Source organism: Balaenoptera acutorostrata, chromosome 2, assembly GCF_949987535.1.
Source record: "Balaenoptera acutorostrata chromosome 2, mBalAcu1.1, whole genome shotgun sequence".
Taxonomy (NCBI): domain Eukaryota; kingdom Metazoa; phylum Chordata; class Mammalia; order Artiodactyla; family Balaenopteridae; genus Balaenoptera; species Balaenoptera acutorostrata.
Window position 1 is genome coordinate 163,093,821 of NC_080065.1, and position 144,179 is coordinate 163,237,999.

At 40.4% G+C, this 144,179-nt stretch overlaps 1 protein-coding gene across 1 annotated transcript; it reads left to right on the top strand.

The window, feature by feature from the left end:
- The first annotated feature begins 3,723 nt into the window (after positions 1–3,723).
- LOC130707372 (ELKS/Rab6-interacting/CAST family member 1-like) lies at positions 3,724–59,210 on the top strand. The gene is given in 7 exon segments (XM_057541604.1): positions 3,724–4,008; positions 4,011–4,171; positions 15,812–15,886; positions 21,455–21,616; positions 25,963–26,132; positions 55,666–55,799; positions 56,559–59,210. Coding segments are annotated over 7 exon segments (1,026 nt in total). The 5' UTR covers positions 3,724–3,758; the 3' UTR covers positions 56,633–59,210.
- Positions 59,211–144,179: the final 84,969 nt, after the last annotated feature.

The window sequence follows — 144,179 nt, forward strand, 5'->3', positions numbered from 1 at the left end:
AGTCCCCCACTATTATTGTGTTACTGTCAATTTCCTCTTTTATAGCTGTTAGCAGTTGCCTTATGTATTGAGGTGCTCCTATGTTGGGTGCATATATATTTATAATTGTTATATCTTCTTCTTGGATTGATCCCTGGATCATTATGTAGTGTCCTTCCTTGTCTCTTGTAACATTCTTTATTTTAAAGTCTATTTTATCTGATATGAGTATAGCTACTCCAGCTTTCTTTTGATTTCCATTTGCATGGAATATCTTTTTCCATCCCCTCACTTTCAGTCTGTATGTGTCCCTAGGTCTGAAGTGGGTCTCTTGTAGACAGCATATATATGGGTCTTGTTTTTGTATCCATTCAGCCAGTCTATGTCTTTTGGTTGGGGCATTTAATCCATTCACGTTTAAGGTACTTATCGATATGTATGTTCCTATGACCATTTTCTTAATTGTTTTGGGTTTGTTTTTGTAGGTCCTTTTCTTCTCTTGTGTTTCCCACTTAGAGAAGTTCCTTTAGCATTTGTTGTAGAGCTGGTTTGGTGGTGCTGAATTCTCTTAGCTTTTGCTTGTCTGTAAAGCTTTTGATTTCTCCATCAAATCTAAATGAGATCCTTGCTGGGTAAAGTAATCTTGGTTGTAGGTTCTTCCCTTTCATCACTTTAAGTATATCATGCCACTCCCTTCTGGCTTGCAGAGTTTCTGCTGAGAAATCAGCTGTTAACCTTATGGGGGTTCCCTTGTATGTTATTTGTCGTTTTTCCCTTGCTGCTTTCAGTAATTTTTCTTTGTCTTTAATTTTTGCCACTTTGATTACTATGTGTCTCGGCGTGTTTCTCCTTGGGTTTATTCTGTATGGGACTCTCTGCGCTTCCTGGACTTGGGTGGCTATTTCCTTTCCCATGTTAGGGAAGTTTTCGACTATAATCTCTTCAAATATTTTCTCTGGTCCTTTCTCTCTCTCTTCTCCTTCTGGGACCCCTATAATGCGAATGTTGTTGCGTTTAATGTTGTCCCAGAGGTCTCTTAGGCTGTCTTCATTTCTTTTCATTCTTTTTTCTTTAGTCTGTTCCGCAGCAGTGAATTCCACCATTCTGTCTTCCAGGTCACTTATCCGTTCTTCCGCCTCAGTTATTCTGCTATTGATTCCTTCTAGTGTAGTTTTCATTTCAGTTATTGTATTGGTCATCTCTGTTTGTTTGTTCTTTAATTCTTCTAGGTCTTTGTTAATGATTTCTTGCATCTTCTCAATCTTTGCCTCCATTCTTACTCCGAGGTCCTGGATCATCTTCACTATCATTATTCTGAATTCTTTTTCTGGAAGATTGCCTATCTCCACTTCATTTAGTTGTTTTTCTGGGGTTTTTTCTTGTTCCTTCATCTGGTACATAGCCCTCTGCCTTTTCATCTTTTCTGTCTTTCTGTAACTGTGGTTTTTGGTCCACAGGCTGCAGGATTGTAGTTTTTCTTGCTTCTGTTGTCTGCCCTCTGGTGGTTGAGGCTATCTAAGAGGCTTGATGGGAGGCTCTGGTGGTGGGTAGAGCTGACTGTTGCTGTGGGGGTCAGAGCTCAGTAAAACCTTAATCCACTTGACTGTTGATGGGTGGGGCTGGGTTCCCTCCCTGTTGGTTGTTTTGCCTGAGGCAACCCAACACTGGAGCCTACCCGTGCTCTTTGGTGGGGTTAATGGCAGACTCTGGGAGGGCTCACGCCAAGGAGAACTTCCCAGGACCTCTGCTGCCAGTGTCCTTATCCCCACGGTGAAACAGAGCCACCACTTGCCTCTGCAGGAGACCCCCCAACACCAGCAGGTACGTCTGGTTCAGTCTCCCCCAGGGTCACTGCTCCTTCCCCTGGGTCCCGATGCACACATTACTTTGTGTGTACCCTCCAAGAGTGGGGTCTCTGTTTCCCCCAGTCCTGTCACAGTCCTGCAATCAATTCCCACTAGACTTCAAAGTCTGATTCTCTAGGAATTCCTCCTCCTGTTGCCGGACCCCCAGGTTGGGAAGCCTGACGTGGGGCTCAGAACCTTCACTCCAGTGGGTGGACTTCTGTGGTATAAGTGTTCGCCAGTCTGTGAGTCACCCACCCAGCAGTTATGGGATTTGATTTTACTCTGATTGCGCCCCTCCTGCCGTCTCACTGTGGCTTCTCCTCTGTCCTTGGACGTGGGGTATCCTCCTTGGTGAAGTCCAGGGTCTTCCTGTCAATGATTGTCCAGCAGCCAGTTGTGATTCTGGTGCTCTCGCAAGAGGGAGTGAGAGCATGTCCTTCTACTCCGCCATCTTGGTTAATCTCCTTTTTTTACTCTTAATATGTTGTAACTGTAGTTTTTATCAGTAAATATAAATCTACATTTAAAAAAATTGATGCATAGTATTAAACTGGGTGGACATTTCTCATTTACTTAACTCATCACCTATTAATATCCATTTAGGTTGTTTCTAATTTTGTCGCTGGTATAAACAACAGTGAGCGTCTTTGTACACTTGCCAGATCGTTTCCTTGAGATATTTACTGCTGTTTTGCAGTTTGCCAAAAATTTTAAACAATGTCTGTTTTAACATATATGCCACAAAGATTTCAATGATATTATTAGCTCTGTGAAAAGATGGTGCAGGCATTTATAGCCTCACTTTAAATATGAGGAATCTGAAACCCAGAAAGATGGCAATGTGTTCCAAATTAGGTTGCTCTTTAGTGTGAGAGCTGGAACTAAAACTCCTGTCTTCTGATTGTGGGTTAGTTTCCTTCCACTGCGGCACACTGCCAGACCTTGAATACCTTGAATACAAAGGGTGATTTTCTATTGTTGCTTCTTCATTTCTAAAAACATGATTCTTGATGTAACTTCCTTTTAGGTTCTCTGTATAATGTTCTAGAATTTATCCATTCAGATTAAAGGTTCATATACCTTCGTTAGGGATACAGGCTAAAGATATACCCTCTGGAACATTTTACTAGCTTATCTGCACTAACATTTTCATTTAATTACTCAAATTACTCACTTATATTGTTATCTTCTTCTGTATAAATAGCACACACAGCCTCAGTTTTTTGTGTTTTGTTTTTTGTTTTTAAAGCTTCAAGTTATCTAATTACCTTTGGGTACTAGCTTCAGTGGGCTGCGAGAATTGCTTTAATTCGAATGCCAGCTCTGTCACTTACTGTGTGATCTTGGGGTGAGTTATTTAAGTCTCTGTGTGCCTGGTGTCATCATCAATAAAATTCAAATAATAGTACATGTGTTATAGTGAGGATTAAATGAATTAACACATAAGGAGTGCTAAGCACATTCTGGCATGCACTCATATGTTTATTATTTAATGTGCTAACTTAATTGTAAAGCACTTAAAAGTCATTTTGTATTTTGCCATCCTTTGTGTTTTTTGGTGAAATTTTTTGTATGATGTGTCCGTATTCCTATAGGTTTCCCCTGCCTTTCCCCACTCCTCACCTTCAGTTCCGTGTAATACCTTCTGCTAATCTTGAACAGTGTCTTTATTTAGTCAAGCAAAGTGAGGAGCTGCCAGACTGACCTTGTTTCCTGTTGGTAATAAACACAAATTAAATTACTGACATTTTACAGATTATCTCAATCAGTTTTAAAGACAGTGTAAAACAGAATAATGTGAATCCTCATTTGCTAAATGCAGGGTTCTGAGAGCTGTGGTAGCTGCTTTCTCATTCCCCGTAGTCTGCTTTGTTTCTGCTACTTGAGGAGGAAAGCTCATTTGGGTTTTCTTTTTTGTCTTTATACCAGCACATGCAAATGACAGTCCAGGCTCTCCAGGATGAATTGCGGATCCAGAGGGACCTGAACCAGCTGTTTGAACAGGATAGTAACAGTAGGACTGGTGAGCCTTGCGTGGCAGAGCTGACGGAGGAGAACTTTCAGAGGCTGCACACTGAGCATGAGCGGCAGGCCAAGGAGCTGTTCCTCCTTCGAAAGACTCTGGAGGAGATGGAGCTGCGGATTGAGACTCAGAAGCAAACCCTGAACGCTCGGGACGAATCCACAAGAAGCTTCTGGAGATGTTGCAGAGCAAGGGGCTTTCTGCTAAGGCTACTGAGGAGGACCATGAGAGAACAAGGAGACTGGCAGAGGCAGAGATGCATGTCCACCACCTCAAAAGCCTTTTGGAGCAGAAGGAAAAAGAGAACACTCTGTTGAGAGAGGTGAGTGGCCACTTTCTCAGTTGTTATGACTGTCTTTTTTTCCTGAGTAGTCAGCATTTTGACCTAGATAAATTTATATGCTCTCCTGAGCTAGTGCAAGGGAATTTCTTCTTTCTTACCTAAGTTCTGCACTGATTTCTGTTCTGATTTGCTGTCTTGTATGAGATGACATTGGCTGGCATGTATACTGGTTTAATACCTTTCTGGGGTTTTTTTTCCCCCTCCTGATTTCTGTAGACTCATTTTGTTGCTAGAGGGGCACAGAATTTTCTTGATTTGTTCCTCATCTATTGATTTGTTCATAGAGACACACACAGCAAAACCAGAATTAAAGTAGCTGACTACTGCTCAATTTTAAAATATTAATAATTGAAAGTAAGCGATTCCCTCGGTTTCGGTGTGCTTATAAAGTCCTAGGCAGCAGTAATGGATGTTTGCCCTGTGGTTTCCATGGAAACTGTTGCCTTGCTGTAAAAGATCCGTGATAAAAATTATTTGCTGCCCTGGAGGCACAGCTAGAGGGAATGATACAGAGGTATGCTGTCACTTATTTTTAGAGAGGAAACTCAGACTTTAGCTGACCACTGTGTCTACTGATAATTTTTCACTTTTCTATGTAATGCTTCATTTTAAGAAAGCTTAAGTGAAGAATTCATCTTACATTGAATTAAAAAAAAATGACAGCTCTACTTCTCTATATGAGGTCAGAGTCTTCAGATAATTTTCACATTTGGATAGGGGGAAAAAAAATCTCAGAACTATTTTAGTGCCAGTCTGAATAATCCCTTTTTAAATGAAGGGTGAGGAAGGAGGTTAAAAGCAGCAAAACAGCGACTCCCCTGATGATGGCGACGGTCTGTATCTGCTCTCTGCAATATGGTAGCCACTGGCTGCATGTGACTGTTGAGCAGTTGAAATGTGGTTCGTGTGACTGACGAACTGAAATTTAAATTTCATTTAAATATAACTAATTTAAAATTAAATTTAATTAATCAGATTTAAATTTAAGTATCTCTGTGTAGGTAGTGGCTACTGTATTACGTAGTGCAGCGATGCATAATGCAGGTAATGTTACTCGCTTTTCTTAATAATTTGTCTTGAACATCTTTCTTTGTCAGTACATGTAGAGTTTTGTAATTTCAGTTGAATTTATAATGTTCTGTTGCATTTATTTATATTTCTTACTGTTGAACATTTAGACTACTGTTAATTTTTCATTATTATAAAACTGTGCTGCACTGAATATCCCTAACCATATATCCCTGTACATTAATTTTTTTCTTTAGTGTAAATTTCCAGAAATGAATTTGCTCAGGGTGTGTACGTTTTCAAAACTCTGAATATCAGTCTTGTCTCCCAGAGTGATTGGACCAGTTTATCCTCCCAGAAGCATATACTGTATTTTTACGGTTAATCTGCAGCTATGTGCGTTACAATCTTCAAATTACTGGACTGTATTGTTTTAGAAAATTTTCTATCAACTGCTGTGTTGTAGGCACCATCCTGAGTTTCTTTCATTTTACTTTCAAGAGTTTATATTTTAATGAGGTAACCTGGAGCCTGGCCATAGAACATTGTAAGAGAAGTTGTAATCATCTCAGATAGCATGCAGCATGAAAACCCTACCAGCATCGTGATGAACTTTGAATGTTACGTTTCTACTCCTTCTGTTCTGAATATTTCAACCTGTGCCCATTTATTTTTGAGTTTTGGAGTTACTAAATAGTGAATAGTTAAGGATTATGGAAAGCCACAGTGTTATTCTGGCAGAGGACAACCAGCAATATGGTGAATTTGAACAAGTAGTAGGAAAAAACATGAATTTAAGACTAATTTTGAAGTAACAAGCTCTACAAATATTAAGTCCCACTTCTGAACATAATGTGGAAAGAAATATAGGCCTTGTTGGTTGTATCAATACACAATTCCAGTTGCCATTAGTAATGTAGCGTCATCTTACAGGAAACACAGTCCTATGGATTAAAATTATTTAAGAGCAAGTAGAAGTGATTGCTTCATGAACACATGTTTAGAATGCTGGTTCTCCTTTCTTTGTCTCCTACTTGCCTTCAAGACTTAGCGCAAATTGCAGTTCTTCTGTGAAGTCTTCCTTGTGCAGCTCTATACATATATGTAGATGAGCCAGTAATATTATAGTATACTTCCATGTGTGTTTCTTCATTGTTCACTTAATTTTTTGCACCAAGGATGTGTGTATATATATATATATATATATATATATATATATATATATATATATATGAAATTTTATCTTGTCAGTGTCTTAACAAATGCACAGTGGGTACTCAAGAAATGTTGGTTGAATAAGTTGAAATGTAGGGAAAGAAGTTTAAGCCTGGAGCTTACAGAAAGAAGGATAGCTTTTCCAATTCTTTTTTCTCCAGTGTGACCACTGGATACTAAAACCTAACGAAGGTTAGAAAACAAACTAAAACCCCAAACCAGTTTTTCTTATGAGTTTAGGTATAGAAGTTATAAATAAGATATTGGCAGATAAAATCAGCATTATGATAAAAGGATAATATTCTGACCAAAAGGAGTTTATTCTAGGAATCCAGAATGGCTCAATATGTCATTCACAGTTATAATTTGTAATAGGTGAAAGGAAAAGATAACCTCGTAGTGTTTGATAGCTATCTCAAAGACGTTAGATAAAATGTTAGACACTTTGAAAACTAAACCAAATGAACTAAAAATAAGGATGGAATGATACCTTTATAGCATGATTTAAATAAAACTCAGTAAATATGTATTATAAACATATTTTAAACTAGTAGCCAGAATTGCGCTTACTCTGACGTATACTAAGACGCATCCATTAAAGTTAGGGAGCGGCAAAGATACTGTTCATCAGTATTTACATTATTCTGGAAGTGTTAGGCAGTGCTGTTAGATAAGGAAAATGGAATAAATAATATCAGTAACGACAATGGAAAGGATAGGGCTAAATTTTCATTACAATGTAGATGGGAACATTAATATAAAGATGCTGCTTTCCCCCAACTCTGTGAATTTAGTGTAATCCCAATAGGAATATTCTTGACACGTGCCCAAATGATGTTGCAGTTTCTTTGCAAGAAGAACAGTGCGGGGACACTTGTTTAAGCAGCTCATGATATATGTGTTTTGTTTTTTTTTTTTAAGATCTTATGTGGCCAATTTACTAGTTTTCATTTATTTATTTATTTATTTTTGGCTGTGTTGTGTCCTCGTTTCTGTGCGAGGGCTTTCTCCATTTGCGGCAAGTAGGGGCCACTCTTCATCGCGGTGCGCGGGCCTCTCATCATCGCGGCCTCTCTTGTTGCGGAGCACAGGCTCCAGACGCGCAGGCTCAGTAATTGTGGCTCACGGGCTCAGTTGCTCCGCAGCATGTGGGATCTTCCCAGACCAGGGCTCGAACCCGTGTCCCCTGCATTGGCAGGCAGATTCTCAACCACTGCGCCACCAGGGAAGCCCCGATATATGTGTTTTAAACCCAGTGATATTAAAATCTGTGGTACTGGCACAGTAATAGATAGCTAGATTGATGAGACAGAATAGAACCCAGAAATAATATAGTTTTAAGCATATGATACATGTTTGGGAATAATCGCCATCTATTTGGAAAACAGTACATAGTTACATCAAATTAAGTTCTAGATGAAATAAAGAGCTACTTGTTAAAAAATAACAACACTAGAAGAGAATGTAAGAAAAAGGTTTTAATACAATCTTGAGACAGGAAAGAATCTTTTATTGCTATAGCAAGAGGCTTAAACAATTAAATTTGTGTATGTTAGAAAATACAGGTAACAGAAGCTAAAATGGTAATTTGGAGTAAAGCTTTGTAACATGTGGCTTGACTGTTTCGTTTCCAGAGTGACAAGGTGCTAGAGGCACTCGGCACAGCCTTTCTTTGCTCATTACTCAACAAACATCCATTGAGCTTCTAGAATGTATGTGACCCTGGGATACACGCTGGGTATACATTTTCCATGTCAGAACACATGGTCTGTGCCCTCCTAGAACTTAAAAATCTGGTGAGAGACAATAAACATAATTATGAGAGGAAATAAATTAGTTGAGTCTAATTATGTTGGGAGAGGGGATAAACAGGGTAAGCATCTTTGAGGAGGTGCCCTTTAAGGGAGATCTGAAGAAAGTTGAAACAGTCTTGCTGAGCATTTGGGTAAAATCATTTCATGAAGAAGGTTAACAGTTTCAAAGGCCGGATGAGAAGTTTTCAGGAGACAGCAAGGGGACTAGAGGACAAAAGCATATTGTCTAAGGGGAAAACAGGCATGAGATGAGAGGTTGAAGAGGTAGCCAGGGCCAGAGTCATTCATTGCATTCATCAGATATTTATTGGGCACTAACCCATGTGCAGAGCACAAGGAAATATAGTAGCAGTGAACAAAACAAAAATCCATGCCCTCTAGGAGACAAAGCACTTGCCTTCAGGATCCCTGCAGGTAATGCAACAATTTTATTCAAAGTGCAAGAGAAAACTGCACCAGTGTTTAATCAAGGGAGTGATCTAGTTTAGCTTTTAAAATCTACTCTGGCTGTGTTGAGAATAAATGGGGGAGGGAGAATTACGAGTGAACAAGGAAGTCTAATAAAGAACTTAACAACTCTAGGTTGGGTGAGTGGTGACTTGAAATGGCTATTGTGCATTATATCACTAGTGTGTCAAGAAAGGCAGAAAGAATTGAGAGCTGGCAACACTGGGATATCCATAGATTTTATTATTATTGGATTATTGTCCATCTTTTAAAAAAGCGGGCTTTCATCAATTCCAAGACTCATAGTTTTTCCCATCTCAACAGTATGAAATTGAGTTAATAAGTCTTATCCTTGATGGCATCTTAAAATCTCTGTCACCAAGGCCACAGTCCTGCTTGATTTGTTTGCCTGTGTACTCACAAACAGTTAACAGCTGCTCATTTTAGTCAATGTTGTGAGTATTGTTGCTATTTCTCATGTTAACTTTAGCTGTTGTTCAGTATGTCTTCAGTAATATTATGCTGTGAACCAGCATTGAAACAGTTATTGGTATGGAGAAAGTTATAAAACAGTTCAAAATGATATATGATTAAACTTTACGGTTAAATAAGTAAAAAAGGGTCTTGCAATCAGTATAAAATAAAAATTCTGAATGATAGAAGCTTGGGTCATGGTTTATTTGGAGGCATTTCCTTCTTTTCTTTCCAGCACATTAAACAGTGGTTTACCTTACAATCAGTGGCATCTTAGATTTGATGAAATACAGTAACATTAAAATGGCATTCATATCCAGGAACATTTGTGATTAGTTTTCCATTTTGTTTATGAACATGATTCTGTAGATAGCAGGTAAATAATTCCCCCAAATAAAAGCCAAAGAAGAAAAACAAAAATTAAATTAAGCATTGTATTTTCTGTTTGTACTGAAATTACATTGTTACGTGACTTATTGTTAGATTTTGTATTGTTTACTAGAGTGCCTTTCCTTTGATGGATAGAAGCGTGAAGACATCTGTTGGACACATACTGAACTACAGTCAAGACGTGGTTAGTGCCTGGGGCCAGGCGTATGGAGTTTTAACAGGCTTTACAGGTGATTCTGTGATACACCAAAGTTTGGTTCTCAGTCTGTTGGCAGAACATACCTGAATTGGCTATGGAATTTTTGGATCGGCTATCCATATGCATACCAAGCATTGTCTATAGGCTGAATAAATATTTCAGTTCTATACGTGCTCCTGTTTTTTTGAAATGTAGATCCTATTGTGATGAATAAAATAATTTGTTGGGAATTCCCTGGCGGTCCAGTCGTTAGGATTCCGTGCTTCCACTGCAGGGGCCACGGGTTCGATTCCTGGTCGGGGAACTAAGATCCGCATGATGCACGACATGGCCAAAAAAAAAAAAAAAAAAAAACAAATTAAAATACTAATTTGTTTTAAAACATTTACACGTATGTTAATTTTGGTCTCTATAATATTTTAGTCAACAAACCTTGTTTAGTGCAACTGCTCTCATGTTAAGATTTGCAGCAGTGTTTGAGGTTTAAAAGCCCTACTCTTAATCTACGGATTCAATGCAATCCCTGTCAAACTACCACTGGCATTTTTCACAGAACTAGAACAAAAAATTTCACAATTTGTATGGAAACACAAAAGACCCCGAATAGCCAAAGCAATCTTGAGAACGAAAAATGGAGCTGGAGGAATCAGGCTCCCTGACTTCAGACAATACTACAACGCTACAGTAATCAAGACAGTATGGTACTGGCACAAAAACAGAGATACAGATCAATGGAACAGGATAGAAAGCCCAGAGATAAACCCACGCACATATGGTCACCTTATTTTGATAAAGGAGGCAAGAATATACAGTGGAGAAAAGACAGCCTCTTCAATAAGTGGTGCTGGGAAAACTGGACAGGTACATGTAAAAGAAAGAAATTAGAACACTGCCTAACACCATACACAAAAATAAACTCAAAATGGATTAAAGACTTAAGTCTAAGGCCAGACACTATCAAACTCTTAGAGGAAAACAGAGGCAGAACACTCTATGACATAAATCACAACAAGATCCTTTTTGACCCACCTCCTAGAGAAATGGAAATAAAAACACAAACAAATGGGACCTAATGAAACTTCAAAGCTTTTGCACAGCAAAGGAAACCATAAACAAGATGAAAAGACAACCCTCAGAATGGGAGAAAATATTTGCAAATGAAGCAGCTGACAAAGGATTAAACTCCAGAATTTACAAGCAGCTCATGCAGCTCAATATCAAAAAAACAAACCACCCAATCCAAAAATGGGCAGAAGACCTAAATAGACATTTCTCCAAAGAAGATATACAGATTGCCAACAAACACATGAAAGAATGCTCAACATCATTAATCATTAGAGAAATGCAAATCAAAACTACAATGAGATATCATCTCACACCAGTCAGAATGGCCATCATCAAAAAATCTACAACAATAAATGCTGGAGAGGGTGTGGAGAAAAGGGAACCCTCTTGCACTGTTGGTGGGAATGTAAATTGATACAGCCACTACGGAGCACAGTATGGAGGTTCCTTAAAAAACTAAAAATAGAACTACCATACAACCGAGCAATCCCACTACTGGGCATATACCCTGAGGAAACCATAATTCAAAAAGAGTCATGTACCAAAATGTTCATTGCAGCTCTGTTTACAATAGCCAGGACATGGAAGTAACCTAAGTGTCCATCAACAGATGAATGGCTAAAGAAGATGTGGCACATATATACAGTGGAATATTACTCAGCCATAAAAAGAAATGAAATTGAGTTATCTGTAGTGAGGTGGATGGACCTAGAGTCTGTCATACAGAGTGAAGTAAGTCAGAAAGAGAAAAACAAATACAGTATGCTAACACATATATATGGAATCTAAGAAAAAAAAAAAAAAGTCATGAAGAACCTAGGGGCAAGACGGGAATAAAGACACAGACCTACTAGAGAATGGACTTGAGGATATGGGGAGGGGGAAGGGTAAGCTGTGACAAAGTGAGAGAGTGGCATGGACATATATACACTACCAAATGTAAAATAGATAGCTAGTGGGAAGCAGCCGCATAGCACAGGGAGATCAGCTCGGTGCTTTGTGACCACCTAGAGAGGTGGGATAGGGAGGGTGGGAGGGAGGGAGATGCAAGAGGGAAGAGATATGGGAACATATGTATATGTATAACTGATTCACTTTGTTATAAAGCAGAAACTAACACCATTGTAAAGCAATTATACTCCAATAAAGATGTTAAAAAAAAAAAAGGTGTCAGATATGGGGATATATGTATATGTATAGCTGATTCACTTTGTTATAAAGCAGAAACTAACACACCATTGTAAAGCAATTATACTCCAATAAAGATGTTTTAAAAAAAAAAAAAGCCCTATTCTTTAACTAGGTTCTAGGCTAGGAATTTTGGCTCTAACATGTCTGAGGAATGCCCATCTGTATCTTTGGCAGTTGTCAGGTAAGAGCAGAGGAGGTTAGAGGGAAGAAAAGAGAAATAAACATATATAGAAAAAAAATAGAAACCTTGGACAAAGAGTAGGAAGAATTAAAAAAGAAAAAAGGTCCCTAGTTAGTTTTCCCTTTCCTAGTGATTTTGGAAAGTGTGAACAGTTGCATCGCATAACTTACTGATTCAGGTTATCCTTCCTCATCTTTTTTTTTGTTGTTGTGTCATTTGTACCTCATTTCCATTTTGACAGGAAGATATGTTTTCTCAGAAGCATGCTGTTACTTGAGATGGTGAAGGGTCAAAGTGCAGTGCTGTCTGACAACGGCGGAGTTGAGGTACAGGAGGAGTAGTGAGGGTTCCTTCTTCACTTCTCCGTGTGGAGTACAGTAAGCCCAGAACTTGTGTGGAGGATTGAAATCTGCTGAAGGGACGTCTACCCTTGAACCAAGGGTGCTGGAGGCTAAAACCTGAAACTTGCAAGAAAGAAATTTCAGACATAAGTACTACTTTTCAGTCACAAATGCTCCTTTCTCTCAGTTGTGTAAGTAAATGTTGACTTACTTTTAAAAAGAAACTACTAACAACGGAGAAATTTTGTTCCTAACTTGTTTGTTTTCTTTCTCTAGTCATTATTCTTTATTAAATCAGTGAGGGGAACTGAACACATTTTCTACCGTGTACCACAGTTGACAGTATAACAAGATCCAGATAATTCTACCTGTATAAATCTCTGGGCTTTCTTTAATTTGTGTAGAGTGAAAATTTTCAGGCTAAAAAGAGCGAAATAAAGCAAGCACTAGCACATTCGGCTTCTTACACTTGTCTGAATGGTACATTCTTTTTTATTCCCAGAGTCCTCTCCCTTTATTAACGGTGCAGGAGTCAGAGGCTCGATGTGCTCTCTGGGAAAGGGGAGTTGGTCAGCCCACTGACTGCAGGAGGTGTTCATGATGAGCTTTAATGCGCAGGCCTTTGAATGGAGATCTGTTAGGACTGATAGGTTTTACAAGCTCTTAACAGGAAAGCTTTATGCCTGCGAATGGTTTAAAGTGCACCCTAGTTCCTTAGCAGAGGAGGATTTTTTTTTATTCAAATGGATTTCTTTCCTTATATATCGCTGATAAGCTTGCTAGAGTTTAAAATGAAATTGTAATAGTTTCACTGTAAAGCATTTGGAAATTTCCCTAATATCTGTGTGCCCAATTAATCACCTGTTTACAGTGTAGGGAGTAGATTCAGTGTGGACAGACTGGAGGCTGGGGGGTAACTGATGAGTTTGTTGTTTTAACGCAGGTGAGAGGTGATTATGGCCTGAACTAATGTGTTCAGATTTTGTCCTGGATTAATGTGTTCTGCATTTTACTGTCTTAATGAAGTGTTTTATCTTGCAGGGGTTAATTGTGGATTAACTCGATCCTTAACGAGACTTGCTTTTACACTCTGTTGGCTCTAGTCTAGGTAGCCTTCCCTCCAGGGCTAGACTGTCTCTACTCCTAAGACGTGGCCTTTCTGGTGTCTCTGCTCAGTGCCTCTGATGTTCTCTCCACTCTGGCTCTTTGGAGCTTGAATTCTTCCCAGCCCCGTGTGAGTTCAGGTAGTTGCTCAACTCATAGCTCTCTGGTAGTTGTTCTTTGACACTGTGGAGTCTTTCCCTGTACATGCAGGCTTAGTATTTGGTCAAAGACTCCAGGGGACCCCTGTCAGATCAGACACTGCTGCTTTTCTGGCTGGCTTCTTCCTCTGTGTCATTCTGCTCTGCACATTTCTCCTGTCTTTGGGACTCTTACCCACTGCTCTGTCTTCTGAGCTCTGCGGGACTGCTGTTTTCTGTTTGGTCTTCCTCTCCCTGCATCACATATTGGATAGCAAGTCCGGACCATAACCTTGTTAGTTTCTCTTCTCTCAAGGATCATACTCCTGTGCTGCTTGTTTTCCAGTTGCTTTATGCATTTTTGTCTAATTTTAACATAGTTTATGACAGGAGGGCTAGTCTTCTATCTGTTATGATCAGATTGTGTTGACCTTGTAGAGGGTGAGAAGTAAATAGGAAACTCGTTGAAGGATTGAAAACAGACTATTGCCGTGATTTGTTGATGCTTTATCTAGAGCACACCATTGCTTTCTTTAAAATGGACATAGGAAATGAAAGGAAACTTAACTCGAGGCTGTTGTAGTAATCTAGGCTCAAACTAGACTGGAACTGGAGTGAAATGATAAATTCAAGAAATCTTTTGAAGCTGGAACAATTAGGACCTGCTCTAGAAGGTGGTAGGAAGTGAAGATGTGGGAGGAATGAAAGGAGACACTGTGCTGTTTGGCTTGAACCACCGGGAGGGTAATGCCATTTAAGGAGATGGGCGAGACTCATCAGTCTTCAGAGGAGGGGCTAGGTTAAAGAGGAGAAAATCACGAGTTTTGTTTTGGATGAAATAAGTTTGAGTGACCTAGTAAACATCTATATACATGTCAAATGGGCAGAGCAGAGGGCAGGGCTAGAATTTCACCAGCACTGTTCAGATGGAAAATATCCATCTGTATTCTCTGCCATCACTAGGGGCTGTACCAGGGTACTCTGGAAGTACTGGCTGACTCAGAGACATTCCCAGAATCTGACAAGAAAATAGCCTGAGGAGGTCTGGTAACTTCAGGGTGATCCTTGAAGACCCTAACTGTGATATTCTGCCATCTCCTTTCTTCCTTTCTGATCCTGAACGCACTGACATTTGGATTGAAAAACATAGCCATGTTTTTCTGCCGTTTGCTACCTGTAGACTGTTTAGAAAACTTGTTCAGCAGTCTTACCTTCTTTTTTTATCTGATTGTAGCCCCTCTGGAGAGAGATTTCCATCGTAGGTAGCCCGGTGGTTGTTGCTCTGGGGGAGGATGCTATGCAAAGGAGGTTGCCAACACAAATGCTTTCAGTTGTTTTGTGCAGTGCGGACTGTGGCTACTTTGATTCCTCCTTTTTCTTTTTTTTTAAATAAATTTATTTCTTTTTGGCTGTGTTGGGTCTTCGTTGCAGTGCGCGGGCTTCTCATTGCGGTGGCCTTTCTTGTTGCGGAGCACGGGCTCTAGGCGCGCGGGCTTCAGTAGTTGTGGCTCATGGGCTCTAGAGCGCAGGCTCACTAGTTGTGGCGCACGGGCTTAGTTGCTCTGCGGCCTGTGGGATCTTCCCGGACCAGGGCTCGAACCCATGTCCCCTGCATCGGCAGGCGGATTCCTAACCACTGCGCCACCAGGGAAGTCCTGATTTCTCCTTTTAAAAAGGGACTATTTCTAATCCCCTTTTTGGATTGTTTGGAGTTCTGATAATATGTCTTGGAGTCCTGTGGAAGAGTGACACACAACCTGGGGATGTGCTGGAGCTTCACCTCTTGTGGTGGCTGGGGTCTCTGTGACTTACCGTGTATAACCAGGTGTGCAGAGACGGGGACCCCCCTGTACCCCTTAGCCTGAATGCAGTCTGTGTGCTCCCTGGTCCGCAGGGAAAGGTCAGGAAGACAGAAAGTGGATCAGAGTGTCTTACAAGGCCGGGGTAGTCATCTTTGCATGTAACTACTACTCCCTCGCCTCTCCACTCCCCTCTTGAAAAAATGAGAGTGAAAAGGAGGGCACTTACTCTCTTTTTTGCTTCTCTTGTATAGGAGATGCATCGGAGATTTGAGAATGCCCCTGATTCTGCCAAAACTAAAGCTCTGCAAACTGTTATCGAAATGAAGGTAAGTGAGAACTTCCTAAGGAATCTTATGTGTCATTTCACATTTTAATGTGTGAGTTTAAGAAAGTGGTATGTAATAATAGTTCGCTCATTTTGTAGACTGAGAAGAAATAGTAAGACTTAATGAAAATGACACATTAAAAGAACTTCAGTTTCGTTTCCTCTTGTCCAGCATTTCTTGGAGTCAGCTGTTCTCAAACCTTTTGATATCAGGGCCCCTTATTCTCTTAAAATGACTCATTTCATTTGTTTTTAAGAAAATGTCCGCCAAATACCAAGTTTGTGTGTCAGTTCTTCTCTCGAGTTAAGAATAGGGTTCCGTGAAAAAAGTACCTGATTGGGCTTGCAGCTCACAGAGCACCCAGAGCTGTCCTGGGAGCAGCGTCACACCCAGGTGCAGCAGCCGGGCCTGGCCCCTTCCTGTGTCGTCACACAGCATGGTACAGAGATACATACTCAAGGGCTGAGCATATGAAAAGTCACCAGGGACATTCCTAAGTGAGCCAGTGTTTTAAAAATGTTCTTTCTTATTTTTCTTTTTTGTCTGAGAGTGCTGACACTGAAGAATACACTGACGGCTAGCACGGTTTGGCGCTGTTGTCCAGAGGCACGAGCGCTTTTGCCTGTCCTTTATACCTTTAGTGCACGTGTTAACACAGTGGAAAAGGCACATAAAGTCATAGTATTATTATGAAAATAGTTTTGACTTCTCAAAAGGGCTAGGAGGCACCCCCAGGCTTTCACGGACTATACTTTGAAAACTTCTGCTTGAAGTTACTGAGTAGTTAGAAATCTTTAGGCTGAACGTTATGGTGATTGGTGACTAAGCGCTTGCCTTCTGTGTTAAATTGCCTGGATTCAAAACCTGGCTTTATTTAACCAGTTGTATGACATAGAACAAGTAACCTAACCTCTCCATACCTTAATTTCTTTATTGATAAATGGTGATAACAATAGTACCTATCCCATGGGTTCTTTTGTGGTTTAAATTAGTTAAAACAAGTAAAACACTTTAAACAGGACCTGGCACATAGTAAACATTCAGTCAGTGTTAGCTGCTATGCTATTATTTTCATTAACAACATATTCCTTCTTGCAAGAGCTAGAAGACTCTTACAGGTAGGGACCCCTCCCTCTCCCCCTCCTGCCCTCTCTGTCTCTTTTTTTAACTTCTTTGTATCCCCTAAAAAATTTGACACGGTGTTTTGCATCATGTGCCTTCATTTAATATTTGTTGATGTGGCAAGAGTCTTTAGTTTTTGGTATATAAATAGTTTTATGTAAATAGATGCTTCTCAAGTACAGTTATCAGAATGGTTCTCTTAATTTAGAAGATTTCCTCTTAAAACTTTGTTTTTATTGTTGTATACATCTTTATTCTCAATGGGGAAAGGGTTTACCAAACAAATACCAAATTAGTGGATTCTGGGTTCTTTATAGTTAAGACAATTCATAGTCTTGAACATAATCTTGTAAACAGCCTCTAGAAAGGTGTAATTACATATTCACATTTCCCACAAGTTTCTTTGTACATGTTATTTCCTGATCCCTGTTGGAACCTAAAAACACACGAGTGTACCTGTGTTCACAATTATTTTGCTTGCCTTTTGATGGCACAGGGAAGTGTACTGGTTTTAACTGGCAATAGATCTATTTTAAGTTGTGTTAACCTCCAGCCATTCTGCTAAGAAGCAAGAGACTGAGATTCTGGTGGCCCAGTGGGGTCAGGTGGATGTTATGTTGAAATTGCAGATGCAAGAGCTGAGATGCTGAGAGTGTGGCATGAGCTTGAGAGGATCATGAAGACCTAGACTGGTCTTTGGGGGAAATGGGAAAGGAGGTGATGGTGGACAATAAAAGAGCCCAGCTGTCTTCAAGGTGACGTAATATTCTTTTCTCTCTCCTCCTCCTCTCCCTCCTCCTTTCTCCCACTTTCTTCCCTCTGCTTCCTTCTCCCTTCTCTAACTTCTTCTTTTCCCTTTAGCAGTGGAGGAGCAGGGAGGAATTACTGGACTGCTGTAGGGTTAGAGTTTTGCTGGGTAGATATGGCAGAATTACTGGGATGCAAGTGAGTTGAGGGTGGAGGTGAAGGAGTAGTTGGGATGATGAGTCCAGGAATGTAGCCTGGATAGGAAGGAAGAGAACTCAGAATGGATGGACAGGTTGGGAGAAAATGTAGAAGTTAGGGAGGTGGAGGACTCTGTGAGATACAAGAGCAGCAGTTAATGTGAGTGACGGTGTGTCAGGCCTGGGAGGAGAGGCCTGGGTGATGTGGTCTTGTAAACTGGATAGCTAAAATGGACCGGAGGATGAGGGCGTTGGCTTTATGGATGTCAAGGAATTCGGACATTGAAATCCTAGGATTATGGCAAGAGTGGCATTTGAAGGAGAGATCTATTGTCAGCCGGGTGCTGAAGACTTCTTCAGCGGGCGGGAGTGACGGGGAAGCCCCTAGATGGCAGCCGTGCGGAGGGAGAGTGAAGAGGAGTGGGAGCTTTAAATGGGAGCAGCATGGAGGAACCTGGAGGATGCCCACACTTCTCCCTGCCACTCTGTGATGCTGGTGGATTAGTGAACTTCAATGGAGAGCGTTGGGGGAAATTATATCCTTCGGGAAAGCCTGGGTTTACTTAGAGCAGGGAGACAACTTTTGAAAAAAAGTTGAGCATTTGGGAAATTTAACAAGGAAAAGAGGATTTCAGTGGACTCAGTGGGGTTGGTTGATTAATGATGGGAGACCCAGGGCTGGGGAAGTATAGAGTAGTAAGATGATAAAGAATTTATTTATTTAGTTATTATACGTTCTAGGAGTAAGAAACCTCCTTGGAAAGGGCTGTCCTCAAATAAACCCAGCCTGAGTACTGGTCGGTGCTACAACTAGTCCAACATATCAGGCGTTAATTTTCTGGCCTCATCCCAGAAAGTAGCCTGGCAGGTTCTTTTTCTGCCTCATGGCTTTCAGAGCTGCAGTTATGGTCCCTTTTTAGGTGCAGATTTTATGGTGCATGATTTGATAGTGAGTGTCTGATTTGGTCAAGAGCTGCCTCTCTGTCTGTGTTGGGCTTTTCAGATAGTGCATTTGAAGCCGTTTATTTGTTTATTCTTCATGGGCCGGGATAGCTTTAAACGAGTAAATCAAAATCCTGGTTTAGGTTTAGAGTGTCTCTGTGTTAATTTAATATGTTTAATTTTGAACCAAATGTAAGTTTCATTTGAATAGATTTGTAAAAGAAAATTTTCGTTGTGTTATTTTTAAACGTAATGCAATGCAAGTCAGAGGAGTACAGCCCTCGCCTCTCCCCCGAACCTAAAAATAGCTAGCTGTAAGTGTCTCATGATAAATCCTTTAACTCTTATCGGCATACTCTCAGATAACAAGGAAAGTCAGTCAAGACAGGCTTGAGGTAAAGTGAAAAGAGGAAGTCAGTCTCAAAATTTCTTCCTAAAGGAATGTTTTCTCTAAAATTCCAAATAAAATAAAGCTATACTGAATTTATGCTCTTTAAGGTCTTTACTTCTTAGGTGAATAAGCATATGCAACTATAGATGTAAAAGTATCTATTCTTTGTAGGAGTTTTTCTGTAATTGATGACATCTAAGGTAATCTGGGGATAAACTAGATACTGTGACAGACAAAACCAAGAAAATGAGTATAGACGGATGTTGTACTAGGAGGTGATATTCGTGGTGATGCTGATTTACAAGGACAGTGCCGTTTCTTTTCAGAACTCATTATGAGATATTTGAAATGCATGGTGAAGTATAGCGAATAAGTAAGATTACTAATGCAGTAAGTAGCCTCCTCTTATCTGCAGGGGATAGGTTCCCCGACCCTCAGTGCATGCCTGAAACCACAGATGGTACCAAAGCCTATATATACTATGTTTTTTCCTATACATACCTATGATTAATTTTATAAATTAGGCACAATGTGTAAGGGATTAGCAACAGTAATTAATAGTAAAATAGAACAGTTATAACAGCATGCTGTAATGGAAGTTATGTGAATAGGTCTCATTCTCTCTCTCTCTCTCAGTATCTTACTGCACAAATCTAATGCCTTCTTCATCTAAACTAAGCACTTGTCAGGCACTGTAGCCGTAACTTTTGCAGTTTGAGGTGCAACAGCAAAACTGGCACGAATTTCTTTTTCCTTCATCCCAATTTCACTGCTGGAAGATTCGTTCTGACTGTAGATCTTAGCAACCTCAGCATATGATTTTTTCTCTTAGTGAGAACTTCCACCTCTTCACTTAAAAGAAACACCTTACGGCTTCTCTTTGTCAAATCTGAATTGCCAGCATACTACTGTTGTGCTTTGGGGACGGTATTAAATAAAATACTGTCACGTAAAAATGGTCACTTGAACACAAGCACTGTGATGCCAGGACTGTCCATCTGATAACCGAGATGGCTGCTGTGAGTGCCTAACGGGCGCGGGTACACTGGACAAAGGGATGGTTCACGTTCCGGTGGGACAGAATGGGATGGTGTGAGAGTTCATCATGTTGATTGGAACAGCGGTGCACAGTTTAAAACTTCTGAATTGTTTTCTTCTGGAATTTTCCATTTGATATTTTCTGACCACAGTTGACCTCAGGTAACTGAAACCACAGAAAGCAGAACCAGGGAAAGTAAAACTGTGGAAAAGGCGGGACCACTGTGTGATAAAGTGTAACTGTTAACGTAATTATTCATCCCTTTGTTTTTCTGCAGTGGGACGTTATCAGATCTTTATTATTGTAGATAAGGGTTATGCGCATTATTGTGTAAATCTTTGAAACCTTCTTACTCTTTTCCCCACTCCTTTGGGGGCAGAAATAAGCCTTTTAGGGGGGTCAAGTAAAACGATAAAATATTATAGCTAGAAAAGGTTTTACTGTTAATATTACAGATGTTTTCACTAGAAGTTTGTTGACCATAAAGTACTTAGAAACTTTAACTAGTTTTCCATTGCTTCTACTTCTTTCGTTAATACTCTCAATTTTAATCAAAAGGGTGCGGAGGGGCTTCCCTGGTGGCGCAGTGGTTGAGAATCTGCCTGCTAATGCAGGGGACACGGGTTCGAGCCCTGGTCTGGGAAGATCCCACATGCCACGGAGCAGCTGGGCCCGTGAGCCACAATTGCTGAGCCTGCGCGTCTGGAGCCTGTGCCCCGCGACGGGAGGGGCCGCGATAGAGAAAGGCCCACGCACCGCGATGAAGAGCGGTCCCCGCACCGCGATGAAGAGTGGCCCCCGCTTGCCGCAACTGGAGAAAGCCCTCGCACGAACCGAAGACCCAACACAGCCAAAAATAAATAAATAAATAAATAAATAAGAAAAAAAAAAAAAAAAAAAAAAAAAAGGGTGCGGAGGAAAGGATAGAGGAAAAATCATACTATAGATCTCAGTCCTCCTCCTCTCCACCATATGGCCATGAAGGATATATTTTAGAAGCAAGGCACCAGTTGCAATATTTCTACATATTTGTTTATCTTATTAAATTTCACATCTGTAAAGACAGACTTGTGCAACCTCTCTTGACTTTTTGCGAATACTTTAATGTCTAAATCTTCCTTTGTCCTCAGGATTCAAAAATTTCCTCTATGGAGCGTGGGCTCCGAGACTTGGAAGAGGAGATTCAGATGCTGAAATCGAACGGGGCTTTGAGTACTGAAGAACGAGAGGAAGAAATGAGGCAAATGGAGGTCTATCGGAGCCATTCTAAATTTATGAAAAACAAGGTCATGGTGTGTGATACCGTAATTTTTAAATGGGGTTTGAAAAATTGATGCATGTTCCTACTTCTTTAGTGATGATGGACCTCACGCTGTTTTATCAGGCTTCAGGGAAGAATACTTGTACCGTAATTCTTTCAGATAGAACTTTCCCAGAACTAAAGTCAGAATTACTGATGTTGTATAGTTATTTCAAATTTCACTTCAAAGAAAATTACTTGTATGAGGCTAAGTGTGTATTATCACAGTTTAACATTTCATGTCTACCAGTACTTCTGAGGCGATTAGTAGGATTACATCCAGATGAGTTTTTCTCACTCTATGAAACATCGCGTTCTCTATGTCTTGTGAACAAATTTAGAAGTCAAATTCAGCCTAAGAGACTGAATCCACCTCTCCTTTTTTTTCCTGAAATGGCTTAAATAAAATCGTGTTTTCCCTTCAAACACAGTTCCCTAAAGGAAAGCCCTTTGCGCTCTCCCTTGGAGAAGACCCATGTGTATCAGGTTTATTGTTTCCCACGTGCACTTGGGGTGTATGTATAGTAGGATAGGCATCGCTGAGACATATCAGTCTGTATTATAACCTCAGTCACAGTATTCCTTCTTTAGAGCCAAAGGCATTTATTTTGATCCTATAAACTATTTTAGGCAAATTGGAGGACTTAGTTTATTACAGTTATCAGTTTATCAGGTCTGTGGTGTTTTAAAGATCATAATTTCAATTATAAAATATTAGCTAGAAAATAAGTGTTCCTCCCCCTCCCCCTGCCCCCTATATCCCAATTGTGTTAGTTCCCTAATTTCTCAGAAGTGAAAACTGTTCCTTTAATGATACAGTTTCTGGCTTCTTTCTGTGATACCCATACCTGCATATAAGTCAGTAGAATATTCCTCTGTTATTTTAAGACTCTGTTATCAATGACTACGGCCAATTTCATGTAACTTTTAGAACTTAAAAATTCACATATCCAACTTTCTGTTAGTTTTGATTTATCATTCTAACTTGAGAACAAAATAAAATATCATCTCTGCTTGCCATTTGCTGATTAGCACATTTCAGTCCATTACCCTGTGAAAATAGTGAGCCCATCTAGGGTCCTTTGAAGAGGAAATTAGGGGAGCAGATTTGATTGTGTTATATGAGTTATTGTTATTTCCAGTTACTGCTCTGGCTCAAAAGCAGATAATAAGAAGACCTAAGTTGACACATGAGTGAAAAAGAATAACAATGTCGTGGCAGGTAGAGCAACTGAAGGAGGAGCTAAATTCGAAAGAGGCTCAAGGGGAGGAGCTGAAAAAGAGAGCGGCTGGTCTTCAGGCAGAGGTCTTTGCCGAAAGATTTACCCTTTGCGTGCAGTGATCCCACAGTGGGACCCTGCTGCTCTGGCTCTGGGTGCTCACACTTTCACTCTGTGGTCGGCAGCTTGGCCCGGGACTAGCACTGACCAGCCTGCTCTGCTCTTTAACTGACTCCTGTTCACCGGTTTGACCCACGTGCCACCCTGTGTGCAGCGAGCCCTCATGTGCTCTGGAAGCCCTGTCCCTGGTTTTTTATTGTTGCTTTGTCACTGTGTGGATGGTGCTTCAAAGCTGTTTTTTCTCGACTCCTTTCCTGTTAACCAGAAACTTGTTGATTTATGTGAATGGTCTCTTTCTCTTCTTAGGTACAAAGAATGTGCAGATGTTCTAGGTCCATCACCCAGGGTTTATTTGAATCTGATTTCTTGAGTGAAGTGCTTTACCTTCATATGTAGACATCATCTTTAAGTCCCCGATAGGTGATTTTGCAACAAATTTTACTTTCTTTGGAACAGATGTATAGAAGTGATTAGCTTATTTAGTTATCTGGTCAGTTAGAGGTAGCATGAAACTTAGTCTCTAAATCTATTCAGTAGCTCAATCATCTGTCTAGAGAACTTGAAATTCCATTTCAAACTGTGATAAAATGATTATAATAAAATAGCTGACACTTGAGTACTTATTATAAGCATTTTATAACCTACGAAAGTAGGTATATTCTCAACCCAATTTATGGATAAGGAAGCTGAGGTAACACAGTGGTGCTCAGGAAGCACAGTTAGTAAGAGGCAGAGTTTGATTTTTACGCAAGCCATTTGGTTCCAGAACCTGTGCTGGTAAGCTCTGCACTCCACTGCCGTATACTAGGCTGTGCACACATTTGTCTCACAAGTGTCAGGAAAAAAACTGCTTCTGAAAATTACGGTAGGATAAGACTGGAATGCAGCATTAAAAGAAAAAAAAAAAAACCACTTGTGCTAATTTAGTGTGTTTGCTATTTATGGACCACTTTATAGTATAGATAGAAAAGTGAGATATTTTGCCTAAAAGGGTCCAATTTGGTTTGTTGTAACCATGTATTGTCTAGAGGAGAAGTTGATCTATAACTTTTTTTTCCTCAGCTAGTATTATTAATTTCTTTTTGTGTCGAACAACAGGCTAAACATTCTCTACATTTTTTTGGTTTAATCTGTACGCAGTACAGTGGCACTGGTTTGCTTTCTCCATCTTACTGATTAGGAAACCAAGGCTTAGAGAGGTAGTTACCCAAGAAGACACACTCGTTCGTTCTCACATGGGATTGACTGCAAAAGCCTTACGCTCCTAACTTTTAAGGAAAATTTGTGCTTCTAAACTCTTCTATTTAGGATATTTTCTTCTTTTTCTCAGTCTTTATGGTCAGTATAGCATTATTTGAGGATTATTTAGTAATGCAGATGATGAGGAAACTGAGATTTTATATTTATTTTTGATCACATGGTCTAGAGGTAGCTGGAAATTTGAGTAATCTGTAAGCCATAGTTCTTTAGCTGATGAGGTGAGAACATTTTGAACGTTTCTCCTGACTATTCATTCATACCACCAGTGCGTTTTTAGTGCATTCTGTTTGTTAGGGGTGGGATGTTGGTAAAGGGATGTCATGAAAGATGCTACACCATTACAGTATGTGGCAGCTCCTGGGTACGTATCTGTGTTACAGGATGGAAGTAGCTGCTGTTTACAGCTATCTTCCAGTGATGTCCTTAGCAGCTGCGAGTATTTTGCATACAGTGAGCACACAGAAATGTTTGTTGAATGAATGAATATTCTATTTGTAAGTAGAGATTTCATGCATATGAGAAAAATGCTTGTCTTCCTGATGAAACAGAACAGTAAATTATAAGTTTATTTTTAGTCCTCCTTAAAAGTAATTTTAATTACAGTAAAATTTATTTCATACTTTCTCATGGGAAATTGTTCTCAAAAACTTTGTCCCTTATGCCTAAGATTATTTCAGTCAAAATACTTTAGATACATTCAACTTTTTAAAAAGTATTTTTTGTTTCATCAGTGGTACTGAGATTACTGACTTCTTGTGAAATTTATACTTCCAAGAGTCTATATTTGAGTGCATAGCTACCTTGCTTAGGCAGTAGATACAATGTAAAAACAGATATGATTTCTGTTAATTTGGCTTACATTTAGAATAAAAGAGTAAACATTCTTAGAAACACGGTAGAAATGTAAAGGAGATGTTTGATGTTAAATGTTTTCTAAGTTAAGATGAGAAAAATTTCTGGGGGAGTGAGTGGCACCTGTTGATGTATGGATTACTCTGTCAGAGTAATTCAAATTTGATTACACATGTAGATTCTTAGAGAATGAGATTTTATGCGTTCTTTATTTAGGTTATATACTTTTATCCATTTAGTTGATATGACATGTTGTACGTAATATAACTTTGTAGGTGGAATCTTTCTTTTAGGTCAGTACCCCTAACTCCTCAAAATTGTATAATTTTTAGAAAGCACTTGTTTATAATGCCTTATAACACTAAAGTGGCTTTTTAAGAAGGACTTTATGTACACTTTCATTTGAGAATGAAAAAAAAAAAAACAATGAAAAAATAAATGTGCAGCTTTTGAGTTTAAATAGCAATAGTAGGAAGTTTCTTTTTTCTTTCTGTATTCCATCTACACTAATCCTGCTGTATGATTTGAAGTTTCTTATGACTTAATAAGATGAAAATTGCTTTAGTCGTGTTCAGATGCTTACTGCTGTCTCATAGTCATCTAAGTGAATTGGGATTTTTCTTCTTCCATTCCTTTTCCAATGGATTTCAAAAGTTTAGGGGAGACAATAAATGAAAACTGGAAATTTTGCTATTAGTTGAATAAGCTTTGTTTTTTTGTGTGTGTGTGTGGGGGGGGTCAGCTAAGATTAGATGGTGCAAAAAGATGAATTGTGTCCTGTCATAAAGTTAATGCTGTATATCTTGACGTGGATCTGTCAAAGATCCAGATCAGAGGTGGTGGTTTTATTTCTTTCTTCCTTACACTGCTTTTTCTTCTTCTCTAGATTGGTCAGGTGAAGCAGGAGCTGTCCAGAAAGGACACAGAACTACTAGCCCTACAGACAAAGCTAGAAACACTCACCAACCAGTTCTCAGACAGCAAGCAACACACTGAAGTGCTGAAGGAGTCCTTGACTGCTAAGGAGCCTCGAGGGCTGCCATCCTGCAGAACGAGGTAAAAGGAGGTGTGGGATTTGCACGGAGCCCATTCCTTGGCACCTATTCTTGTGTGTTACCTGTGCACTTCTTGTTGTGTTGAGATACGGGAGCTATGAATAATGTTAGGATGGATTCTTTAGCGATGTGGTCAGTTATAGTACTAAACTATAACCATCTTGTTTCTATTGTTCTTGTATCTAACAAATTAAACCGGTGCAGTTAATATATGTTTCTGATACTTCAGACTTTGACTAAGTCTGTGCTTCTAAGTAGACTTTAAACGAATGTTACGAAATGAAACGATAGTTGTAAAAGCATTTGTTTTCACCCGTGGTAAATCTTTCAGTCATGAATGGGAGTGAGCTTGGTCAGCCTGTGTTGGGTTATTAAGTGTCCTTAATTTTTGGTATTATGAATAGCTTTAAGTAGGCAAACTGTGGAATCTAGAAATGTTTGAGATAAATCTTGTTTTGAACTGCAGATTATTAGACACGTGCCTTCATGTCCTGTTTGAAAATAAAGTTAGCATTTTTAGAAATATTAGAAGATTATCTAGTCTGCCAGCCTTGATTAGAGGTAGGAACACACTAAATAATTCCAGGCAGATGAGAATCTATCATATTTGCAATGAGAAGGAATTGATGATGCTATTTGGATTTACTGTCTTAAGGAAAATATTTTCTAAAGATCTCAATGAAATAGAGAATTTAGGTGGGAATAGGTAAGCAGTTCTGCTGTATAGAAGAAAAATAAAGTGTATAGTATGGATTAATTTTTTCTTTTCTTTTAAAGAACAAGATAATAGATAAATAAAGGCATAGTGTAATGAAGAAAGGAATGGGTAGTAAAAAGAAGGCATAAAAACTTAGACCCAGAAGTTCAGAATCTTCAAGCGAGGAGGAATGGGAAAATGACCAAAATGTTTCATGTAGTATTTTATTTTTTTACAGTTTGGGATTTTGTTGAAAATGAGAGATTTGGATGATGTATTTATAATTTTCCTTACAACTTATACGTTTTCTATTTTGATCACGTTTCATTTTATCATGATACCTCAGAGGGATATTTTGGGGTAGATAAGGCCCTGGCTCTGGAGTCACAGTTACTGAGTGTGAACTTCAGTTTTACCACTTGCTACCAGGTGCAGGGTCCTGGGCACATTACTTAAGTTCATTGTGCCTCGTTTTACACCTGTAAGATGAAGATGAGTTCCTGCCTCATTAGGTTGTTAGCATTAAACTAATTTATTCACTCCTAGTGCCTGGCACATAGTAAGGTCTTTGTCTGTCAGTTATTGGCATCCTTCTAATTCTTGTAATACTATCAGCTAATATATGTAAACTGTTAAAACGGTAAGAGAACATTGTTGCTTTTCTTTTCATTGGCATAAATTTTATGTAGAAGGTCTGCTATTTAACATTTTTATCAAGCTAAATTAAGGTTTATTCAGGGAATTGCAAATACAGAATTATCTGGAAAATGTTACCTGCAAATTTAGTAATTTGTGGCTTTATTAGAGATTTTCACATCAGTGCCTGGTATGAATGCAGTACTACAAAAGGGTCAGAAGAGGGCGCCAGTGTTTTGGAGCTGAGCCTGTTGCCAAGTGCTGCTCTGATAGTTTTGGATGGAGGTGGCAGGTGTGGGAACCAGGGAACCAGGCAGTTGGTTAAAGATAATGCAAACACTTAAAAGCTTGTCACAGTCTAATAGATGACTTCTTCCCCTTGGCAACCCATCCTTCTCTTTGTACCCCCCTCTGAAATAGTGTTCTTATTAGCTAGGTCTCACACAGATGGGCTTGTGATTGGTTTCTTGTACCATAGAGAACAAAGACTGTATTTGTGGTCATTCTTGGATGGTTTTTATATTTGTTTTTAGGACTAACTGAGTTTCAGCAATTACCCCTGTAAGTTATTAGGACTACTGCTCAAATATAAGGGTCTCATTCTAAAAGATAACAGTAGAAAAGCTAACTTCCTTTTGAATTTGGGGTGATTATATGAATGTTATATGCCTGTTTATCAGGATTTGCTATTTTTTCTTAAATTACCCTGGTGGCACTTGACAAGGCTCACTTTTTCCAAAGCAGCTTTCTCCTGTTGGATCCCATAAAAGACAGTTTGAACCAGCTCTTTGAAAGTTCTCACCTATTTCTATAATTGCTATCTTTCTGTTCCTATAATTGCTCTTTTTTAAAAAAATAATTTTATTTATTTATTTTTGGCTGCATTAGGTCTTCGTTGCTGCGCGCGGGCTTTCTCTAGTTGCGGCGAGCAAGGGCTACTCTTTGTTGTGGTGCACAGGCTTCTCATTGCGGTGGCTTCTCTTGTTGCAGAGCACAGGCTCTAGGCTTGCAGGCTTCAGTAGTTGTGGTACGCGGGCTCATTAGTTGTGGCTCACAGGCTCTAGAGCACAGGCTCAGTAGTTGTGGCGCACGGGCTTAGTTGCTCCACGGCATGTGGGATCTTCCCAGACCAGGGCTCGATCCTGTGTCTCCTGCATTGGCAGGAGGATTCTTAACCACTGCGCCACCAGGGAGGCCCCCTATAATTGCTCTTTATCGATCTCATCCTCCTCTCTGAAGCTACCCTAGACTTTCATCCAGCTCTCAAATCACAAAATTAAGCACATATGAAAAAGAACATGGATTCAGGAGTTTTTTGGTTTTTTTTTTTAAATTATTATTTATTTATTTATTTTGGCTGTGTTGGGTCTTCGTTTCTGTGCGAGGGCTTCCTCTAGTTGCGGCAAGCGGGGGCCACTCTTCATCGCAGTGCGCGGGCCTCTCACTATCGTGGCCTCTCTTGTTGCGGAGCACAGGCTCCAGACGCGCAGGCTCAGTAATTGTGGCTCACGGGCCCAGTTGCTCCACGGCATGTGGGATCTTCCCAGAGCAGGGCTCGAACCCGTGTCCCGTGCATTAGCAGGCAGATTCTCAACCACTGCGCCACCAGGGAAGCCCGGTTTTTGTTTTTTTAATTTTAAAATTCTTGAAGGAAAAACGGGATGTGGGAAAAGACCTGGTGTTTTTCCTGTTCAGGGTCCATGGAATGAGGTCCTTTTGTGTTGGGCAGTGTACAGTGTATAGTATCTATGGAATTGCTCCAGTTTTATGAACATCTCCTTTAATCGGTTGACCTTCACAGAGGTGGTCTGGATTTAGTAGCACTGTGGTCAAAGCATGGGCTTTGGAGTCAGACCTAGGCTTGAAATAGCCTTCTACATTTATTAGTTATGTGACCTTGGATGAGTTATCTTACCTCTGTAATCCTCCATTTTCTCATCTGTCACTGAGAATAATAATAATACCAACTTCCTAAGGTTAGAATAGATGTTTAATGTGGCTAGAATAGATTTTTTAAATTATGAAGTTCTCATCTGAATTTGGAGGTGAATATTAAATATCAGTGGGTTTAAAATATCACCACTGGTTTTCTTAGATGATAACTTTGTAGCCCTCTCCCCACCTTTGTACAGATAAACTGTGCAGTGTTGAATGACACATCTCTGCCTGTGGCCTTTTGCAAGTTTCTCTGAGCTCTTCAACCTTTTGTTGGGATGTCAGACAGAACTCAGTGCAGTTGAAATAGCCTTTTAAAAAGGTCTGCTTGTGTACACTCTCAGCCTCATGACCCAACGCCCTTCAGTCATCCTCCTTTCTAGATGGGAACAGTGGGAGATGTGGTGATAGGAAATTATACTTAGTGATCTTCGGCAAGTCACTTAGTTTCGGCTTTGATTTCCTCAGCTTTAAAATTAGGAGTAGTTTAGATTATTTACCTTTTTAAAAGTTTATGGGGACTTCCCTGGTGGCGCAGTGGTTAAGAATCCGCCTGCCAAAGCAGGGGACACGGGTTCGAGCCCTGGTCCAGGAAGATCCCACATGCCGCAGAGCAACTAAGCCCGTGCGCCACAACTACTGAGCCTGCGCTCTAGAGCCCGTGAGCCACAGCTACTGAGCCCATGTGCCACAACTACTGAAGCCCACGCGCCTAGAGCCCGTGCTCCGCAACAAGAGAATCCACCACAATGAGAAGCCCGCGTACCGCAACTAAGAGTAGCCCCCGCTTGCCGCAACTAAAAAAAAGCCCACGCGCAACAACAAAGACCCAACACAGCCAAATAAATAAATACATAAATTAAAAAAAAAATTTATGAAGTACAGGAAAAATGCAGAAAATAATATAGTAGACAGTACTCAGATTTAACTTACATTTATGTGTGACCACATTAGGTGATCTTTAAAGGTCCTTTAAAAGAAAAGATTAAAACAAAAAAAGCTCATTCTAAACTAAATATTCAGTGAAAGCAGAAACTTTTGTTAGAATCTCAGGTTTTTAGAACTGGTTGGGGCTAGGAATAGGCTAGGAATAAATATTAGGAAGCTGTCATTATGGGGGTAGTGGCTAAAGCCTTAGGGATGAATTGGTTTCTCCAGAGGAAGGTTGTATCGAGTGAGATGTAAAGAGGGGGAAATGACAGCGGATCCAGTGAAGAAAACTGAAAAGGTGTGGTCAGAGAGTTAGAAAGGCAGTGAGTCATATAATTGCAAAAGAGGACTTATAGGAAACATGCCATTGTTACTGGCATGCAGTTACTAGTGCTAATGTGCTCTTAGGTAGATCTGTTTATTGATGTAAAACAAAAGAAGGTTAAGATGGGTTGAGATAATTAATACTTTTGTGGTCAGAAGTAAAAGGCCAAAACAGCAAGGTAGCCATTTTTCTGTTCATGTCCTTTGGTAGAGAAAGTCTTGTGGAGGAAAAACCTTTTGATTTTGTTGAAGTTGGCATAACCTGTTTGCCACAGACCTTGATGCTTGGCAAGCTGGTTAGATGCTGTTCCTCCAGCTCAGTTGATGTGAATAAAAAAGGTCTTATTCCTCCTGCCAAGAATGGTGTTAGGGTGATGCCAGTGTGTCCTGCTAGTCTGTGAGGGGTTTTCCTGAATATGTTTTTTGTGGTTTGCAAAATACGGACCTCACGCAAAATTATACTCTGAATTTAGTTCACACCAAACCAAAAGATCAGTGTAGAATTCAGAGCAATTAATCTAGTAGTAGCAAAGTGGTTTTTGTGGTTATTTTTATCTCAGCTCTCCAGACTAGCCCATTTAAATTCTGCATTGCATGAAAAAGCAGATCAAGAAAAAGTGTACACAGGTGATTTGAATTGAAAAGATCACTTAGTAATTAGACTGTGGGCTTGGGTAGTTTCTGTGGCTAATATTTGTGATATGAAATATTTTAAATATCAAAACCTGCATTTCCCACTGCAGTAACACCAAAGGTTTGTATGTTTATAACAGGAGTTTTCATTCTTTACCTTTTTCAGTCACCAATTCTTGTGGGTCTCATACCTGACATTCCCTCAAATCGGCATGCGGGTATTTATGAGTGGTTAGTGCAGGCCCATTTCCAGGTCGCTTAGCAGAGTCAGGGATCTAACGTAAAAGTGCAGCTGGGGCATCTGGGTACTTTTGGTAAAGAAGCAGCAATATGAGGCCTCACAGTTATTATCCTGAGACGTTGGTCCCATCAGAATGAGAAACACTTAGAAGTGATGAGGGACGTTTTCCTGCTGTATTCTGATTCCTGACCCACAGATGGAAAGCCTTTCATTTTTCTGAAATTAATGCTGAGAAGAACTGAGAGACAAGGCAGTTCAAGCTTATCTACAGGTTTAAATGTCTGGGCTTTTGACTTCTGCAATAAGAATTTAATAGTGTATTTCAAGGGTATTGGGTAAAATGTTTTTAAGGTGAGTTGCTTTGTTCTTTTGCTTGTGGTTATTGGGATATATAGAATACATATTAGAAGTGGAATATATAGTATACAGAATACAAACTAGAATGTAGGAATTAGGTAGAAATGACTTGGCATGAGATTTATTTATTTTTAGATTTCTGGCATGTGTACTTTCTAAGACTTTGACCTCTTTAACTGTGCAGCGGGTCAGAGGGTTCAAGGAGCTCCCTCTTGACTCGCCCTGGCTGATGGATGCCCTGCAGTGGGTTCACTAATAGGAGCCACATCTGATGCTGTCAGATGGGACTAGTAGCCACGTAGGCCGGCTGGAGCTGAGCCTCAACAAACGCCAGGTGGATCAGGGTCAGTGAGTTCTTCTGGCATCTCGACAGCCTGGTCGTTGAATTTCCTATTCACAAGAATCTTCGCTCTGTGGTGGCAGTTCTTTTCTCCCTATTGAATAAATATTCAGTCTGTTCTGACATTTCCCTTCTGGACCTTTTTTCCTTCTTTGCATAGTGGAGTGTTTCTGATTTTAATAGGTAGATGAAGGAAAACTGGGGGTAACTTAAGGAATTTTGTCACCTTGCACTTTAGAAAGGACCATTGGAGAACTCAGTGGTGATCACGTATTCCATCTTTGTTCTGCATTGGATTTTAGTTCTTGCTCTGAGCTCTCTAGTGCTGAATTCAGGCACCAAAACTGGAAATTTGTAATGTAACATCTTTTGGATTCGCTGGGCTTGGCTTATTGTAGTTCTACTGTTTGTCAGTAAAACACTTTTTTTTTTTTTTTTGGTCACTGCTGAGTAATCTTTTCTTTTTCCTCATCTTTGAGGAAAAATTTAAGTAGATTGGCTATCTTTACACATGTCAAGTTTCCATTTCATATACTATTCATGGGAAGAACTCATTTAGATCTTCTTCAGTTGCTTTCATTAGCCGTTTGTAATTTTCAGCATACAGAGCCTATACATGTTTTGTTAGATTTAGACCTAGGTATTTAATTTTTTTGGAGTGATTGTAAATGGTCATACATTTTGAAACTTGAAGTTCAGTATTGCATCATATTTATTTTGACCAGTTCACAAAATATCAACATTTTCAAAAGCTAGTGTAGGGACTTCCCTGGTGGCGCAGTGGTTAAGAATCCGCCTGCCAATACAGGGGACACGGGTTCGATCCCTGGTCCAGGAAGATCCCACATGCCGTGGAGCAACAAAGTCTGTGCGCCACAACTGCTGAGCCTGCGCTCTAGAGCTCACGAGCCACAGCTCCTGAGCCTGCGTGCCAAAACTGCTGAATCCCGTGTGCCTGGAGCCCACGCTCTGCCACAAGAGAAGCCACTACAATGAAAAGCCCACACACTGCGATGAAGAGTAGCCCCTGCTCGCTGTAACTAGAGAAAGCCCGTGCACAGCAGCGAAGACCCAACACAGCCAAAAATAAAAATAAATAAAATAAAATAAATTTAAAAAAAAGTTAGTATAAATATGCCTCTATTTTCCTTAGTAGTATGTGTACTAAGAACTATTTCAGGCACTTAAAATATAGGTAAAATACTAAAACATTTTAAGATGGTAAATGACGTGTAGGAGTTTTGAATTTTAACGTAGTTGGCTTTGCCAGTATTTCTTCTTTACGATGTATCCTTTCTGGGTCTTTAAAAAAAAAAAATCCTTCCATGCTGCCCTGTCTTAAAAGATACTTAAACAGTATCTTTCTTTCTAAAAGTTTTAAAGATTTGCTTTCTATATATAAAGCTTTAATTCATCTAGAATTCATTTTTGTGTATGATATGAGTCAGGGTTCTTCCCCCCTCCCCCAGTATGGGTAGCCAGTTGTCTAAAAACAGTTTATCAGATACTCTGTGCTTTCCTCACTGATTACAGTGTCACCTCTGTTTATATGTGTATGGGTCACTAAATGGTGTGAGTGTGTGTGTCTGGGCTTGCACTTCTGTGGCAAACGTCTGTTGGTTTATTCCTGTTCTAATACCATGCTTTCTAATTTTGCTTACTTAAAAAAATCAAATTTATTGCCATCAAATAAACTGCATATATTCAAAATGTACAGTTTGGTAAGTTTCGGCACATACACCTCTGAAACCAATGGCACGGTCAAGATAAAGAACACGTGTCCCGGGCTTCCCTGGTGGCGCAGTGGTTGAGAATCTGCCTGCCGGTGCAGGGGACACGGGTTCGAGCCCTGGTCTGGGAAGATCCCACATGCCACGGAGCAACTGGGCCCGTGAGCCACAATTGCTGAGCCTGCGCGTCTGGAGCCTGTGCTCCGCAACAAGAGAGGCCGCGATGGTGAGAGGCCCGCGCACCGCGATGAAGAGTGGTCCCCACTTGCCGCAACTAGAGAAAGCCCTCGCACAGAAACGAAGACTCAACACAGTCATAAATAAATAAATAATAAAAAAAGAACGTGAATTTCAAAAAAAAAAAAAAAAAAAAAAGAACACCTGTCCCCAAGGTTTTCTTGTACCTCTTTGTAACCCCTTTCTTCTCTCTTTGTAACCCCTTTCTTCTGCCTCTCCCTGATATTCTTCTCTCCTCCCCACTTCCTCCCTCATATCCAGGCAACCCTCGGTCTGCTTTCTGTTACTGTAATTAGTTTGCATTTTCTAGAATTTTACATATATGAAATCTTACAGAATTAGTGGTTAAGAGCTTAGGATCTGAAGACAGACCATTTAATCTTAAATCCATGCTCCATCACTTCTTTTTAGCTTTGAGATCTTGGGTCTGCTTTCTTCTCAAAGTACCAGTTTTGCCGGTTACCATGGAAAATTGAAATTTTCCACAGGGAAAATACAAGGGAAGAAAATACGGTGCTTGAGAATAGAATTCTGAGGACTTTTGATATACTGTGTATGTGCTTGGCAAGCATATACATGACCATGTGCAGGAAGATTCAGAAGTCTGAGGGTAGAATGGAGAAAACTGTTTAATACAGAAGTAAAGGTTTGTAAAAATAAACCTGACTGGAAAAAAAAAGATGATGTGAGGCTGTATTTGAAATGATTGCTCAGGCTGGGAGAAAAACAAATAAAACCAGAATGGAGGTGAATAACAAAAAGTTAGGGATGATAGGTCAGAGGTTATACTATGGACAAAGAGTAGATTTAGTAGGCGTAGAAGAAAGGAAAGAACCGTGTTTCAGAAATAAGATTTTCAGAGTTTGAAAGTTCTTAGGTGGACCTTTCCGGAATGTAATAAGGTTTACCCTGTATCATTAATTAAAGTAGAATAGAGGAAAATTCCAGGTGCAAGAGTGTTTATTGAGGGGGCAGTGGAACTTGTGCTGACGAATTATAAATGGGACCTGAAAAGACGGCTTCCCCTATTTCTGGCTTGGTGAGACTGGTGGCATTGAAGTGGTTGAGAGAAATAGAGTTTAGCAGAGTGGAATGTTGTTTATTTACATGTTTTTCCTCTCCAGCGTGGTCCAACATAATTTGTAAGTACATGATGGCTTATCTATATCAGTCTCAAATGAGACTGGTCTCCTAGGAAATTTTCCACAATACTTATTGAGCAGTAAGTGCCACTAAACATACAGTACTGGTTCTCAGATACCTTATTCTTTTGATATAATATAGTTTCAATATGTTATTGATGTAATAATATAGTTGTGATATAAGGTAATAATAATATTTCCTGATGTTTTGGTATTCTCTCTGTGAGTCATTACCCATATTACCTATTTTTTAAAAAAATTAAGTTTCTCATTGCAGTGGCTTCTCGTTGCAGAGCACGGGCTCTAGGCACACAGGCTTCAGTAGTTGTGGCACACGGGCTCAGTAGCTGTGGCTTGCGGGCTCTAGAGCGCAGGCTCAGTGGTTGTGGCACACGGGCTTAGTTGCTCCGCGGCATGTGGGAATTTCCTGGACCAGAGCTCGAACCCGTGTCCCCTGCATTGGCAGGCGGATTCTTAACCACTGCGCCACCAGGGAAGTCCGACCTATTTTTTCTTTGTGGGTTATTCTACATTCAGACAGGGAAAATAATATAGGACAAGTTCAAGATTAAAGATGTTCTGTAGAAACATACTTGTTATCTTAGATGTGCACTGTCAGTGTGTAGCCACCAGCCACATGTGGCTATTGAGCACTTGAAACATGGCAAGTCCAAATTGAGATGTGACATAAGTGTCAATTACAATATGCATTGGGCTTTGAAGACCAAAGTACAAAACAGAAACGTAAAATAGCTTGTCAATAGTTTTTTTATATAGACTACAGGTTTGAAATGACAATAATGTGTATATATATTAGATTAAATAAAATATATTCTTAAAATTAATTTTACCTGTTCCTTTATCACTGTTTAATGTGGCTGCTAGAAAATTAAAAATTTCAGAAGTGGCTTGCATGTGTGACTCATGTTCTATTTTTGTTGAACAGAAAGAAACCCACTTCCCTGTTTTTCTGTAATCAAATGTGTAACTATTTGCTGAATTATAAATCCTTAGTGGGAAAGCAAAAAAACAAAAGAATTTGGTGTGTGAGTATGTTTAATGAAATTTGCTGTGAATAGATTTTAAAATAAGTACAAAATGTCAATGGCATTCTTCATAGAACTAGAATAATTCTAAAGTTTGTATGGAAACACAAAAGACCCTAAATAGCCAAAACAGTCTTGAGAAAGAAGAACAAAGCTGGAGGTATCATGCTCCCTGATTTCAAACTATATTATAAAGCTACAGTATTCAAAACAGTGTGGTACTGGCACAAAAATGGATACATGGATCAATGGCACATAATAGAGAGCCCAGAAATGCATCTACATTTATATGGGCAATTAATCTATGACAAAGGGCCAAGAATATACAGTGGGGGAAAGACAGCTTCTTCAACAAACGGTGTTGGGAAAACTGGGCAGCTACATGAAAAATAATGAAACTGGACTGCTCTCTCACACCATGCACAAAAACAAGTTCAAAATGGATTAAAAGGACGTCCTTAGTGGCACAGTGGTTAAGAATCCTCCTGCCAATGCAGGGGACACAGGTTTGAGCCCTGGTCCAGGAAGATCCACATGCCACGGAGCAACTAAGCCTGTGTGCCACAACTACTGAGCCTGCGCTCTAGAGCCCGCATGCCACAACTGCTGAAGCCTGTGTGCCTAGAGCGCGTGCTCCACAACAAGAGAAGCTGCCACAATGAGAAGCCCGCGCACCACAACAAAGAGTAGCCCCCGCTTGCCGCAACTAGAGAAAGCCCACGTGCAGCAACAAAGACCCAACACAGTCAAAAATAAATAAATTAATTTAAGAAAATAACCAAAAAACCAAAATGGATTAAAGACTTATATGTGAGACCTGAAACCATAAAACTTCTAGAAGAAAACATAGGCAGTACCCTCTTCAATATCGGTCTTAGTAATTTTTTTTTGGATATGTCTCCTCAGGCAAGGGAAACAGGCAAAACTAAACAAGTGGGACCACATCAAACTACATAGTTTTTGCACAGCAAAGGAAACTATTAACAAAGCAAAAAGACCACCTACTGAATTGGAGAAGATATTTGCAGATAATGTATTCAATAAGGGGTCCAAAATATACAAAGAACTCATACAATTCAATATCAAAAAAAAAAACTTGATTAAAAAATGGGCAGAGGATCTGAGTAGACATTTTTCCAAAGAAGACATACAGATGGCCACCAGGCACGTGAAAAGATGCTCAACATCACTAATCATCAGGGAAATGCAAATCAAAACTACAATGAGGAGCAGAAGCAAGAAAAACTACAATCCTGCAGCCTGTGGACCAAAAACCACAGTTACAGAAAGATAGAGAAGATGAAAAGGCAGAGGGCTTTGTACCAGATGAAGGAACAAGAAAAAACCCCAGAAAAACAACTCAATGAAGTGGAGATAGGCAACCTTCCAGAAAAAGAATTCAGAATAATGATAGTGAAGATGATCCAGGACCTCGGAATAAGAATGGAGGCAAAGATTGAGAAGATGCAAGAAATGATTAACAAAGACCTAGAAGAATTAAAGAACAAACAAACAGAGATGACCAATACAATAACTGAAATGAAAACTACACTAGAAGGAATCAATAGCAGAATAACGGAGGCAGAAGAACGGATAAGTGACCTGGAAGACAGAACGGTGGAATTCACTGCTGCGGAACAGACTAAAGAAAAAAGAATGAAAAGAAATGAAGACAGCCTAAGAGACCTCTGGGACAACATTAAACGCAACACCTGCAGAGCTGGTGCCCAGGCAGGGTGAGCTCTGGAGGAGAAGGCTTCCAGAGTCCCCAACGGTCTCTGCACGGTGGCCCATCCGGTGCCAAACACCTGCCACCCACAGCGAGAAGTCCCAGCCGCTAGAAAATCCAGAAGGGTTCAGGCTCTTTGCCCTTGGGCCGGGTTTCTCCACGGGCTGGGCTTGCCTGTGGCCCCCGCCCCACCCCCGCCCCCGCCTGCCCTTGCTCTGTGACACGTACAATGGAATGTCACAGCACCAGGCTGAGCTGTTCAGTGCGTGCTAGACCTCGAGAAGAGTTAGAAGCTAGGGAGAAGCTCTCCCACTTTCACTCTCTTTTCTCAGATCAGGCAGGCAGCAGCTCTGATATGGAAGCTATGGACACCACACCTCCTTCCCAGGCCGGCATTGTCCATTCTGCCCCTGTTTTCCCCGGCCCCCCATTTACGGCTTCGGCTGCCATTGGTCATTCAGCAGGCAGCACCTCTGACCCCGAAGCTATGGACACCACACCTCCTTCCCGGGCCGTCACTGTCTATTCTGCCCCCGTTTTCCCCAGCCCCCCATTTACGGCTTCAGCTGCCATTGGTCATTCAGCAGGCAGCACCTCTGACCCCGAAGCCATGGACACCACACCTCCTTCCCGGGCCGTCACTGTCCATTCTGCCCCCGTTTTCCCCAGCCCCGCATTTACAGCTTCAGCTGCCATTGGTCATTCAGCAGGCAGCACCTCTGACCCCGAAGCCATGGACACCACACCTCCTTCCCGGGCCGTCACTGTCCATTCTGCCCCCGTTTTCCCCAGCCCCGCATTTACAGCTTCGGCTGCCATTGGTCATTCAGCAGGCGGCACCTCTGACCCCGAAGCGATGGACACCACACCTCCTTCCTGGGCCGTCACTGTCCATTCTGCCCCCGTTTTCCCCAGCCCCCCATTTACGGCTTCGGCTGCCATTGGTCATTCAGCAGGCGGCACCTCTGACCCCGAAGCGATGGACACCACACCTCCTTCCCGGGCCGTCATTGTCCAGTCTGCCCCGTCTCCAAGTAGAACCACTACCCATTTCACACCGCTGTTCCAAGTTCTGGGAACACACCACCCAGTGGTAGCAATGCCTCAGCCCGTGCCTCGACTCAGTTACCTGAAACGCCGGCCAAAAGATAGACCAACCTTTCAAAGTTATGACAGAAAGCTGAGTAAGTTTTACGCGTGGAATTGCAATTACTATTATTAACAAGCACAACTGTAGTGCTTAGACTACAACAAGTACTATTGTAAGTGCTTAGCAAATATTAACTCACTTAATCCTCATAATGGCAACCCTATAGGTACGTAATATTCACCTTTTTGGGGGGAAACTGAGGCCCAGAGAGGTGGAATAGCTTGCCTAATGCCACACAGTAAGTAGGTGGCAAAAACCCAGGACTAAAACCAGACCGTCTAGACTTTCATCACTTTGCTGTGTCACCTTATTATAAGTTGTGGTTAGGGAAAGGACTAAACTGACAAGACTCTGAACTAGAGAAGGGAGAAATGAGAAAATGGGTGATCCTAGAAACTAGAGAGGATTTAGGCTCAGAAATTTCTGGTGATGAGACCCGGAAGAACAAGAACTTGGCTGGAATATTAACTTGGGGTAGTATCTGAATCCATCGAGAAATGGTCTTGTTTTCTTTAAAATTTAGAAAGGCCAGTTGGATGAAGATGAATGAAAAAAAAAGTAGAAAGGAAAAGAGGAAGGTGCCTTAAGTGAGACATAACCTCTTCCCTCTAAGTACTGGGGTGGGCATCCTGTGGGAAAGGATGGAGCTCTCTCTACCAGGTCTGTCACCAGGATGAACAAGGAGAAACATGGCAACCACTGTACTGGTTTTGATGATCCCTCAAAACCAAGGCTTCAGTTTCCGAGAACGACCTACAGTAGCGTACCTGCCATGTGTCAGACATGCCACCAAGTGTGTTTCCAGTCACACATTTTAATTGGAGAAATAGTTGCTATGAGGTACGCATTAGTTTCCTATGGCTGCTGTAACAAATTACTACAAATGTGCTTGCTTAAAACAAAACACACTTATTTTCTTATGGTTCTGGAAGAGAGAGGTCCAAAACCAGTTTCCCTGGGCTGGAACGAGGAGTTGACAAGGCCGTCCATCCTCCTTCTAGAGGCTCCAAGGGAGAATCTGTTTCCTTGCCAGCATTCCTTGACTTCTGGCCACATCAATCCAACCCCAACTTTGTCATCACATTCTCTTTGGAGTAAAAACGCCCTCTGCCTCTCTCTTATGAGAATACCAGTGGTTACATTTGGGTCCATCCAGGTAGTCTAGGAGACTCTCCCCATCTCAAAACCCTTACTTTCATCCCACTGGCAAAGTCCCTTCTGCCATTTAAGGTGACATTCACAGGTTCTGGGGATTAGAATGTGGACATTTGGGGGCAATGGTATTATTCAGTCTACTACAAGGTAGATACTATTATCTTTCTCAGATGCAGGAAATGAAGTTGAGGGAAGCAATTTGTCTCAGGTCTACAATTTCCAGAGTAGATATTTAAATTCTGCCAGTGAGACTTCAGGACACACTCTAACCAACTTTAATCTGTGTCCTGAACTACTGCATAATCCTTGGTGAAGAGTCACACTTGGGTATCAAGACCCAATTGAATACAATACTATGTTACTGTCTCACCTTTCACTTTATTTGCCTGCTGTATTCATAAGTCTTGCCCAGAGCACAAGAGTTCAGAAAATTGTTATGCAGGTTTACTAAGAGAACGCATTTACTGTTTGATGTGCATGGAGTAATGGAAGGTTTTTTAAAATAGAATATGCCACCAAGTAGTGTTATCACCATTTTACGCATTTAAACAACCAGACAACAACAACGAAAAGCTACAGATGCAAAGGTGTCAGGGACATGTCTAAAGGTTAACTGCCAGGAAAAGGGCTGGAACCAGATGCCAGATGCCCAGGCCTGAATTCATCCTGTCCAGTCCTGATTAAGCACCTGTTCAGACGGCTTGTGGCTCATCACCCAACACCTGAGTCTTTATATCCCAGCTTCAAGACGGAAGTTAGCCGAGGGATCACAGATACTGTGCTAATCACTAATTCGTAATCTGCTATCCCCATCCTTTGTGGGACAGAAGTGGGCACTTCTAAAATCCTTTTCTGCTTGAGAAAGAGCAGAGCAGCCTTTGCTCCTCTGGCTGTGGCCTAATGTGCTTTGCAAAGGTGATTTGGCAAGTGCAGCTGCAAACCCATCTCCAATATCACACGTCTATGGAAAATTCCAGTCAGGTTTTAGACCCAGTCACAGTACATTTTCCTGAGGATCAGTAATGATTTGCTGAGGATCAGTAATGCTCTCCGTATGCTGGCTGACAAGGCCATGACCTCTGCGCTTACTATACTCCCTTTGTCAGCTCCGCTCTGACACAGTTGTCCGCGGGATTCCTTAGGAATATTGGAGGTATTTAGGCACAATTTCAGGGGCCGCTCTTGCCTGTTTCCTCTCATTTCTTAATCAACATTTCCCAGTTGAGACTATAAATAATTCAACTTGGGTAGGTTATCAGAGGCATTCTTCCCTACTCTACTCCATTTGAATCTCTGTGCTCTTCAAGTTTCACATACGTGGCATCACATATTTCCCATCATCGCTGTTTTCAGCAGTCAGGGCTACATAGGTCATTGGCAAGTTCATTAGCCTTTCCATTTCTTTCCCTCTTGACTCTTTAAGAGTGATTTGCTAAAGACTGTCCGCTTCGATGTTTTACAAGGCTCAGTGGTACAGAGGCAATATTGGAATTCTGCCCTGGAGAAATAGACATTCTGTTAATTGTTCTCCTTCTCTTATAGAACAGGAAAGAGATGCATCTATCACACGGTTACTCAAGGTTTCTCTACTTGCATTGCCAAGGATCTTCATAAGACTGGTAATACTCACATTTTCTGTTGGAAGGTAAGTTGCATTCCATAAAATTAAATCCACACCATATGAGAACTTTAGTCTAACCTCTCATCTATTGATTCATGAGGTTTGACTCACTGAGATTTTCCCTCCTCATACTATTGTGAAGAAAAGGAATTGTTGGCCAAATCCATGGTCAAATATTTATATTTGGTTTCCCAGTTTGTCAGTTATCTTTATGTTTGGGTTGCCTTTTGCTGTGCAGAATTCTTTAATTTTTATGAAGTCAAATCAACTCGCCTTTTTCTTTATGATATCTCAGTTTCATGTTCTGCTTAGGGACAGACTTCCTCATAACAAGAGTATGATTTCTCATCCTATCTTACATTCTTCTAGGTATTTGTTTCTTGCAATGGAATGTTACCCAATGTATGCTACACATGCAGTCCTCGCTCTGAACAGTTTGCCCATGCATGAATTTCAGTTACCATGATTTAGTTAAATAATCCCAGGACCACAACAAAACCATCAAATTTCAGTTACTGCCATACTAACTGTGAGGAAGGGCATAAAGTACAAACTTCACAGCTAGTTCTTAACTCCACAGATCACCCGGGATATAACAGATGTGTATCATGGTCAGTGAACAATCAGGTCCCTTCTTTCAAAGTCTGTAGGTGATTGGTCACTGTGCATGTTATTCAGTTCACCTACAGACAGCAAGGTCCATGTATTGCTTAGAATTGAACCGTTTAAGCTTCAAGTATTTTGGAATTTTCCAGCTTTGTTTTTGTTCTTGACTTGCAGTTTGACCTCGCTGCAGTCTGAGAACAGACTTTATATGATTTCTGACATGTTAAATTTGTTAGAGTGTGTTTTATGGCCTAGAATGTGGTTTGTCTTCGTGTGTACTTCATGTGAGCTTAAGACAATGTGTATTCTGCTGTTGTTGAAGTAGTCTGTAGATGTTTATTATATCCATTTGGTCGATGGTGTTGCTGAATTCAGCTATGTCTGTACTGATTTTCTCCCTGATGGATTTGTCCATTTATGATAAAGCGGTGTAGAAATCTCCAGCTATGAGATAGTGGATTTATCTCTTTCTCCTTGCAGTTCTATCAGTTGTTGTCTCACGAATTTTGATGCTTTGTTGTTAGGCACATAAACATGAAGAATTGTTATGTCTTCTTGGAGAATTGACCCCTTTATCATTATGGAATGTCCCTCTTTGTCTGATAATTTTCTTTGCTCTTAACTCTGCTTTGTCTGAGATTGATACAGCTTCTCAAACTTTCTTTTAATTAGTGTTAGCATGATGTAGCTTTCCCCAACCCTTTACTTTTAAGCTATATGTGCCTTCATATTTAAAGTAGATTTCTTATATTTGGATCTTGTTTATCGATCCTCTGTGACCATCTCTGTCTTTTAACTGGTGTATTTATACCATTGGTATTTAAAATGATTATTGATATCATTGGATTAATACCTACCATATTTGTTACTGTTTCATATTTATTGCCAGTGTTCTTTGTTCCTTTTTTACCTTTCACTCTTTTTCTGCCATTTCTCGGTTTAATCAAGCATTTTATATGATTCACTTTTCTCTTCCTTGAAAATCCAGACACGATGCACTGGTGAAATTCACTGCAGTACATAGTCCTTTAGAGATGTGGTGTTATAGAAGCATTGCATAGTCTTATGATTAGGTCTCAGTCTTACAATGAGCATGTGCTCCTCAGCTATGAATGTCACAAGTGCCTCTCAGTATTTTCCCTCACCTTAGGTGAAACCCAGTGGCCGGCAGGGGTCACGGTAGGATATTTCCCTTCCCCCAGGTCAGTTAGGCTCTGACAAAACCCCATAGGTTAGGCCTCTGGTAAAACAGTTTCTCCTGAGGGCAGGCCTTATGAAGAACAGCAGAATGCTCTGGTGTATTTCAAAATTGCTCCTTTCACCCTCCCCCTGCCAGAATTCCAAGGGGATTTTCCTTTGACCTTCACCTGGTAGTCACAACCCGGTAGAGCTCAAGAGACAAAACTCGCAAAAGGATAGGGTCTTCCCTGGAGTTTTTACCTCACAGACTTTTCCACACAAGCCTCCAGCAATCCTTCAAATATAGTTCAGGTTTTCCTACCTCACCATTGCTTTCCACAGAGATTTCTGCTCTTGGGTTTCTGTTCCGGTAAGTTGTTACTCTCTGTATCTGCCATCTGCCTCTCCAGTTTTGGGCACGGTGATTTTTCCTGTGACCTCACTTCTCTAATGAATCTAAGAAGAAGTGTTGATTTTTCAGTGTGTCCAGATATTGACCTGTTAGGACAGAGTGGCAACTTCTAAGCTCCTTCCTTGCTGGACTCAAAACTAGAAGTCTCATAAGTTTTTTACAGTGGAATAAAACATGTTAATTTTCAATACTTCTAATGTTTTAGGTTGCACTGTATTAACTAAATACAAGATTTACTAATTTTTTTAAGTCTATCTATAACTTTATAACAAACAAGAAAGTTTCTGGTGTTTTTGTCAGAAAGATTTTAAGGTCATAGAACAATAATATTTTCCCCATCAATCACTGAGATCAACTTTGCACAGTTCAGCTTCTATGATCATTTTTATAGCTCCACAGTGAAGACAGCCTGTACTTTATTTACCCTATATTTTATTTCTCACATATACATGGGTTCCTATTCTGCTTTAATAATCTACTGATGTACTGTTACAGCGTATTAGATTCTTTTAAACTACTGAAATTTGGAGTGTGTTTTGATATTGGATATGGACATTTCTTTCCTCATTCCAACTTTATCCTACTTGAAAAAATCTGCTTTATGGTGATAAATCCCTCTTGATCATAATGACTTTTTAAAAATATGTTGCTGGAATCTATTTGCTAATATTACTTAGAACTTAAGATCTTCAAAGAAATGTGCTTCTAGTTACTTTTTGGGTAAATTTTCCATATCTGATTTTTGTATTAGGACTCTTCTAATTTTTTGATACATTGGAAAATAACTGATGTCTTTCTAAGGTGTATATCTTTGATTATATTTTCTAATTTCATAAAGCTACTTGTATTCTCTACTCAAAACAGGAGTAAATAATGGCTGCATATAACTAATCAGTAATCAGCCATTTTGTCCAGATTTTCAAATGTGTTGGTATAAAGCTACCATAGTATTCTTTCGTAATTAAAAAAAAAAAATTCTCTCTGTGTTATAGCTAGTCCCATCTCGATCATATTTGCCAAATATTGCTTATTTTATTGGTCTTTCTAAAGAACAAGCTTTTGGTTTTATTTGCCAAGTTTACTGCTTTTCTTCTCTATTTTTGACTTTTCTCTTGATTAATTTTGTCCTTCCACTCTTTTGGATTTACCTTGTTCTTTTTCTACGTCTACTGTCCAATACCTGTAGCTTCAAGAGCCATTTTCAACAACTCAACCAGCTCTGCCAGCTGTGTCACGCCCACTTCATCATATGCCATTAGAACTTAATCTCATACACTGGGTGAAGACTCAGCAGCCTTATTTTGCTTTCAAAATTGTTCTATGGCCTTGGATCCTTCTTCTTCTCCTAAATTACCACTATCATCAGGGAAAATTCTAGCGGGCCTAGAATTCTAGGCTTGCCTTTCCTCCAGTTTCATAATAAAAGAAAAAAACATTTCCACCCTTTTTTTGATGTTGATCGAAAATTTAGCAGCACTTCTTTGCACTGTATTCAAATCCCGAAATATAAGCAAGCCTTCATGCACACAGGCTCACTGAAATGTCATAATTTTAAACTATGTATGACCTTGAACAGTGACCTTTCCAAATACTCTACACTCTTCCTAGGTGTTCAGAGTTTTTCATTCCTACATCTTTTACACATGGTCGATTTGTGTCGTAAGTTCTTCCTCCCTCCCACTTCGGAGTGTATATCCAAAGGAAACATCATCATTTTTGAAGAGATATCTGTACTCCCACATTCACTGTAGCATTATTCACAAGAGCCAAGGTATGGAAACAACCTAAGTGTCCATAGTAGATTAAAGGATAAAGGAAACACGGTATATATATACAATGGAATATTATTCAACCTTAAAAAAGAAGAAAATCCTGTCATTTAAGTCAACATGGATAAAACTGGAGGACACTATGCTAAGTGAAATAAGACAAAGACAAATAGTGCATGATGTCACTTATATGTGGACTCTAAAAAAACAAGGAAATAAATCAACTCTTCCCTCCCTGGACATTTTCCTCAGCAGAATCTAGCAGCCTCTACTATGAGTCTTATCTTTTTTTTTTATTGTTTGTACCAGATCCCAACCCCAGGGAACCTATGTATTTACCAATGTATATCTAGATTATAGTTTACCATTGTTCTTTTTCTTTGTAATTCATTCCTTCCACTTCTGGCATCAGAACCTCATTTTTCCTTTGGAGGAGTCCTTGTGATTCAGGTAGGCTGTGTCTCCCCTCCCTAGGCTGTGTGACTTGGGGTTGGCTAGACACAGTGTTTTATATATACTCTGTATGTCCTAAGTACTTATTTCTCTGTTTTCCATCATTTTCCCTCCAAATTTTAGTGTAGTTATTTTTTAACTGACATTTGTAATCCTTTCTTTTGTTTGACTAAGGTACTGTTCAACCGATCTTCTGAGTGCTTAATTTCAGCTTTTTTAATTCTAGAAGTTTCTTTTGGTTGCATTTCACAAATACTTTTTGCTTAAATTGTATATGTTGTCCTTTTTTTAATACATTCATCATAATTTTAAATAATAGTTTCATTGATATATAATTTACTTTCCATATTATTTAAAGTGTACAATTTAATGTCTTATGCATCTGCCACCACCATCAATTTTAGAAGTTTCATCCACCTCCCCAAAAGAAAAAGAATCTATTATAAGTCACTCACTCCCCCATGTCTCCAAACCCTAGGCAGCCACTAATATCCTTTGTCTCTACAGATTTGTCTAGACTGGACATTGCATACAAATGGAATCATACGATTACTTAGCATGTTTTCAAAGTTCATGCATGTTGTAGCATGTATCAGTACTTGATTTCTTTTTATGGCTGAATAATAATAGTCCATGGTGTGGATATTACTATGTTTCATTTATCCATTCCCAGTAAATGGCCATTTGGGTTACTTCCACTTTGGGGCTCGTATGAATAATGCTGCTGTGGTTGGGTTTACGTGCAAGTTTTGTATGCAGGTCTAGATTTGTTTTTTAAATTAACAGACTATTTCAGAGCAGTTTCTGGTTTACAGAAAAATTAAGCAGAAAGGACAGAGTTCTCATACTTCCTTACCTCTCACCCTAGTTTCCCCTATTATTAACATCTTACATTAGCGTAATACATTTGTTATAGTTAATGAACCAATATTGATACATTATTACTAACTAATGTCCATGCTTTACTTTAGACCTCACTCTTTGTTTTGTACATTTTATGATTTTTGACAAACGTACAATAACCTGTATCCACCATTACAGAACCATACACAGGAGTTTCTCTGCCTTTAAAATTCCGGGCTTCACCCATCCTTTTCTCCCTCCCCACAACCTCTGGCAACCACTGATCTTTTGACTGTCTCCACACTTTTGCCTTTTCCTAAATTTCATACAGCAATCATATAATATGCACGTAAGCCTTTGCAGATTGGCTTTTTTTCACTTAGCAATATACATTTAAGCTTCTTCCATGTCTTTTCGTGGCTTCATAGCCTTTTCTTTTTAGCGCTGAATGCTATTCCTTTGTACGGATATACCATAGTTTGTTTATCCATTCGCCTATTGAAAAACACCTTGGTTGATTTCAAGTTTTGGCAATTATGAAAGAAACTGTTATAAACATCCATGTGCAGGTTTTTATGCGGACATAACTTTTCAGTTCCTATGGGTAAATACCAAAGAGCATGATTACTAGATCACTGTATGGTAAAAGTATGTTTAGTTCTGTAAGAAACTGCCAAGTATCCTGCTAGCAACAAATGAGAATTCCAGTTGTTCTGCATCGTCAACAACTTTGGCAGTATTTGGATTTTAGCCATTTGAATAGGTGTGTAGTGGTATCTCACTGTTGTTCTAATTGAAAATTCCCTGATGACATGGAATGTGTAGCATCTTTTCATATGCTTATTTGCCATGTGTCTATTTTCTTTGTTTAATCATAGTTGTTTTGTTTTGTTTTTTAACCGCCTACTAACTCTTGTCCTCCTGTGTCTATTTACATTGTCCTTTTTTTTTTTTTTTTTTTTTTTTTGAGCTTTTAATCATTTAGTCTTTTTCCTGGTATGTCCAATTATTTTTTATATTAAAATTGGGCTTAACTTATTTTAGGAAACTATTAAGATACCTCCACATTCTGGATGCTGTTATCGTTCTCTTGAAAAGATTTCCTTTTGCCCATGGCAGACAGTTACTATAGGGACTGGAAACCTTAGTCCATTCTCAGTTTGAGCTCATTCAAAGCTGTTTTTCAGTCTGTGTGAAGGTTGCTCTATTTCTGTCTTGTCCTTCCTCTACGGGTGTTGCCCTTTGGGATTACCATGTGAAAGTTTGGATTCTCCTTATTCCCAACTACCCTTGTATTTGTTAGGCTTTAAATGTAATGGTTCCCCCAGCCCTGTGAGACTAAGGATATGTGTAGCCTGTCATTCCATTAGTTGTTGCTTTTAGCTTGAGCTCTTGCCGTTTGGCTTCTGTGGTTAGAGTCTTTTGAACTCCTTGGCTTTTCAGTTCCTAGGCTGTATGAGTTGAATCAGCAAATGCCCCAAGGAGAAAAGCTGCACCAAATGTCAAGCTTGCGTTTGTGTTTCCCTTCTCTCCAGAACTTGGCCCACATGTCTCGGTGTCTCTCGAACATTCGGATGCCGGCGAACAGATGTTTTCTTACTTTTACCAGGTTTTCTAAAATTTCTTTAGACTTCACCTGATCTTACGTTATTACTGAACTATCATCTCAATTATCCCTAGGAAGAAAATTTACAATTTTATGTTTTATTTTTTTATTTTCTATATTAACTCAGTTTCTGTAGAGACCTTTTACCTGATTGTTCAGTCTAGTTCCTGTGTTACCAGTAAGATGGAGATAGGTGGAGGCTAAGAATATTGGGGGGGAAATCACTGATGAATGATAATGTCTCGTTCTTTTTGTTTTTCCTCTCCTTATTTACTCTGGCAGCCTACATTTGCCCTTCTTGATTTGACCCAGTTGCCCAAATAAGCAACCCACTCTGGCAAAGACCTGACTTTACTCTCATAAATGTCTGCATGTTAGGATTAGCTAGATGATGAACACCATGCCAGAGTTCTTTGTGTGACCAGTCAGAATGGCCATCATCAAAAAAATCTATAAACAATAAATGCTGGAGTGGGTGTGGAGAAAAGGGAACCCTCTTGCACTGTTGGTGGGAATGTACACTGATACAGCCACTATGGAGTACAGTATGGAGGTTCCTTAAAAAACGAAAAATAGAACTACCGTACGACCCAGCAATCCCACTACTGGGCATATACCCTAAAAAAACCATAATTCGAAAAGAGACATGTACCACCATGTTCATTGCAGCACTATTTACAATCGCCAGGACATGGAAGCAACCTAAGTGTCCATCGACAGATGAATGATAAAGAAGATGTGGCACATATATACAATGGAATATTACTCAGCCATAAAAAGAAATGAAATTGAGTTACTTGCAGTGAGGTGGATGGACCTAGAGTCTGTCATACAGAGTGAAGTAAGTCAGAAAGAGAAAAACAAATACCGTATGCTAACACATACGTATGGAACCTAAAAAAAAAAAAAAAAATTGTTCTGAAGAACCTAGGGGCAGGACAGGAATAAAGATGCAGACGTAGAGAATGGACTTGAGGAGACGGGGAGGTGGAAGGGTAAGCTAGGATGAAGTGACAGAGTGGCTTGGACATACATACACTACCAAATATAAAACAGATACTAGTGGGAAGCAGCCACATAGCACAGGGAGATCAGCTCGGTGCTTTGTGACCACCCAGAGGGGTGGGGTAGGGAGGGTGGGAGGGAGATGCAAGAGGGAGGAGATATGGGGATATATGTATATGTATAGCTGATTCACTTTGTTATAAAGCAGAAACCAAGTCACCATTGTAAAGCAATTATACTCCAATAAAGATGTCTAAAAAAATGTTAGAGAGTAAAAAAATTCAAAAGAATTGGCCACACTCCTCCAACAGATTCTCTAACATTTAGCAGAAGAGAATTCACACTCAATCTGGTTTATGAGTAAAAGACAAGTCAGCTTTAAAGTGGATCACAGATGACAACATTTCTTTTCCATGTGCCTGCTTTGGAGCCATATTTCTGCTGACCACTCAAAAACTTCCTCTTGAGTATTCTGTGATATATTAGAACCAGGAATAAGGGATGTTAGTGCTGGAAGGCTCAGCCGGTGGTCTGCCATTTAATTCACATATCCTTTCTGCACCAGACTCTTTTAAGATCACTGAGTTAGCCTAAGAATTTTGAAGCTGTGGAATTCAAGACGGTACATTACAATATGCCAATATTACTATTCTCCTGCTCTGACATTCTCCACTGATGGACAGATGAAGGAGAAGGAAGGGCAGTCACCAGTAACTGAGAGTAAATGAAACTGGAATATTATAATTCCGTATCATTTGAGTGACTGAATTGGCTGGCAGAGTGTTCTCCAGTTAAGGGTGAGGAAAGATTAATTCTGCACATGACACCACTACTGTATTTATACAAGTCTACTGGGACAGTTGTTTGCCTTGAATTGTTTCCTTCATTCATTTCGGTCAGACAGTTGTGTTGACTGATTTTCCTTTCTGATGTATGAAATGGCTGTTTGACTGAATTGACCATTTAATTTCCACTGATGCACTGTAAAAACAATACATTAGTCAGATTGGATTGGCAGGTATGAAAATGTTTACCCCAGAACTAGACAGAAATATAATATTGCCTTCTACAGAAATGTAAGTCATATGCCCTGGATTTGGGGGAAATGTTCCAATTTTAACTATTTTGCCACTTTCCAAACATGTAGGGTCACTGATCCCATAGTAAAAATAAGAAGATCTGTGAAGTCCAGATAAAAATAGTTTTGTGTCACTCTGACAATCACATAACACAAAAGAAAAAACTATTATGAGATAAATTTTACTGAGTTTCATACTTAGCAAGAGGTGTTTCTGTGTAAACTTCTGAGTCTTATTCTACAAGTTCTTTAGGAACAAACATTTCAAATATATTCATAGAAAACCCTTTTTATTTATAATTTCATTCTTCCAATGTTTATAGTTACTATGACAGGCCATTTCTCCATGTCCCATCCCATGATTCTCTGCTCCCATTGAACATTTGGAAATTGGTGGCATGAGCAGGAAAGTGAAGCAGTTTTTGAGATTATTGAATAATGTTGATGTTATAAAGACTGCTTTCTTCCACAGTTGACAAACTTATTATGGTACCGATGGTTGGATACTACTCTTAGAGATGAAAAAGGTCTTAAGGAATCTTCCATATTCCATTCACCAATCTGTGTTCTTGTTCAAAGCAAAATTAATTCCTTTCAAAATTAACGTGTTAGCTTAATAATAATTTTTTTTTTAATTTTTATTTATTTATTTATTTATTTTTGGCTGTGTTGGGTCTTCGTTTCTGTGCGAGGGTTTTCTCTAATTGCGGCAAGTGGGGACCACTCTTCATCGCGGTGCCCGGGCCTCTCACTGTCGCGGCCTCTCTTGTTGCGGAGCACAGGCTCCAGATGCGCAGGCTCAGTAGTTGTGGCTCACGGGCCTAGTTGCTCCGTGGCATGTGGGATCTTCCCAGACCAGGGCTCGAACCCGTGTCCCCTGCATTGGCAGGCAGATTCTCAACCACTGCGCCACCAGGGAAGCCCTTAATAATAATTTTTAATCTTAAAATAATCTATCTGTGAGAATGGGAATTTTTGGTGGGAAAAAGTGACAGAAGATGGGACAAGAAGACAATTCATAGAAAGACAAAACAGAATTTTTTAAATGGTGGGTACGAACTTCTGTTTCCAACTATATCAGTTTACCTTAGGAAAACATACTAGAAAGGCCAGATAAATCATAAGCAACATTTGACTGTGAGTGTTAGAAAGCTACTGAGGTAGCCATGACCTAGAAGAGTAAAATAGAGAAAGAAACTCACTGAAGTGAGAACAATATTCTGCACATGCTTTTCTAGCCCAGTCATTTAGAAACTACCGATGAAGAGCAAAAGTCTGAGAAACCAAATGTGACTCCTAAGAGGTAGAAAAGCCAGGAGATCTTAGGACAATGTCATAGGACTAAGGAAACCAGAGTTGGAATTGAGAAATAACAAGGCAGCTAGAATTTTAAGGACCAAAATCACAGAGAGAGTAAAGATTCAGAGAACTGAGCTGGATTCCGCAACAGTGTTCCCTTGCAGTATTTTCCATGTATAAATAGGTAGACAAGGCAAGATGCTAAGAAGTCAAACAAAAGCTAACTGAAGTCAAAGCAAAGACTTAGTTGGCTCATAATGCTGAAGAGACAAAACGGGGGTTCAGAACCTATGAAAGATTTCTGGCCCAATGGAAAACTAATGATATGGACTAGGACATTGAAAGTCTCTACATATGTGTGTGTGTGGGTGTGTGGGTGTGTGTGTCTGTGTGTTAGGAAGGTTGATGCAACATCTACATTGAACCTGATAAAGAAGGAAAATGAGTATGAAGTTGGTCCAGTGACTGAGGTGATCTTCCCCTCTGCTCCCTACCTAAGAATAGGAAATTCTCTCCTCAAGAAAATACAGTTGACCCCTTGAACAATGTAGGGGTTAGAGACGCTGACTCCCTGTGCAGTCAAAAATCCACATATAACTTTATGGTCGGCCCTTCTTATCTGTGGTTCTGAATCTGAGGATTCAACCAACCACAGATCATGTAGTACTGTATTACTTACGGGAAAAAAATCCATGTATAAGTGGATCTGTGCAGTTCAAACCCAGGTTGTTCAAAGGGCAACTGTAATGTCATTCAGATTCTCTACAACTTGTCATATCCCAAGTCTGGTATTCATTCACTGAAGAACCACCAGGACTACCAAGAAAAGGAGAATTAAATGAATAAAAAATAAAACAGAATCAGAATCATAGATGACCTAAACATTAAAGTTCATACATATTTTGGTAAATGTTATCAAGTTCAAGAAAATAGATGACAAGGTGGAGAATTTAACTTGACAACTAGAAACTAGGAACTGATTGAAGTTGAACTGATAGAAATAAAAATTATGCGAAATTTAAAACTCAGTAGTGGATTGGACACAGGTAAAGAGAGGTAAGTGAACTGGAAGATAGAGTAGTAAAAATATTAAGACTAAAGCATGGGAAACGAAAAGAATAAGAAGTACACAAAAGCGCCTTTGAGACATATGGGCCACAGGAAACATTTTTATCATATGTGTAAACTGGAGTCCAAAGAAAAAAGGAGAGAGAGATTGGGATGAAAACAATATTTCAGAAATAACAGCTGAGAGTTCTCTCAAACTAAAAAGAATATATGGAGCCATACATTCAATAAGCACTAAAAAAAATGCAACAAGAATAAATACAAAGAAAACCACACCTAAGATCACCACAGTACAATTCATGAATAACAAAGAAAAACATGACATCTTAAAAGCAGCCCCAGGAACAAGAGAGAGATTCCTTTCAAAGGAACAGGATTAAGATTACAGCTTACTTCTCAACGAAACTGATTGGATACTAGAAAATAATGGAGTAACATTTTTAAGTGCTAAAGAAAAGAGCTGCCCATTGGGAATTCTAGAGGCAGAGAAAATGTTGTTTGGAAGGAAAGATGAAATAAGGAAATTTGCAGACAAACAAAATTTAGAAAATATGTTCTCATCAGAACCGACTGAATTAAATTATAAAGGGAGACCCCCAGGCAGAAGGAAGGTTATCACAGATGAAAATAAGGACTTTATAAAGAATTATGTATAACAGAAAGGATAAATAAGTGGATAAACCTAAATAAAATCTAACTGCACAAAAGAGTAATAATAAAATATATCAAAAATTGGAATGCATTAAAAACAAATGGAAGAGGAAAAAAGTAGTCAAAGAAATTTAAGATCTCAGCATTGCTTGAGAAGCAGTAAAAAAGCTAATAAGTCATGGTACATGTGTAACTGCTACTTATGTAAAAATAACAAGCTAATACAAGGGAAAATGGAATTTGAAGAAATCTAAAAGGAAGAAAGAAGAGCAAAAGGAACATAACAAGGTGGGACAAATAGTAAACAAGGAGTAAACGGTCTATAAGAAAATACATTAGGGCTTCCCTGGTGGCGCAGTGGTTGAGAGTCCGCCTGCCAATGCAGGGAACACGGGTTCGAGCCCTGGCCTGGGACGATCCCACATGCCGCGGAGCAACTAGGCCCGTGAGCCACAGCTACTGAGCCTGCGCGTCTGGAGCCTGTGCTCCGCAACAAGAGAGGCCGTGACAGTGAGAGGCCCGCGCACCGCGATGAAGAGTGGCCCCCGCTCGCCACAACTAGAGAAAGCCCTCGCACAGAAACGAAGACCCAACACAGCCATAAATAAATAAATAAATAAATAAATAAATAAATAAATAAAATTATTTAAAAAAAAAAGAAAATACATTAACTGTAAATACTCAAAGGACAAGGATTATTGGAACAAACAAAAAACCTAATTCTATGCCACTTACAAGAGACAAGAGTCAGACTCTAAATTAAAGGATTCAAAAATTATGTCATAACAACAATAAATACAATTGAAGATTTTTTTTAATGTTAACACAGATTTGAAAGCCAAAATTATCACTGGCGATAAGGCAGGATAATAAAACCCACTGTTACTTTACAAGGAATATATTATATGTCTAAACTTCAATGCAGTATATGAAGGGAAATTCCAAAAAGCTAAGTCCAAATAGAAAAATCTAAATTACCTAGATCAGTAACATAGAACCGCAACAACAAATCAGCAGATGATAGAAGATCTGAATACCATCATTTAAAACTCTGGCCTAAATTTACATAAAACCCTGCACCAACAATGATGGAATATATATATTGCGCAGAAATTTTTAGGTGCACATGGCACATTTATAAAACTGACTATATGCTGGTTATAAAACAAGACTCCGAATAAGCAAGAAATTAAAAAATATATAACCAATATTTTACCAAATAGTTGGATATTAAAAACATACTTCTGATCATTATGTAGGTCAAAGATAAAGTTGCAATGGGAATTAGAATTTTATTAATTGAATGATAATGAAAATATGCCATAACACAACCTGTGGGTCGCAAATAAAGCTGTGGTCACAGAGAAGTTTATGTATTCAAATTATATTCTCTAAATGTAAAAGATAGCCTATCACCCTGAGGTAGGCAGCTCCTGAACTGTACCTGGTGGGGAAGGCAGGGCAGAACTTCAGGAGGCCAGCTGAGAGCACGGTGAACACCATGTCAGGAGCAGTCTCCAGGAAAGAGCATTTAATGTACAAAGGGATGACTAAAGTATATTTAAGAGCTAGCACCCTGACTCCTCTTAAGGATGACTTACGGTGCCGGGGAAAAAATAAGAAGTGCTCGATGTAGAAGGTGAATAACTTTGTAATTCCCAGGAGAATCTTGGTACCAGGACCGCAGAATGAAGAACTTGGAGTCCCCGTGGCTAATCCAGCGGAGGGAAAAGGAGAAACACAGACGGGAGAGAAAATAAAGGGAACCCTTGGTGCTGCTGCAGGCCCAAGTCCAGGTATGTGCTCTCTATCGCCACATCTTAAATAAAAGCCACCATGTTCCTCAGTCTTTCAGGTACTTAGAATTTCTCTTTAGAACCTGAAAATGGGGTCAGGTTTCCTGTCTGCATTGCTACGGTACAAAATAGAGGCAGGATGCTTGAAATAGTTCTCCATCTGGCAGAGGAGGCCTTGAAGCTGTGAGCCACTCACTGCGAACCAGCAGGACATGAAGGATTCTTGAGCAGATCTGAAGCTACTGGGAGGCCTTTCAGGAGTTAAATCCCATAGTAAATACTGTACCTTCAATGGCCCCTTCTCCCTCTCTGTCCAGTCTTCCTCCACGCGCGTGGGGGCCCAGAGGGGTTAAATGAGCACTCTTTGACTTGTACTTGGTGGTCCCAGAACTTGACTTGGGCTTGGAGACTTCCATGAAAAGTCTGCCTTCCATCTGCTGGCTTGCGTTTCTTGGTCTCTCTGCTCCAGGCTAATTCCTTCAACCTGCTTTTTCCATTTCTGCCAATACTCCCCCTCTCCAGACCTTCCTAATGCTCTTCTGGGGTGGGAGGAGGCTTACTGAGGGCAATGTGTATTTCTAGAGGGAGAGGTGACCACAGTGCTCGTCCCCTTGATTATTCAGTTTCTGTCTGGATTAGTCGTGGGTGTTTGTGCACCCCAGCCTCACCCCCAGGAGGCTTAGAACACTGTCCTTATCTCAGCACTGAGCCTCTCTCTAGCCTCCTTCCCTCTCTCTCCTTACCCACCTTTACCCACAGACTCGCAGGCTTTCTGGACCTCTGAGGAACAGAAGCACTTCACAGAACCTCTGCTACAGAACCAAACATATTGAAATGACTCTTTACGAAGATATTGAAACAACAGAAAAAGAAGACATGACGATTGTTTCTCCTGAGGGTTCAGTTACCTAGGGGGCCTTTAGCAAACTTTGATTGATACATCTAACCCTTCCTTCCTTGGCAATAGTTGATCACACTGTGAGGAAAACAAGTTAGAGAATGGAAAAATAATATTTGGATTTCAACGAAATAATAAAAATGCAGGGAGTATCTTTGACTTTTGCAAGGTGAGAAGAGAGTTTACATTTTGATTATTTGATGGCAGGAATCCCTTTTAAAACAGGGCCAGTCTGCATGATGCATTGAAAAATCAACCTTTTCAAATATAGCCATAACCCCCACAAGATTTCTTGATTCCTCTGGGGTCAGATAAACCATCACATTTCACAGTGGTGCCCTGTACATGAAAGTGATAAACATAATCTGGAAGCACAGCAGTGGCTAAAAATATGGAGCTGGCAGCCATTCGCTGAAATGATTTTTTGCTTTTAATTCATTGCATAAAATGCTCATGTCCAAATTCAGGCAGGTAGATCTTACCAACCATCAAGAGCTTCAACCCTGCTAACAGTTAAGTATGCACTTTTAAACCCTACTTTGACTGCTCCAGAAACTTACTGGGTTTCTTCAGTGCCTCTGTTACTATTTCCTTTGTGTCATTTTGTTTTTCTTTCAAAACATAGCTGTGTGACCTTGGGGAAGTTATATTATTTCCTTGAGACTTGGTTGCCTTCTCTGTGAATATCTGGGTATAATTTTAGTATTGCCCAATAGAATTTTCAGTGATAATGAAAATATTCTACATCTGTACCGTGCAATGCAGTACTCAGTAGCTACATGGAGCTAATAAACATCTTTGAAATATGGCAAATGCAACTGAGGAACTGAATTTTTAATCTTATTTTTAAATTTGTTTAAATATAAATAATGCCACGTGGCTAGCATCTGTTGACAGTACAGATCTACACAATATTTTAAGGACACTTTCCACTCAAAAACTCTACCATTCATTAACTCAGCCTAAATATTTTTGCCCTCTGACAAACAGAAAATAATTTATGCTTCCCTTGAAATTATCTGTCAAGACCTTTATCAGTTTGGGGTCATTCTATTCTTAAAATTGACTTTGCTTTATGAAACTTTAATAATGTTGGAGTTTCCTGCCCTTGGTACCACCTTTGTGATGATGGGAAATATTGTGGATGATCAAGGACCATTTCAAGAGATCATGGAGAGAAACCTCCTCCTGGATTTAATTTCATGATGAGGATGTCAAAATGCTGAATTACTTAAAATAAAACCCATACCGTTTTTATGCTAAGTTATATTCTACATGTAGCTGGAAAAATGTTAAAAATATTTTTAAAGAACTGCACATCTATTTTTGAAGCTGATTTGGCTGTTCAAGGCTTGCTAGCACTTCATCCATCTCAGTACTATTTCACTTCGTAAACAAATGCAGTTGCCATAATTGCTGCATATGTGTCTGTGTGTGTTCCCTTCTAGGTGATATGTTTTTGAAGTTGGAAACTATACTTATATCACAGCCCCTATGTAGAGCACAATATCCATTGCTAATTCAGATTGTGTTTTAAGATATGAGACAGAATTTAAGACTTTTATTATAGTCATAAACATCTAGCAAACCAACCAGAAAATAAAAGCTAATTTTCAATTGGTTGGCCAAGAACAAAAAAGAGAGGAATACCTAGTGCAAAACCGTATCTCTAATAACTACTGTTGGATTTACAGCACACACATGCTAATAAACTTATTTTAAAATAACTTCTTATCAAAGATTTGAGGTTGGACCTGAAAAATTATATCAGAAGTGAAAGTAATCATGTGGTCTGACCAGCCTGGATCACACAAAGTAAGTGTATACTATATATAAAATAGATAAAACTACGAGGTCCTACTGTATAGCGCAGGCAACTATATTCAGTACCTTGTAATAACCTATAATGGAAAAGGATCTGAAAAAGAAATACATATATCTGAATCACTTGGCTGTACACCTGAAACAACATTGTCAATCAACTATACTTCAAGTAAAACAAAACAAAACAAAGTAAGTGTAAAGGGAAGTATAGTTTTATAAATTCACCTCTGATATCCAATGGACCAACTGAAAGACAACAGAAACTACCACTTTCTAGGAGACAGGACACGGCCAGCAAACTAGGCCGTTACCCTCGGTAACGGTCATACCTGCCAAAAAATAGACAGACTAGCCTGCATTCATGAATACATAGGAATTCTTCATTTATCTGGCATTATTAGGCAATGAGGTATTGTATGTTAGGAGAAGTTTTTTTTTAATGACAAACTTAAGAGGAGTTATTTTAACCTTCACTCGGTAATTTTTTTCTAAAATTAAGAAATGTATCCACTGGTGTATCTAATATTTCCTTGATAACTCGGGGTCATCAGTTCAATCAACATTTGCATGAATAATGCGAATGGAAACAAGACAGGCATGCTTACTGAAACTGAAAATGACATAGCACTGGCTGGAATAACTGATGAGACAGCAAGAAAAAAACAAAAATGAAAACAAACCGTGCTCAAGAAACAATCAGTCAAGTTCTGACTTTCTGTACTTAGTTTCAAAAAGCGATACCACAAATCCCAGCCAGAGACTCCAGCATCATTAGCTGTCTTTCTCCTTTGTTTCCACCTTCCTTTCCTTTTCCTTCTACCCTAGATTGTTCCAGGAAGTGTTTATAGTTGCTTGCAAGACAAATTCTAATACTTGCTTTCTCTCACGCAAACTTCACCATATGTCCATGTCCTGGTGTCAGGCACTAATTTCCTTGCGAATTCCTCTCCCTTTCTAATAGACGTTCTTATTTACCCAGATCCCTTTTTATTGGTGTCCTATTCCAGACTGCTCCACTCCGCCCATCCTCATCCTGTAAAATACATTCACACTCTTTTGTGACCCTACTTATTTGCCCATTAAATAATCAATCATAGAACTGTCGGAATTAAATAGAGAGAGAAATTAAAACACTGGAGTCACTTGGAGGGTTTAAGCAGCTCCACCAGAAAATACTGGGCATGGATTTAAAGAGGCTGCACGGGACTTGCGCTTGTCCAAGTTCTTTCTCAAGAAGTATCTGAAATAAGCCTAAATTCAGAGTTAATCAGATTGGCCTGCTTTCTCAGGTGGACTGGAATTCATTGCTCTTTCCCCTCAACTCCCTGATGTCAGTGGCACTTTCTGGAGATGAGGTGGACTTCTCTGCCTACTGCAGAAGCTCAGTTCCCCCCGGGCCCACTCCCTGTCTGAAATCCCACACTTGAGGCCAGATGCCAGCCTTCCCAGAACATTCGTGGTCTCCTTTCAGTTTTTGAACTGCTCAGATTGAGTCCCTGTAGACTCTTTCTCAGCCTGAAACCTGATCTTCAACCCCTTTCCCTGACCTCGATGGTTACCTTCCTACTTTACGCCTCAGGTCCTTTAGCCATAAAATGATATATTTGCCCTTAATTCTAAAGTCTTCTTTCTAAAGCTCTACAATGTGGTGGCTCCTTGAAAATGTTTCTCTTGCTGGTTTGAATTCTGTAGAGAATTAAAACCACAGCTACTCTAAAAGACAGTAAGTTACGTTGGATAAGGAAAGTGTGCTTTTGTAGTTAGAGTAACAGGGATGGAAGACGACTAGTATGTTTTAAGATACTCATAATCCATTCTCATGAGAGTCAGGGGAAGAAGGGGAAGAGAGTTAATAAAATACCAAACGATTGTGACAAATTAAGTTCACCAAGATGTAGCTGATCAGTTACTACTTGAATAAGCCACACATATCCAATTCAAGTTTTCCTTTATTTTTCTGAGAAGGGATCCCAGTGAACTGAGTCCCATGTTCAGTAACTCCACGTTCAATGGCTTAGTCTTTCAAAACTGTTACGTTGCTGGAAGAAGAAATATTGCCCATCAGTCCTAACTGATGTTTAGCTATCACACACATTTGAAGTAAATTTATTGCTTTGCCTGATCTCAGTGTAATACATTCCAAAGGGGCAAAGAGCACACGAAAATTTATGGAGTCTCCATCTTCTACACTAAAGTGTGCAATAAATTACATATTATTTGGCCGTGAAATTCACAAGCCATAGGAACCACACCATTAGCAATGTATACAGTGGTCAACAGCAGGTAATGATAATGATATAAAACAAAATAGACTGTGTATGTTGGCACTGCTGCCAATAAAGCAATCATTAAATGCATTCATACGCATCTACGTACGCTAGGTAAGCTCTTTGAGGGCTATTGCTATGAATTCGACATACCTGTCAGGATATTATAGCCCAGTTTCTATGGCCTGTATTCAAAGACGCTGAGAAAGGGTTCCTGTGGGTAAATTCAGACCTTTTCTCAATATAGAATTTGGGCAACATGCATTCTGAACAGCAAAATTTCACACTGCTTTCAATTTTCCTACACTAACTGCCACCTCAACAAATGCAGGATTAAGTATAATGGATTATAAGAAGTTAGAAAGGAAAGATGGAAGAAGAGAAGGAAGGTAGAAAAAAGGTGGGTATGGAGTACTTCAACATTTATGTAAAGAGTGGACCTAAAACTAACCTGAGGTTACCCTCAACTATTAGCATATGCTATAGAAACTTAAATGAAAAAATTTTTAAAACCTGCAAGGGAAACTCAAAGAGTCTTTGTTTTTTTTTACTTTACTGCATATACACGTCCATCTTAAATAGTCTATGTGCTTATATCCAATAAGAGAGCGTTGTTTTGCAAGGCTATTTGGGTTCTATCAGCATGTAAAGGTCGGACAACTCAACTTGAGCAGAGTTAGCCTTCAGGTGAATAATTGCTTCTTTCAGGTTGTGAGCATTTGAATTTTCCAGAAATGTTTCCCAAAAAATTAAAACTAAAAGAGTCCTAGGACAGCGTCCTTTAGAAGTTTTATAGTATCAAGGTTTTTGGAGGAAGAGTATCCTTGTCGATTATCAACACCATGATTCCAAGCAGGTCAATTTATGCTGAGAATATTACATAACAGAACCCACTTCACCTCCAGTATACTGACAATGATCTTCCTTACTTCAACCTTGTGCTTCTTAGTAAAGTTGAAAATACTGAGCCAAGAACAGACAGTGACAATGCCAGAGACCCAGATGTACCTGTAGGTGCCTTCAGACAAAATCAGCCACCCAGGCTAAATAAAGTCCTGGTTCAAAACATCCCAACATGAATGAATCTCAAGAACCATATGCTGAGCAAGTGAAGCCAGATCAAAAGGGCACCTACTGTAGTATTCAACTGACATGAAATTCTAAACTGGGCAAAATTCATCTCGAAAGATAAAAAACAAATCAGTGGTTGCCTTGGGGTGGGAGATGGGGATACTTTTGCAAAAGCCTAGGAGGAAACTTTCTCGGGTTTTTGAATTGTTGTCTATCTTTATGGGGGTGGTAGTTATACAAATGTATACATTAATTAAAAGTCACTGAACCGTTAGCTACAAATGTCTGCATTTTGTTGTATGCAAATGATACCTTAGTAAGGTTGACTACAAAAGGAACCCAAAACAAAACAAAGCAGAAGAAAAACCTCTCAAGACCTCAAAGGAAATACACTGTTTTCTTCCAGGGTACCAGATTGGAAATAAGGCATTGGTCTGTTCTACCCTCAGATTATCCCTAGGATTATGTAGTCTATTTTAAAGCACTAGAGTCCCCTATCAGAAAAACTCACCCCATGTTTACTCACTTTGATTTCTTCTCTGCCTCTTCTCCCAACACAGTGAAGTCATTTACGGAAGAAAACCCAGCTTTTTCCAACTTTGCATCATCACATATTCTTTCCAAAGCTATTACTTATGGAATAAAATTTGGCTACACTTTGTAAAAATCTAGCTTTTTGAGCCTTACAAATCTTAACGGTTAACCTACTGCCTCCATTGGAATTTGGGGAAAAAATTATTTTGCAAATGAATAGCTGAGATTTGACATTTTTGTTTTTTTGTGATTTTCTCTTCCCCTAAGAGGGAAGTGAGTAGGAATGAGAAACACATACATAAAGAAAAAAAAAATTATCTTGCTGCCTTTGCATGGTTATAATTTATAGGAGGCCCTCTTCAACAATAATCTATCATCAGAATCAATAAAATATAATCTCCATGAAGGCCAGGCCAGGATATTTGTCTCTTTTTCAGCAGATTGCAATACAAACCACATTCATGGATACGCTTCGTGATGATCTTTGTAATACTGTAACGGTTGACCATTTCCTCATGCCTTTTCACCTTAACTTAAACCTGCTTTTTCACTAATGACCTCACATTTCCTTCTCTGTCACTTGGTTGTCGGCCTCTTTTCCAACTCCAACTCCAACTCGCATTTCACTCTGGAACCAAAGGAAGACTCACACCTTCCTGCTTTTTAGTGATACCTCAAGGTCATTACCGTATTGCGATCACCCTGAAGAATAGCCAGACAATTGTTATTTCAGAGCCATCTGACAGTTTGTAGCTCTAAAAATTAACGAAGGACCGCATTTGTCAAAAATATCCTAGTTTAAGATTTTGGTAATACAGCAACAGTAATTCCGAAGTCATTTATGACAATCAGTGTGGGAAGCACCCTCCTTCGGGAAGATCCTTTGCCATACAATACTCTTTCCCTGTCAGGTGATAAGGAAGCATGGCTGTGCAAAGTAACCTTTTGTGGAAAGAAATACTTGGCTTCAAGAAGGCTTGAAGTTCATACATTTTTCTTGAATTAGATCCCCCATTAATTACTTTATCCACAAAGAGGTAATTATCAGAATTATGTAAGCGATTAAGGAGATGCTACTCCACATTCTTTCAGCTTGTTGACCTTTCTCACCTTATTTCATGTGGCTATCTGAAACATCAGTGATTTACATGTGTTTCTTTCTTTCTTTTTTTTTTTAACAGATTTGTGTGTGTGTGTCCCCCCATGCTGAAAACATCATTAAAATAAAATCTCATGAATAGACTCTTAAGAAGCAGAGTCTACTTGAAGTCCTGGAAAATGTGAAAGCACTAATAATATTCATGGACAGCTCTACACTCTGAAAGTTACTGCAAATTTTGTTGATCTCTATTTTGTCTAGGAGTTTTTCAAATTTTCTACCATGATCATTTGTTAGTTTTATCATTACATAATAAAGGCATTACATCATACAATCTTTTGTTATCCATTGCAGTTTTAAAACTATTCCTTTCCTTGTCCTCAGCAGATATGTCATAGATTATTAGTACACAAGCAAACACTTTCAACGTAACAGTACTTTATAGTGAGAAGAACTATACTGAGCTATCTCTATCCTAAGACAATGCACTAGAAAAGCACTAGGAATTCTTAAGCACTAGGAATACAGAGACGATCAAGGGGCAAGTTCCTCGCCTTCGAGTATACATAATCATTATAGCAAATGCTTAAATAGCACTTAGTATATAACTCACCACAGCAGTCTTATTATACTCCTTTTTAATAGGTGGGCAGAGGAAGCCACAGGGAAGTCATAGGGTAAAGCCAGAATTTGAACCTACGTAGACTAGTACTCTCTCCACGGCTTTAACTACTACGTTAAAATATATATATATGAAAGTTTTATATATATATATATATATATATATATATATATATATATATATATATATATATATAAAACTCCCAAGTATTCCAAAGTTACAAAACACTTATCTACCAAAACTCAGAAAGGAGCACACAAACTTGCATAGAAAATAAACATGTAAAAGTTCATAAATAAACCGCAATATAACCTGCTCCACATAATATACTGACTGCAGTGTCCTGGGCCTCTCCCATCCTTAGGTAGCCGGAAATTACAACAAAATAATACTTTTCACCTTTGGAAGCCACACCATCTCTCATACCACCCAACCAATTACTTGCTTAGAGAGAAGAGGAAATAAACCTGAATATCATAAATATATAAATATATAAATATATATATATATATATAGCATTACTGATGTAGAATCATTGTTTAAAGACAATAACTTCAATAGCAGAGGGAACTTTACCATTGCAGGCTTCAGATTACCTATATATCATAAATATATAAATATATAAATATATATATAAATATATATATATATATATATATATATATAGCATTACTGATGTAGAAACATTGTTTAAAGACAATAACTTCAATAGCAGAGGGAACTTTACCATTGCAGGCTTCAGATTACCTCTATATTTCTCAGATTTCGTGCTAAATCATAAAATGCCATATTGTGTCTGAAGCTGTTTTTTCAATAGTCCATTTTCTTAAATGGACTAGCAAAGCAGTAAATACTGAGGAACATTTTGGCTCCCAAATCCTAAAGCCATTCTGATTATGCCTGGGTGATCATGGGGACATCATTGGAACTACCAGAGGACTGGCTGAAATACCAGTGTTCTGGCCAGCTTATAAATTAGAAATTACACAGAATCCAATTTTAGTTTTTTGTTAAGTAATTCCTATGAGGCTTTTGGGCTGTCAGTGTAACGTCCTTTGATGTGTAATCTTTATCGATTAGATAGGGAACAATGCCAATCCCCGGCATAAATACTTTCACAATCTGACACTGAAAACCCACTGTAGGGCATAGGACCCGCAAATAGGATATGAATCACACACATCCACTCATTCAGACAATCCACAAATATTCATTTTTAAGTCTACTATATGCCAATAATGTACCGGGCTCTACGATGCTAAACCATGCTAAATGCTGAAACAGACATACTCAGTTCTGGCCCTCCTGGAACTTCTTACCTACAGAAGTGCCTTCATTGTAAATGGTCAGGTCTCAGCCAATGCTATTGTCAGAAGGTGACCAAATGATAGAGCTTGCTTTCTAAACAAGCTCCACACTCTTTGCTTTCAACATTTTTGCTTTCCTTCAAGGCACATAATCCAGTGGTCAATTTCTCCCAGTTAGGGAGGTTTGGGGAAAATTTACCCAGTGAACAATTCCTTGTGGCCTCACCCTTTCCTCACGCTCTCCTCTGTGCTCTTGAGCTAAAGAGACCTGGATTAAAGTCACTTGCTCTAACCTTATTATTTTAAAATACGGCTGCTCCTGCTTTGAGGATTTCCACTGGACCAACACGGTAGCAAAGCAGCACTGAATCAGAAGCAGGTAAATTTCAAAATGACAGCTCTAAAAATATCCACTTTCCTTTTGTTCTCCTCCTATCCCTTCGCTCTGAACACCTTTGCCCTGAGGCTTTGCCTTTACCCTTCTCTGATTACTGCTCCAAAAGGCTTTCCAAGAGCGGGGGAGTATTTATGGTGTCATTTGCTCCCAAGTCCTTGGTGGAAAAGGATGCTTGCTTCCTGATTCTTACTAATTGTGGAATTCACATCATTAACACAAAAATCATCATTTACAAAAAAAAAAATTTCCTCAGCTTCCTATTTCTTCTGGGCCAACACTGAAAGAATATTTTCAAAGAAACAATATCCTCTCTCCTTTGCTCTTCTGAGTTTCACGTTCTTACCTCTAGTCTCATTTTCAACCCTTATTACGGGATGCATCACAAAAATAGAAGAAAGTTCTTTGTGCTTTCCCTGTACCAGCCAATTATTCTAATTTGTTCTGTCTCTAACGAACAGAATGCAAAATCAACACAAAGCCTGATTATGCGACCTCTTCCAAGGGAAAGGTCTGAGAGTTGTCTATTTACTAATGAAGCTCAGTGTGTATTAAGGGTTGACTGAAGCAATCATCAGGAATTTTCATCCCTTAAATTAGTGTTTTCCACCAGATGCACACCTTTCATTTAGGATAATATAACTTTTAAGTTCAGGAGACAGCTGGAGAAAAGAAAAGAACAAAAGGTAACCAACACAACATTTTAAGTGATAACACAGTAACAGCTATCAACCTTCCCTGAGGAATTCAGCCTATTTTATGGACACAATTTAGTACAAACTCATAAGAAAGCTACCAAAACCCAAAACCGCTTCACAATAGCGTAGAGAGGTAAAGGTCAAAAATTATTACTGCCAGGCCCAGCAGACAATGGCACCTACGGCAAAGAGCACAGGACAGGAAAACCTGGAAGCCTGTGTTCCAGTTTCGGTTATTCCTGTAAGCATTAGTATGATCTGAGTGAACTCAGCCTGCCCTGCTCTTTCCGTTTATAAAAACCTACATCATCCTCTCAGTAGAATGAAATGCCACATCTGAAAAGTTGCAGACCTCTTTAGGAAAGAAACAAAACCCATGCTTTCCAACCAAAATGGAATAACTCAGTCAATGGAGACTTAATAAAAATCTGCCATAAAGCAATTGTTTACTTGAAGTCTATCTTTTGTGGTATATTTATTGGGGTAAGGAGTGTAAGGAAATCATAATTAGAGTTACCATTTATTCCAGAAATCAAGGTCATTAAGTTCAGATTCCAACTTTGACCTTGACCCAGGCTTACAGAGATGTAAGATGTCCCAATACCTCATATCCAACATACATGGGAGAATCAAGGTATGCAGACAGATCCTCTTATAAATATCCCATATGTAGTGGTTTTAATACAGGGTCTCAGATTCGTTGCCGTTCTTCGCATCCAGATGTGGGCATTTTTCCCTTGAATTTGGGCAGGCTTTCCATGCCTTCAAACAATAGAGCAGGGGTCAGTAAATTATGGCTGGTGGGCCAAATCTAGGCCTCTACCGGCTTTTATAAATGAAGCTTTATTGGAACACAGCCATGTTCCTTAGTATATGTATTGTTTGTGTCTGTTTTCACATCACAGCAGCAGAGCTAAGTAGTTGCAAAAGAGACTGTATGGCTTGTAAAGCCTAAAATATTGACTGTCTGACACTTTATGGAAAAAGATCTCCAACGCCTGCAATAGTATATAATGAAAGTGATGCTATGTAACATCTAAGACTAGGTCATAAAAGGTCATGCATGATTTTGCATGATTCTTGTGGAATGCTTGAACCCTGGACTCTCATTCTTGGGATACTCTATCTTGAATCTTAACTACCCCGTTATGAGACGTCCAAGCCACATGGGCAGCCATCTATAGGCACTCCAGTCAACAGTCCTTGTTGGGCCCAGTCTTCAAGTCATCCCATCTCAAGGGCCAGACGTGTGAATTAAAATTATCTAGATGATTCCAGCCCCAGCCATTTGAATCCTCATGAGCTGAGGTTTCAGACATCAGTCATGGAGTAGAGACAAGCCATCTCCTCTGTGTATTGTTTGAATTGCTGACCCACAGAATCTGGGCACATATTAAAATTTTTGTATATTTCACCACTAAGTTTGGACTTCTTTATTATGTAGCAATAGATGACTATAGCACTGTGTCTGTACACAGGAGATCTGCATTTCACAGAGCACATATTTAGATGTGAATGTTGACTGCTCAATTTCTAAGAAGAACGTATACACACATATAGGTACAAAATGTTTATGTATATGTAAATATTAGACCTATATAAACTAATCTATATTATCCATAAAATGAGGGGCCCTTGATAATGGCTAACATTTTTTTCGGTATTTATTGTGTTCCAAGAACTGATAAATTCTTGCAATTTTAACAACTGTATCACACCAATGCAAGACGTTAACAACAAGGGAAATTGAGGTCTAGGAAGGCGTATACGGGAACTCTCTGTACTTTCTGCTCAACTTTTCTGTGAACTAAAAAACTGATCTAAAAATAGCCTATTAAGATAGCCTCATCCACCAGAGGGCAAACAGCAGAAGCAAGAAGAACTACAATCCTGCAGCCTGTGGAACAAAAACCACATTCACAGAAAGACAGACAAGATGAAAAGGCAGAGGGCTATATACCAGATGAAGGAACAAGATAAAACCCCGGAAAAACAACTCAGTGAAGTGGAGATAGGCAACCTTCCAGAAAAAGAATTCAGAATAATGATAGTGAAGATGATCCACGACCTTGGAAAAGGAATGGAGGCAAAGATCGAGAAGATGCAAGAAATGTTTAACAAAGACCTAGAAGAATTAAAGAACAAACAAACAGAGATGAACAGTACAATAACTGAAATGAAAACTACACTAGAAGGAATCAATAACAGAATAACTGAGGCAGAAGAATGGATAAGTGACCTGGAAGACGGAACGGTGGAATTCACTGCTGCGGAACAGACTAAAGAAAAAAGAATGAAAAGAAATGAAGATAGCCTAAGAGACCTCTGGGACAACATTAAACGCAACAACATTCGCATTATAGGGGTCCCAGAAGGAGAAGAGAGAGAGAAAGGACCAGAGAAAATACTTGAACAGATTATAGTCGAAAACTTCCCTAACGTGGGAAAGGAAATAGCCACCCAAGTCCAGGAAGCGCAGAGAGTCCCATACAGGATAAACCCAAGGAGAAACACGCCGAGACACATAGTAATCAAATTGGCAAAAATCAAAGACAAAGAAAAAATTATTGAAAGCAGCAAGGGAAAAACGACAAATAACATACAAGGGAACTCCCATAAGGTTAACAGCTGATTTCTCAGCAGAAACTCTACAAGCCAGAAGGGAGTGGCATGATATACTTAAAGTGGTGAAAGGGAAGAACCTACAACCAAGATTACTCTACCCGGCAAGGATCTCATTCAGATTTGATGGAGAAATCAAGAGCTTTACAGACAAGCAAAAGCTAAGAGAATTCAGCACCACCAAACCAGCTCTACAACAAATGCTAAAGGAACTTCTCTAAGTGGGAAACACAAGAGAAGAAAAGGACCTACACAGACAAACCCAAAACAATTAAGAAAACGGTCATAGGAACATATATATCGATAATTACCTTAAACGTGAACGGATTAAATGCCCCAACCAAAAGACATAGACTGGCTGAATGGATACAAAAACAAGACCCATATATATGCTGTCTACAAGAGACCCACTTCAGACCTAGGGACACATACAGACTGAAAGTGAGGGGATGGAAAAAGATATTCCATGCAAATGGAAATCAAAAGAAAGCTGGAGTAGCTATACTCATATCAGATAAAATAGACTTTTAAATAAAGAATGTTACAAGAGACAAGGAAGGACACTACCTAATGACCAAGGGATCAATCCAAGAAGAAGATATAACAATTATAAATACATATGCACCCAACATAGGAGCACCTCAATACATAAGGCAACTGCTAACAGCTATAAAAAAGGAAATCGACAGTAACACAGTAATAGTGGGGGACTTTAACACCTCACTTACACCAATGGACAGATCATCCCAAATGAAAATAAATAAGGAAACAGAAGCTTTAAATGACACAATAGACCAGATAGATTTAATTGATATTTATCGGACATTCCATCCAAAAACAGCAGATCACACTTTCTTCTCAAGTGCGTACGGAACATTCTCCAGGATAGATCACATCTTGGGTCACAATTCAAGCCTCAGTAAATTTAAGAAAATGGAAATCATATCAAGCATCTTTTCTGACCACAACGCTATGAGATTAGAAATGAATTACAGGGGAAAAACCATTATAAACACAAACACATGGAGGCTAAACAATACGTCACTAAATAACCAAGAGATCGCTGAAGAAATCAAAGAGGAAATCAAAAAATACCTAGAGACAAATGACAATGAAAACACGACGACCCAAAACCTATGGGATGCAGCAAAAGCAGTTCTAAGAGGGAAGTTTATAGCAATACAATCCTACCTCAAGAAACAAGAAACATCTCAAATAAACAACCCAACCTTCTACCTAAAGCAATTAGAGAAAGAAGAACAAAAAAAACCCAAAGTTAGCAGAAGGAAAGAAATCATAAAGATCAGATCAGAAATAAATGAAAAAGAAATGAAGGAAACAATAGCAAAGATCAATAAAACTAAAAGCTGGTTCGTTGAGAGGATAAACAAAATTGATAAACCATTAGCCGGACTCATCAAGAATAAAAGGGAGAAGACTCAGATCAATAGAATTAGAAATGAAAAAGAAGTAACAACTGACACTGCAGAAATACAAAGGATCATGAGAGATTACTACAAGCAACCATACGCCAATAAAATGGGCAACCTGGAAGAAATGGACAAATCCACAATCAACACTGTGAAAATGACTCTACTACCCAAAGCAATCTACAGATTCAGTGCAATCCCTATCAAACTACCAATGGCATTTTTCACAGAACTAAAACAAAAAATTTCACAATTTGCGTGGAAGCACAAAAGACCCCGAATAGCCAAAGCAATCTTGAGAAAGAAAAGTGGAGTTGGAGGAATCAGGCTCCCTGACTTCAGTCTATACTACAAAGCTACAGTAATCAAGACAGTATGGTACTGGCACAAAAACAGAAATATAGATCAGTGGAACAGGATAGAAAGCCCAGAGATAAACCCACGCACATATGGTCACCTTATCTTTGATAAAGGAGGCAAGAATATACACTGGAGAAAAGACAGCCTCTTCAATAAGTGGTGCTGGGAAAACTGGACAGGTACATGTAAAAGAATGAAATCAGAACACTCCCTAATACCATACACAAAAATAAACTCAAAATGGACTAAAGACCTAAATGTAAGGCAAGACACTATAAAACTCTTAGAGGAAAACAGAGGCAGAACACTCTGACATAAATCACAGCAAGATCCTTTTTGACCCACCTCCTAGAGAAATGGAAATAAAAACAAAAATAAACAAATGGGACCTAATGAAACTTCAAAGCTTTTGCACAGCAAAGGAAACCATAAGCAAGATGAAAAGACAACCCTCAGAATGGGAGAAAATATTTGCAAATGAAGCAACTGACAAAGGATTAATCTCCAAAATATACAAGCAGCTCATACAGCTCAATATCAAAAAACAAACCACCCAATCAAAAAATGGGCAGAAGATCTAAATAGACATTTCTCCAAAGAAGACATATAGATGGCCAAAAGGCACATGAAAAGATGCTCAACACTGCTAATTATTAGAGAAATGCAAAGCAAAACAACAATGAGATATCACCTCACATCAGTAAGAATGGCCATCATCAAAAAAGTCTACAAACAATAAATGCTGGAGAGGGCATGGAGAAGAGGGAACCTTCTTACACTGATGGTGGGAATGTAAACTGGTGCACCCACTATGGAGAACAGTACGGAGGTTCCTGAAGAAACTAAAAATAGAGTTACCATATGATCCAGCAATCCCACTCCTGGGCATATATCCAGAGAAAAACATAATTCAAAAAGATACATGCAACCCAGTGTTCACTGCAGCTCTATTACAATAGCCAAGACATGGAAGTAACCTGAATGTCCATCAATAGATGAATGGATAAAGAAGATATGTTTTATATATTTATACATATATATGTACACACACACACACACACACACACACACACACACACACACACTGGAATATTATTCAGCCATAAAAAGGAATGAAATAATGCCATTTGCAGCAACATGCATGGACCTAGAGATTATCATACTAAGTGAAGTAATCCAGACAGAGAAAGACAAATATCATGATATCGCTTATATGTGGAACCTAAAGAAAAGATACAAATGAACTTATATACAAAACAGAAATAGACCCACAGACATAGAAAACAAACTTATGGTTACCAAAGGAGCAAAGAGTGTGGAGGAGGGATACATTACGAGTTTGGGATCAGCCACCACTCTCAACAGCATGTTTGGATAGACGATTAGGCCTGAAGTGCTTAATTTGTTAAAAGAAAGGTATTAAACAACCATTTTATTAAGATATGAAAATGAGAGACAACAACAAGGAGAAATTTAAGTGCAAATTAAAGCAAAGACTACTTTAAAAACTTTTAAGTCAGTAAATCTGCATGACAAAAAACTTGTACAAAATCTAAGAACAGCATGATGCTGTAGTCGTATCTCCTGAGCAAATGAGGAAGGTGATTTAAGAGACAGGTCACCTGTCAGAGCCAGGTTTTAACACCTTATTTCTAGAACTTTTATTTAATGTTTATTCATCAAATTTCTATACCACTTATAAATTCTCTGAATACTTTAATGACTCATCCCATGCCTTACTGTGTGAGTGTTTGACCTTACCAAAAACAGTCTTGCAAATCACAGTATTTTTCTGAAATGTAATCTCTAACCTGGGTTGGCAAGGGAAGTCCATAAGAAAGTTTAGTACTGTGGTTCCAAAAATAATAACAATTAAAAAAAAAAAACACACACAATTCCCTTTTAATGGTTTAAACTCAAGCATTCTTTAAAAAATTCTTTCATATCTTTTCAAAGTCCTAATAATAAAGGAAAATTCCTTTACAAATCCATCGCTGTTTTGCTATAGACACTTGAACTGAGTGGGAAAGATGTGACAAGTCAAGTCAAGATATTGGTACACAGAGAAAACGAAACAATACTCCTACACCGTTGCTTTAGCAGGGCCTGTTTGTGCTTAGGAGTATCACATCGATACCTTGTATTCCCGAATATTATACCCATCCTTCCTCTATGTTCTTATCATCAGGGATAAAACCTTGTCTTCAACTGCCTCTACTAACCTGCTCGTAAGAAGCAAACTTTCTCATCACGATACTCAGAACCCTAAATTCTCCCCGGTCTCCCTGCGTATCAACCTATTTCTGGCTCCAGTATCTGTCACTTCCGAGAGCACATCACCTGTAATTCTTTTCTGAAAGATCAGGCTCTCTTAACCTCCCACTGTGTCCTAATAATCCATAAGCACAGGGGACACCCCGATATTTGTTTCCTCAACTCCTGGGCTGCCGTCATGATATCAAAACAATCATGCCCCATGAAAATTCATGCTGAGGTGTCATGGCAAGATCCTCTGCTACTTTGTAATTCTCATATTCAACATTTACTGATAGTTCAAAGTAGCAGAAAAGAAGAGGGGATGTTAGCTTCAAGCACTGGCTGGGCTCAGAAAGACTGTTTACTTTAGGTCAGAGAGAGTGCGTATTTATTGCAGAGAAGAAGGAACTAACAGAAAGTGAGCAAAGATTATGTGAAAGAAAATTAATGGAGACAGATTGCAGAGGAGGGAACCAGAGCTTAAATCTGTGATAGAAATAAGAAGCGAGCTTGGTGAAGGAGAGACAGTATCTCCTCTGAGTCAGAAGAGAAGACGACAAGAACACAGGTAACTGCTGAGGTGATGAAGGTAACTGAGGAGTCCCAGCATAGACTTGGTTTCAGTAAAATGAGAGCAGGACAATTACATAGGGGTGGGGATTGGAGTGATGGAGAAAGTACTAAGGGACTTAAAAAACAGACATACTTGTTCTGAAGAGAAGGAAACCAGAACTTTTCAAAGTCACAGAGGAGAAAAAGCAGCAGCTGTATTCTGCACAGCAGATATCTACAGCCTTCACAACAGACTATCTCAAGGAAGCTGCAAGATGCCTGGAAAGTACGAAAATGATGTCAAGAATGGTTCTGCTAAAAGTGACAATTTTGTCAAAACTGACTGGAGAGTGCGGCAAATGTTAATGGTGAAATATGGGGGATGGGTATAAGGAGGTTCACTATACTATTCTCTACTTTTGTGTACCTTTGGAAATGTTTATAATAAAAAATGTTTTTAAAATTGCCTAGCCATCGTATGACCTCAGGAGCAATGGTTATCTTCCTCAGAAAGCTCAACAACTTGCCAGAACTTTCCAGAAGGTTTTAGGAACTTCAGAGACACAATTGCATATGGATACATACACTCTAGAGGACTGCAAAATTCAATGACAAGGAGGCAAAAAAAGTTTCTAGTTGACGAGGATTTGTCCCAAATTTGTTCTAAGGAGTGAGAAACACAAGTGAGCATTAAAATTAGGCTAAGCGTGTCAGGCGTGACAAACGGGGCCAGAAGATGAAAGCGATGAGGACAAGTATTTCAACTAAGCATATGCCTGAAGAACAATATTATAACACTTACTTCATCTCCAGAACTTCCTCTAAGTGTTTTCTTCTCTCGGCCCGAAGGTTGGTCACATGAGTTTCCTTCTCTGCCAGTGACTGCTGAGTGCAGGACAGCGTCACCTTCATGGACTCCAGCTCCTGTTTTACCTTCTCCATGGCCATCAGTAACTCCTCCACCTACGATCAATACAGAAAAGACAGAAACTGAGCATCTGGGTCAGGTATAGTCAGAGGAGCTGGGCAGTGGGCAACGCCTGGGTCCACAAAATTGAAGACACACCCATCAAAAATTCTGTACTCTCGCAGGATCAGACATAAATGGCAGTTAAAGAAATACATCTTTCATCTTCCCTCCACTATAATTTTTCTCAGTTTAGGTCCAAAAAACCCTCATTTTCTTTTTGACAAATGTAAGGGCATCAGAAGTAACAGTGTGCCAGGAACAATCCCTTCTAAGGAATTTATTTGGAAACAGTCCAGAACCTTCCATGGAAATAACAATATAATGCAAATAAAAATATAAGGAACAAAATCATAATAAATATTTCTAGAACGATTTTAGGAAATAAAAGCCATAAACCTAATACCAGATGCAGAATAAACATAAATGAGTCATTTTTATTCGTTCAAACTAAGATTCTTCTGTTTATACCATTACAAAAAGTTTCTTGTTAAAGAAACAGCTAGAATTCAATCGGATAATTTCCTGCTCTAAAGCTGGGTAGGTAGAGATTTTCTGAGGAAGGCAGGAAGAAAAGAAAAAATATATATAACCAGATAGAGAAGAGACAGAACGCTTTTAAAAGGCCTGTAAAGGATTTCCCTCGTGGCGCCGCCCGCGAGGACCGGGACGGCCGTCCGCGCCGCCCTCCCTCCCTTCCTCCCTGGCCGCCGAGGTGAACCGCGGACAGGCCGCTAGCGGGGTCTCCCGGGCCGTGCGGGCAGCCCGAGGGCCTCCGGGCGGGAAGCCCACCTGTCCGCGGGCGCCAGGCTCCCCGGGGCGGCGCGCCCCGGGCTCTGCGTGACTGGCCCCTGAAGCAGCGGCGGAGGCGGCGGCCCACTGTTTGCGCCGCACCGCCTCCTACGGCAAGCGGGAGGAGACAGATGCCGCCCGCCCGGCGCCTGCCGTGTGCGCCCGCGCCGGCCCGCAGCCCAGAGCCCCGGCCCGCCAGCCTCACCTACGGCTCTGCCCTCCCCAGGGGCGCGCTGCCGGGACCCAGCCAGGGCTGTGAGGAGGAGCGGGCGGAGGACAGCCGAGGGGCCTAGCGCCAGCGACGGGCGGGAAGCTCCAGGCGCCGCCCGACCCCGAGCTGCCGCCACCACCACAACCACAGCTCCGCCCGGGCGCCCGACGTCACCGCGCACCGCCCCCTGCGCGACTCCCCAGATCCGCCCCGGGCCGACGTCTGCGCGAGCCCCGCCCCCGCGCGACCGCGCCCGGTTGGCGTCCCGAAGCCTCCGGGGAGTGCGACTCGGGCGCGCGCGGGCCTCGGGCACTTTCCGGGTGTTGTCTTTACTGTGATATCTTAGTTAAGTCTAGTGGGGTGGCCCCCCTTTTTTAAAAATTACTAAAGTATGCCATTGTGTTAATTCAACATTAATACTAGAAACAAAAGTGAAAATTCCCATAGCAACAGCTGCTCTTTTTCTATGGTACGTTTATGCTTTTAGAAGTAGTATAAGAGCTGTTAAATGTGCGTTTTGCACATACTGTGTAAAACACATTGATGGAGAAAGAGCAGGGAATGAAGTATTTTGGCTAATCAAATAATAAACAGTGTATTGATTATCAATGTTCAGAGAAATATAATGTAATAAAGTAATAAAGTAGATTAAGCATAAAGGTTATGTGGAATATAGTTTACTTCTATGGCTTTTCAAAATGTGAGCCTGGAGGTGCTGATTCACTCATGTATTCATTCAACAGTTATTTACTGAGTATGGTTCTGGGTACTTTTTTTAGCCTTTGGGAATACAGTAGTGAACAAAGCTGACAAAAATTCCCACCTTCATGGAACTTACCTTCTGGACACCTTCTTGGGAATGCAGCAAAGGAGATTAATAAGAGGTTACTGAGGGAGGAGGAAGACCAGGAGAGTGCGATGTACTAGAAATGAAGGAAAGGAAGTTTTCAAGGAGGAGGGAATGGTCAACTGTGTCATTGTTTAAAGATGTGTCAGACTGTTGGGTAAGAAAGAATTCTGCCTGATTATAATGCCTAATAACAGAGAAATGACTAAATGCTTTTTAGTGTGAGATGAGACAAATGTAAGAATCTTTCAGTTTTTTACTTCCTTTGACTGATTTTTAAAAACATATATATTTCATTCTTTATTCTTTTCAGAACAAAATATGCAACCTGGGAGTTTATACTTGTACTAAGGAGAGGTATGACACTGTTGTTACTAATTATATGTACACTTATTTTTTTAATACATGTATCAAATCAGAAGTTATAAAAGTATACAGGGAAAAAAATAACTCTCTTCTGTCCCATCCAGTTACTCCTGAAGGCAGACACTGTTTCCAATTTGTTGTTTTTCCTAACCAGTGAAATTTTGTGCAGTAACACGGCATTTAGCTATTTTAAAATTGCATAAATATAACAAGTATTTTTATCCCCTATGTATTTTGTTTTGCAGGCTTAATATTTGTTTTTATAATTTAAGTCTAGCTACCTGCAGACCTTTTTTTTTTTTTTTTAAATAACAGCGTTATTGAGAGACAATCCACATACCATACGATTCACCCATTAAAGTGTACAATTAAATTCTTTTGGTACATTCATCACCACGATCAATTTTAGAACATTTTCATCCTCCCCAAAAGAAGCCCCAAACTCATTAGCAGTCATTCCCCTGACCTTTGGTTTTAAAGCTCTCTTTTTTTAAAAAAAATAATTACTTAATTTATTTTTGGCTGCGTTGGGTCTTCGTTTCTGTGCGAGGGCTTTCTCTAGTTGCGGCGAGCGGGGGCCACTCTTCGTTGCGGTGCGTGGGCCTCTCACTATCGCGGCCTCTCCTGTTGCGGAGCACAGGCTCCAGACGCGCAGGCTCAGTAGTTGTGGCTCACGGGCCCAGTTGCTCCGCGGCATGTGGGATCTTCCCAGACCAGGGCTCGAACCTGTGTCCCCTGCATTGGCAGGCAGATACTTAACCACTGCGCCATCAGGGAAGTCCTATATGGGAAATTTTTAAAAATATTTCCTAGAAACCACCAGACTCGTTGGCCAGTGTCACACTGACACTTAGAGTTGTGAAGGAGGATGGGTTTGGGTTTGGGTTTGGGAATGGGTTTAGTACAACTGGCCCAGACCTCCACGCTTCATCCCTTAGGGTTAAAAGAGGGGCCCCCCTGCTCCCTAAGATCAAGGGTTCTCCACCCTAGCTGAACAAAATAGCAGTCTCTTAACGGGAAACAAGTGGGGATAGCGGGCAATGAACAATGGGCCACGGCTGCGGGTGACTGTGTCCGTTAGCTTTAAGGCCGCCACACAGGTCCCAGCAGTTTCTAACAGTACATGGGATGCCTATCACCCAGCAACCTTGACTGACTAGCAGTGGCACCCTGGAAATGCTGTGTTGGGAAGTACCTACCAATGAAGTACTTGTAGGACCCCAGGAAAGAAGAGCTGTGCTTTACAGCACCGGCTATGACCCAAATAGCCAAGGAGGTAGCAAGCAGCATGATATCTGTACCGCAGATCTTTTCTTGTAGCTGGAAAGCCCCAGCCTGTGATGGCAATTCCTATTTTCTTCCCTCTGGAAGATCAGTCCCAACCGCACTACCCCTGCTTCTGCTTCCTCTGAGTCTGAATGTCATCTGCCCACATTGAGGAGGAAAGGAGGAAGCCCACATTCCTCCTGACATCTGATTGAAGCACAGGTAAAGTGAGTCTTATGCTGTCCTTACCGAGTTCTAAGTATGAGGGACTGTACTGCACACGCAACCCCAGAATAAGCACTGGAGATAAACCGACTTGCAAACTTTGTATCTGAAAAATCGCCTCAAATCTGAAATCACCAGTATTTCTACGCCATGTTTAGTGTCTATTTTTACGAACCAGTTTTCGAGAGCACCATCAGCAACAGGTCTAGAGCGTTCCTTTCCAAACCTGAATATTTTTAAGCAAACTTTTCATCTTCCTTAGCTAGATGAGTTCAGGAAAAACATTTCATTGATTAAAAGGGCTGCATTACAAAGGTTTGCCCCAAGACAACACAAGCTCCTCGAGAGCAGGGATTTGGGGCTGGTTTGCTCAGTGTCCCCAGCATCTACCCCAGGTGTCCTTACATCAAAGCATTCCATAAATATTTGTTGAATTAATGCCATCGCATGACCGGCCTTCTTGTGCTGTAGGATGTGAACTGCATGACTTTCCCCCTGAGGATTAAGATATTGATGGAGCATCCTTCAAGATCAATGGCATGACCTAGATGAAAGATAGGGATGTGTAGGAGGAAACCTTGCCAGTCAAAGCTATCTATCTATTCAGTCTTAAGTGGAAACTCAAAAGACATGCACCACAGGAGCTGGTTGTAGGCCCAAAGTCACAGCTCTCCTTACAAGGAACTGTGTCATGCTAGGAAGTCACTTAACAATCATAGCAGACACGTACATAAGTGTCAGGCCCTATTCCCAGTGCTTTATGTAGATTACCTCACTTAATCTTCACAACAAGGCTATAAAGCAGATTCTGTTACCATCACGTCCCTTTAACCGATGAGCAAACTGGGGCACTGCGTTACATCACTTGCCCAGTGTCACATACAGAGCATCAGAGCCAAAATGTGAACCTGGCAATCCGGCTTAAGTATCCGTGTGAATAACATCTGCATTGTGTGGCCACCTGGGCCTCCCAGGACCTCTGGGATTTCAGTTTCCTCACTGTCTGGGGGGCGGGTGCAGACAGTGAGGAATGATGGATACATCAGGAGGCTATCAAACCTTCTCAGCTGCTTGATTGCTTTTTGAAAAGAAATCTTACTTGGCTAGTCAAATTCATAGAAACAATGTAGGATGGTGGTTACCAAGGGCTGGAGGGAGCTGAAAAGGGGGAATTGTTATTGAAAGAGACTAGAGTTGCAGTTTGCAAGAGGAAAAAGTCTGGAGATCTATTTAACACTGAGTATACTTAACGCTACTGAGCTGTACACTTAAAAACAGTTAACAAAAGTTTCCAACTTATGTGTTTAACCACAGGAAGGGAGGAAAGGAGGAAAGGACAGAGGAAAGGACGGATGAAGGGACTCTTACCTGGCAGCTCAAGAAGTAAAACAGAAGCGGAACTGCTGAATCACTGGGAAAAGGAGCCCAAGGTCCCAGCCTCTCGGCTTCTTTCCCCAGATCCTCCCACCAGAACAGCCCCTCGGGGAGATCATCAAAGCAAAGTTTTAAAACCACTAAACAGGACAACTTCTCAATTCTCTTTAAGACAATTTCAAAAGCCGCGGGTCCAATCACACTCTCAAAAGTCTCCAGCTGAAAAGCCCTCCTGGCCCCTCAAGGCCGAATCGATTCACACTCACCACCATGGTCCTTGAGATTGTCCACAATGTAGCCCCAGCGTAAGTGTCCAGGCTCACAGAGCACCGCCGTGGCCCCCTGTACTCAGAGTTACTCATCACAGCGGTCTCTTGAGCCTCTGTGCGCTGCCTATTTCATCCTTGTTTGTGGAGTGAGAGCTGTGTGCTCACCCGCCGCCCCAGCTCAGAAGGCTGTTTCTAGTCCCACCTTAGTTATGGGCGAGGCGCTATATCTATGCCACTGTCACCTGCACAAGGTGCCCAATTCCCCCACCTCATCTGTTCTGGGGGCTTAACAAGTATCCAGGACTCTCAGATGGAAGGGTGGAGAGGGAGTAATTCAGAAGAGACTTAGGCACAGAGGAGCATGATGATACCCCATCCCTCCCTATCCCTCAACCAGGGTGCTGAGCCATGGTTCATGATCAGGGAGAGAATGAATGCTGGGAAAGCAGCCAACGCCATAACCAACTTGTAGCAATGAGGGCCAGAGAACTGAGACGAAAGTACGTGGGGGCCATTGGCACATACTGTTCAGTTAAAAAAAAAGCAAAGAAACCAGGAATGCTAACTAAAGGACAGAACGATTATCATCTTTGACTGTAAACCTCTCTCTGCATCATCCTTGGGTCCTAAAGCGACCTATTTCCATCACACGCACATTCCACCAGCAGCCGAAACTCACCTCAGCACCCATGCTATATTCTGACCCAGTTTACATGGAGCTGACTGAAAGGCAAAGAATAAGAAAATGAGGCATTTGAAAGGGAAATCCATGCTTCCTAGTTTAGAGCTGCACAAACTCCTTTGCCCACCACAGGAAGGGATTAGGCTACTCAATCCGAGTAACCCATTTCTCTTTGTTTGGGAACATGGTGATTCTATTCAGAGGGCATAAATAAGATAAAGGACCCACGCATACTAGATTTTTCATTTGGCAAGCAGAATAAAAATCTGAACCTATACCTGTGGGAAAATAATCAATTTTTCATAGACTTATTATAGGCTTCACAAAATCTACTGCACACATATTTTTAAAAGTAAGAAAGCGGCTTTTTCATGATACTTAAAATACATGGCATGGCAAGAATTATTTAAAATGTGTTTCTGAGGCCTGAAATTTGGTACTGCCTGCTAAAATATAGATGATTTGGATAAGGCTGTCTTCTCGGGATAAACGTGAGACCTAAGCGCATCTTATCATAAAGCTAATAGGAAGGTTGGTATTCAGGCAGTTAAGTAATTGGTATAAATCCTCCCAAGATATTAGATCCCCTGAACTCGCAACAGTTAGTGGTTGTTCACTGGCCTGTGTGCATTAAATAACTCCCCTTAACCCAGAGGCCAGCAATCCACTGTTCACATAAAGTCAACACAAAGCAGAGCAAGAGGAAGCAGAGCTGAATCCAATAGATACATGACCACGACTCACCCAACAAGTGTTTTCCGAGCAGCACGCCAGGCCTGGGAAAGTGGACACGTGATCCACGGCGTCTGGATGCCCAGTCTCGATCCAAGCAGATTGGCTCCATTTTTATGAGCCATCGGCTTGATTGTCCACATTGGTGGGCATGCTTTTCGCAGGAACACATCTCTGTTCTAAGCGGAAGGCTATGCGCCTACACCTGTGACCAGCCCTGTATGAGGAGTGTACGTGCGTGTGTGCGTGCGTATGCGTGACTGAATGAATGATTTTTAAAATGTCTACATAAAGCAGATCTAATATATGAACATCTCCATTTACAAAAAGGCTTTCATTTTTTTTATCATGCAGCAAGTCACTGAAATATTACACTATTTTGTGTCCAGCAACTCCCTTCAAGGAGCTATGAAAACATGAAGCATCACTGATGTCAGAAGTCACAGATTAGCTGAGAAGACAAGTGACAGACCCGAAACAGAGACCACAGCAAAGGTCTGACACCAAGTGTAAAACTTCAGGAGTTCACAAAATCCAAAGTCACTAAAAGCCCAAGTTGCTGAGAGGACTTGGAGCAGTGGGCGTTAAGAAGGGCAGCAAAGATGGTAGGCTTTAGATTACCAAAGGGACGGAGGTGGCGTTTCACGGAGGTACAAAAAGCAGAAGCAATGACTTAGAAGCAAAAAGAAGCCTTCTGTTTGCCGATAGCAGTGACAGCACCTGCCCTGATCAGAGCCACAGGAAAAGGGCTCATTATAGGGTGGGGACTCGTTATGAAGGGGTAACAAGCTGCCCAGAGAAGTTGATTTGTTACATTAGGGAGTCATTTTAGGATCCTGAATGGGAACAACCGGGTGTTCCTTCCGTATGGTGAGAATTCACCCCAGGATTCCTTTCAAGAGCACGCTCCCCTTGACATTGAGTTAATGATTTCATTTGCACTCAGCTTTCCAATATCCCACCTCAGTGGTTCCCAACTTATGGACCACAGAGTTATGCCAGAGGTCCTGAAGGCAGATAAGCACTGCCCAGAAACGACTTGCTCCTGGCATATTGCCGCTGTCTCGTTCTAATATCTGTAGATATCATGTGAGCCATAAAACGCAAATTCACTCCAAAGCCACAGTCACCTGAGTTGCCCCAGGCGCCAGCCTATGGCTGCACATGGAGTCACTGTAACAGTAGCCCAGATGTCACTAGCTCCCACCTCCCTGCTGTTCATGCAGGACTTCAGCCTCCAGTAAAGTGCCCCTCAAGCATTCCTAGGAGTTCCCAGGGATTTGGTGCCTGAGCCTGCGAACAAGGCCGTCGTCCTCTCAGCGGCCACTGGGCGGCGATGGGTCCACACAGCTCCCTCTCCTGCGCCTTCAAGCACCCCGAGGCCTCCGCAGGCCAAACTGCAGGATGGGCCATATGGAGTAGGGGAAACATCTCATTCCTCCTGGGAGCTACCATTCCCAAAGCAGTCACACCGGTGCCATACACGATAGCTTACCGAGGGTATTTTAGAAAAACAACTCTGACAGTTGTTACTTACAGCCCTCAAGCCGTGAATGAAAACTGTATGTGAAGGTGAATCTAGCGGAGGTTGGACAGGAAGAAAAATACCAGGGACAGAGCCCATGCCGTGCTCACAATCAACCTTCCCATAATGTGCTATCAAAATGCACATCAGGGGCTTCCCTGGTGGCGCAGTGGTTGAGAGTCTGCCTGCTAATGCAGGGGACACGGGTTCGAGCCCTGGCCTGGGAGGATCCCACATGCCGCGGAGCGGCTGGGCCCGTGAGCCACAACTGCTGAGCCTGCGCGTCTGGAGCCTGTGCTCCGCGGCGAGAGAGGCCGCAGCGGTGAGAGGCCCGCGCATCGCGATGAAGAGTGGCCCCCGCTTGCCACAACTAGAGAAAGCCCTCGCACAGAAACGAAGACCCAACACAGCCAAAATCAATCAATCAATCAATCAATCAAAACATACGCATCTGATTCAAGATCCTCATTTAAAAAAAAAAAAAAAAATGCACATCATCCTGTTTGACCCAACAAATTAAACTTCTAAGCACACAAGGAAGTGAAAAGTGTAGGAGAATTTTCAACGCAGATTGTTTGCAAGAGTGAAAAAGGAGAAACACACATCTCCTAGTACAGAAGGGGTTAAATTATGACACACTGGCAGGGTAGAATACAGGCAGCTGTTAAAAACGATGACATCAGCTTGGAAGTACCACTGGAGAGCTCTGCGATGCATCGTTAAGTGACACGATGCCAGTTAGAACAGCGCTCCACAGCCTGTTAGGAGGCGGGGTGAGCGGCGGGCAGGCCAGCGAAGCTTCATCTGCCGCTCCCCATCGCTTGCACGACTGCCTGAGCCCCCCGCCCCCTCCCCCGTGGAACCATTCTCTTCCAGGAAACCGGTCCCTGCTGCCGAACAGGTGGGGGACCGCTGAGTTAGAAGACATTAGGGACAGCGTGATCGCATTTCAAAAGTGTGGAGGAGGGGCCGGGAAGAGGTACATATGGATATTATATGTCAGGAACAAAACCTATGGACCTACTGACAACCTTTCTCCCTCATACCCATGCCTGAAGGGGAGTCTTTTTTTTACCACCCAGATCCTTTATGGAACTGATCTGGGAGACAGTAAGAGAGATAAAGAGTCCTCAAATGGCCAGATTAGTCTTCATGAGAGGAGATGAAAGAGGAAGTAGTGGATGAGAGAGGCAGGCAGCCAGCCAGCCAGCCAACCAGGAGATGGAAGAAAAGAAGTACCTGGAGCTTTTAAAGACGGGGGAGGTGGACGTCCTGGAGCAGCTACTGAAGACTTGGTGTACGGGAGAGAAAGCTGGGTGACGTAGGTTCAACATGTTTGGCCGTGTCATGTGCTGTGTGACCCCTCCACAGAGTCTACAAATACACCCATGACAAAGATCTAGAACACGCATGAGGTTTTGAGATCAGATTGGTGTTTCTTCCCCATGTTTCTGTGCTGCCCATGAGGTGAGAACAAAAGCTAGTTTAAGGTTGTACATGTATGAAAAACGCCAGGAAAGACACCCCAGAAATTGTCCCAGCGGTAACATCTGTCAAGGTTGATTAGGTACTGGTGGACTTTGTTACAACAAAAGTGTATATCACATGTATCATTTTCATGGGCATGTATTTTACTTTCACTCAGGACAGAGGTTTGGGTGAGGCAAGCAGGGTGACTACAGTGCAAAACTGAAGAAGACACTGACTCTCAGCGTCTTGCTGGTTCAGAGCCGCATGTAAACACCCCCGTGAGGGAGTGCCTCCTTCACTTAGCGCCCTACCCACCCTGCTTGCCTCACCCCATCCTGGCTCTGCTTGCCTTGTTAATCACAGTTCTGAATCTCATTGAAATTCAAACTGGGATGCTCTCTGCCACACACACTGCATACAGAGTACATTGCCATTCTGAAAGCACTTTCGTATATGTAGTTCACTGTCTCTTCATGACAATCTCAGAGGCAAATGAGACTAGTATTATAATTCCCATTCTACAGATGGAGACCAGAAAGGTTAAAAGACCTGTCCAAGATCACACTGCTAAGTGACAGCAAACTCAGTTCAGCTGAGTTTGATCACCATCCCCAAGTATTTCCATGACCCCACCCACATACAAAACAAACAAAAATTATCACTCATACCTATCAGGAAAACAATGAATCTCTGAAGTGAACCTAGCCCAGATATTCATGTCTCCCATCAAATAAGGCCCGGCAGCCCCCATTTGCCCCCTTGGAAACCACGGAGGCAAAGCCCACAGAAGATGTAGGCAGCCTCTAGCCAAGACGGCGCCCCATGAGGAGCAGCCCCTCTGGATTCTCGAGTAGCAGCAGGTTTTCAGGACGAGCAGCAGGCCTTCACGAGGGCCTACAGGCAGGTCCGCGGCTGCTGGCTGGCACCAGGTGTGAGCCATGGGAACTCTGGGAGCTGGGCGGGGGGGTGTGTGTGGGGAGCATCTGCACAGGAGGCACGAGCCTAAGAGAATCTCTCAGCATTGGACATTCCACAAGGCGTACATGCAGCTACTGGTGGTCGGCACTTCCGGGTTTTCGCCTTGAGGTGAGCGGAAAGGAATAACACGGCACCACTAGCCACCAGCCTGGAGCTCAACCAGCCGGCCTGGCAGCCTAGAAATTTGCTTAAGGAGTTAATCCAGGCAGACCCTGAACTACCCTGTTCACCCAGCTGTGTTTCAGGGCACAGCACGATTCCAACACTGCATGTAATAAAAATGAAGAATACCCCTCCCCCTGCCCTCTGCAGATTCGTTTTTCTCGGGTCTCACTGGTACTTTCGTTTAAAACTAAGTTTAAAAATAAAGAAATCAGCAAACCACACTCATTTGCCAAGTGTGCTTTTTTTCCTTCCTTCACAAACCTAAATCATACCTGGCAGAATTCATGCTGTTCTTGTTTACCTGTTCCTCTAAGAATATGAATCCATTTCCCTCTAGCCTGGGTTTTAGGTACATTGTTTAGCCAAGCCTTTACCTCCCTCTTCTGTTAAAAAGAGGAAAACATACAGCAAACTCAAGTCCTATATTTGTGAAAATGTTAAGAGGAAACTACCCTAGGATGTTTACACAAGCTGTGTAAAGTGGCTTTAAAGAGGCTCTAGTATTCCAGTATTACCCATACTACATTCGAATTAATACTTCCCAGAAAAAGTAAACTTTAAATAAGATCCAATCAGGATCAACTGCACACTCACCTGAGTAGCTGAATAAAATCAATGGAGCAATTCTTCGGTCATCGGACTAAAAGATTCAAGATTGACTTTTTCCCCCTTTTAGTAAAATATGAAACTCCCTGGTAACCTGAAGTATTATTGGGTCCTGTATCTTGCAAGGATTTATGCGCAATTTATCTAAAAACTGCCTTTCAACAGCTACACGAATGGCTGAAATTGCTTGATCTCGTCAGGCAAAGAGTTTTTAAAAACATTAACCTCAGAAACAGAATATATATATATATGTCTGTCTCGTGCTAAGTACCAGAGTTTTCAATCATGAAATTAAATATTCCTTTGCAAACTCAGCTATATCCTAAAACAGCCAATGATAACCTCTTGCAATACTCAGCATTCTGTGGAGAATTGAGTTTCTAAAGGGCCGTATACTGTCCTGAACGTAATGGGAGATTCCTTTAAGGGAGTTTTTCCTTCTGAGGAAAACAGCTGTACACCGTGGACTACTGAAAAGCCCCGCTGGGCCTGTCTTATTTATGAGATGTTTCCACAGCGGGGTCTTCTGTGTTTACATCGCGCTGCTCCTCTTAGTGAGGGTGACCGCTACCGAGCCTTGGATTAGGCTCTCAGCGTATATACACACACTGCCAACCGGGCACCATGACCCTCACTTCTCAGCGGAGGAAACAGTGTGAAAAGGAACTTACCTGAGGTGGCGAAGCTTGGGGAGAAGCGGAGCTGGGATGCAGTCCCAGCAGTGAAACCGCGAGGTCTGTGCTCTCCAAGGCAAACTCCGCCCAACCCCCCACCCCCACTGCCTCTTTGAAAACCTCCTCCTTACCTGCTAGGCAGGCACACCTGAGACCAGTAGTTCCCTGGGGATAAGAATCACCCGGGAAGCTTGTTCACTCTACCTTCCCAAAGCCCCTTCCCTGGAGATTCTGACTCAGGGGTTCCAAGCTGGACCCAGAAATTGTCTTTTGAACAAATGATCCAGGTGATTCTTATCATCAGAGGACTGTGGGAACGGTCTTAGATCAGGGGTGGCCGGGGCCAGGGAGTATCTTTGGCTTTATGGGCCGTTAGGTCTCTGTCACAACTACTCGACGCAAAAGGAGCCAGAGAAAATTCATGAATGAACTGGCCTGGCTGTGGTCCAATAATTTATTTACAAAAACAGGCGGCTGGCTACAGTTTGCTGACCCTTCTCTTAGACCATTCATCATACCATTAAAAAAGAGACATTAATGCCTGCTATTTGTCACCTCACTAAGGCTATGTCTCAATCAGGCAATTGACCTAATGAAAATCCTCCCAACACCATGAAACATCACTCTCATCAAGAGGATAAAGTCAAGGTTGTGTCTGCCCTCCCTCAAGCAAGAACAGATGGAATTTACATGAGAGGATGCAGTCTAAGCCAGAGAGTAGAAGCACACTGTATTTTAACGTACAAGACACACTGTATTTTAAAGGACAAGCACACTGTATTTTAAAGGACAAGAATGAGGTGGTAACTATAAGATGCTGGTGGAGATTGTGGCGGGTTTTCTTTATGCAGTGGATTTTCTAGGGCCCCCAAAACTCTTCCTGCATCCTGGGAATTACTAGCTCAGACCATCATATCATTTTTCCCGGTACCTATTGTTATATTCTTTTTTTTACTCCCTCATAAGGATGATTGATGCTCAGCTGAATTCAGAGGAGCGTTTGATTTGCCTGCCATCCTCTGGGAATACCCCTGCTAAATGCAGGAAAAGTCACTCAACATCAAAGATCATTCAGCCACGGATGTGAGAGCTACTGTCACCTTATAAAGCTTACAATAGCCAGCGTCCTCTTACAATTTTCCCCAGCGCAAGCTACAGAGGTGGGGAGGGTTGGAGGGAGCACGGGTTAATACAGTGGAATTTCCTTTGGCACCAGCTCCAAGCAGTCTTTTAACAGAGATGTTTAATTGATCTTTATTGAGCAGAACCTTCCCTTCTGCTTATAAAAGAAATGATCACTTTTCCCTCGGGTTCTATCTGGAGAAGTTAATAGCCCCAGTTTTCTCTTACAGCAGAGATACTTAATGACTGGGAGACTATCGTAAGTAGAGTTTATTGTCCAAAATACAAACCCAGTTCTAATCAACCTGCACAGTGAGATTGCCTTGCTTGTATCTGTTGATACCTGGAGGAGCTTCTCCCAACTGACGAGCGCATTGTTCTTTCCACTCAGGCTCTGCTGTCCAGTTAACAAATTGGATAGCGAGGTAATCTATAGGCCTTTGCCAAAGACCGCTGAGGATGCCCTAATGTGTATCAATTTGATCCTCACATGCAGTAGCTCCCAGGTGAGGCCCGAGAGCGGAGCCATAATCATTTGCGTACACGGTGCAGGAATATTTCGCAGGTGTGAAGACGATCATTGCAATACTTCCAGGATACAGAGACACTTCCGGGATTCAGTACAAAGACAGCTGTTACTGCTTGGCAGCTATGAAGAGTGATGGAAAAACAAACAAACAAAAGTAATACTTACAGAGTTCCTTTAGCTCTTTTATAAAGGGCTTTCTTGATATTAGCGTTACTTTTTGAAATAACTTCCAAACACAACAAGCAGATATTAATATTTCCGTTTTAGAGCTAGGAAATTTTGTATTAAATGTTCTGACTGCTGTGCTCCTTGAGGACTAGATTTAGCAGTAAACTAGAGGCTAGGACTTGCTGCTACAGTAAACTCTTACTATTTGGGAATTTGTTCTAGAGATACAAATTTCCTGGGTCTTTTTCTTTGTCCTCTCCTCCTTCTGGCTGCCGGCTTTCCCCACCTGCCACCTGCCACGCCCTCCCCAGCCCTCCAAGTTGCCATCCTGGCATGGCAGGCACCGTGACCATGATTTCTGAACCACATTTTGGAACCTGTAGTATGAAAAATACCAGTGTTCTTAGGTGGACAAGAGGACAGAATTTTTGAAACCATGATTGTCCACAAAAATCGGAGATATCTGATCACTCTTATAGTGTCGCTCTAGCATATTCTCCAATGACGAGCAAAGGAAGGTGTGGAAGGGAAGCACCTACCATTTACTGACACAGTTCATAGGCATATACTCAAGGCAGGTGTAAGGCCCGGGCCTGAGGTCTTCCCGGGAATGTGAGAGGGAAGGAGGAGGGAGGCTTTATACCTGAGATATTGGATTCCTTTTCTCCCCCCATTTTACTGAGATATAATTGTCATATAATTTTATATTAATTTCAGGTGTACAACATAGTAATTTGATATGTGTATAAATTGCAAAATAATTTCCACAATAAGTTTAGTTAACATTTACCGCCTCACATAGTTACAATTTTTTTCTTGTGATGAGAACTTTTAAGATCTATGCTCTTAGCAACTTTCAAATTAAAAAACAGTATTGCTCGGTGCTTTGTGTCCACCTAGAGGGGTGGGATAGGGAGGGTGGGAGGGAGATGCAAGAGGGAGGAGATATGGGGATATAGGTATATGTATAGCTGATTCACTTTGTCATACAGCAGAAACTAACACACCATTGTAAAGCAATTATACTCCAATAAAGATGTTTAAAAAAAAAAGAAAACAGTATTTTTAACTATAGTCATCACGATGTACATTACATCCCCAGGAGTTGTTTCTCTTATAACTGCAAGTTTGTACCTTTTTTTTTTTTTTTAAGTGATTTTTTTTTTAACACCTTTATTCAGCATAGTAATTTAAGTCCCTTACTTCATTCAGGATGTCACCAGTTGCTTGATTCTAGGTGTTGATTAATTAATTAATTTATTTATTTATTTTTGGCTGCGTTGGGTCTTCGTTTCTGTGCAAGGGCTTTCTCTAGTTGCGGCAAGTGGGGGCCATTCTTCATCGCGGTGCGCGGGCCTCTCACTATCGCGGCCTCTCTTGTTGCGGAGCACAGGCTCCAGACGCGCAGGCTCAGTAATTGTGGCTCACGGGCCTAGTTGCTCCGCGGCATGTGGGATCTTCCCAGACCAGGGCTCGAACCCGTGTCCCCTGCATTGGCAGGCAGATTCTCAACCACTGCGCCACCAGGGAAGCCCCAAGTTTGTACCTTTTGACCACCTTTCCCATCCCCCCTACTCCCACCTCTGGCAACCACTAAACTGTTCTCTGTTTCTATGAGCTCAGTTTTCTTCGATTCGTATACGTGAGATCATACAGTATTTGTCTTCCTCTAGTTTCACTTAGAGTAATGGCCTCAAGGTCTGTCCTGGCTTTTTTTTGCATCTGGTATCACAGTTAAACATGGTTAGAACCATGTTGGTGTTGTTACCAGGTCCTTGTCAGGTGTCATGGGCTGAGTTGTGTCCACCACGGAATTCACAGGATGAAGCCCTAAACCCCAGTGTACCTCAGCATGTGACTGTATTGGGAGATCAGGCCTTTAAAGAGTAATTAAGTTAAAATGAGGCCATTAGGGTGGATCCCAGTCCAATCTGACTGGTGTCCTTATAAGGAATGCAGATTAGACACACAGAGAGACACCAGGCCTGCCCAGAGGGTGAAAGCCCCGTGAGGACACAGGGAGAAGGCGGCGCTCTGCAAGCCAAGGAGAGAGGCTGGAGCAGGCTCTTCCCTCAGGAGCCTCAGAGGAAACCAACCCTGCTGACAACTTGACCTTGGACTTGACCAGCCTCCAAAACGGGGAGAAATAAATTTCTGTTGTTTAAGCTACCCAGACTGTGGTGTTTTGTTATGACAGCCCTAGCAAACTCATACAGATACCAAAAATTAACGTGGAATGAGGCCTGGAACACCAACCGCTTACATGTTGTTTGCTACATGCCAAATACATGCCAAATACTAACTCGATCCTCACCATAGCCCTATGAAGTGGGCACTATTGTTCTCACCCCCATCTTACAGACAAGAAAACTAAGGCACAGAGATGTTCAGTGAATTGCCTAAGGCCATACATCTGACATGTGGAAAAGCTGGAATTTGAACCCAGTCACCAGTCTCGGAGTTCACTGTTTTGTCTCAATTTTCTACCTGTTATCCCCCAACTGATCATCCACAAACCTTCCAAAACTGGTTCAGGAGGCAGTGTGGAAAGCAAACCTGAGGATACTGTGCCCCACTCTTGAGAGGCAAGGACTCACAACCTGGGAAGCTTAGGAGGGACAAGGAAAGCTGGTTCATCTCAGAGGCCCATGGATGGAAGGAAGAAACACCTGGGCCTGGTGAACCGAGGGCCTCGAGGCAGGAAGGCTTTTCCCATGTTGGCTGTCACCCTGATCCACAGCTCTGCCATCAGGTAGCCTTGGGTTCCTCCAGGCACATTGGCCCTATGAGTACATGATGTACTACAGGCTGCTGGAGCATATTGGATGTAGAGTCAGAAATGGTTCACTCCCTCTCCAGCTGTCATTTCTCCAGAACAAGCAGGGAAAAATTACCAGACAGGGAGGTTCACCTTCATCCTCTAGACCCGGGTTTCTCAGCCCCGGCTCTAGTGACATTTTGAGCTAGGCAATGTGTGACTTTGTTTCTTTGTTGTGTGTGACTGCCATGTGCACTGTAGGATGTTTAGCAGCATCCCTGTCCTTACCTACTAGATGCCAGTAACACATCAGCTACTTGTGACAACCAAAAGTGTCTCCAGATATTGCCAAATATCCCCGAGGGGACAAAATCACCCCCATTGAGAAGCACTTCTCTAAGAGAAACAGAAAAAGGTACTTCCTCAAGACACCATTTCCATCTGTCAGAAGGCTGTCATAATAATATATGCAAACGTTCTACATTTATGGTGTTGTACAGTGCACAACCTGCCCAACTGCCCATGGTCATCCACCTCCTCCCTCCCTCTCCTCAAGCTTCACAGGAAAATGAGGCTAATCTGCCCTACACTTTATCGTTCCTTTCTACTTTCCCATATTTCTGAGATACTATAAGGAACCCGAGGGCTTCCTGGTCTAAACTTGGGGTTCAGTTCGGGATTGACCTTTCTCCACCCTGAGGTAAGGATTAAGAAAATAAAACCTGTGCTGATCCTTCTGATTTTCTAGTTCAGCCATTAATGTGACAGGCATGAGGTGCTGATAAAGTGGCCAATTTATTCAATCCCTTTAATGGAGAGAAAAAGTTTAAACATTTATTGGTTTAGCTTGCCCCAAAAGCAACTATCAAATGTTGGCAGGATACAATGAAGGCTTACCTTGTTAACATAGTTAAGTCTCTCTCTCAGAACTAGCCCATTTAGCTCCAGGGTCCTTAGCGCACCCGACGCACTTACACAGCATTTAAGAGCTTTACACAACTGGAAGGTCACATCTTTATTTCTTATCGCAGGAACACGACTTCTGTAAACTTTATTTCTGTCACAACCTAAAGCAAAATTATTGTAAAATGAGTGATTTAAACCATACATTTTATCATCATTAAAAAGCACCTTTAAAAAAAAAAAAAAAAGCATCTGCTCTGTGCTAAGGATAAGAAACGACTCCTGCCCTTAAAGCCTGCATTAAGGAGGGACATGAAAATTTGAATCACATGAGATAAAGAAGCATAACCTTTATGCACAGAGGTTCCTTGGAGGCAAAATGTTATATCTAAGTGGCAGCTTCATGATAACCCTGAAGCAGAATCTAAAAAGCTGAGGCTATGCAGAGGTGGAGTAGGAGGTGCATTAACTGCAGAGGGAGCACCTGTGCAAAGACACTCAAGCCTGACACCTGCTGGGCACTGTAAATACTGCAGGTGGGGATGACTAAAGGCCAGGGGTCCAAATGTGAGAACAGACAGAAAGGAAAATAGAGATGTTGGCGGAAGCAAGCCTGGGAGACAGCATGGCTTGTATCCCACAGGTGATGAGGCCTGGGGTTACCACTGGCTAAGTAAGGGTGCCTCCGCTGATTAGAAAGAGGTGCCCCGCTGCTGAAGGACCAATTAGATAAAGGGAGTGATCCCAAAAAACTCCCCTTCCTCAGGGCCAAAGAGCCCCAGGAGGCTTGGCCGAGCACAGTTCAGACTACACGCCTCTGGGCAGAGCACACGCTGGGCGGCTAGTATGCACTAACTCTGTGTGGGCAAGCCATTAGCAGCATTATTTTAAGCGTATCTTTTTATGTTAGAAGATCACTCAACCCGAGTAGGCAGATGAACTTAGAGGAACTGAGCCCAGGGGCCGTGAAACCACCCAGGAGCTTCTGCCATAGTCCGGGCAAAATGTAATATGGATGAAGAAGCAAATTGAGGAGGAGGCCAAAATCTACGAGCTAGACCCACTGGATTGAAGACATAAAGTTCACTGAAGGAACTCTGAAGAGAACGGGCTCTGCAATAAACTTTTCTTACATTCAATGTAAAATATTAGGCAAAATTAAGTACAGTGGCCTTTAAGGTCCTTTCAGCTCTAATTTCTTTTGATTTCTAACTTATTACTCTGGTTAAGTAAAGTCCCTTCAGAGGTACAGAACACTTCCTACACCTGCATTGGATGCAAAGAATAATCTGACTTCTCTTCACCAGGGGATGAGTTGAACTGTCCTTGCAGAAGAGATAACAGATGGTGTGAACCCCAGATCCTAGAAAAAGGCCAGGCACACGATAAGTATTCAGCTTTTTGAAAACAAATGAACAATCATTTCCTCTCCTAGATCTTCACACCCTTCCTCTGCTGGCTACTTTCTTTCAGCTTATAAACATCCTCAAGTATACCCACTTAAAAAACTCTCAGACCTATGATTCTTTGGATCTTCTTGTGGGTAACTTAAGTCTCTCCCATGCCTTCAAACTCTTAGAGGAAAACATAGGCAGAACACTCTATGACATAAATCACAGCAAGATCCTTTTTGACCCAGCTCCTAGAGAAATGGAAATAAAAACACAAATAAACAAATGGGACCTAATGAAACTTCAAAGCTTTTGCACAGCAAAGGAAACCATAAACAAGACCAAAAGACAACCCTCAGAATGGGAGAAAATATTTGCAAATGAAGCAACTGACAAAGGATTAATCTCCAAGATTTACAAGCAGCTCATGCAGCTTCATAACAAAAAAACAAACCACCCAATCCAAAGATGGGCAGAAGACCTAAATAGACATTTCTCCAAAGAAGATATACAGATTGCCAACAGACACATGAAAGAATGCTCAACATCATTAATCATTAGAGAAATGCAAATCAAAACTACAATGAGATATCATCTCACACCAGTCAGAATGGCCATCATGAAAATATCTAGAAACAATAAATGCTGGAGAGGATGTGGAGAAAAGGGAACCCTCTTGCACTGTTGGTGGGAATGTAAATTAATACAGCCACTATGGAGCACAGTATGGAGGTTCCTTAAAAAACTAAAAATAGAACTACCATACAACCCAGCAATCCCACTACTGGGCACATACCCTGAGAAAACCATAATTCAAAAAGAGTCATGTACCAAAATGTTCATTGCAGCTCTATTTACAACAGGCAGGACATGGAAGCAACCTAAGTGTCCATCATCGGATGAATGGATAAAGAAGATGTGGCACATATATACAATGGAATATTACTCAGCCATAAAAAGAAATGAAATGGAGTTATTTGTAGTGAGGTGGATGGACCTAGAGTCTGTCATACAGAGTGAAGTAAGTCAGAAAGAGAAAAACAAATACAGTATGCTGACACATATATATGGAATCTAAGGAAAAAAAAAAAAGGTCATGAAGAACCTAGTGGCAAGATGGGAATAAAGACACAGACCTACTAGAGAATGGACTTGAGGATATGGGGAGAGGGAAGGGTAAGATGTGACAGGGTGAGAGAGTGGCATGGACATATATACACTACCAAACGTAAAATAGATAGCTAGTGGGAAGCAGCCGCATAGCACAGGGAGATCAGCTCGGTGCTTTGTGAACACCTAGAGGCGGGGGATAGGGAGGGTGGGAGGGAGGGAGATACAAGAGGGAAGAGATATGGGAACATATGTATATGTATAACTGATTCACTTTGTTATAAAGCAGAAACTAACACACCATTGTAAAGCAATTATACTTCAATAAAGATGTTTAAAAAAAAATGTTGACCCTGATTTATCTAAGTAGTGGCAGTTCATTTAAATTTTATGTTTTTCTTTGTAGTTTTTCCCCTTTTTCTCCAACATCTTGGAATAAGAAGTTTCACAGTGAAAAAAAAAAGCTGTTGCTAAAAATCAGGTTAACTCAAATGCCTATTGTGCTACTGTGAGTCATTTAAATTCATCAGTACTCTTAGAAAACTTTTAATAACAAGAGATATGTGTTCCAGGAGGACAGTTACCATTAGAATATTTATCTCATTTGGAGAAGATCATCCAATAGAAATCCCCTCAACCTTACTGAAATAAATGCACTAGAAAAGTTTAGTCACTAAAAGACATGCCTTGAAAACATTAAAGCATTTACAACTTAAACTGCTGCAGTTGAATATAATTCCAAAGATACTCAAATTTTAGAAATGTAAGGCTAGCATGATATCACCTGACCAGAGTAAAAACAATGGCTTCCTCCTTGGCTCTTGCATCAGATGTCAATTCCCACCCTTGCCCCACTTCCACCTGCTCTATTTTTTCATCACACTGGTGGATCTCAAAATATTTCCCTATGAAAATAAAAGGTACAGAAAATTATCGTTGGTTTTTGATACGATAATTTAATAGGGCTATCTGGATTAGGCTGAAGATGATCTTAAAATAAAGAAAAAATATTGCTAGATAATACCATTAAAGGAGAAAACTAGGAGATATGATTAAATTACTGAGGGATTATTTTAAAGTCTTTAAGACACTGTAGGAAAACAGATGAAGTTTTCCAATTAATTATATCTATTCATTAGCACAGGTTCGGCATTACTTCAAATTTCTGTTGGGAAAGCAGCTCCAGTTGCTATATACAACACAAAAAAACATTTAAAAAGCATCTTAGTCACACTGACCTCTTCTTGATTAGTCCTAATATATCAGATTTTAATATGTGCAAAGTCTTCCCAATAAAATGGGTAAGTTGTGATGTATTAAAAGGAATACAGGGCTTCCCTGGTGGCGCAGTGGTTGAGAATCTGCCTGCCAATGCAAGGGACACGGGTTCGAGCCCTGGTCTGGGTAGATCCCACATGCCGCGGAGCAACTGGGCCCGTGAGCCACAACCACTGAGCCTGCGCGTCTGGAGCCTGTGCTCCGCAACAAGAGAGGCGGCGATAGTGAGAGGCCCGCGCACCGCGATGAAGAGTGGCCCCGCTCGCCGCAACTGGAGAAAGCCCTCGCACAGAAACGAAGACCCAACACAGCCAAAAAAAATTAATTAATTAATTAAAAAAACAAAAACCAAAAAAAAAAAAAAAAGGAATACAATGCATCTTTTTCTAAAACAAGAAAACGAATTATACATATGTGTATATATACACACGCACATATATATATTAAATTATACACACACATACACCATACACACAAGCAGAGAACCCCAAATTAGATAGAACTGGCCAATAAAGTAGATTATATCTCCCTGGAAGTCACAGAAATGCAAAATAAGACAATGCTATTAATTAAGTAGAAAACTGGAACACAAAATTACATATAAAATTATATAATTATATGTTAAGTTTTGTGTGCATTTGCGTGTGTCAAAAACCAAATGAAACATGCTAACATATTAACTGGTTGGTGTTACGGATGTTTAGAGATTAATGTTTTTTCATTTGAAAATTTCCTCATAGAAAATGGTCGTGTATTATTGATTGTGTATTATTTTTATAAGAAGAATTTACTTCGAATTTCTAAAAAGGAATAACAGATATATGCTTGCATAAAATGTTAACAGAGTCTATTCTAATTCTGAAACAAGTTGAAAAAATATTTTCTCAAGACATTCGGCAAGTATCACCTAAAATTAAATAGACAAGTCATCTAACTTTGTGTTCAGCTTGGCTTTCTTCATCTTCTGTAATAACCACATTTGTGGAACAAATTCCTATCAAAGGTTCAGACCTAAACAAAAACTACTGAGTAAAAACACATCTGTTTTGGCTTTTTCTCCGAATAGTTCCCAGTATTTGTTAAAATTGAGATCTTTATATTAAACTACATGCACAAATAAACCCTACCAGGACCAAATGTTACAAAATACAGCATGAGGCAAAGCAAATATATTTCACGACAATAAACTAGGTACCTTCAGGAACAACTTCATTTCTTTTAAGCCATCGCGATAAAACTGCCAATGAAATCATGTCCAGCTTTTTATTCTACAATGTTTTGAATTTCCCTAAAAACATCAAAATATTTCCTATTTCCTCAGTTAATAACCATTTCTATATTCTGACATGGCACTTTATGTGGGCAGTAAAGAAATATTAAAGCAAGCAGAAGAGTGATTAAAAGCAGTGACTAATGTCGGAGAGAGCTGGGTCTGAATCTTCAGTCCTGACTCCTAATTTTATGGTCGTTAGAAATTCCTTAACTCCCCCTGAACATTACCTTTCTCACACATAAAATGACAGTAGTAATATTACACCATAGAATTGGAAGGTTAAGTCAGATCACATATATATAACTCTTAAATTACTATAGTAATTATATTAAGCAAGCAAAACTATGCTAACTAAAAGAAAACAGCCAATGGTATTGATTCCCAAGGAAATGGAGGGAAGTAATGAAGGAATCCTTCAGCCTTTGAATAATAGTCAAGTTTTTCTGTTTGTTTAACCTATTTCCATCTGAATAAGTCAAAGGCGAAAAAGAAATCAATCATGAAGTCCAGTCTGGAGATAATTCAAGAAATCAAGAGATTATATTACAACTAAGTCATGCAACTCAGGTGGAATCAGTAAATAGATTTTAAAACAAACTGGGTCTGGGTAATAAGTAGGAAAACAATACTGTTGCATAGGTCTCTTGGGTCTTTGCTGAGGTCCACAAATTCTCACAACTTCCGGTGACTAAACAAGTACCTATCACTTCCCTAAGGAATGGGAAATAAAAGCAATAGGAATAATTAAACTTGGTCCATGACCAAAGGTAGAGTAACAATCTCTAGAAAAGAAGCTTACTGGTCAATACTCTTCAACCTCAAATTTGATTTCTCACTGAGATACCAAGAAAAGTGTTTGAGTTTGGCAATCCCAAGAAACTGACATTTTCAAGTCAATTATGATACAGTTTGGACCTTACCAAGTTTCTAAATGTACATGTTGTAAAAAAAAAAAAAAAAAAAAAAAAAGGCATACCACAGAAATAGATGTGGGTAGTGGTAAATCGCTATGTTAGAACACTGAACCTGATTCAATTTCAGCCAGATACTTTATATTCTGCTCAAATTCAGTCTGTCTCAGATATTTACTGAGAATAACATTAAATTAACACCAGGTTGGGGGTGAAGGGTTTAGCCTTACTGACCCATACAATAACTGGTCTTGAGAACACTAGGAACACTGTTGATTCTGTACCCCTTATACTCATTGAAAGAAACCAACATTTCCAGGGAAGTCAAGACCAATTTGTCTTGCCAGATGCTTAGAACAAGGAATTACAAAAGGACAGTTTAGAATATACTCCACCTTCCTGGGTCATGTGTTGCTGTCATCAAAGGAAAAATTCTTGTTTTCCTCTTTTGGAGGAGAGGGGGTGAACAGGTGGTGGTTGTTTACCTGAATACAGAATAGACTAGTATGAATAAAATAGAATGAAAAGATGGTTGAGAAAATACGTAAATAGAAAAGTCTGAGCTGGAAGTTTCTGGTCCCTTTCTTTCCGGTCAGCCTGTACTTTGGTCCTAATGTATATGACAGTGTCCCAAAATGCTTAGTCTACATTCATCAGGATTATGTGCATGTTGCATCTAGAGCACTTAGGGCAAAATTTTTCTTCAAAGAATTTTACCTTTAGGTTGAAAAGAAATATGTTCCTTGTAACATGGTATAGAAAAATATTCCACAAATGGGACTTCCCTGGTGGTGCAGTGGTTAAGAATCCGCCTGCCAATGCAGGGGACACGGGTTCGAGCCCTGGTCCAGGAAGATCCCACATGCTGCGGAGCAACTAAGGTCGTGCACCACAACTACTGAGCCTGCGTTCTAGAGCCCACGAGCCACAACTACTGAGTCCAGGTGCCACAACTACTGAAGCCCATGCGCCTAGAGCCCGAGCTCCACAACAAGAGAAGCCACCGCAGTGAGAAGTCCGTGCATCACAAGGAAGAGTAGCCCCCGCTCGCCACAACTAGAGAAAGCCCGCGCACAGCAACAAAGACCCAACGCAGCCAAAAATAAATACAGAAAATAAATTTATTTTAAAAAAAATTCCACAAAATAAATCTGATCATCAGCGGAATAAAATTTCTGTGCTGCCTATTTTATGCCAAGGGCTATTCTAAGTACTGTAAACAAACGTAAACAAACACAACCTTTGGACCAGAAACCAGGTTCTTCAAACGACACTTGAAAACCTGAGATCCTTTAGGCATCCCATAAAATTTGTTTCTTTAACCCAAATTTCACAAAAAGGCAAAAATAATCATATTCAATCTGAGTAATTTAACCAGGAGAAAAGTGCCCAACGCAGAGAAGGTTATACCTAAATATTTGTTTAGTGAATAAAAGACACAAGAGGTGAACTGCTACAGCTGGCCAAGACTAGAGCAAGAACAATGATCAGAAATATACAGGTTAAAGAATTTCTCTAGTCAGAAAAAAAAAAAAAAAGCTAGATATTTTTAAATGTCTGAATGTTTGTTTCGCGGGGTTAGAAGGCAACATAAGGAGAAGTGGTTCAGTACCCTGGATAGCTCCAGGGAGGCACAGTTTCTCAAGTCCCAGATCTACTTAGTTGCTGGTGTCTTCCAGCTGCAATTTCCCTGTTAAAGGGCTCTGTCATTTTTAAGCCAGATTCATGCCCCATAAAAACAGAGTAGACTCCTCAACCCCATCCTCACCCCGAAACACATGGAACAAATACGCACACAGAGAAGTCTAGCGTGTTCGTTAAAAAGACAGTATCTTCTGTCCTGACCAGGGAATAAACCTGTCACTTTAGAAAACTGATCCAGGAAGTCTTATCTCTTGCTGTGTGACAGCTGATCCTGAGAGGGCTCACCGCCCAGATCTAGAGTAAGGGTTTACCCACGGGATCGATAAAGTAGCTATCTTCGAGTTGAAGTAAAACGTATTACCACACCATAATTCAGTGTTATAAACTCAAATCAATAAATCTCTTTCTGAAGAAGACTCTACCGGAAGCATAGTACCTCTCCATAACATTCACATAAGTGAAGCAACTTACCCATGAGCTATGACTACAAAGTCGTGGTAATGATTATAAAGTAACAAGAACTGTAAAGTAAAATGACACCATTTCATATCTCAAAACTATACAGAGCTAAAGTAAAATACTGACAAACAAAAGAGCCTCATCTTTACTATTCTACTTATTTTGCTTACCTACTGAGTTCCTAAATCTTTGCTTGTTACTATACCGTAGCAGTCATCTTATGGTTGGACATTTATTTGCATAGTTTCTCCCATACTAGATTGCAAATTTCTTGATAGGAGGGATCATGTATCATTCACCATGGCCAATGGTATCCTGGACACAGTAAATGTTCAATAACTGTTTATTGAATTAAACTGAGTTGAAGTAACTCATCTCTGGTTTATGAAACTTCTGTTTTCATAGCGATACGAGTGGGAGCCATCCCAGGACACAATCATGTCACCGTACAGAAAAAGGAAGAGTTGTTGGTTCTTATAGTAAACGTAACAAAGAGATTTGGGGCATCTGGAAATATTTACCCCATAAAGAATCCTATGAGAGAAAGTAATACAAACCATACCTTCCCTTCTGCTGAGAAATCACAGAAGATTCTATTTCTGTCGTATTTTTAAATCCCCAAAGACTGTATTATGAGGGAGAGAAATATAAAAACAATTGAACCCTTGAGGAAAACACAGGTCAAAAGAGATTCCTTTTAAAGAAAGAAAAAGGAGGCAGGGAAGAAAAGCAAAGGGGGAGAGGAGGAGGGAGGGAGGGAAGGAGAAAGGACGAAAAGAAAGATGATGCTGTTAAAAGTGATGCTGGAGAGTAATGAAAGTTATGTCTTGACAGATGGTGAGAAGGTTAGGATAAGCAGCACCACCCAAAAATTGTACAAGTAGAAAATAAGCTTATTCTTGTTGGTCCATGGATTATATTACACGGAATAGAGGAATGGTGGGTATGTATGTTTGTTCGTTTGTTTGAAGATTACTTGTTGGGCAAATGCTTCCAGGAAATGCTTTGGGAGAGTTCACTTAGATATCTTGCAACAGACGCTCAACTTCAATAATCTCAAAAACTGCCCAAGTTTTCCAAGGCAAATCCACATTGTATGCTCAGTCTCACCAAATTCATATACGCTGTCCATTTTTATTCTTACGTAAAATTTATCTTACATGAAATTATCAAGTGTTTTAAAATAGTTATTAAGAGTTTGGAGCACTCATGTTAGAAAATTAAGTGTTACCAAGTGAGGCTCCTTTTTTTTTTTTTTTTTGAGGCCCCTTTTTAATTCAAGACGTTTTCCATTTTACTGGGAATCAATTCTGTCTGGTGTTTCTAATCCAGCATGTTAAAAAATCATCCTACAAGGCCTCTGATCTTGTTTAAACACTAAAATTTCACAGTACAGATCCAAATTTCCATAAAAGTGACTCTGCTAGTGAATCCATTTCATTTGTCCCCTCCATCTGCAAAGAATAGATTTTTCTTTTCTACCTCAAGAACACCTAATCCTTACATTTTAAGAAACAGTACTTGAGTGCTTTTACTGCCAAAAGTCTCATTGTAATATAGCTGGACTATTCCCCTGTGAGTACTAGTTAGTGCTATTGCTTGTTCACACATGCTTTTTTAATTTCAAGTATGATTAGTTATAGGCAAGTCACTGAATATTTAAATTTGGTACAGACAGGTTTTCAAACTACCTGTGAACAGAAGCCTGTAAATTAGAGGGAGTGTGGGAATATGAAATCTGAGCAGAGCTGTTTAAAATCTGGCTGTTGTACATTATGCTCCCTTCCTTACCTGTAACACCTGCTTTCTGCGGAACCAGAAGTCTGTGTCTCCTGTGGCTTAGGTTTTAGACCGGGGTGAGCGTTGTAACAGCCTCACCATAATGTCTGGCATGTTCCAGACTCCCCTGTGGTTGAGAATATGCATAAGTTGAGATGGATTAGGGAACAGCAGAATCTTCAAAGCCGAGAGAGAAGTCCAGAGACCACAGGGAGACCTCAATGCCCATTACAGGCTTAAAGAAAATAAAAATAAAACTCTAGAATAGTATTGACTTGCTAAAACCCAAAATGAACATAAGTATTAAATTTTTACTAGACTGTAAATCAAACCTTAACAAAAACCTAAGTCATCAGTTTAAGAGGAAACCAAACTGTTGTAATTCTAAACCCAGAGGCAGTAGTGCGGTGTGAGATAAAATGCGTGAGACCAAAAATTGGCAAGTTCTGGATTCTTTTTCCTATTCTGTTTCTTCTGAAATGTACCACCGAGCATATCACTTAACCCTCCTAGACCCTGGATTTCCATTTTTTCATCTGTAAAACAAAGAATCTGGACTAGAAAATAACTAAACTTGCTTCCAGAAATAAACAGGCATTTCATTCCATTTGAACTCAAATCTGACTTGCACTTGAACAGTTCTAAAAAGAGAGAACACTTTGTGTCTTTTATAAATGTGTTATAAGTTTCCGAAGTTAAACTCTAGTTCCTTATGAGGGTAATATGCGTTTTTCTTTCAAAACAATTCCAGATGATAGGAATGAGGACAAAGACCTGAAGAAGTGAAAATATATATATATATATGAATCTATGTGTGGGTATATGTATCTCCAGTTCCAGAGTATATTCTCATTTTCTTCCAAAATCCTGCAAAGTTACAGAAAGTAGAGCATAAGGGCCAACATAGCAGCTCCTGGCTTGAGGTATGTCTCCTTCACCACTCCTCTGAGTAAACCAAGGAGCCAGAACATGTCAGCAGCAAGAGAAAGCTTCCTGCAACATCATACGAGAAAAGGCCCATATCAGAGTCTAAAACTAGGCTGCCAAGAATTGCACTTAAGTTGTCGGAACCACAAAGGACAAGGTATCTGCCGCTCCTCTCCTACTGTATTCCATGGTCTTATCATGAGGGACAAAACTACAGCCAGCCTGTACTCAGAGCTGTGGTCCTGCCCTGGCAGCTTGAAATCCTAGTCAGACAGGCCACATGATGCTAATGGAGAAGTCTAAAACATTTAGCAGCGTCAGAAATGAAAAACAGCTCAAGAAAACCCAATGAGGATCCAAGCACTGAGAATGACGTATTTCCTAATGACCAAATCCAAGTTTGGTCCACTGAGACATAGGCCGTCTCTTAGAGTGAAATACCTTAGACAACATTAATTAATACTGTGAGTGATGGTTGTTAAAAAGCAAGGCAGAAGAAATAGTCAAAGTTTAACCTCAAGGAACATGTGTAAACCATAGCTTTGAGAGGAGGTGGCAAACATATAGGTGACTTCCCTGTTCTGTTTATCTAGCAAACAGTCCTAATCAATAACATTAGTCTTTTCTATAGTACCTGGCTCTCAGTTCCACAGTCTTTCTCAACAGCCAGGCCTTACTAATCAACCTGAATTGGCATGAGAAAGAAAACCTATTTACCCCTTTTCCTATAGGAGAAAAGAGCCCTGTGTGTGGAGAACTGGGAAGCCTTGTTAGTCCTTTGGGCTTCACCATTAACCAGTTAGACAAGTCACTTTGTAATTCAAGGCCTCTCCACCCTTAAGAATAAAATTTCGAGTAGGGGTGGACTATCTCTAAGTTTCCTTTGTGTGTTCAAGCCTCATATATTTATAATCTTAAGCGATGGGGAGTATCTATGACGACTGAAAAAAGCATGACTATCCCATAACTCAAAGAAATAAAGTTACTCATTGAAGTTATCAATTATCGTTATTTTTTTTCCTCCTGAAGAGCTGCAGATACTAATTATAAGATTCTTTGTCCAACAGTGGTTATTTAAGCCAGGAAATATATTCTAATCCAACTCCTTCACAGATGAGGAATTAGATTTTCAGAAAGGTTAACTGATTTGCATAATGTCATGCCAGTAAATCTGAATACCCAGATTATGATTATCAACACCAAGGTTATTAGCACAATTATTAGTTTTTGTGGAGTTTACAGAGTGGTTTCCAAACTGCAAACCCAAATCTATTGACAAGCCAGTACCTCTCCTCCATCATGGTCTCGTTTGTGGTGATTTCTTTGTACCTGAAGACATTTAAGGTGCCTACGTTCTTTCGATTCCTTCCGATTCCTTCTGATTCCTTATTCATTGAGCACATTGTACTCATCCATTCATACCTGCAATTTGCCAGTTTCCCAATTTAGCATCTCTGAAATATTTACTAGTGGGGAGTATACTTCTTTACCGCATCATAACTATGCAAAGTAAGACCTTATCTAACACAAGCCCTGTGGAACCCAAAGGGCAACCATTTACTGCTACCTTTTTGTCTATTGTCTTTTACCTGCATGTAGTTGCCGTTTATGCTTCCTTGAGCGGAAATTAATTAACTCCCTAAAAATCATCATGATACGGCATAAAATGATCTTAATACGTCACTGTGTCTGTTGTCTAAGCTTGAATCCAATTTTCAAGTGCTTTATGTTGATTTGATAAGCAAGAAGAGGCATTTCAGGTTGTACATGAAATAAATGAACATAAATTCACCAAGTGACCATATTCCTGTGGGAGCAAAAGGAGGCATGGTATTTAGCATAAATGAGTGTAAGTGGTGAGTTAGATAAGTAGTCAGGAGACCCGAATTCCATCCTCAACTTTCACACTAAAGGTACAAACTTGCACAACTTTCCTCACTTCCTTGAGCCCCAACTAAAAGTGAGGGAGTTCAACTCGCTTTTCTAAGATTAGATTCATATCTATCATTTTATGACTACCATGGGCAGCCCTGAATACCCCCTCCTCTGCATGTATGGCAGCTCTTCTGGGCAGTTATCTAATACTTCACGTGGCAGCGCACACCAGCCCCTGTGCTGTGCTTCGCCAGGATGGCCCACTGCCAGACCGCAGGCACAGCCTCCGGCCCTATGACGAATCCCAAGCATCCCAGGGCAGCAGTCAGTAGCAGCCTGCTTCAACAAAACCTAAGAAAACAAAACTTCTCATCTTCACCTTCAGTCTTTACTACACGGGACAAATTTAAGACCTTAATGGCTACTTTTTCCTCCAGTGTAAAGTGCCAGGCCAGCTGGCTCTAAAATACTTCATAAAGCATGCAAAAAGCCCCAATTCCATAGGCATGTATCACTGCACTAAGAAGGGACCTTGGAGAGTTTTAATATTAAAAACTGAGACCCACAGAATGGAGATGTTAGGACTAGAACCAAGCGTTCTTGATTCCAAACCGGTGTGCTCCCAAGGGGAATTTATCAAAGTACAGAGAGAATTCACAACTTCTTACTTCAGTGGATTTTAGTGGGGGTTTCTGTAACACATCATGCAATCTAGTGTTTTCTTAACATTCATGGTGAAAATTTTAGAAATCTCCACATCTTGATTGTTATAGTGAAGCAGTACAGTAATGAGACAAAGCATTTGTTCTCGAGCTAAAATCACGTCTCCTTCACTTATATTTGGCCAAGTTAACTTCTTTGCACTTCTTTTCGCCGTCTGAAAAATGGCATTAAAAATGCTTTCAAATTATTTTTGAAAGTTAAAGACAGATAGCTAATGTAGCATTAGTAGTGCTGTGCCTTCACACATTCCTTAATGGAGTCAAAAGACATATGTTGTCTGACGGTCACAACAAATCTTACAAATTAAAGTATCTCTTCAATGTGGCCTGATATCCCAGTTGGCCCTTGGGCTAACATACTAAGATGCACTAGTGATCTTGAGGACATTTCCTGCAAAGGTCCTGGACTGATACTGTTCTTTGTTTCCAGGACTCTTAGAACCAAGCTGCATGGAAATATGACTGGGGATTTGAGAAGATATTTTGTTTTTTAAACACAAGTTTAAATAAACTTAAGTAATGGAAATAAAAGAAAGTTCTTATCTTTTTTTTTAATCTCAAGATGGTACAGGAGAGGCTACAAACGTACCACTTCCTGGTAATGTAGAAATAATTTCTGAGAACATTAATCTCAACACAGCAATTTAAACCAACACACGTGTGCATTCATTATAAAAACAAATATCAGCTGCAAGACGTATTATTCAATGTAGGATCAGACAACTAGTCCTTAATACCTTACCTGTCTAGTAGAAATCACTACAATGCAACTTATTTTTACTGTGTATAATGTCACTCTAATTTACCTGGAAAGGATTAAATTGTGTTCAGCATTTTCGTTTTAAGAAGCATGAACTCGTTAAATTTAAAAGTTTTTTAGTTAAAATGTTTATAACATAGAATCCTAAAATAGTTTTCTCCTGATAGTCTGCCTTCCTCTATATGTACAAGCAGTCATATGTGATGATCTGACTGGACCTGTTTAGAAAGAAAAGGCAACTTTGCCCAAGAAGCTACTTTGCATGAACCTGAGATGAGGTGGAAGAAGGAAAATCACTGGACTGACTGAAGCAGAGTGATGATTAGGGATCAATGAAAATAGAACAGTAAACTGAGGGCCATGAATCCTAGCACAGCAAACAGGAGTAAATGAAAGTTTTCAGGAAAATAGTTATGTGGGATGCATATGCAGTCAACTAACCTTTGACAATGGTGCCCAAAACACAAAATGGGGAAAGGATAGTCTATTCAATAACTGGTGTTAGGAAAATTGATACCCACATGCGAAAGAATACCATAGACAAAACTTAACTTGAAATGGATTAAGGACTTAAATGTAAGACCTGAAACCATAAAACTTCTAGAAGAAAACATAGGTGGTAAGCTATTTGACATAGGTCTTCGCCATATCTTTCTGGATTTGACACCAAAAGCACAGGCAATAAAAGCAAAAATAAACAAGTAGAACTACATCAAACTAAAAAGTTTCTGCACAGCAAAGGAAACAACCAACAAAATGAAAAGGCAACCTATAGAATGTGAGAAAACATTTGCAAACTACCTATCAGATGAGGGATTAATATCCAAAGCATGCAAAGAACTCATATGCCTCAATAGCAAAATTTAAAAAAAAATCCAATTAAACAGTGGGCAGAGGACCTGAATAGACAGTTCCCCAAAGAAGACATACAAATGACCAACGGATATATGAAAAGGTGCTCAACATCACTAATCATCAGGGAAATGCAAATCAAAACCACAATGAGATATGACCTCACTACCTATTATAATGTTTATTATGAAAAAAGACAAGAGATAACAAATCTTGGTGAGGATATGAATAAAGGGAACCCTTGTACACTGTTGGTGAGAATGTGAATTGGTGCAGTCACTATGGAAAACAGTATGGCGGTTACTCAAAAAGTTAAACATAGAACTACCGAATGATCCAGCAATCCCACTTCTGGATACATATCCAAAGGAAATGAAATCAGTATCCCAAAGAGATATCTGCATTCCCATGTTCATTGCAGCATTATTGACAATAGCCAAGAGAAGGAAACCTGTGTCCATCAATGAACGAAGAAAGAATATGTGGTATATATATTCAATGGAATATTATTTAGCTATAAAAAAAGAAGGAAATCCTGTCATTTGTGACAACATGAATGAACTCGGAGGGCATTATGTTAAATGGAAAAAGTCAGACTGAGAAAGACAAATGCTACGTGGTATCACTTATATGTGCAATCTTAAAAAGAAAAAAAAAATTGAACTAATAGAAACAGAATAGAAGGGTCCTTGCCAGGGTCTGGGAGATGAGGGAAACAGGAAAACGTTGGTCAAACGTACAAACTTTCACTTTTAAGAAGAATATGAATAAGTTCTGAGGATCCAATGTACAACATGGTTACAGTAGTTAATAATACTGTCTTGTATACTTGAAATTTGCTGAAACAGACTTTAAGCATTCTCACCACCAAAAAAAACAAAAACAAAAACAAGGGTATGGGGGTAGAGGGGAACTATGTGAGGTGATGAAAATGTTAATTAACTTGATCAGGACCAGTATTTCCCAATGTCTAGGTGTATCAAATCAGTTTGTACACTTTAAATATATACAATTTTATTTGTCAATTATACCTCAAGAAAGCTGGGAAAATAAGAACTAATATTTAGTAAACGAAAAAAAGTTATGAGGTAGGTGTTTAGGAAATATTAATTAGGAAACACTGTACAGACAGGACTAGAGCAGACAGGTACTGCAAACAAGGAAGTAATCTCTCTCTTCTTCTATGGCAATAAACTAAGAGTACCCAAGCCTGACAGCAATTCATCAGCAATGTCCAAAAATTCAGATTCCCAAGAGAAAGAACAAACGAATAGGAGAGAAGAGATGCTACGTATATCCTCAGCCCATAGCTTTATCTGTTTTCAGTCTACAAACCAGCTTCTTACAGTCCCCTGGGAATAGGAACATGAACCTGCAGGAGGATAATGGCTGCTTTAACATCTCTCTCTAAGCTCATCAACGATGTGCTAATAGTTCATACATTTAAGCCAGACACTCATAACTCATTTTCAGTGGTGCAATTGTCTAATAAATTGTTGGAAACTTTAAAAAATCTTCAGTGTTCCATAGAAATGGAAGCCTTTTCACAATAATTGAAACCAGTAATGCAAAACAAATGTATTTCCTTGATAAATTTAGTTTTAAGTAAGCTTTAATTTATATGCTACATTTTTTAATATAGTTCAAGTTTTGGCAGAGACATGTTTATTTTAATTGTTGGCCTTCAAAACTCTAGCTTAGGAATAAGCATCTGCTTCTTTTCAATTTTCCGCATAAACTGGGTAAATTTCTTCAAGTTGCAAATGAGGGGTGAATATACACTGTATTGCTTCTGGAAAGGTTACAAAATTGCAGCACTTTTTGTGAATCCTTTATGAGAGATCTTACAGCATTACCCTTAAATCTTAACTAGGGTTCTTATAATGTACTTATATTTAAGCTGTTTTCAAAGAACATAATACATTAGCATCTAGACCTTGTGCCCAAATATCCCTCTTTGGAGCACTTGTCGAATACTCTAATACATTTTGAACTCCTCTCATTGCTTTATAGAGATTCACAAAACACATGGATCCTTTCTCTAAGATGAAAAACCTCCCAGAGGAAAAGCACAAACACAGCCTCAGCCCACCTATATTGGAGACCCTGTAAACAATCTGACAAATAATAACATACAGTGCGTATTTCTCCAGCTATAGCCTTTGGAGGAAATCAATAAAACTTTCAGAAAATTAAAGTTAGAGCTCTTGAAACACTGTAGGAGGTAACATTCATCCTTTGCAAATACCTTAAGAAAACTGACTTCTGAGAGAATCCAATCCCTATTATAAAATAGTCTTCCTTCACCAGTAATGGCAACACTGGTAAAGGCACTGCTAAGCATGTTTGCACTCATCTGAACCAAGCAGGCATAGAACCTAGGTAACAACGCCCACTGGCTATTAATATGATTGAAACTATCTGTGAATTGGGACTCAGTTGATATTAACATGTAAAACCCCTGAAAATCTACAAGAGCATTTTCTTCTGGGGTGTTTTATTTCGTCGGTTTCTTTTTCAGTCTACCTTTTAAGGTATTACCCAATCTCCATGTTATGTATGGTGTCTAGCCATGGTACTGATGTTCATGATTCCATGAAATGGCATCTTTGCTTTACAAAGTATCAGGGTTATAACATAGAGAGTGGTGAAGGACTAAGAAACATACTTTAATAGAGCCAGTTAACTTGCTGGACACTAACATCCAGTCAGGAGCCTCAAGTAACATCTCTGCCCAAAAGTTTCAATTGCTAAATATCAAGGGAATAATACCAAGGCCCAATCACAGAGTAGCAAATACCAGAGGCCTCGGAAAATCCCAAGAGAATAGCTTCAATGGCAGTGATTCTCAAATGTTCAAGGTACACAACAATCACCTGGTGAATGTGTAAAAACAGTTTCTGAGGCCGATCCTCTGAGATTTTAATTCAGCAGGTCAGGCGAGGTCCATGAATTTATAGTTCTAACACGGCTGGCGGAACCAGAGCTGCTGCTCTGAGGAACACACTTTGAGAACCACTGCCCCACCACTATTAAATCATAGTCGGCAGTCTTGTAAAATGCAAGTTGATTTGCATGTTCATTAAAGTTTGAGAATCACTGCTTTAGGAAATGAGGCAACAGGTTTGTTTGGTTTTTTCCTTCCTCCTGTGATATCAGGATAGGGAGATGGTGAAAAGAGATGTTTTCAAAAGAAAGTAAGTGCTTAAATCACACTCTTTGTCATGAAACAAACCTATCTGGCCACCTTGCTCACCTTCCTCAATGAAGCATCACTCACTCCTTCCTTTATCCACCTCTCCATCCTCACTGTACCTTACCTAGGGCTCACGAGGAGACAGAGGTCCCATATGAACTTCAGATCTGCATGTTATAGATTTCCCGGGAAAATCTAGAATTCATATAATTGTTTTTCTAGTCCATAAAAATTACACTGGCATTAAACAAAGAATCAAGTTTGAATTACATACGTTTAGAAAACTTTTCATGTAAATAACTTCACAAGAAATTCACAGAAAAATATTTTTTTAGACTGATTGGCAACAGGGCCACGACAAGAGCAAGAAATGTCAACAGAGTGGCCTCCAGTGGTCACCCATGTCTCAGAGATGGAGGAAGGAAAGATAGCCTCTTGAGTGATTTGCACTGTATGTAATTTTACATTACATGTAATTACGTGGACTAAACCAAGTGTAACACAGAAGACTAAACATGCTATCATTCCATGTGATGAGCCTCTACAAAGAGGAAAAAACAGAAGATGTGAAAAAAAACACTTTTTTTCTACTTTAATTTTGTACCTATATGACATGATGAATGGTCACTAAACTTACTGTGATAATTATTTCATGATGTATGTAAGTCAAAGCACTACGCTATATACCTTAAACTTTTACCGTTCTGTATGTCAATTATATCTCAGTAAAACCAGAAGGAAAAAAAAAGTGGAAGATGTGAATATATCAAGCCTTGGCAATGGGAAAGGCCTAAGTCCACGTGACTAATCACACCTCCTTCTTGCTGATTCATGCTATTGTAGATTCAGCAGCTCCAGCAGCAAAACAGCTTATCTGTTAATAAGCTACAGAAAGATGAGCCCCAAGTCCCATCACGCACTGCAGAAATGTGAGTTGAACTGGCAAACATCTCCCAATCCACCACAATAACCCCTTGCCTCGCTTACCTGAAACTTTCACACATACCACATCTCCCCAATTATTTCCATAATCAGTGAGCCTATTGCTGATCTAAAACCTGACACATACATGAGTAGATTCCAGGTCTGTTAAGTACCAGGAGCAAAGGAGGACATAGAAAAACACCGCATTTAGTCTCATTTTCTCTGAGAAATTCAGTGCACTGCAAGACAGCACTGGACTGAGAACACGGAACCAAGGTTCTAACACCAGTTTTTCTACCAGATACCTTGAAGCAAGTCACTTGGCCTCTTTCATTTCATTTCTTTCAAAATTAGACTACATTATCATTCAGATACTTCCATATCTAGGAGTCTGTGATTATGCTGAGTATCCATGCTATTAGAAAGCCAAAGAAACAGCTACTCAGAAGCACATGGAAAATAACCATCTTGGATGAGACTTAAGAGCTGCAGTGGCACTAGCTCCACACAAGGCATCCTAATCCCAGGTCCGAACTCGGTACTGCAGGCTGCCCAGAAACTGGGGCATATAATAAGGTTTATTCATATGAGCATCCTTCCGAACTTATTCAACCAGAAGTCTTTCATGAATACCACCCAGATGCTGAAATTAGGATCGCCATCCTTAGGTATCAGGGATTAAAGTATGATCCAAAGAGTTCAAGTTGCCTACAAAATGTCTACAACTGCATGGAAGTTGAAGGACTCACTCACCTCATTCCCACCACATCCTGCAAAGCCTTTTCTTAGAAGGAAATCAGAAACTCCCTTTTTTGAAGACAGATGGGTAATTCATGTACAACCATCTATGAGACTGCCTGCATGGGGCCTCCTTGTTTGAAGACTACACAGATTTTAAATTAAAAGAACCATCTATGTCAACTCTGCCTAGATGATGTGTTCAAAGGGAAGACTCAAAGCAGCAAACTAGAGGGAACTTTTCGTTTACTTATTTCTAAAAAGCCAAATAAAGCCTCTAGGAATGGTTATCTGTCATTTCCTTTCTCAGCACCCACTGTTCCTTCTTCTGGCTGCAGTCACAATTTTTATTTGCAAACCACGACTACCGCCCTCAGTGGACCCATGTCTTCTGTCCCAGGGTTCCTTTTCCTCTAAGAATTTTATGATCTGCATGAATCACTTTGCATAGATAACTAAAATTGATCATTAAAATTGGAAATTAAAAAAAAAAAAAAAAGAGCATGCAACACCCCGTTCTTATTTTGCTTCAAGGATACTCCTACTGAGCTCATGGAGCTGAAAGCTGCAAAAACTTGAAGGATCCTCCTCTCAGGTTGAAAGACTAGGACATGAAGTACCCAAGTATGCCACACAGAGTTCAAGAAAAGGAATACAGCCAGATCTTCCATCTAAGTATCAGGAAGAAATCGGAGGTAGGGAAAAGAATTGGGGTAGCTCAGCAGTAGCCTTTTTCTTAACGTCAGAAGCCTGATTTTTATTCCGAAACAAGACTATAAAACAACATTTCCCAGACATTCTCGCATGGAGGTGTAATCATGTGACTGTGTCTGGGCCAATGACCTGCAAGAACAAGTGTTATGCTGGCTTCCAAAAGGCTCTGGCGAAAGTCCAACTTAATGAAATGAAAATGTCTGATTAGACCTTGACTTGTCCTGACAACTCTGGTCAACTATTTTTTTTTTTTTTTTTTTTTTTTTTTTTTAAAGAAATCTCCATTTTAATTTTTATTTATTAATTTATTTATTTTTGGCTGTGTTGGGTCTTCGTTTCTGTGCGAGGGCTTTCTCTAGTTGCAGCAAGTGGGGGCCACTCTTCATCGCGGTGCGCGGGCCTCTCACTATCGCGGCCCCTCTTGTTGCGGAGCACAGGCTCCAGATGCGCAGGCTCAGTAGTTGTGGCTTACAGGCCCAGCCGCTCCGTGGCATGTGGGATCTTCCCAGACCAGGGCTTGAACCCGTGTCCCCTGCATTGGCAGGCGGATTCTCAACCACTGCGCCACCAGGGAAGCCCTCTGGTCAACTATTAATGCAAGGAGTATCATGAGGAAGAAAGAACTGCTTGCAAATGGACAAAGTAAGCAACAAATACCCCTGTCAACAGCATTAAATTATTTATCAATCACACACTACAGGTTATATCACAGTAGTTACAATGATGGAGGCCACTGGGTCCTCACCAACAAAAAGACTGGTTCTTCCACTTTTAGGACAGTTATGTAGAGCAGGGGTCCCCAACCCCCCAGGAACCTGGCCGCACAGCAAGAGGTGAGTGGCGGGGAGCCAGCGAAGCTTCATCTGCCGCTTCCCATCACTCACATTACCACCTGAACCATACCCCCAACCCCCCGTCCGTGGAAAAACTGTCTTCCACGAAACTGGTCCCTGGTGCCAAAAAGGTTAGGGACCGCTGATCTAGAGGACTACAGCGCACTCAGCGTTTATCAGGAGTCTGTGCTTTCACAGAATCTACTCTTCAGTAAGTCTACGAATCTTTTATCCTTGGCCCTAAACGCCAAAATCAGGGTTGTACTTTATTATAATCAAGGTGTTCCGGAATTTCTGGTGAAAATAAAAGTTTATACTCATATTAAAAGTGAATAAATGTTTCTGAATCTACCTTTCATCTTTGGTTAATATGTTTCTTACTAAACAAGCCAAATTCATAAAGGAAAAGACAGGTTACCTCATAACACTTTCTTTTCAACTAAAGCAGTAAAGACCCACACTAACACTGCATTTTTTTACTTCCAAATTCTATACATCAGGCTTCTCACAGAAACTTTCACTTCAGCCAGTGGAATACCTTGCAGGAGGCAGGCACTCAAGAAATATTTGTTAAGGTGACTTGAACATAGTAACACATTAGGTGAACATTATAGGAAGTTAGCCTGAGAAGAAAACAGCTTTTTACCATGTTCTTTATTGCCAAGTGAAAGGATATACATATATAGCCTTGTTCGCTCAAAATGTACCCTCTCCACATCACTGACATCCTGTAAATGGCCATAAATCACAACTGGTCCTTGTCATGAGAAAAACTGTGTGTCAACTTGTGTGTGTCTGCCTTAAAAGACAGGTGCAAGGGTAAAATCAAACATATTTAAGTGCTTGGGAAAGAAACACTGCTCTACAGAAGCAAGGGACTATTAGGGGCAGGAATTATAAACATATACACCTTTTATAGCAATAGACTCCAGACAGGAAATCAGGATGAGACTGGTCTATCCTGGCATTCGTTTCATAGAGTTTAGTTTTGTCTGATGAATATTTAAACCCAAAGCACTGCAGTGGTAGTGCCAATATATGTCATATTTTCAGTTGCATCTCCTTTCTGGACTAGGAGCGCCCCTAACTACTCATAAGCCTTAAAATCCTAATTATTGGGTAGACCAGCGGCAGACTGGAGTGACACAAAATTAAGGTTGACTTTTAAGAAAATAGGCACATGTCTTGTACTGCTCTATTAGATACACTTTGGCATTTTGCAGAGCCCAAATGAATTACAGAAGAGACACAGGTACTGTTAATACATCACATGCCTTCTAAAAATTCTGGAAGACGTGGGGAGTCCCACATCATTTCTTTGGGACTAGAGACGTTGCCAAGGACTAAAATTGATGATGCATAGAAGGAGAACCCTCCAAAACTAACTCCTCTGCTTTGCTGACCCAAAGGAAGCCAAAGGAACGAGACTCTCTCACTCCAAGTAACTCCCTAAACTAACAATGTTTAGAAAAAACAAGTATTTTCAAGATGGTTCAGAGTTGGAGGATAGCAGGCAGAGAGTAGAAACTGACTTGGATTTGATTATGGGGTCACGAGAAAGGATCAGAAATGTTCATTTTTAGTTGTTATTACTGAAGTTTTTATAAAATCCCAAGACATTCACTAGAACTTTACTAATTAAGACACGTAACCCACACACAACTAGACTACAAATACTTATAATACATGTTTTTGGTTTTTGGTTTTTGAGAAAGAAATCTCAACTACCAAAGGTTCACCAGCTGCAGGACTTCAAAGGCAGTAATAGGAGCAATGGTCTCCAATGACTCAATTTGGAAAGAAAAAATCTCTCACACAACCCACCCATTAGACAAGATGACATATACATCTACTTCAGGACACCTTACGTTTTGGATGAATAGCCTTGAATTTACTTCACAGCCAATAGCTTGCCAGAGAAAACTTCGAGTTGGATCCTATTACTTAATACACTAAATCCACAGCTCAAAGTCCATCTCACTGGATAACTGAATATAACTAGCGATGGGAATTAAAACTGAGGATGCCAGCAGCCCTGATTTCACTGTTATTATTTGTACTGTGTGAAATGATTTTCATATTGGCAAGTATGGGATCTCTGAAACTGTGCACTCTTCCTATCTACCATGGTACATACGATTATTTGCCCATGCACGCTCTGAGGGGCAATGTGGTACAATGAAAGGAGCCCTGAGCTTGAGTCAAAACCAGTTCTAGTGCCAGCTCTGCCACTATCTGGCTGAAGACCTTGGACCACACTTTAGGTCCAAGTTTACTCATTAATTTATTTAATAACCATGATGTGATCACAGACCTAAAAGAACACAACATTGCTCAGCTGTAAAAGGGGGGAAACTAGACCTAGTTTATAGAACTGGTGTTAGATTTAAATGAGATAATGGGTGTACTTTGCATCCAAGACACATTGGTGCTAGTCTTCTTCTACCACAACTATCAGGCACTGTGTTCAGTCTAAAACACCACTGCAGGGAGCACACTGGAAGCCCTCATCACGTTTGTCATCACTGGGTAAAGCCTCTTGCCTCTTAGTCAGTAAAATCCATGAAGGCCAGGATTTTCTTCTTTCTAATACACAGACACATCCTCTGAACCTGCATGTGCCTCAGCACCTAGTAAGCACTTAATAAATAATTGTTGAATGAATAAATTCTCTTTTATTCCTTAAAATAACTCTGGATCAACTAATATTTTTACCATTTTACAGTGAGGAGGCTGAATAATGAGATAAACTGTCTATAAAATCAGGTGATAAGTCCCTTCCAATTCCACAATGCTATCTATAGTTTTTATATTTTCCAATAGTTCATCATTATATCATTCTTCCTAAATAATTGCTACTTACTCACATTTATTGGTTATTGCTTAAATAATAGCAAGAGTCTCCAACTATAAAATCTACTCCTATCTTTAAGGAAAATAAAATATTTGAACTATAAAAAAAATCATTTGTTTCTAAGAAAACTTTATTCTCACATCTACACACAAACTATCTAATGAGGTTATTCTTAAGAAACTCTTCCAAGTAATTTTCCCAACCTGAACTTCCATATCCTTTTCCCCAAATAAGCAGCGAAATAAACAATCAGTCAAGAGTGATATTAAAAACATGGGGGCAATCCTGTCCCTAAAACATTTCTTCACCAAAATTTGGATTCTTTCACTTTAAGAGCAGCAAGATCATCTTTTTTACTATCTTTCAGAAGATAACTGTAGCTTCCCTAGTCTGGGGCCCTAAATGAGAAAGACCTGGGTTAGATGCAGCCAATGTCACAGGGTCTCGTGGCTCTGAATCAGTATTTCCACACACTCCCAATCATAAATGCCCCAGAGACCTCCTATCCCCAAAACGGACACTGCTGTATCTCAAGTTCAGGTTTACAGAATGATGGCCTCCTCCAAGGCCTTCCTTAGAAAACGTATTCCCAAATTTGCCATCTCACCTCACGCTTCCTTCTCCAAAAGCAGCCTACTCTTTACCACTTATAAGTCTTCTCCTCTAGAGGGCTGAATGTATATTGGGGCACTCAGCAGATATTACACTCTACTCCATCAAAAGGATCTCATAAATTTGTTTTCATTTAGTAATTAACATTCCTCTAGACTCGCAGAAGTGCTGAGGGCAAAGTCATAACGCTTTTAATGGCAAAATCAAAATGGAAGCCCAGGTCAGACTTCACATCTAATGCTGTTGCTGGCAGACCCAGTGATTTTGAGACCGAGCAAGATGATTTTATCATTAAGGCGTCACCACTGCTGTGCAGGGAATTTCTCTTTCATTACACCTCAGCTCCCTCCCACCTCAAAACGCTGCGTACAGTTCTAACGTGCTCTGAAACCACAGCAACTTATGACAGAGCAGCCATCATGATGACCTGTAAGTCATCAAGATACATATCAACCACTGGCTATGTTATTAATACTTGAAGTATCAAATTTGCTAAGGAAGCAAAAAGGAGCTTCATTCTTCCTCAAGGGGAATCAGAAACCAGTATGTTCAAGAGAGGATTTCCATAGGAAAACCGCCCCTGCCTCAGACAGCACCTACCATCAACAAGTTTATGGGCAAACACAGTATCAGAAAAACATGCTGTGAGTCTTAGAAACAGCATATGCCTCATTTCATAGGGGCTGCTATGGTGCTAGGCATTGATTTTTTGTTTTTTGGGTTTTTTTTTTTTACTGCATTTCAGAGAAATAACCGTAAAATGAAGGTCTATAACCAGCATATAACACAATAAACAACAGCATCAACTTCTGCACCCTTTTTGTGAATGGTTTCCCTATGCTTTAATTGAAAAGGTAAGTTTTAATATGCTTTGTGTTTTCTCTCAAAATAGTTTGGGACCAATTCTATTCTAAGACTTCTGTATTTACCATCTCCATCCAAGGTCCAAAGATTACAGAATTTACAAATGAAGGACACCCCCTACACACACACACACACACACACACACACACACACACACACGTCAGTAATAGAGGAGCTATGACAACAAAATTCCTGAATGACAGAAAGAAACACAGAGGACAGTGGCTTGAAACAGCAATGGTGGTCACCACAAGCTTTGTCCTAGAGTTCAGCTCAGGTCTTTCTGAAAGCCTGGACCAAAAATTCACAAAAACAAGAAGCAGTAACACAGTTCACATAACTTTCCTGAGCTTAAATATATAATAGAGCTGGGTAACTGTCCAACCTAGGTAGTATCTTCAGGGAATCTCAAACTCTCATAAAAAACCAAGGTTTCTGGCTCAAGAAAAGGCTTAAAGTTAGAGATGAGCATTGTTAAATCACTGGTTCCTATTCACATTTCAACCCTTGAAATAACGTTTCACTACTTGTCTCAGTCACCAGCGACTCTAGTCTGTCTTGAGAAAGCTCACACGCCTCCCTGGACTCAGCCATCTCCTTCTCACCGACAGGTCAGGTCCAATACAACCAAAGCTTAATTCACTTTAAAAGATATGTGAACTATTATTCAAGGACAGTAGCTGTCTGTTCACAGAAGCTTCATCCACATCAAGGCAGCTGAGTTTGTGAGCTTGATTTTTGTATTCTTCTTTCATTCTGTCAAAATTCAAGCTTACAGATATTTCTACTTTCAGTCTATTCTTTAATAAATGTCCCGCTCAGTGGAAGACAGGACTCAGAGTTTCAATGACATAACTGCATATTTTCCCAAGAAAATTGTTTATGTACCTTTCCATAAATGTTTTAACTTTTTCACCTAGAATATAAAATCCTTGAAGAAAATGTCTGTCTTCTATAGTTTAGCAAGATACATGCTCAACACAATTTCCAAATCACCTTTAGTACCAATTTTAACCATGAAGAACACTGAAAATTCTACTGTAAATTATCAAATACATGGAAGCAAATATATAAATGAAATTCTTCTGTCATTTAGTACCAAGAAGAGAGATACAAATATAGGATAATTTCTCAAATGAGTTTCAACTACTTAATGTGCTACTTTAAAGCATATTCACAAACAATAGAAATAATCAATCTGAAGAACTGGATTCATCTCTATACACAAGGGACATTTTTATACAGTTGCTCGAAGAATTAGCCACACAAGCACAATAGGTACCATAAAGATTAAAAGAAAGTAACTGCATTAAAAATACTTCAGTTTATTAAAAGGAACGGTTCCTATTTTATATGTATACACATCTATTTTTATAGAAAAGAACACATCTATTTTTATTCTAATTTCCATGACTCACTCCCCACCCATTCACCGAGGAGATAGATAACAGTTGATCCTATTTTTCACCTTTTAATTTATTCTACCTGGAGAAATAAAATTCATCACTGTCCCATGTTATTTTCCCTCCCCTTTGGACATTTATCCACTAAATAAACATCTACTACCCACTGCTGTTAAGCAGTGTGCTGGGTCCTGGGGCTCCATCCCAGTCTCCTCTGCTGGTTTCCCCTATTTGCCCCAATTTCTAAGCGCTGAAGTGTCCCAGGACTCAGCCCTGTCTCATCCTCAAGTCAGTCTACACATGCTCACTTGGTGGTCTCAGCTAGTCTCCTGGTCTAACTAGCATCTATCCTATGCTGACCACCCCCATGTTTATATATACTGCAGACCTCTTTCCTGGGCTCCAGTTTCACATATGGACTCACCAACTCATCCTCTGCCAATAGATGTTTTACAGATCTCGAACGTTTAACAGGCCCACCTAACTCCAGATCTTCTCCACCAAACCTCCTTTCAAAGGATGAAGTTGATGACAACTTCGTCCTTCTAGTTAGTTAGGCTGAAATCCTTGAAATCATCCTGACACCTCTTTCTGTCATACCCCACATCCAAGCTATCAACAAACCTCTCTTGGAAGGCTGGCCAAGGAGACACTTTGACGTAAGCTTCTGCCCAATCCTGACGCCTCTGCCTCCCTCCCACTATGTTGTTCCCAAGGGCACATGCTTACAAGTATTCTACACACTAAACCCTGTCTGAGTCTACTTCCCAAATGATCCAAATGCTTCAAGTCTTCACTACAAACATCCATTACAATATTGTGCATACAACAGCTTATCCCTACTAGAAATAAAACAAAGGATGATTTTAGCTGATCTATGTGTAGAATCATATAGTTATAGATTCAGAGATTAAGGATATTGCTTGTCTTCTTTACAAGGACACTGAATGCCTCATGCTGCCTTACTACTCTTTTTGTTTATCCTTCATGCAGCAATGAAAGGCTTTAAATAAATCTTATCCATTCAAGTCCAACTGGTATTTTTTCTTTCTCTTCCCTGAGGAGCATCTTTTTTCTATACTACCACTTCTCTATTACTTCAGTTATTCACTGCCTTTAGTTGTTTATCTTATTTTTTTCAGAAATATTCCTTCATAACAAGGAGGTGCTAAAAACCTCATTTCACAAGTAGGTATGAAAAAGAAATATCTTGAACACCTTTCCTAAAAAGAAATCTAAAGGTAGGTAATTTAGTACATAAGCCTTTAGGAAAGCATTAGAAGAAAGTAAGACAAGGTCAAATATTAACAATTTACTGAACATAAATTCTCATTACACAAAAAAGTATCTCTCCTTATAACTTCAAAATATTAATAGGGCAACACAGCAAAATATCAAGTGTCAGATGCAGCTAGACTACAAAATGTTATGTTTTTATTTTAGAAGTATGATTTTTATTATGGCTGAAACGAGAATTTTAGAAAAAAAACTACCATCAGTTTCTTAACATGTAATTTATTTGTAAAAGTCAACCAAAACAATCTGAATTCAATCATCAGCTCAGGAAGCAGATTCCATGACATTTTCTTCCCCTAAATGCTAAATGACACAGGCAGCGATAAAATATGCAGAGAAAGAACCATGTCACAGAAGATGTGACAATTTTGATAAATGATGATAAACTGTGATGTAGAACAGCCATTTGTAAGCTGCTGTTTTCAAAAACATGTATTTTAATGATGATTTTTGCCAAATATCATTTTAGAGAGATATTCTGTAATAAAACCATTGACAAACAAAATTGGTACCTTATTATAAATTAGAACAGAAATGTATTTAAGTTTTCAGCAAACTTGTAATTTTGCTTTGAATGAGAATGCATTTTAGATCCAGTCAGTTCCTTACAATGTTAAACACAGTCATCATCTGACCCAGAAATCCCACTCCGAGCTATAAAACAGAAATTAAAACATACTTTCACACAGACCCTTGTACATGAATGTTCATACATGCAACATTATTCATAAAAGACAAGAAGTGCAAACAACCCAAATGTCCATCAAGTGACATATCATATCAATAGAACAGAATATTATTCAGCAATAAGAAGGAATAAAGTACTGATACATGCTACAATACGGATGAACCTTGAAAATATTATATTAAGGAAGCCAGTCACAAGAGGCTACATATCATTATGTTTATATGAAATATAAATTCTATTTATATGAAATGCCCAGAATAGGCAAATCCCTAGAAATAAGATGTAGATAAGTGGTTGCCTAGGGTTGAGAGTGTAGAGGGAATGGAGAATAATTGCTAATGGATATAGGGTTGCTTTCTGGGGTAATGAAATGTTCTAGAATTGTGCACCGTGATGGCTGCACAACTCTCTGGCTATACACAACCTCTGAATTGTATACTTTAAGTGGGTGAACTGTATGTGAACTACATCGCAAAAAAGCTATTTAAAATGCCAGTTAAAAAGGCCAGTCATGGTCTTTCCTGGTGGCGCAGTGGTATAGAATCCACTTGCCAATGCAGGGGACACGGGTTCGAGCCCTGGTCCAGGAAGATCTCACGTGCTGCGGAGCAACTAAGCCCACGAGCCACAACTACTGAGCCCAAGTGCCACAACTACTGAAGCCCGCGCGCCTAGAGCCCACGCACCGCAAGGAAGAGTAGTCCCCGCTCGCCGCAACTAGAGAAAGCCCACACACAGCAACAAAGACCCAACGCAGCCAAAAATAAATAAATAAATCAATTTACTTTTTAACAAAAGGGCCGGTCAGGTTGTAGCTGTTTATAACTTGTATAGACTTTTCAAAGTCTAAATCCCTAATTATTAAAATATGTTTCTTACTGTCCACAAACCTCATTTCATTTCCTTACATAAAACCATCTGCCTATTCCACTATAAATACTACACGTAGTGAAAGAAAGTGCTTCTAAAATTAAATCATGTTTTCAAAATAGATTTCTCCTTAATGTATTTAATTTTAATGATTCGCATGTGAATTATCCACACTTTCCATTAACTATGGTTAAATTTTCAATCTCAGATAAGTATCCCCCAATACAAAAGCACATTAACAGGCCATTCCTCTCCCAACACAAGCTGTGTGGACTAAATTTTTAACGTATTAGCTTGAATTTTAAAAAGCAAAATTAAGGAGGCAGATCTGTAAGAAAAGCAAGCACATGAAGTCTCAGAAGTTTAGAATGGGAAATATTTTCAAGATTGATCCTCTTCAGGACTACCGAAACTTTAATATCTAAGAACTAACCCCAGGAATTTTGTGATATTCTCATATCACCTTACTTTTTAAATTTTTATTGGAGTATAGTTGATTTACAATGCTGTGTTACTTTCTGCTATACACACCTTACTATTTTGCCTTATTATTTATATTTACATTAAGTTGATTCCTTTCCTTTCTTTTCTTTTTAACTTAGCAATGTATGACACAACATCAGTGAACTTATGGGTTTGGTAAGCTATCTGTACTAGTCTAACAAACATTACAATAAATAAAATTTTCAATGGTGATGTGTCTATCACTTAAAAACATCTTGCACATGATCAGTACTACATCTACCACACTATGGGAAACACTCATCTAGTTTTATCTTCTCATTTTATGGGTGAGAAAGTTGAAATTCCTGGTGACTCTCAAAAGTCTGTGCACATCAGAACCTCCTGGAGGGTTTGTGTTAAAATAGAGAGTGCTGGGCTCTTCCCCAAGAGCGTAGGTCTGGGGTAAGCTCTGAGAATTTACGTTTCTAACAAATATCTAAGTGGTACTAATGCTGCTGGCCCAGGGACCGCCCTTCAAAAACCACTGACCCAAACCTACTAACCCCAAATTAGTCAGACCAGAATTTAAACTAGAACCCAATCTTCTCTTAGATGCTCTTATAATTATATGCTCTAGCAAACATGTTTAATGTTGCTGAATTTTATTCACCTTTCACTTAATTTTACTCTTTTCAATAAAGGTGATTATTAAATGCTAAAGATCAGGTTTATACATTTTTAAGACTTCAGAGTTGTTATAAAATAGTGATTAATAAAAATTTAAGGAAAAGAACATTACAATCACCTTTGAGGACCCTGAATCCCTTTTCTTGGTCACATACCCTCCATTAGTCCTTTGAGATAAACATTATCTTCAAGTTTGTGTCTTATCATTCACTTGCTTTTCTTGTTAATTTTCTCATAGCTGTATCTCTAAATAATATATTGTTTAGGTTGTATGTTCTGAGCTTTATACTATATCTTTTCATGCTATTTGCTTTTTTTTTCAATATGATGTTTTTGAGATGTAGCCCTCGGTTTTTATCAGTAATACATTGCTTTCATGGCGGGACACTATTTCATCTACAAGAAAACAGCACTAAAATTGTTGACTTTTTTTTCATTTTGAAAAAATCAGAGGTAAAAAAGAAGTTGCAAAAATAGTACAGAGAAGTCCTATGTATGCTTCATCCAGTTTCCTCCAATGGTTACATCTTACCTAACTATATTACAGTATCAAAACCAGCAAACTGGTTTTGGGACAATGCTTGTGTATAGTTTCATGCCATTTTATTATATATGCAACTCTCAATTTTTAAGTTCTTTTTTTTTTTTTTTTTCTCGCGGGCCGCACAGGCCGCGAGACCAAGGGCCGCGGGGGCCGGGCCGGCGCGCTGCCCCCGCCCCGCCTCAGGCCGCCCGCGCTTGGGCCACCGCCCGGCGACGCGAGGCCAGTCCCACCCCGCCCCCACCCCCGCCTCCGGCCCGGGGGTCGCTCACCTTCCGCGTTGCCCCAGACCACCATGCCCGGGCACAGCCGCCTCCTCCGGCCTCGCTGGCCCCGCCGCCGCCACACGGTGCCCTCGCCTGGGGCGGGGAGAAGGGCCGAGAAAGGAGTCGCACCGCCGCACCGCGGCCCACGCTCGCCCCACGCTCGCAGCGGCCAACCTGAGCGCGCCCAATGGCTGCTCTGTCCCTCCCCCTCCGACGGGCGCGCGCGCCGCGGCTCCGCCCCGCCCCTCCCCTCCCCTCCCCCTGCGGCGGCCGGCGCGCTCCCAGGCTCCTCCCCGCCCTTCCCCACCCGCGGCGGTTCCGGCCCCGGCTCGCACTCCGCCTCGCGCTAAGCAACTGCCCGCCTCGCGCCTAGCCTCGGGCGACCCTGAACCACCGGCGCGGCGCCCCTCCCAGGCCCGCCCGCGGAGGTCAGCCCCTCCGCTGCACGTGACCGTCTCGCTCGCGGGGGCGGAGAGGAGCGCGGCGCCGGCCCGCCTTCCGCATCCCGAGACCTGCGCGCCTCCCGCTGGGGTTGATGCGCTGTTCTCCTCTCTGCGAGTCCCCGCCCCGCGCTGCACTCCCCAGTCCGGGAGGACACTAGTTCAGGGACTGACCATGCTTAATCAAGATCATTCTATTGATATTAATGAATATCTGAGTTACTTCCTTTATTCCCCCCCCCCCCGCCAATTGAAGACAATGCTCCTACCTATTAGAAAAATGAAAATCCAAACACTGACAGCCCCAAATACTTGCAAGAATGTGAAGTAATAGGAACGCTCATTCATTGCTGGTGGGAATGCAAAATAGTACAGCCATTCTGGAAGAGAGTTTGGCAGTGTCTTACAAAACTAAACATACTCTTACTATACGATCCAGCAATCGGACTCCTTGGTATTTACACAAAGGAGTTGGAAAATTATGTCCACATAAAAAACCTGGACACAGATGTTTCATAGCAGCTTTATTCATAATTGCCAAAACTTGGAAGCCACCAAGATGCCCTTCGGCAGATGAATGGGTAAACAAACTGGTGCATCCAGATAATGGAATATTATTCAGCACTAAAAAGAAATAAGCCATCAACCCATGAAAAGATATGCAAGAACTTTAAATGCTTATTACTAAGTGAAAGAAGCCAATCTGAAAGGCTACATACTCTTTGATTCCAACTAAGTGATACCATAATGGTGGATAATGTCATTAGTCAAAACCCAGAGAACATACAACACCAAGCGTGAATCCTAATGTAAACTATGGACTTTGGGTGCTAATGAAGTGTAAATGTAGATTCATCAATTGTAACAAATATACTTCTCTGCTGAGTAGTTGATAATGGTGGAGGCTATACATATGTGGGAACAAGGGGTACATGGGAAATCTCTGTACCTTTTCACTCAATTTTGTTGTGAACATAAAACCGCTCTAAAAAAATAAAGTCTACAAACTTTAAGCTATAAGATGAATAAGGTCTGAGGTTCTAATGTATAGCATGGTGACTAATTGATAACACTGCAATATATAACTAAAATTTGCTAAGAGAACTTAAAGGTTGACCCCCAAAACATATACATATATATTTATATAGTCCTCTTCACCATAAATGTACGGCTGTGCTCCTGGCTTCTCTAATCTCTTCCAATCATCTATTTTTATTTCTGCTCAGCACCATGCTGTCTTAATTGGTAGAGTTTTATAATAGCGAGTCTTAATATCTAGTAGGTCAAAAATCCCCAATTCACTCTTCCATTTGCTGTTAAGAATCAGCTCACATGTTCTATGTGGGGGAGGGAGGTGAAGGAAATTCATTTTAGTTTCATAAAATCTCTAAAACAATTTGGGGAGAATCACATCTCCTGTAGATTGAAATTTTCTATTGAAATAAGATTTATTTCTCCATTCCTTTAGTTTTTCTTAAGTGTCTTTGTTTTATACTTTTCTCCATATAGTTGTTGCCTATTTTTGCTAGAGTTATTCCTAGGTACTTTATAATTGTGATAATATTATAAATGGTATCCCATTGCCTTTTCTAAATAGTTGTAGCAGAGTACAGAAATGCAATTGATTTTGTATATTGATTTTGTTTGCAGTATACTTGCTAACCACTTTTATTCATTCGCATACTTCATCTGTAGATTCTTTTGGTTTTTCTACAGGGACAAGATATCCTCAATGACTAGTGATAGCAGTTTCTTCTTCTCCAATGCTAAGAATTCTTCTTTTTCTTCCTGTGGAAGACTTCCTATATAATGCTGCAAAGAAGGATTATCTTATCTTGTTGGTGAAAGGTGTCTTATCTTGTTTCCAATATTAAAAAAGAATGTTTTCAATGTTTCACCATTAAATATCACATCTGCTGAATATTTATACCTTCTAATGATAGTTTGTTCATTTTGTATCATGAATAGATACTGAATGTTATGGAATGTATTTTCTACATCTCCTGAGATTAAATTTTTTTTAAATCAAGAATTCAGTGGGGGACAGATGGATTGAGAGTTTGGGGTTAGCAGACGCAAACTATTATATATAGGATGGATAAACAACAAGGTCCTACTATACAGCACAGGGAACTAAATTCAATATCCTGTGATAAACCATAATGGAAAAGTATGAGAAAGAATGCATATATATGTAACTGAGTCTCTTTGCTGTACAGCAGAAATTAACATTGTAAATCAACTGTACTTCAATAAAAAACTTACTCTGGGGCTTCCCTGGTGGCGCAGTGGTTGAGAATCTGCCTGCCAATGCAGGGGACACGGGTTCGAACCCTGGTCTGGGAAGATCCCACATGCCGCGGAGCGACTAGGCCCGTGAGCCACAATTACTGAGCCTGCGCGTCTAGAGCCTGTGCTCCACAACAAGAGAGGCCGCGATAGTGAGAGGCCCGCGCACCGCGATGAAGAGTGGCCCCCAATTGCCGCAACTGGAGAAAGCCCTCGCACAGAAACGAAGACCCAACACAGCCAAAAATAAATAAATAAGTAAATAAATTAAAAAAAAAAAAAAAAGCGCATCATTTAAAAAAAAAAAAAAAACAAAACTTACTCTGCATCCATAATGTGTCACACTGTTCTAGACAGTAGAGGTAAAGCAGTGACCAAACAGATGAAAACACTTGCCCTCAGGGAGTTCACCTTGTATTAAAGGAGAACAAACACAATGAATAAATAAAATGCATAGTTTGTTACATATTGATCAACACAAAAGACAAAAATGAAGTAGAGAGGGGAACAGGTAGTGTGGGGAGGGAGGTCTGCAACTTCAAATGCAGTGGTAGGAATGGGTGTCATTGACAAAATGACATCTGGCAAGAGCCTGCAAGCAGAAACAAGAGCGTAGCTTGTATGCAGTAAGCACTGCAAGGCAATATGAAGTTCTGTTACAAATTCTGTGAAGGAAAAGTGAATTTCTGAGTAGGTTCACTGGAAAATATAAATGTTAACATATCATTTTAGTTGCTAATTCCCTATCACAAGCAATGAAGCTTAAAAATCTTACATCAACTATTAAGTAAATTTAAAAAACAGCTGAAACCATTATAACCACCAGTAGTACCAAAGTAGCATTCTTATTAAAAGTATGAAAATAACCATTTCAATACAGAATACAGAAAGATAACAAAAATTATTCTGTTGTTCAAAGTAAATTATTATACAATTTCAACTTGGGTCACAGAAGCCTATCAAAAAAATAAGTATGGGAAAAGCATAAGTGGAAAAAACAAATATTCACAAGTACAAGACCTAAAACTCATTGTAAGTACTCCCCATAAGTAATCTGACCCAATCCAGGGCTAACACTCTAAAGAAACATGAAAACAAAAAGACAATCACTCAGAGACCAGATGACAGAAAGAGGAATGGAATCCTTTCAAAGATGTGTTACAGAAAGTTCAAGTACAAAAGTTTCAAATGAATATTGAGAATGCAAAAGGAAAAAAGACCCAGCAAGTCTAACTAGCAATGAAATAAATAAGCAAAGACAAAAAGAGAAGTACATCTAAACACACAAAGACTGACCAAAAGAGAATAAGGAAACTCCTAAACCAAAAGGTCACAGAGGTGTCCTATCCAACATTAGCTCATGGGATGATGACAGGTGTTTATGGGGGGGAGGGGGGGCGGTGAATAGGTCAAAGTTAATCTGTTAGATTCTTGATGCAGTACATCTCAGAATCTTTCAAAATGCCACTATGGATTATGAATCACTAACCTACTTTGGGGGTAGGGTATGGGGGGCACAGAGTAAGTACGCATAAGGATGTAGTCTTTCCCATGCCAGCTCACCACGGAACCCTTTATTTTGCCCAAAAACAAAAGTCTGTGAGAAAAGTGTTGTCCTAAAGGATGGTAAGACAGATGAAATTCGTAAATCACTTTGAAGAGTTAAAGGAATGCTAAAAAAAAAAAAAATTTAAGGACTTTCTGGTTGTTGTTTTTTTCTTTTATTATTGGTAGAAAGCCAGCCAAGAATCAGTTGGACTTACAAACATGAGTACATGGATGAATAAAAGATAGAAAAGAGGATAAATCAAAATTCTGATATATTTTACTGAAGAGGATATTTGGATACAAATGTTGTTATGAAGCAGTCCAACTATGCTAAAGTAAAGAAAGAAAAATGCAAGGGTTGTACTCGTCCTAACTGACAAAAGTGAAATAAATCACCAGGATGGAATGGTATCCAACCAGAGTTCTGGATGCTCTTGAGGACGACTATGAATTTGTAGGCAAAGTTAGATAGAATCATCCGAATAGCCCCAAATTTGGCTCCTACAAAGGCTCTGGAGAAGACCCAATAAAATAAGATTCATTGTGGATTTGTTGGAAGTATAGGGTAGGTGGAGGGAATTTTTAATTAAGAATAGACTCAGACACTGAAGTAAAAATAACCTAATAGAAGAAACACCGTAAAGTTATAGAATCTATAGATATCTGTATTAATTCTATATCTATAGGTAGATTCTGTATCTATAAAGAGAAATAGATATAAAACACCTGAAATTTTTTGAAGTGGTAAATAAACTGAGGCAGGAAATAATGTTGATTTAGACTTTCGACACATCTTACACAACATTCTTCAACAAAGGCTTAAAATATTAAATCACTATCAAAAGAAATATTCTGCCCCAGATAGGAAAGTGGCTTGGTGGCAGAAAACAAAAGGAAGAAATAAGCAAAATTTCAAATATAGTTTATCTCGGGATTTTAGTGAAAACTAGTCTCATTTGTATAATATTGAAAAATGGAGCACACGGCAAATGTTCAGGTTTAGAAATGAGCAGTGAAATGCCAAGCGCCAGAGATAACCGATGGAGAGTTATTTATTTATTTAGTACAGTCCTGGCAATGACAAGGGTCATAGCCAGTATGATCCACGACATTCAAGGAAGCTCTCCACGTGCCAAACACCACCTGAGTCACTGTATGTGCATTACTTTGTTTAGTCTTCACAACTTCCTACAGAAGTAATTGCCATTTTATTCCATGAGTTTACAAGCTAGACAGTAAAGGCTCAGAGAGGAAAGTAACTTCCCCAAAGATCACTAAGGTAAGTAGGAGGCAGTAATAGTAGCTACTAAATGATAGAGCTAAAATTTGAAACCTGGCAACTGACCCCAGAATCCTTACCTACTTTGGGGGTAGGGTATGGAGGGCACAGAGTAAGTATGCATAAGAATGTAGTCTTTCCCATGCCAGCTGACCACGGAACCCTTTATTTTGGCCAAAAACAAAGCACTGCGAGAAAAATGCTGTCCTAAAGGGTGGTAAGTCAGATGAAATTCATAAATCACTTTGAAACGTTAAAGGAATGCTAAAAAAAAAAAAAAATTAACTACTGCACCAATGGTTCTCAAACTTGAGCATGCATCAGAATCACCTGGAAGGTGTGTCAAAGACAGACTGCTGGGCCCCATCCCCTCGAGTTTCTGACTAAGCGGATTTTGTGGGTTCCGAATTTCTATTTCTATCAAACTGATGTTTCTGCTCAAGGGCCCACACTTGGAGAAATATGGTCCTAAGCCACAGGTGGTGAAACAAAGAAAGCAAGAGATCACGATAAGAATGGTCTCGGGTAAAGGAGAAAACCTAGGTGAAGAAAGCTGGCGTGGAATTAAGGAAAGGAGGGATGAATCATCCAGTAAATGGGGTCAAGCTAAAATCACATGGAAATTTTCCTGGGCCTTTTGCTCCCTGGCTGGGCAAAGAGTCTTCCTGGGACCTCAAACAGCCTAAAACTATTCAACCCAGCTTCGGGCACAGTATAAATTTAATGGCAAAAGAATGTCCCCACGTTCAGGATCTCTGTACTCTGGCTACCACCACAAACCTTACCCACTGACAATGCCTAGAACTCCTTTAACAGGAAACAAAACGTTTTACTTTGTAGCAAGAAATAGAAGCTTGAGAAGGAAATAAGTCCTAAAAAGTGAATATATATCGCTGTCTACAGATCTCATTCCAAATGTAAATGACTGCTTATAGATTAACCATAGGTCTAATATAACATGGCATGTCTAATATTCTTAAAATTACAAAATTTCAGTTTTATTACTTTGGAGAGGAAGCATGATGCTACATGAAAGGCATCAAATTTGGTGTTAGAAATCCTATATTTGGGGATAAATGACTTCTGACAAGTCTTTTTTTGTTTCTTTGTTTACATTTTATTTTTGGCTGCGTTGGGTCATCGTTGCTGCACGTGGGCTTTCTCTAGTTGCGGCGGGCGGGGGCTACTCCTCGTTGCGGTGCACGGGCTTCTCATTGCAGTGGCTTCTCTTGTTGCAGAGCACAGGCTCTAGGCACGTAGGCACGTGGGCTCAGTAGTTGTGGCTCGCAGGCTCTAGAGCGCAGGCTCAGTAGTTGTGGCGCATGGGCTCAGTGGCTCTGCGGCACGTGGGATCTTCCCGGACCAGGGCTCGAACCCGTGTCTCCTGCATTGGCAGGCGATTCCTAACCACTATACCACCAGGGAAGTCCAGACATTTTCTTCATACGTAAAAAAGGAGCAGTAGGGACTTCCCTGGTGGCACAGTGGTTAGGAATCGCCTGCCAATGCAGGAGACACGGGTTCGAGCCCTGGTCCGGGAAGATCCCACATGCCGCGGAGCCACTGAGCCCATGCGCCACAACTACTGAGCCTGTGTGCCACAACGACGGAAGCCCGCGCGCCTAGAGCCCGTGCTCCGCAACAAGACAAGCCAGCGCAATGAGAAGCCCGCGCACCGCAAGAAGAGTAGCCCCCGCCCGCCTCAACTAGAGAAAGCCCACGCGCAGCAACGACCCAACGCAGCCAAAAATAAATAAATATAAAATTAGTTTATTTTTTTAAAAAAGGAGCAGTAATTCCCCACAGAGATGTGAGGATCAAAAGGGATCCTATTTGTGAAAGCATTTGGTCAATTATAACTCACTTTTTCAATTATAAGGTGTTAGGCCTACTTCGGGGAGTAACACGTTTTATACAAGCTGTTACTAGATGTGCACTGTATTCAAGTTTTGGGTGCATATTAACGTCCAGTGTCATTTATACACAAGAGATGCCTTCTAGGCTCAAGAGACCAAAGTTACAAGTGATAATCAGGCATTCATGAAGCTGGGATTTGATAACGTTTCTCCCAGTCTAAACGCAGTGGGAAAAAGCCAGAACTGAAAGTGGACACAAACTACTTAGTATTTTAGGAAAGCAGGAGAGACACAACAGGATTGGGGAGAAGTATCAAGTCTATCAGAAGCTCTCAGGGACGCCTGGTGTCTACCTACAGAGGCTGCAACCAGCATATTCTTAGGACAAAACCCTAAGGTAGTGGGTGGTTTTTTGTTTGGTTTTTTGTTGCCTGAGAGTGAGCTACTGTCCCGATATCTCACTCTAAAACCTATAGAAAGAGAAGGGCTGTGTTCCTCCAGCTGTGGCACCTCAGGGTAGGGTCCTCTACCTAAGGCTCTGAAAAAGTAAGGAGGGCACAGTGCTACCTCATAGTACAAAAAGGTACGTGAAAGACCTATGTTCTCCTTCCTCTGCTGCTGGCAGGCACTAAGATGAGGAAGAGATGCTCAGAAGGCCATGGCGTGGTGATGGAGGAGTCCAGTCTGGCTGCGGCACCTTCACGACCTTCGGAAAACTGTCGGCAAGCTTTCAGTAGAGTAGGTTCAGGCCACAACGTGCATATTCATCTTTCATCTGTTTAAACAAGGCACTCAATAGTAGGTGTCACTGGTCACTTCCTATTGAACAAAGCCTACAAGATTTTAGGTAAGCATCAAGACACTGATGTTGGGTCAGGCGAAGATTTCTTAGCTATGACACCAAAAAGTATATTGATAAAAGAAAAAAATAAGCTGGGCTTCATTCAGATAAAAAATAATGCATTTCAAAAGACACCATTACAAAAGTAAAGACGTGCCATGAACTAGGAAAAAATATTTGAAAATCATATATCCAATCAAGGACTTGTATCCAATAATAACACGTGTTGGCAAGGATATGGAGAAACTGGAACCCTCATGCTTTGCTGGTGGAATTGTCACATTCGAAACTGCTACTTTGAAACACTGATTCATCATGTGACCCAGGTAATTACCCGTAGGTAACCACCCAAGTGAAATTAAAACTACATGCACACATCAGCCAGAGCGGCGAAAACGTGGAAACAAACCAAATGTCCATTAATTGGTGGATGGATGAATAAAATGTAGTATATCCATACTATAGAATATTCTTTGGCAATATGATACATGCTACTGCATTACCTCAAAAACATTACGCTAAATAAAAGAAGCTAGACACAAGAGACCACATACGGTATGATCCCATTTATATGAAATGTCTACAAGAGGCAAATCTATAGAGGTAAGAAGTAAATTATCGGTTGAATGGGTCTGGGGGTGGGAATGAGAGTGATTCCAAATAGGCACAAGGTTTCTTTTGGAGGGTGATGGAAATGTTCAAAAATTAGATTACATGATAGGTGCATACAACTCTACAAATTCACAGATTTTACTAAAAACCACTGAATTGCATATACTTCAAAAGAGTCAATTGTATGGCATGTGAATTATACATCAATAAAATTGTTTAAAAAATAAAGAAATTTAAAAGAGAAGTCAGGGACAGCCCTGACCCCAAACCTCACTATGAAATGTTAACATATTTACACAGAAATCTGCCACTTCTCCTGATGTCGCCCTTCCAGAAACTTGACTCTTAGGATGACAAAGAACACGAACGAAGAGTAAGAGACCTCCAAACAGGGTCTAAGATAGCCATGGCTCATTTATGCACTGTAGACTACAGGAGAAAATGGAAGTCCTCCCCTCGCCCCTACCCAGCCTGAGATGAAAACTTAATGACTCATAGGTACAAATGCAGGGCACCTAATTTGCAACTCGATTATCTGGTTTTCCTCAGCAGCTACATTAACTAAGTGACAGTTAATACTGAGGATGGGATCAGAAGCAAACTATCAAAGCACAGGCCTCTGGGTCTGGTCAGCCCCTTACAACTTCACACCACTGAGGGCAGGGCAGCAACGGTACCCTGGTGGCCAAAAATGGTTATGACATCTGTTATCTGAGGCTGGAAAGAGAATCAGTTTCTCAAAATGAGGTCATCAAAATGGCCATGGGTATGCACCCATTTATGATACAGGTTCTCTTGCCTCACTCAAACCAACTGAATCAGAACCTCCAACAATGATACCTAAGAATCTGCATTTTTAACAAGCCCCCTCGATGATTCTTATGTTTTAAATTTTATTGTGCACAAGAGCCCTTTACTTAGAGAATATTAGAGATGGAAGGAACCTTGATGGTCATCTAACCCAAAGTTCACATACTGTAGATGAAAACACTGGGGACCAATGGTGTAACATGATTTTCAAAGATCAAGTAGTTCTTTAAACTCTTTAAAAAAAAAACAAAACAAAACTACGTCTCTAGTCCTAAAAATTGTCAAGAATACTACTGACAAAAGAGAATATAAAATGTACCTTGGAAATACTTTCTTCAGAGATTGATGAAGATAACATGCTTAATCATTTAAAGGGATATGTTTCTGCTCTCAGGAAAATTAATCCAGAGCACCTCATTACCTGAAGCTGCCAACTAAATGAGTCATCATAACAGTTAAATTATTTTTTCCTTGTTGGTATGTTCAGTTTAATTATTGCCTTTTTTCCCCCAAACCTAACTCCCTTGAGAAAATGCATAGGTTATTTGACCCAAAACACCAATATTCTTACAGATCACAAGCATTAAGTCATCATTTCCTCTGAAGCCACATCTCCAGGGCTGCAAGTCATATTTTTATATTAATGCAGCCTGAATTCTCCTGTGCGTGGGTCCTAAATCATGAGCTAGCAGCTCTTGCACAGAACCTTGGAAATCCAAGTGCTTAAACCAGTCCAGATTGTTACCTGGCAGATGTCTTTTATCCATAGCCTTTATCACAACCACAGCTTCAGTGAAACTCTCTGCGTTCCATGTTTGTTGAATAATTTTGTCACTTTTTAAAATGGGATGAATAATGCAAATCAATAGCAGAACACTTATTGATCTAATGGCTTGTCTACTACTAGGCTGGCGTCTGATGCTTTCTCACGGTAGAAACAGGAAGAGAAAATCTGCCAGCATCAATGATCTGTGGTTCTTGCTGAGGTAGAAAACATTCCCAGTACTACCCTACCCAGTTTTGGTGAATGATGCTGTGCTGAAATTTAACAGCAAGGAAAAAAACACCTCGACAGGAGACATTTCCCAAACTGACAACTGAAAAGAATTTAAGACAAGAAAATCCAAATAGATCGGAAATGTAATTACAGTAAGACCTCTTATAATAGTGACATTCAATGCATTCTTGCGTGTAACATTTTGACAGTCAATCTTTTTTCTCTCTCCTTCTCTTTCATCTCCATACTGCTATCTTTTTTTTTTTTTTTCTGATAGATTGTGAGAGACCTAACATATGTATGAGAACACTTCTATTTTCTGCTATTGAGAACTGTTCCTCAAATCAGGAAACCATAGCCTGGTACATATCTCTTTGCTAGTGACACTGGTTTTAGCCTCTGGTAAAATGAATGGTAGGCTGTTAACACCTCCATCTCATGAAATTCTTACTTCTCTTCCACAAGAAAGTCAGCAGCTTTTTGTTTCCTTTGCTCCTCTCATGATGCCATCACTGCATTCTAAGAATTTTTCACAAAACTTCTAAATTAAGTTACCGAAGTCATTCGTTTTAAGTCTACTAGCTAGAAAAAAAGCTTGACTTGTGTTTGCTTCTACTCTGCCTTTAGTGGAGAAAGACTTAAGCTAAGAACGAAACTAAGAGTGAAACGCGAAATACATACACATACATCCTTCAGAAACTAATCTAGCAAATTGCTGCTAAAATAATCGTGCTTATAATGATTCTCTTCTCCCCGGTAAGAGTGCCAGGTATGTAAAAGTCCAATTTCCCTACCTGACTTTTTGGACAATTGCATCTATGAAGAAGCAGGTGCTTAAAAAACAAAGAAAGAAAGAAAAATTAAAAAGTCTTTGATCTCTTATTTTTCCCTGGTAACCTGTCACCTCTTCTCACTGCAGGAAAGATTAGTGAGCTTCCACAACACTGTCTACCCCCAGGAAGTAACATAAAAAGTTCAAAGGCAAGGGTTGTAGTAGAAAATACACTTCAAAACTCAAGTTAAAATGAAAGAAAGTTAAGACCCTGGTGCCCATGTTTGTTGTTTTTTTTTTAATTTTAGAATTTTATTTATTGTTTTATACAGCAGGTTCTTATTAGTCATCAATTTTATACACATCAGTGTATACATGTCAATCCCAATCTCCCAATTCATCACACCACCACCCCTCCCCCCTCCACTTTCCCCCCTTGGTGTCCATACGTTTGTTCTCTACATCTGTGTCTCTATTTCTGCCCTGCAAACCAGTTCATCTGTGTACCATTTTCCTAGGTTCCACGTATCTGCGTTAATATACAATATTTGTTTTTCTCTTTCTGACTTACTTCACTCTATATGACAGTCTCTAGATCCATCCACATCTCTACAAATGACCCGACTTCGTTCCTTTTTATGGCTGAGTAATATTCCATTGTATATACGTTTTTTGTGGCACTGTCCTCACTGCCCCCTCATCCCATGCCACACCCAATACCACCACCTACCAGGACCAGGGAGATTCTAACTCAACACCAAATAACAAAAAGTAACTTGGGTTAAGCTTGGTAAACATTCATAGGAAACCACACCTGGGGAGCTCTTGATCTGCCCATCTCAACGAAAAGGTACATTTTCTATCTTATAAATAAATAGAATGATAGTTCTAAGCTTGTTCAATAGAACATTTCTGCCAATAATCACATTTCCTGTTAGTCACCTTTTGATATCTTCCTGATTTCAGGCACATATATGTTGTAACTGGATGAAATACCTATTTTGAAACGAGGTAATGGCAATGCAAGATTCACTAATGTTTTTTGATGGAAGGGATAAAGCCTGGTTCGGGCAGGGTAAGAAGAATGAAAAGGCCTGCAGCCTAGGAGCTCAGGAGGACTGGACAGGGATTTGATGGAATCGGCCAGTGAACAAAAACAATGGCTGAGAAAGGAATCAGAACAGAGCAATACTGACTTCAGTAAGTAAGGACTCAATGCTGGATGGATTGCTTTTAGTCAATTTTTTTGTCCTAAAAAAACATGAAAAAAATTGTTCAATGACTTGTAGAGCTTTAAGGCAAAATGCTGAAGGCTGGCTGAGGGAGGGTGGTAGGAAGAAATAAAGATGAACTAGATGCACAGAAATGTCTTTGTCCTGAATTTCTCTAATAGATACCTAAAATTTTCCTTTCTATAATGAATGTGTTATGCCAAGACTCCTCATTCCTGGAGTAGCTTTGTTATACATAGTACAGCCAAGCTGTTACATAAGCTGATGACATCATTCATTCATTCACAATTACTGAACTCCTACTGTATGCCACACACTACATCAGGGTCTGTGTATATAAAGTTGTATGAAACAAATACTTTTCACAGCAGCTCAGTGTTCACACACCTACTCTGGAGGTGAAGCATTGAGACAAAAGATAAAAGGACTTTAGGGATGCATGCCAGAAAGCCAGGCCTCCACACCTACCCACCTCTTTCTCCAGCACTTCATTCCAAATATCCAGGCTACAATTTCCTAATCATCTATTTTGGGTTGAGGACACAATACTTTCTGATCCACTGAATTACACAATCAACTGAAATTAGACTCATGCTTCTAACTAGCACTCTTGGTCCACTGTCCATTCGGACACAGGAAGAAGGCAGTCTGAGACAAAGAAGTGCTTCTCTCCCTGACTACTTATCCTGAAAAAATGTCTGGGGAGCTATATGGAAGGCCTGGGAGCTTCAGGGATTTCTGTGACTAGGGCATTCCTCCCCAAAAAGCAAAACCACATCAATTAACCCACTTCATTTCAGCCACTGAGCAGACATAAAATTGAAATAACTTTTAGTTACTGCCAATTTGGGATCTAAAGAAACCAATGATCCAAGAATAAGAGGTTCCACAACCCATTATCCAATTCTACTCCATTCCTTTTAATTCTGGAAAGTATAAACTCTGGTATAGCTTTGTAACGTTCTCACGACTTGGTTATAGAGAAATGACAAAATCCACCCATCCATTATCTAAGTCTCAGCTCCATATTACAACTTTGAAATGTGATCATTCTCTCAATGGAAGAATCAGAAATTAATTTGATGTGCATTGATTTTTTAAAGATTTTCAACCCCCTCCTTTTTCCTTTCCAAAAACATCTTTATTGCTGAACCAATATCCCAGAAATAGACACAGGATCCAGACTCCCTCACAGTCTGTCTCTGGTAAGGAAATAGCTATAAACTATAAATAAGAGCAGTGATTTCCAGTCTTCTGAAATGTGCTGTATCTTATCGCTGCTTAATTTTCGGTTACACTCCGGTTCTGCTTTTCTACTTTTCCGTTAGCGTGACCTGAGACCTTAGTGCCGGGCACAAAGCACTGTTCTCATTGTCCTGATAGAGTCTAGGGTCCCTAAGAGAGCAGACAATGCTGTGAACTCCCAGCCCTTCCCAGGACCTCTCCAGCCTCACCTCTCATCTCTTCCCCATTTACACTCTGCTCTCCAGGCACACCAAATCACGGTGCAGTTCCTCTCCTGGATCTGTGCCTTGTACAGTTACAAATGCTGGACCCCTCCTGACTTGGCATCATAGTAATGAACTCACCAAGCTGTCTACCTGTCCGTCTCCCCTAACTAGACTGGAACTACCAAGGATGGGGAGAATCGCCTACTTGTCAACCGTGCTGGCATCTACTAGCTCAGTGCCTTGTTAAAATAATGAAGTGATGAGTGAGCCCTCCCCCAAGCATGGGTCAGAAGTTCCATCCTCGAGTACCTTATTGGCTTCCATACAAGATTGGGAGCTCCTCAAATGTAGGGATGGGGTCTTGCCTCACATCATAACTCCTGATCTTGTTTCCAGAACACTGTTGAATAAATATTTGTTAGATAGGTAGGTAGGTAAGTAGGTAGCTAGCTAGCTAGCTACATGGGTGGGTGGATGGATGGATAGAGTGTGTGCGTCTCTGGGGGAGAGAAGAACAACACTAAGCACCTGTCAATGAATACTGAAGGCGATGTTAAATGGGATGAATGTCTTCTCGAGCACTAGGTTAGAATAAGTTGACCCTAGAGCCAAACAGCCTCATCTTTCCACTTGGACTCTCTAAGCCTCAGTGTTTTCATTTGCCAGTGGGGTTAATGATAGTCCCAAACCCCACAGGGCCGTTGTGAGGATTAAAGGAGCTTTAGAGAAGTGCTTGACGCACCTTAAGAGCGAAAATCTTGTAAACCAGGAAAACATGTGTGACTGCCACTTACGGTTTCGAATCTGAAACCTCTTCCTAGTCCTGCCAGAAATGACACATGTGGTAATTTCCTCTCAAAAACCTGTTAGAAGACACCATTCTGAATGAATCACTGAGGCATGGAATTCAATTCCATCTAGTCACCTTGGTATTTAATCAGTTATTTTCCCAGGGAAAGAGACCAAGGTAAATGTCATAAAAACCAACTTACAGAATCTTCTAGCAGTTCCCAAACCTATACTCACATCGTGGTAATTTGCCCATAAGCCAACCACCAAAGAAACTGAACGTGAAGGAAACATTCTAGTGAGTGTGCTGCCAGAGAAGGAAATTACTGGCCTTTTTTTTCTTTTCCTTTTTTTTTTCTTCAGAATAAAAAATGAGCATTTCAAGGATTACCATATTAAAAGGATCACACCAGGAGAATTTCTTTTTTTCCCCAGTCACCTATTTTTCAGAGAAGTTCTATTCTACAACATTTAGACCATCTCCCCACTGTCCTCCAATCCAAGTCAAGGTAGGAACTGCTGAGGCCTCAGAGCAGTGAGCCATCCGACACTTTCCTGGAAATGCAAATTAGAGAGGGAAAGAGATTTTTTTTTTTAAATGCAAAGCTCATAGCCTGAAGAAAGACAGTACCTCCCACGTGTATCCACCTCCTCCTTCTCTCAATCCTGGCCTCTCACATCCAAAAGGCTTTTAACATTTTCTTTAAAGCAGCCCAGGAATCTGCCCAATAGCTTGTTACTACTGGGCCCAATTTGTCCCGAAGTTTGCAATTAATGCAGTAATTAAAGCCCTTCTGAAGGGCTCCAGAGCCTCCAGAAGAGGCTCTCTTTCTACAGAAACACAATAGGAGGCACATTTAAAAACTATATTTCCATTGCCAACAACGTGGAGCGTTCCCAAATAGCGAAAAGACGGTAAGAAAATTACCTGGAGGATGGGGGTCCCTAAGGGGGCACTAAAGGTGGAACAGAAACTCCTCTCAGCATCATCCACGCTCTGATGCTGATCCTGCAGCAGAGAGAACTCATGTGAAGATGGAGCAAATTAGCAGAATTAAACAGCTGGGAGCCCTGGGTCACATCACACCTCTTCATTAATGTATCCTGGATGACGGCATTGTAACACAACAAAACCACAAGAATTAAAGTTTACAAAAGAAAGAAAACCCATGCTTTTCTATATTGACTGAGAACTTAAAAGATTTAATAAAGATCGACCATAGTAATCACTGATTTTCAAACACAGGCTGGGACTAAGAGTCCTGGGTGCAAAGCGTTAGCTTTCCAGCTCCAGACCATGTCACCCTATAGAACGGCATAAAGGCAAGCTGGTGTTGGAAGAGGCCCTGGGTTTAAAATCCAGCTCTGACTTTGACTATATTCACGGATGAGGACGTTTGGGTCACATATTTATACCTTCTGAGCCTGTGTTTCCTTCTTATACAATGGGGGTAACACTGTGTGTTACCAAGTTTCTTTGCTTAACCAAACTTTCGTCGGGCTCCTGAACCTTCTCCTAGGTCCATCTTTGCAGTTCTTTGTAAAACCTAGTTTTAGCACAAACCCTTCTAAGTCAGTTTAACAAGAACTCTCCTCCCCTTGGTATCTGATTGGCTCTGTATCCTCCACTCCACCCCCAGCTGATGTCTGATCACCCTGGCCTGTCTTCAGCAAGAATCCTTTTTGGTCATTTTAGCCAGAATCCCGATCACCCCATGATTCCTCTTAGTAATTTCCCATCCACTGCCTCCACCCTGCTACTTGCTTGGCCATAAATCCGCACTCACCACTTGCCCGTGCTGTATTCAGAACTGAGTCCAGTTCAATACTGAGGTCTCTTTTCCCTGCTGCAAATGTCCTGAACAAAATCTGTTTTTACCGCTTTAACTACTGCCCAGCTCTGGTTTCTCTTTGACTGCCGCCCCCTGCCATGTATGGTCCACCACCAACCTAACCACCCTCAAGAAAGCTTATTCTGACCCTTCCAGGTAAAAATGAGCTCCAGCTCCTCTGAATACTTCTATCATTTATCCATGACTTGATCATTTGACGTTTTGCCAAAAATAATCTCGTAGTGTAGTTATTTTCCAAGGCCCAGATACTTCCCAATGAGACTATAAACACACTGGTCATCAACCATACTTTCTTTATCCACCCCAGTCCCAAGCAGAGTCTCTGACCTTGATTAATTCCTAATCTATTAAATTTTGCCAGTTGACTGTGGTGTGTTCTTTTTCCCTCTCCTGAAGAAGTTAGCAACTGCCATGCCTGAATTTGCAATTCAACCACCATTTCCCTCTCCATGTGCTTGCGTCCTCCTTTGGGGTCTCTCGACTTGGCACAAAGAATCTACTGAGACAGTTAATTTTTTTCTCACTATAATATGAACTTGAATTAAAATATAATGTATACTAACTGTTGTTTTAGAGGTTCAAGACGAAAGTTCCAGAAGACTATTGCAGGAAGAAATCTTAATGAACTGGTAAAACAATCCCTCCACCTGGCTCTGGAAAACTTCCCAGCCAACTTCTCAACAAGCTTTCACTATCCATTATACCTTCTCTCTCTCTCACATTTTCCACCTTTCCCCACCCTGGACGTGTGTTCCCAGGGATGGCTGGAGGACGTCCCTACACACAGTTAATTCCTTCACCACTCATTTAAATCATCTCTTTTTCAAAGGAACCCAACAAATCTTAGAGTGGAAAAGTATCGTGAGTTAACTGATTGCTTCTTCCCCGTAAGGGAATTCCCAGGAGTGGGAGGCCTTGACTGCAGGGGGATTACTGCTGCTTCTCTCTGCGGGAGAAGGAAGGAAGGGGGCTCTGAGCAACGAGGGTGGTCAGGGAGAAGTTAGGTCAAAAACGACAAAGGTCTACCACACTGCAAAAGAGTAGAGCATTTTCTCCCTGCTTCTCTTTTCTTTCAGCCGATAATCCTGATAATTATTTTACAGGGAAAGGTCACATTCTCCTAATCAGACTTTGAGTTGTGAATGAAATAAAGTTGAAAACATCTACCTGTTCTCTTTGCTTTCTGGTTTTCTTCCCATCATCTCAACCTGCAGCTCACTCCTCTGATTTCCATCTCCAAAAATAGAAAAGAAGGGGAAGATTGGGAGGAGAAAGCCACCTGCCAGAGGAAGCAGAGCTGTACTTCGGAGAGTCCCTCACCTACTCAAAGTGTGGTACAACCTACACACCTGCCCGAAAATTACACACATCTGTGCCCTCTGCCCCATGAAAGCCCTGCTAACTAGACAAGGTGCCACATGAAAGTATTTCACATTTGGAGAAGAAAAAAAAAAGTGCAATAAGTCACGCTTTAAAACACTCTACTAGGTGCTGCTGGAGACCCACAGATGTGTAATCTTCAATCTCCCGCCTGCAACCTAGCCAGGAAAATAAGCACATAGACACCATCATCCAGAGCTAACTGCATAATGGGTACCAAACAAATAGTAATGGTAATAATACTGGATCCTCTTTGGACTGTGCTAGTGGCTTGAAGGTGGGGGGAAGGGTATTGATTCCGTGTCCTGCCCTTCACACCTCCCTTCCTCTCTGGGGTTCCCTGCTGAGGGGCATGAACACAATAATTGGCATCATTTTTATAGATAGGTGGACAAGTTTCATTTTTTTGATGACTTCCAAATCCAGAACTCCTTTGGTAAACAGTGTCTGCGTACAAAGCTTAGCCACAAAGTCTCCCTGAAGTTTTCTACTTTCTCCAGTCCAATCTATCCTGGGACTGTGGAGCACGCCCACAGCCCTGCAGCAAACCAACCTCACTGAGCGCTGACACAGACCCCCGAGCATTGCGCTGGGGTTCTGGGAGGGTCCCACCCACGCTGTGCGCAGGGAAGGCCGGGGGGCCTGCCATGCATAACAGGCAAGGGGTCCTCCAGCCGTCCATGGGAACACAAGCCCTTTCACACTTGGCCACAGACAGGGAAACACGGCCCAAAAGGACACAGGGCCCCATGAAGGACAGCCTGAATCAATCATCTGACCAACTCCTCCTAACATGGGAGGAACTTGTGAGGAGGATGGTGGGAAGAGGAACCCAAAGGATTCCCTTATTTTCTCTTCCCCCTTCCCAGCGATGAATTCTGGATATGTTTCATTCCTCTGACCTACAACTGTTTCTATCATTCTCGAATTCATTCCATCCCAGTAATGATAACGAAGTCTAACTAAGGAAGACTCACAGTTATCTCATGCCATTAGACATGTAGGAAATAGACACGCAGAGATGCTCCACCAGCCCCTACTACAAAGTTAGCTGGACGAGGCCCTAAAGGATGGAGAACCTGACTTTTTTTCATTTATTTACTCATTCATTTATTCATCACTGCATCTATATCACATCACCTGGACCCAGCACATTAAAGCAATCTGCAGACCAATTGAGACCTAGAAATGGATAAACAAGAACCCAGGAATGCAGGGCAGCAGGTGGAACCGATAGGCATTGAAAATGCAAAGGTTGCAACATTTGTTTTGTCTTTTTGAAACAAGGCTGGAAACCACAAGGCCTAAGCCCGTGACAGCCTTCTCATGACATTTTCAGGAGCCCTTCATTCATGGAGACGAATGCATTGTTTTGAAGGACAGCTCATATTCAGTTAGCCGCGCAATATCAACCTATACAGGTTTTTTAAATTATCATTATTTTAAAATTAAGGTGAAAAGTGTTCAAATGCCACAGAGCTCCTGAGCTTGTGAAAATCTGGAAACCTCTCCCATGACCACAAATGACCTGCCCCCATCCACCAACTGCCCAACTTAATTTGATGGCTTCATTTACCCTGGAAGTGCCAGCCCACGTCCTGTGTTGGAAAAGTCATTTGCTCTCGGAAGGTATTCTCTGGTCATTCCCTCTTCTCCTTAAAGCCCATCGTGTGGTCAGAAAAAGACAAGAACTCAGGTTAAACCCCAAGATGGCCTTTTTTCCTTCTGATTTCACAAACTACTTTGGGAAAAGATGG